This window comes from Schistocerca americana, chromosome 8 (genome assembly GCF_021461395.2).
Source record: "Schistocerca americana isolate TAMUIC-IGC-003095 chromosome 8, iqSchAmer2.1, whole genome shotgun sequence".
NCBI lineage: Eukaryota > Metazoa > Arthropoda > Insecta > Orthoptera > Acrididae > Schistocerca > Schistocerca americana.
In genome coordinates this window covers 478,650,989-478,795,167 of record NC_060126.1, presented here as the reverse complement: position 1 = coordinate 478,795,167, position 144,179 = coordinate 478,650,989, and positions in this window count along the sequence as shown.

The following is a 144,179-nucleotide window of genomic DNA, read 5'->3' as shown; positions in this document are numbered from 1 at the left end:
AACCGCGGTGTTGGCCGTCGAATGGCGCTAGCTGCGCAGCATTTGTGTACCGCCGCCGTCAGTGTCAGCCAGTTTGCCGTGGCATACGGAGCTCCATCGCAGTCTTTAACACTGGTAGCATGCCGCGACAGCGTGGACGTTAACCGTACGTGCAGTTGACGGACTTTGAGCGAGGGCGTATAGTGGGCATTCGGGAGGCCGGGTGGACGTACCGCCGAATTGCTCAACACGTGGGGCGTGAGGTCTCCACAGTACATCGATGTTGTCGCCAGTGGTCGGCGGAAGGTGCACGTGCCCGTCGACCTGGGACCGGACCGCAGCGACGCACGGATGCACGCCAAGACCGTAGGATCCTACGCAGTGCCGTAGGGGACCGCACCGCCACTTCCCAGCAAATTAGGAACACTGTTGCTCCTGGGGTATCGGCGAGGACCATTCGCAACCGTCTCCATGAAGCTGGGCTACGGTCCCGCACACCGTTAGGCCGTCTTCCGCTCACGCCCCAACATCGTGCAGCCCGCCTCCAGTGGTGTCGCGACAGGCGTGAATGGAGGGACGAATGGAGACGTGTCGTCTTCAGCGATGAGAGTCGCTTCTGCCTTGGTGCCAATGATGGTCGTATGCGTGTTTGGCGCCGTGCAGGTGAGCGCCACAATCAGGACTGCATACGACCGAGGCACACAGGGCCAACACCCGGCATCATGGTGTGGGGAGTGATCTCCTACACTGGCCGTACACCACTGGTGATCGTCGAGGGGACACTGAATAGTGCACGGTACATCCAAACCGTCATCGAACCCATCGTTCTACCATTCCTAGACCGGCAAGGGAACTTGCTGTTCCAACAGGACAATGCACGTCCGCATGTATCCCGTGCCACCCAACGTGCTCTAGAAGGTGTAAGTCAACTACCCTGGCCAGCAAGATCTCCGGATCTGTACCCCATTGAGCATGTTTGGGACTGGATGAAGCGTCGTCTCACGCGGTCTGCACGTCCAGCACGAACGCTGGTCCAACTGAGGCGCCAGGTGGAAATGGCATGGCAAGCCATTCCACAGGACTACATCCAGCATCTCTACGATCGTCTCCATGGGAGAATAGCAGCCTACATTGCTGCGAATGGTGGATATACACTGTACTAGTGCCGACATTGTGCATGCTCTGTTGCCTGTGTCTATGTGCCTGTGGTTCTGTCAGTGTGATCATGTGATGTATCTGACCCCAGGAATGTGTCAATAAAGTTTCCCCTTCCTGGGACAATGAATTCACGGTGTTGTTATTTCAATTTCCAGGAGTGTATCTTGCTAAAACGAGTCTCATCATATGTTAGTGTACGTTCTGCTGTTATTGTTTGAGGGTACTGCCTCGCTTGTGATTTGTGTTCACAGTTGATTGCGAAACACGCGAAGCGACCTTGGTGTTTCCAGCCGTGACTTCTGGGCCGCGACCTTGGCGACATGCTGATCAGCGCCCGAGGTCTAAGTTATGCTGCGGGGGTCATACCCAGCAGAAGTTGAATAGTTGTCGTCTTCCTTGGAGCTATACCTGGGTTGAGCGACAAACTCCCGGGTTTTAGGCTAATGAGTTTAGGTGGATTAACTCATGAACTTTTGTAAATTATGATCAAGCTGTTCACCCTCTTGCTGTTCAGAAAAGAAGAATGTTCAAACTCTCTAATAACTGTTCTCCATAAAATCGGATGTGTTCTGTATTTGGTAAATGTAGATCCCCTTTACTGAACAATTCAAATTTCATTCTTGCTGTCCATAAACTCAGATATATCGTGTTTACTGAATATTGTTTCCTTTTGCTTATATTGGTAAATTTCAGTAGTTTGTCACTTTATATGTCAACTTCATTCTGATGGTTTTCATGTTGCTATTAATCTGGAATTTAATTGATCAGTACGCTTTTCTTAAATAAATGTTGATTTGGTGAAAACGAAGAACTATCTTATGGATCTCCCTTCCACTTGTTGCTGTTTGATCCTTTTCTATCCTAAAGCTGTTACTTGGGTTGCAATTAGAGCAACAAAAATAGTTTTACCATTCCATTTCGCTGAAACTATCTAATCAGTGTATGTTTATCTTTCCAGAGATGGTTGTGGCATTTATCTGTTCAGTTCAGAATGTCGAGTCAATCACCTTTCAGCTGTCTAATTTCCAAACTGTTATTCTATTGGGCTACCGGCTGGACTGACAACTCCAAAACTAGTGGCTGTTGGAAATGCATCTTGCATACTACACTCCTGGAAATTGAAATAAGAACACCGTGAATTCATTGTCCCAGGAAGGGGAAACTTTATTGACACATTCCTGGGGTCAGATCCACCACATGATCACACTGACAGAACCACAGGCACATAGACACAGGCAACAGAGCATGCACAATGTCGGCACTAGTACAGTGTATATCCACCATTCGCAGCAATGCAGGCTGCTATTCTCCCATGGAGACGATCGTAGAGATGCTGGATGTAGTCCTGTGGAACGGCTTGCCATGCCATTTCCACCTGGCGCCTCAGTTGCACCAGCGTTAGTGCTGGACGTGCAGACCGCGTGAGACGACGCTTCATCCAGTCCCAAACATGCTCAATGGGGTACAGATCCGCAGATCTTGCTGGCCGGGGTAGTTGACTTACACCTACTAGAGCACGTTGGGTGGTACGGGATACATGCGGACGTGCATTGTCCTGTTGGAACAGCAAGTTCCCTTGCCGGTCTAGGAATGGTAGAACGATGGGTTCGATGACGGTTTGGATGTACCGTGCACTATTCAGTGTCCCCTCGACGATCACCAGTGGTGTACGGCCAGTGTAGGAGATCGCTCCCCACACCATGATGCCGGGTGTTGGCCCTGTGTGCCTCGGTCGTATGCAGTCCTGATTGTGGCGCTCACCTGCACGGCGCCAAACACGCATACGACCATTATTGGCCCCAAGGCAGAAGCGACTCTCATCGCTGAAGACGACACGTCTCCATTCGTCCCTCCATTCACGCCTGTCGCGACACCACTGGAGGCGGGCTGCACGATGTTGGGGCGTGAGCGGAAGACGGCCTAACGGTGTGCGGGACCGTAGCCCAGCTTCATGGAGACGGTTGCGAGTGGTCCTCGCCGATACCCCAGGAGCAACAGTGTCCCTAATTTGCTGGGAAGTGGCGGTGCGGTCCCCTACGGCACTGCGTAGGATCCTACGGTCTTGGCGTGCATCCGTGCGTCGCTGCGGTCCGGTCCCAGGTCGACGGGCACGTGCACCTTCCGTCGACCACTGGCGACAACATCGATGTACTGTGGAGACCTCACGCCCCACGTGTTGAGCAATTCGGCGGTACGTCCACCCGGCCTCCCGCATGCCCACTATACGCCCTCGCTCAAAGTCCGTCAACTGCACATACGGTTCACGTCCACGCTGTCGCGGCATGCTACCAGTGTTAAAGACTGCGATGGAGCTCCGTATGCCACGGCAAACCGGCTGACACTGACGGCGGCGGTGCACAAATGCTGCGCAGCTAGCGCCGTTCGACGGCCAACACCGCGATTCCTGGTGTGTCCGCTGTGTCGTGCGTGTGATCATTGCTTGTACAGCCCTCTCGCAGTGTCCGGAGCAAGTATGGTGGATCTGACACACCGGTGTCAATGTGTTCTTTTTTCCATTTCCAGGAGTGTATTTTGCAGCAATCTGGGCCACTGAAATTACGATCAGAGGTAAGTATCACGAGAACAGCACTGGCTGCGATACTAGAAGGCCTTATTTCTCCTCACAGCACCTCTGTTTCCTAAAAAATGTCTCTTTATCTGCTCTAACGGTCTAACTAAAATCTCCATCGTATATAGCATTACCGAAGTGCTGGAATCACTGCGTGAAGAAGGCCTTTTCATTCACTTTACTTGGTGATGATCACCGACAATGAAGCTGTCGATCTGAGGTGTAGCGCCGTATACCGATCCTGCCTTGGCGGCGGTTAAGTGGGAGATGTGTCTCAGAGCTGGATATTGAGAGATAGTGACGCGAGACTAGGAGCGCACGTAGTTTTTGTATCAGCCGATAGAGGACAATATTGGATAGGGGGACTGTGATTTTAGTTTGGACTGTACCCACTAGAGTGCACTAAAGTAATAGAACGTTTTTCATAAACTGTTATAGTATTTTCATAAAGTGTTATTATGTCTTTTTGTGTATGTAAAATATTATAAATGTGTTTTAGCAGTATGAATGATGCGTGAGTGTGGCTTAAGGTTGATATGAAGATAATTGTTTAACGAGTATGGATATAAACAAAGGGAACTTTTGTAGAATAGATTTGTACAGTAAGTTTATGGTAAAGGGAAAGTTAATTCAGCTATAAATAACAATAGTAAATAACTTTATGCATAAGCAAAACTTTAGCATAAATGATAATTACGTTGGTAAAAAGTGCTGTCGTTAGGTTTATTATTTTGCGATTGGTTATTGATGAAGAGCGCGGGTTCACGCGAGAGAGTGTTGATTTGCTATTGGCTGTTGAGTAAACTGACCAGTGGTAAAGCAGTATTCTTCGTGCGCCTTTCTCTGCTGGTAGAGAAGATTTAGAGTATTCTAGTGAAGAGTGGGAGCCTAATCATGAAACAGTTCGGACGTGTGTAGTAGTAGTTCCTATGCAAATGATAAGTTGCCAGTTCCAGCAGTGTTTTATACATCAAAAGTGTTGAAAAGTGACGGCATAATTATTCCGATGTGTGTGTAGAAATTTCGGAATTTTTAAGTGAATTTTGTGACGATAAAAGACATATATTCCGTGTGGCGTATTGATCAGGTCGGTGGCTAAAAACTGTGACTGCATTAGGTACCGACAGACTTAATATTTGGCGAGCATTCTCAATCAAAAACAATCAGTATTTTTGTAGCTATTACGTTTTCGAGAAATGCAACACCCTAATCTTGCTAAGCAGAGTGAAAGGGATTGTGAGTGACCGTGTTAAGACTAGCACGGGCTTGGCAGTGCAACTTGTTCACCTAAGTTTCAGAATATATTAATTGAGAACAAAATTTCCAACACTCCATGTCTTGTGAAAACTTTCTCCCGAACGTAGATTAGTGACTTTAATTGCAGCCTGGTTCACGTCGAAGTACAGAAGGTTTCGCTCGGCTTCCCTGCTGATGAAATGCTGAGACAAAGTTCACAGGTAGGTGCAGGTTCGTCGTAAAGGGACAGAAAGAACCGCGCCGCCGCAAATCGATCACTTAGCCAAGGAAGCTACTGTGAGAGAGCTTACCACCTGGTCTGCAATCCCAAATACAGGTTGCAAACACGGGTCAACTATTGGTCCCCTATTCCATAAAATCTCATGTAAGTTCAATGCCTATTCAGATCGTATCTATAATAACCAGACTCAGATTTAACTGTAGATGAGAAACTGCCTGTTGGATTGTGTTTTGGGTTCTTCGGCCGACATTTGTTTCATGAGTTTTCGGACTTTCTGCCAGTGGTTGGCATTGTCAATGCTGATGTTGGAGAGTCCACTACCAGCAATGGAGATTGAAGCTCATCTACACCTACAGTGGTACTCTCCAAATCACACTTAAGTGCCTGGCAGAGGGTTCATCGGACCACCTTCACAATAATACTCTGTTATTTCAGTCTCGAACAGTGCACAAGAAAAGCGAACACCTGTATCTTACTGTGGGAACTCTGATTTCCCTTATTTTGTGATGGTGATCGTTTCTGCCTATTTAGGTAGGTGTCAACAAAATATTTTCGCATTCAGAGGAGAAAGTTGGTGACTGAGATTCCATGAGAAGGTTCCGCCGCAATGAGAAATGCCTTTGTGTTAATGATAAGCACCCAAAATCCTGTGTAATGTCAGTACACTCGTACGGCGACCAGATTTTATGTACCTTACATGAGCTTGATCCATAACGACAGGAGAATACAGTATGAGAGCCTCAGAAAATAATAATTACATTATATCTACAAAAGACATCGCAGTTAATCTCATGTACAGAAAATTAACAAAACAATCTCTACCACTATGGAAAAGGCCATGTAACAAACAAGTTAAAGTGAAACGCATTTTGGAGACGAACTGAGCAGGTGGTTAATGATATTTTAAGACTCCCATTTAGCAAGAGAACGGCGAGCTTCAGCTCAAAAAGCCACAAGGCCAGAACAATACGTTATTCCTTTCAATATAAATAAGGCTGGGACCGTGGGTAAGTTGCTGCACGTCATTAACAGGACCAGGACGCGACCCAACAAGAAAAATAGAAATGTTTATTCACCCCTAGCGAGATGGTGATTGGCTGAAGCTACACTTGGCGACGCAGACGCGACACGGTGGGGAGATCCCAATTACATAACAGCATTTTGAAACCTTAAGGCTCTATCTCTCTCTCTCTCTCTCTCCCTCTTTCAACTCTCGGTGGACTGCACAAGTGTGTGGAACTTCTGCGAAGTGAGGACAATATGCTTCACATATCGTGGCGACAGATAGCAAAGCGATAGTTAATTATTCCTGCAGGAATTTTTGTGGGCAAAGAAACTGTGCTTGTTGCTCCAACCCATAGCGTGTGTGCAGTAGCCATTATTTTGACTAGGGAAAGATCAACGTTAAATGATAATTAACCCTAGAAACACCAAGCACGGGCAAATATTACCCGTACATTTTTATTTTTTAAAAACGTCATGGCAAATATCCTTCTACGCTTTTGGGTATTTTTATAATTTTCTGTTACCTTATCATACACTACGCTGTACGTTTCTATGGTTAAATTTTTATGATCGCAAGTACAAAATAGGACTTTTACGCCCAAGGGCACATTTTGCCCGGGGTTGGTACTCCACGCGACCATAATTCTTATTATCTTCCCTACAACCACCAAGCATGGGCAAAATTTGCCCGTACGTTTTTCTTTCTTTTATTTAGTTGGCAACCTCGAACATGAGTGTTAAAGTGGTTTGTTGAGCGTCTAATTGTTGATTGTCACTTTCATTGTTGATTTTAGATTTGCCATTATTACTATTAGCAGTTTGTCACAGTAGAGCGACGCATTTATTGTGAAGTAGATTTTGTAAGATGAGTTATAGAGGCTTGAACGACGCAGAAGTTCTTGCAGAACTGTTACTCGACTGCGAATTATCAGATTTAAGTGATTTTGAATCAGATCATACAGAAGTAGAAACGGATTCCAGTGAAGAAGCGGAGGACATTGAAGAAGAAACAAACCATGCAGGTTACACTCCAAATAAATATGTTCCAAGTTCTGGCAGAGTGTATCTTGCAGAAGCTCCAAGACATAGTAAAAGGGATTTTGGTAACATAGTCCGTGAACGTCAAGAAATAACCAGTGCTGGGAAAATAACAAGCATAAGTGAATCAATTAAAAATTTTTTTACTCCTGAATTAGTACGGAAAATACTTGACTGTACAAATGAAGAAGCTGAAAGAGAAAACGTATCTCCGTTAGCGATACTGAAATATATGCATTGATGGGTAATTTAGTTCTAATGGGAGTTTATCAGGATACCAATATTTCTTTATCTGATTTATGGTCAAATTTATTGGGAAGTGCGATTTATAGAGGAGCTATGGGTAAGACAAGAGCATATCAGCTATTGAAAATTCTTCGCTTTGATGATAAAGACACCAGGTCAAGGAGATGTGTACATGATAAATTTGCGCTGCTGCGTGAAGTATTTGAAATATTGAATGGAATATTCGCATGGTGCTTCAGAAGTGGACCTGACAATGCAATCGATGAAATGTTGTGTCTTTTCGGAGGTCGTTGTCCTTTCAAAGTTTTCCTCAAAGACAAACCTGGAAAATATGGAATATTATTCATAATGCTTTCTAGTGCAACTGAACGATACATACTTAAAATGGAAGTGTATGCTGTAGAAGACGGTAGGCCTGCCAGTGAACAAGGTCCTCTTGAGATTGTGAAGAGACTGGTGGAGCCAATGAAGAATACAGGCTACAATGTCACAACTGACCGCTTCTGAACTTCTGTGGATTTGGCGGACGTTCTCTATCAAGACAACAAACTTACATTGGTTGGGAAACTCAAATCAAACAGAAAACCTATACCGCAGGAACTTAAGACGACAAATTTGCATTCACAGACCCATCTTCTAAGAAGACGCCAGTAACAACTGTCTCTTACATCACAATGGAAAAACCAATGAGAATTCTGTTGATGTTGTCTACACAACATCGTAATGCAGGAGTAGGAGTTGATACAACAAAAAAAGAAAACACACATAAACCTGTAGTATACTTCCACTAAGGGAGGAGTGGATGCCGTAGATCAAATGGTAAGGACATACTCTACAAAAAGGGGTACGAGAAGATGGCCACTGTCAATGTTCTACAGCCTACTTGAGATAGCTACAGTTAACTCATACACACTGTTCAAGATGACTGGGCCTAAATGGAATGAAGGGAAACCAAACGCCAGAAAACTGTATCTCCATGAATTAGGCCAACTTTTGACACCATACGTAGAAGAGCGAGCCATGGATTTGAAATGACTCCAGTTGCCTATTATTTGCGCGATGGAACAGATCCTCGGAAAGAAACTAGAGGTAAACAAAATTGCTGCAAATGAAGAACCAACTAGGAAAACAAGGAGCTACTTACGCTTGAAGAATGCAAGTAAGCAGAGAGCAAGAGACAACATTACCAAAATCAAGTTAACATGTGGAAACTGAGGGCACCATCTGTGTAAGACTCATTCAGAATCAGCCGTTTTGTGTGCAGGAGGTAAATGTCATCTGTAAGTGAAAATATTCTCTCAAAGCGAAAAGTATTTTCTGAGAGTTTTCTATGTACAATAACATGTATTTTAGCAAGTGTTTTCATTTCTGATTTTGAAACTTCTCTCAATGACGAAGCTGTATTATTCAGTTAATAGATCAAAGAGTGCATAGAAACTTTAGACAGCCTTTGTATTCAATTACAGACCTTCTCATCTCATTTACACGAACTTTCATTGACCAAGCTTTGACCACTCTTAGTTGTTATATTCACACTATGAGTGTTAAAAAATTAAGATTTCAATTATGTTGTCACTATTTCCTGTTAAACTAATATCTCAACGGAAAAAGAATTACATAAAATAAATCCACATTACAACAAATTACAAGATTTACAACTTATTGTAATACGGGCAATATTTGCCCTTGGTTTGTGCTCCGTATAACTTAAAATACCTTGCTGTTTCTAGGGTTAATTGAAACCCTCAGCTGCCGACAGGTATTGTTGACGTACCTTGATGGGGACAGCTGAAAATGTGCGCCCTGACCGGGACTCGAACCCGGGATCTCCTGCTTACATGGCAGACACTCCATCCATCTGAGCCACCGAAGACACAGATGAAAAGCGCGAATTCAGGGACTTATCCCTTGCAAGCTTTCCGTGAGACCCACATTACCAACTGTCCACAATCTACATACATAATGTTCCTTTTAGGTACTTTGCCCATCTACTCGTTACTCGCGCCCACTTAAGTTGACGATTCCCGTAAGAGTACGGGCAACCAGTGCGCACTCGGACAGACGAAGATTAATGGCTGGGTAGCCATTTAAATATATATGAAAATAGTAACTGTTCTCAAAAGCCGGCCGAAGTGGCCGTGCGGCTCTAGGCGCCGCAGTCTGGAACCGCGAGACAGCTACGGTCGCAGGTTCGAATCCTGCCTCTGGCATGGATGTGTGTGATGTCCTTAGGTTAGTTAGGTTTAACTAGTTCTAAGTTCTAGGGGACTAATGGCCTCAGAAGTTGAGTCCCATAGTTCTCAGAGCCATTTGAACCATTTTTTTTCTCAAAAGAACAGATACCACTGAGGACCGTGCATTTTCTATAGAATAAATGATAGTTAATTGAAACCCTCGGCTGGTGACAGGTATTGTTGACATACCTTGATGGGGACAGCTGAAAATGTGTGCCTCAACTGGGACTCGAACCCGGGATCTCCTGCTTACATGGCAGAGGCTCTATCCATCTGAGCCACTGAGGACAGAGATGAATAGCCTGACTGCAGGGACTTATCCCTTGCACGCTTCCCGTGAGCTCCACATTACCATTTATTCTGACGATAATTTATGGATTTGTAGTTTTAGCTTGACGATGTCCACTATGGAAAGACGGTAGTATCGTTATTCTGAAGAAGGTTGGATTATCCCGAATGAAACCTAGGTAAATTGTAGGCAAACGGTGCAACAGAGGCTGTTAATTATTAAAATTAAAAGTAATACTGTTATCCAAACTGCAGTGGAGCATCTGCAGCAAAACCGGTGTATGTGTTGTTATCTGAACTGCAGTGGAACTGTCTGCAGGATATATGTCTTGCAGGGATTCTGATATATGTCCTGTTATCCGAACTGCAGTGGAAGTATTTGCATGAAATCCGATATATGTCCTGTTATTTGAACTGCAGTGGAACTATCTGCAGAGAATACGATGTGTGAGCTGTTATCGAAGCTGCAGTTCAACTATCTGCAGGAAATCCGATATATATACTGTTATCCAAATTGTAGTCGACATATCTGCAGGAAATCCGATATACATACTGTTAGTCGAACTGCAGTGGAACAATGTGCAGGAAATGTTAAGAAAGGTAGGAAGATACATTTGCTCAGTACAAATTTCAGAATATCTCAGCTGCCAGCATCAAATATTCGGTGATGAGGACGAAGATGTGGAGAACAAATGGAAAAAATTCAAAGGCATCGTTAAATATGCCCTAGACAAGTATGTTCCGAGTAAGGTTTTAAGGGATGGGTAAGATCCACCATGGTTTGATAGCCGCGTTAGAAAAGCGCTGCCGGCCGCTGTGACCGAGCGGTTCTAGGCGCTTCAGTCCGGAACCGCGCTGCTGCTACGGTCGCAGGTTCGAATCCTGTCTCGGGCATGGATGTGTGTGATGGCCTTAGGTTAGTTAGGTTTAAGTAGTAGAAAGTCTAGGGCACCGATGACCTCAGATGTTAAGTCCCATAGTGCTTAGAGCCATTTGAACTATTTCGAAGAAAAGCGCTACGTAAACAATGAACACTTCATCTCAATTCAAGAGATTTAAGAACCTAGCTGACAAACAAAAGTTGAACGAATTGAAAATGAGCATAAGGAGAGCAATGAGAGAAGCGCTCAGTGATTTTGAAAGTAAGACGTTGTCAATCGACCCGAGTAAAAACCCTAAGAGATTTTGGTCGTACGTAAAATCAGTAAGTGGCTCAAAATTAACTTTCCATTCTCTCAGCGACAACACCGGCACCGAAACGGAAGATAACAGAGAGAAGGCCGTAATACTGAATTCGGTCTTCCGAAGTTGTTTCATCGTGAAAGATCGTAACACTGTCCCTCCTTTGAACCGTCGTACCGACATCGAAATGGCAGATGTTAAGAGAACTGATCGCGGAACTGAAAAACATCTACAAACGCTTCATATCGGAAAGGCTTCGGGGCCAGATGAGATACCTATAAGGATCTATAAAGATTATGCGAAAGAACATTTCTCTCCTTATAGCAGTAATTTATCGCAGATCACTTGAGCAACGAAAGGTACCTAACGACTGGAAAAAAGCGCAGGTCATTCCCGTTTTTAAGAAAGGCCGCAAGACAGATCCGCATAACTATAGACCTATATCGTTGACGTCAATCTGTTATAGAATTATGGAACATGTTTCATACTCAAGAATTATGACGTTTTTGGAAAATGAACATCTCCTCTATAAAAATCAACATCGATTCCGCAATCAGAGATCCTGCGAAACTCAGATCGCTCTGTTCCTCCATAAGATCCACAGCGCAGTGGACAACGGAGCTCAGGTTGATGCCGTGTTCCTTGATTTGAGTAAGACATTTGACACCGTCTCACATTGCCGGTTAAAGAAAAAAATACGAGCTTACGGAGTGTCGGAGCAGACCTCCGACAGGATTCAAGACTTTCTTGCACTTAGAACTCAACACGTCGCTCTTCACAGAACTAAATCGACAGATGTAAAGGTAATATCCGGAGTACCACAGGGCAGTGTTATAGGACTGTTGCTGTTTACAATATACATAAATCATCTATTAGAAAGCGTCGGATGCTCTTTAAGGCTATTCGCAGATTATGCAGTTGTCTATACCAAAGAAGCAACGCCAGAAAATAGTAAGAATTTGCAGAACAACCTGCAGAGAATTGATGAATGGTGCAGACTCTGGCAGTTGACTCTGAACGTAAATAAATGTAACATATTGTGCATACATGGGAAAAGGAATCCACTACTGTACAGCTACACTATCGATGACAAACAGCTGGGGACAACGTCTGCCGTAAAATATCTAGGCGTAACTATACAGAATGACCCTAAATGTGGCGAACTTATGAATGAGATAGTGCGAAAAGCAGACGCAAGACTCAGATTCATCGGAAGAATCTTAAGGAAAAGTAACTCATCCACGAAAGAAGTGGCTTATAAGGCGCTTCTTTGCCCGGTTGTTCATCTATTTGGTATCCTTATCAGGTGGGACTGATAGATGAAATAAAGAAGGTCCAGTGAAGAGCGGCGTGTTTCCTCGTAGGATAGTTTAACTGGTTAGAGAACGTTACGGAGATGCTAAAGAAACTCCACTGGCAGACGCTAGAAGAGAGGCGTTGTGCATCACGGAGCGATTTACTATTGAAATTTTGGGACAGCACTTTTCAGGAGGAGTCGGACAACATATTAGTTTCCCCACACACATCTCGCGTATTGACTATGAGGAGAAAATTCGAGAAATTAAGGCCAATACAGAGGCTTCCCACGGACTATTCGCGAGTGGAACAGGGTTGGAGGGACCAGGTAGTGGTACCGAAAGTACCGTAGGATGTAGATGTAGATGAAGCTCGTTAAATGTCCGCCACACACCGTCAGGTGGCTTGCGGAGTATGGATGTAGATGTAGATACAGGCTGCCATGGAACTGTCTGCAGGAAATCCGTTGAATGTCCTGTTATCCTAACTGCCATGGAACTATCTGCAGGAAATCCAATATGCACTATGTGATCAAAAGTACCCGGACACCCCAAAAAATAGATATTTTCATATTAGATGCATTGTACTGCCACCTACTGCCAGGTACTTCATTTCAGCGACCTCAGTGGTCATTAGACATTGTGAGAGAGCATGATGGGGCGCTCCGGAGAACTCATGGGCTTCGAACGTGGTCAGGTGATAGGGTGTCACTTGTGTCATAGGTCTGTACGCGAGATTACCACACTCCTAAACGTCCCTAGGTCTACTGTTTCCGATGTGACAGTGAAGTGGAAAAGTGAAGGGACACGTGCAGCACTAAATCGTACAGGCCGACCTCATCTGTTGACTGACAGTGACCGCCAGCGGTTGAAGAGGGTCGTAATATCTGTAATAGGCAGACATCTATCCAGACAACCACACAGGAATTCCAAACTGCATCACGATCCAGTGCAGGTACTATGGCAGTTAGGAGGGCGTTGAGAAAACGCGGATTTCATGGTCGAGCGGCTGCTCATAAGCCACACATAATGCCGGTAAATGCCAAACGACGCCTCGCTTGGTGTAAGGAGAGTAAACATTGGAAGACTGAAAAGTGGAAAAACTTTTTGTGGAGTGACGAATCACGGTACACAATGTGGCGATCCGATGGTAGGGCGTGGGTATAGCGAATGCCCGGTGAACGTCGTCTGCCAGCTTGTGTAGAGCCAACAGTCAAATTCGGAGGCGGTGGTGTTATGGTGTGGTCGTGTTTTTCATGGAGGAAGCTTGCACTGCTTTTTATTTCGCGTGGCACTATCACAGCACAGGCCTACATTGACGTTTGAAGCACCTTCTTGCTTCCCACTGTTGAAGAGCTATTCGGGGATGGCGATTGAATCTTTCAACACGATCGAGCACCTGTTCATAATGCACGGTATTTGGCGAAGTGGCTACACAACAATAACATCCCGGTAATAGACTGGCCTGCACAGAGTCCTGACCTGAATCCTGTAGAACACCTTTAGAATGTTTTGGACGCCGACTTCGTGCCAGGTGTCACCTACCGTCATCGATACCTCCATTTTTTTATGAGCAAGAGACAACACATTAACACACACAATTTCAATTACAGTAGATTTTCAAAAATGCCTCCATTGACATGTAAACGAAGCTTACAAAAATGGCTCTGAGCCCTATGGGACTTAACATCTGAGGTCATCAGTCCCCTAGAACTTAGAACTACTTAAACCTAACTAACCTAAGGACATCACACACATCCATGCCCGAAGCAGTATTCGAACCTGCGACCGTAGCGGTCGCGCGATTCCAGACTGAAGCACCTAGAACCGCGCGGACACTCCGGCCGGCAAACAAAGGTTACACCGTCGGATCACATTCTGTCTGAAACGAGCAAAAACCCCAGGAGTATCCTGAATTGTTCCTGCTGCTGCTACTATCCGGGCAACCAGATCCTCTTCTGATGTAACAGGGGTTGCGTAAACAAAGTTGCGCATCTCTCCCCACACAAAAAAGTCCAGAGGGGACATATCTGGGGGTCGAGCTGGCCATAGTACAGGACCACCTCTGCCAATCGACGTTTCTGGGAACCGTCGGTCCAGGAATCGACGCACACGACAACTGAATGTCTCGGCGCCCCGTCATGTTGGAACCACATGCGTTGTCTTATAGGGAGCGAGACGTCTTCCAGCAATTCTGGCAATGCTCTGGCGAGAAAATTGTAATAGTGCCTGCCATTTAATGGCGTAGGTAGCAGATACGGCCCAATTAAATAGTCCCCAACAACACCGACTCACACATTAACAAAGAAAACCCTTGATGAGAGCTGGTAACTGTGGCATGTGGGTTATCCTCATTCCAAACCTACGAATTGTGCATGTTGAAGACTCCATCACACCCGAACGTTGCTTCATCGGTAAACAACACAGAGGAAGGAAATGTGGGATGCATTTCACACTGTTCCAGGTACCACTGCGAAAACTGTGCTCTGAGTGGATAATCAACTGGTTCCAGGTTGTGGACATACTGCAAGTGAAATGCTCTCGAAGGACTGTTCTTACATTCGTCTGATTCGTCCCCATGTTACGTGCAATTGCACGAGTGCTAATTGAAGGATCCCGCTCCACATGCTGCAAAACAGCTTCCTCAAATTGCAGCGCTCTTAACGTGCGACGGCGTCCCGGTTCGGGTAATCCGCTAAATGACCCGGTCTCACGCAGACGTTGGTGCACAGCAGCAGAGGTCGTTTGATGCAGGATACGGCGATTAGGATATTGTTGTTGATAAACCCGCTGTGCAACTCGTTTGTTGTGGTGCGCTACGTAGTACGCACCAACCGCATCAGTGTACTCACTCCAGGTCTGTCGCTCCATTAGTAAACAGAGACAATGAACTGCTACACTGGTGGAATGCAGTTGCCTACAACTGAAGAGCGTAATACGTCCTCTAACAACTGAAGAGCGTAATATGGCCTCTAACAACTGAAGAAAGTAATACGGCCTCCACCGGTTTAAATAGTCCTCATAGCAAAAAATGACATCAGGGAAAAATATTTGTTCTGATTATAACACTGCAGCAGCATTTACGTAGCTTGTACTATGAAATACCAAATTTTGTTTATTACGTAGTATGTCCCTGACTGAACAAATAGTCCTGTCACGGAAAAGCCACGTATAACACTCCCGTCTGCCACTGCTATACCATAACCTCGAAACTGGGAACAGGTTGTGAAATAAAACTATTTTGTTAAAGCAATTATGGTATACAACAACAGAGCAGTGTTACCCTCTGAGAGGAATTTTGTTATGTTGACCGTGTTGTACCTAACGGAGGTGGCTTATCGGAAATGAAAGTCAGAATTACGTAAATATTTGAACAGTACGAACAAAATTTTGCCTATCTGTACTGTTCAACTGATAAAGAAAACCGTCGCCAGCCTAACTAGGCAAGAGAATGATTAACATTCTCGTTTAAGAAAATAGTTATTAGTAATTTTAACGAATGAACACAACCTATACTTTGTCACACGCGAGTGCAAAGAACTCTGACACATACATATGTTTACGGTAAGATTGAAACTAACAGTTAGAGCAGCAGAAACTATTTGCAAAATTATAAGAGATACCGAAACACCCTATTACTTTCAGGCTTTAAAGAAATTATGGTTTTTTATAATTAGTGGTCTTTCCGTCACTAATTACCCAGCATTAATACAATAGACGAACTGTGGGTCCTGTTATATTATTAATATGCACTTCCTGTACACAAGAGAAACATACACTTAGCAAACATGAGTATATAACGTTTCACAACTGCAGTTTTCCATTTTTACTACAGTGAAACACAAAATTAACATATATGTAAGATACTGACTCACCTTCTGCGACCGAGCGAGGTGGCGCAGTGGTTAGACACTGGACTCGCATTCGGGAGGACGACGTTTCAATCCCGCGTCCGGCCATCCTGATTTAGGTTTTCCGTGATTTCCCTAAATCGCTCCAGGCAAATGCCGGGATGATGCCTTTCAAAGGGCACGGCCGACTTCCTTCCCCGTCCTTCTCTAATCCGATGAGAGCGATGACCTCGCTGTCTGGTCTCCTTCCCCGAAACAACCAACCAACCAACCTTCTGCGATTTACAACAGGCAGTAATGTGATCATTCATTAAGCAAAACTTTATAAGCCTCAATCTTAAGAACTTTTGATTTTGAAGTAGGCAACAACACATTAATAAGCAGTTTTACTAGGAAAATTATTTTCAGCAAGCATCATTAACTTTAACCCACTCTCTTGCCACATTAACTTTAACTTTCTTTTTACTATGTTCAAGAGGCATCAATTAGCAAAACTCTAGGTTTTAATTTCTTTCAGTAAGGACACTCGGAAATCACTTTAGTTCAAACGGAGAGGAACCTGAGAGGTGTTATGATGAGGAGAAAAATCAGGGTTGGTATATAAATTCAGATATAAATTACCTTATATTTGAACACACTAACACATCCATTAAGCTGATCCTTCACTGTACATCATTATAGCATTCTGATGCAATGATTGCGCAATGTGGTGGCAACTGCATGTTGGTAGGTGGAATTGCAGGCAGAATTGCTGGACTCTGTCAGTTCTTAGTGGCGATGATAGATACAAATTCCAGAATAGTTCCAGCGATTTATCCATCCATCCGAGGCATTGGAAAGTAGCAGAAAAAGCCTCTCTCGGAACCAGAACAATATGCATCTTTTACATGGCAGTGCACAGAGTCGTAGCTCGTCTCCGACTCGTAGCTCGTCCCCGACTGACAATCAGTTCCACCTTTTCTACCTAGGCCAACCACAATTTGCGCGTGCTACACAGTTCCGTTCCCGAGGGGAACCACTACACCATTTACATACAAACTAAGAACCCTAAGTGAGGATCAGCAATTTACGTAACAGCAACCAAATGCATTAAATAAAACAAAACATTTACACATATTGACATCTCTACAAAAAATTATTCACACAAAATTACAATTATATGCAGTAAGTTTTGTTCCCTCCAAATGGGACAAAGAGTTTAAATGAAAGATACATTACTTTGCATTGAACCAAACCATGACATCAAAGTTTGTACAAAGAAAGGAGTATACAATTCTGTGTTATCTATTCAATCAAACACATTTACAGAAGCTCAACGATGTAATATTAAATGAAACACAAGCAAAATAAATCAGTAGAGCATTAGAGCTATGGTGTTACATGATGTCCCCTACGACCTCCCAGAGTTTGTTGGTTTAAATACTTTTCACCCTGTATGTACTGTTATCCGAGCTGCAGGGCAGGTATCTGCAGGAAATCCGATGTATGTACTGTTATCCAAACTGCAGTAGAGGTACCTGCAGGAAATCATATATAGGTACATTCTTCAGAGAATGTGCCCCTCTTGTTGCGCAACGACCTTAACGTGAGATACGTGTAACTTACTTTCTGCAGTCCATACGTAGTAGGAGAAAGCTTACAAACGTTGGCTTAATCATGATCCATTGAGGAAATAGTACCACATTTATTAAGCAGTGTGGGGTACGGAAATTAATTCGGCGTTGCAACTGTGCAAGAGCGAGGCAGCTGGGTGCTGCATGCAGCTGAATATGGCAGCAAACGTTTAAGAAGGCGCGTCCTGTGCTGGGCTGTTTGTGGGCGGTGGCTGGCTGTGAGACAAGAGCGGCCCCGCGGCCGTGTTCGTGGCTGCCTGTGTTCGGGGGCGGGGAGGGGATGGGGGCGTGGGGAGCGGCTCGCTTTGCCTGCCCTGCTCTCCACCCCGATGGGCCGTTCCGGCCTTAAAGGTGAGCGATCCGCCCTGCCGCTCTGCCGTTGCCGGCGGCTGCTTTAAGATCGATCCACACTGGGCGTCCACGGACCGTCAGGAGATTAGACGCAACGACAACCTAACGTCACATCTCGTAGTTCGAAAGGGAGACTATGACGTACCGGCCATCTTATAAAAAATCTGGATGTGCAGAGAGATGGAGGATGGATGGATCATCATAAGCGTTAGTATAGAAACTGGCAGTACTAATAGAGCTTGTCAGTCACCAAAGTACAATTCGTAGCAGACGTTGCGAACAAAGGCTGTGTGGCACATTTCCTACACTGCACAGAAGTCAGAGGACATCTGCCGACCGAACATTTCAAAACATTAAGAGATATCTAGATATCAAGACAGTAACTTGTTCTCGAAAGAACAGTTACTGTTGATGACCGTGCAGCTTTTCCCTGGAATAAATGATGACTAACTGTGTCCTCGGTGGCTCAGATGGATAGAGCGTCTGCCATGTAAGCGGGAGATCACGGGTTCAAGTCCCGGTCGGGGCACACATTTTCATCTGTCCACATCGAGGTATATCAACAAAACTGAGGTTTTCAGTTAGTCATCATTTATTCAAGAGAAAAGCTGCACGGTCATCAACAGTAACTCTTCTTTCGAGAACAAGTTACTGTCTTCGTATGTATGTATAATTAAAGGCTACCCAGTCATTGATCTTTGTCTGTGCGAATGCGCACAGGTTGCCCAAACTCTTACGGGAACCGCCAAAGCGTGCGGGAGTAATGAGTGGGTAGGCAAATGTCTATAAGGTACAAAACATATGTAGAATTGTGGACAGTTGGGAATGTGAGTCTCACGGGAAGCGTGCAAAGAGATAAGTCCCTGCAGTCGCGCTATTCATCTGTGTCCTCGGTGGCTGAGATGGGTAGAGCGTCTGCCATGTAAGCGGGAGATCCCAGGTTAAAGTCCCGGTCGGGGCACCCATTTTCAGCTGTCCACATCGAGGTATATCAACAACACCTGTCGGCAGCTGAGGTTTTCAGTTAGTCATCATTTACTAAGAGATATTTCTTCTACAAATTATGTACGCAAATACAGACACACATCAAACAATATTTTGAATGTTACACATCTCAAAATTTTACTTTGTCCATAGTGCTTCATTTCATTTCTCAGAAAAATAAACTGTCTTTCTATGTCAATAAAATTGAATCTTTTATCGTTAAAAGTCTGCCCCAGTAGCTGAGTGGTTAGCGCGGCGGTTTTTCATGCGAAGGGGCTCGGGTTCGATTCCCGGCTGGGTCGGAGATTTTCTCCGCTCAGGGACTGGATGTTGTGTTGTCCTCACTATCATTTCATGATCATCAGTGGAAGGCAACGGGAAACCACCACTGGAATCACTTCCCTAGACGCTCATGCGGTGGACCTTGTAAGACTAAAGAATTTGTTGCTAGCGCACACGAACAGATGTAATTTCGATGTATTGCTCACGCGCTGCCTGCGGTATGTAAGCTATAAGAGCATCTCAGACCAGAGAGCAGTGCTGACTACAGTAGGAACTGTGTGGCAGTAGGAGTAAGTAGTTGCTAGCGAGCAATCTGGTGTATCGAGTTGGCTGGGCCGGTCGTGGGGAGCGATGGCGGAGCCTGAGCGATGTAGTATGAGGTAAAAGCAGCCTCGCGCATATGTACTATTGTTATATCAAGTCACATGTAAATGTTTTTAAAAAATCTCTTAATAATAATCTTTCTTATAAAATTTAACTTTTGACAATCATTCATCTTAATTTAAAGAATTTACTAATTTCTCCAATCCATGGTCATACCGATTATTGTAAAGAAAAATCAGTTGTTCTTTTTACACTAGACAAATCTATCGGCCAGCATTGCACTGGGCTGTGCCAGAAAAATTTCTTATAGAAGCAGATATATATTTGTTATCTTGCGTCTTTATTGAGGTAAGATTTTTCAGTTTATTCAAAATGAATTTTCAGGGCCATGACGCAGCAATGCTGACGTCCAAAATTCACCAGTTTATAATCACAGTCAATTATAAGTGAGTCACAGTTTTGTTGAGAGGTTAGCCGGCCGCGGTGGCCGTGCGGTTCTAAGCGCTGCAGTCTGGAACCGCGGGACTGCTACGATCGCAGGTTCGAATCCTGCCTCGGGCATGGATGTGTGTGATGTCCTTAGGTTAGTTAGGTTTAAGTAGTTCTAAGTTCTAGGGGACCGATGACCTAAGATGTTAAGTCCCGTAGTGCTCAGAGCCATTTGTTGAGAGGTTAGTCACGTTATTATTGTGAGGTTACGGAATAATAATCTATTGGTAGATTACGAAATTTATCTGTTGGATAGTTACATTGAATGTGAATTATATCTTTTACTGTTGGGAGGTTATTATATTTTTTTATTGGGAGGTTACTCTGAAAGTGAATGATATAATTATTTTTTACTGTTGGGAGGTATTTTTAACTGTGTTACGCTGAATGTGAATGAATGCTATAATTATATATAATTTAAATGTTGCGAGGTCACAACCTCTCTGACGAGGCTTTCCCATGACAAGACCTGCCGTAAGGCAGAACCCAACGATAGGTTACTGTTAAAAAGGTTACATTGTTAAAAAAAAGGATCAGAGCATGTCTAAATGACATTTGCTATTAACGTAGGGTATCCGCCTTCTATATTACGTAGATTAGAAATAGTGCAGTTATTTACGTTAAATAACAGTAGATAAGCAAAATAGCTGCAAGATAAGTAAAAATACAAATGATGTCACCTGAAGTCGATGTCCTGAGTCTCTGTAAGTGCAAGAAGCGCCAGTTGTCAACAGCTGGCTAGCACCGGGATTCTAACAGATTGTAAAGAGAGAGCTCCGATAACCGATCAGCGATTGATCAGTCGAACAGCCGATTAACGTAATTATGAAAGCATCGTCTGGTGTATGTGTATGATTACGACGTTCGTTTCAAAAGAAGAAAACATTTAAAATAATTGAAGAGAGAGATAAAATTCTGGAGAAGCCAGTAAGCAGAGGGTAAAACAGATGACCTGCCCTTTGTGTAGAATACCTCAAAGTCTTTGATTGTGTATATCTTTCCAAAGAGTATGGTACAGGCAGCGCACACATGTGACCTTACTGTCAGTTCAAAAGTTATAAATAAGGTTACGTTAGGGAAAAATGTTTCAACTACCCTCATTCTCATTCATACATAGCGTAGGCTTTTATTCTTTTAGGTGTTGTTCACCTTAAATCACGTTTCGATTTCAGAAATTTGGTCTCCTTTTGCGGACGAACTGTATGACAAAAATCAAAGTTTTCTTGCAACACTTCGAAATGTGTCAGCAAACAATAAATTTTAAGATGGCACAAAATTCCCCACAGCGATGTGAGTGAGCGCCGTGGCGTTTCCTTAACTTTTGATGTTAGTAGACCAGGTCACTGCCTCTCTCAACCCCTCCCTCCGCCAACTCCAAACAGCGTCATCGACAAAAGTTTCATCTGATGTTGATGACGCGTGACGTTGATGGTATGTGAGAACCCCGCCATTTGAAACGTTTTAGAATATGTTTTGATGTTTAGTTCAGTACCGTGACGCGAAGTAACATAGCCATGTTGGCTTACATTGTAAATGGGATGTTTTTTTTTTAATTATTTAAAAAATGAGCACATATTAAGTTTACCTCATTTCCTTACATTAAGGAAATTACATCCAACAAAGTAAAAATTTTCTATCAGTGAACCTGTGGCCTTGCAATTAAGTCAAAGCAATAGAGCCCAAAAATAAATATTTTCAACTCTTGTGGAATCGGACGTTCCTGCGCTTGTGGTGTTCGCCAAACTAATATCGATGTGCGCCCACAAAGTTAGCCAAGTATGTCAAACGCTGAGGCAGCCCAAAGTTCATTTCATACTTCGCGTTTGATACTTGCTTTGAGCCGCGTGAAGCTCGCTGGCCGCTGGCTGGACACCCCTGCTGTAAACTGTACAGTGAGAAGCGCTCCGACTGGGAAAAGCTGTCATGCTCGGATGGACGACAGCTAACGAGTGGCAGGGTGAGGATGACAATGGCTGTCCTCAAAGCTAAAATCACGTTACATAACTTTTAGCAACATTAAACATCTTGACGCTCTAATTGCTCAATTCTCAGAAACCTCATGGAATCAAATAATCAGGAAGCCCACAATTGATGGACATATCCCCAACCTACTAATAATCTCATTCATTTGCTACTCGTATAATCTTTGCACGACAAACTCCTGCTCCTGCATCTGATATCTTACGATCTTATTAGTTATCGCTGGTGCTATTTTAGTTATTTTACTTTCACATTTACATTTCCGTTCAATCTTTAGTAAGCTCTTTACGAAACTATATGCCATGTTCTGAAATAGTGTATGAAGTCGTAAGACAACGCATACATGCCATATTAACCCACAAAAATCTACCTGATGGTGGAGGTTCGAACTTTCGCGACATGTCGTGGAAATAAGTAAAGAGTGACTGGCAACAGTAAAACTCATTGTTTCGTATCAATAACAGTCGCGGTGAAGCCTAACCAAGAATATATATATTTTTTGTGATAGCCAAGATTGCTTGATTTTAAGACCTTTATTCCAATTACTAGTTTCGACAGAATAGTGCTGTCATGTTCAGACTGACATTACACTTTGCGTATATTTTCCCATACATGTGTCCACGACATGAGAATGAAGTGTAAATGCTTTGCTCTCAAAATGTCGACGACACATGTATATGAACTCAAAGTGTAATGGCAATCTGAAGATGACATCACGATTCTGTCGAAACTAGTAATTGGAATAAAGGTCTTAAAATCAAGCGATCTTGGCTATCACAAAAAAATATGTATAAACAGAGATCGCCCCAGCAACATGTTTAACTTAAATCAGAATGTTCGCATTTAAAGTTAATCCACTTATCACTATTAGCTTTTACTGTTGCTGCAATGTTAGTTGCTTTAAGAGTACTGCATCGTTCTATGTATTTTGGGATTCACCATTCACTACTGACAGGTTTCTTAAGAGCTCCAGAAACTTTGCGTAGTTGTTGTTTGGTATTTTTGTATTAAGAGTACTGCCATTCAAGAAAATATGTTTCACACAGTAATTGAATACCTTGAGAGAGTCATTGTATTTTTATTTTAACACTTTGGGTATCACATGTACATGTCCTCATCGATGCATATTTTTGTTCTCTTACATATATTTCTGCTCATTAAGATACTTGGCAGGGCACTTCTTTATTTTTTCTTGCTTCTTGTACATATTGTACGTGCCTAGCCTTTCCCTATCCAGAAAATTAAATTTCCATTGAATTTATATTATCGAAATCCATATACGGTTTAGTGCCGAAAATGATTTTTTTCAGTTATATATTCTTAATTCTGGGATGCCAAAATAAACAAAGAACTGTGTTATCCTTTAGTATGGTTCACTGGCAATTTTTATTTTGTGACATAATCCGTATTTTCAATTTATCTTTGAGCTACAACGCCTCCCCAGTGGTAACAGGTGGGACGGAGGAGGTAGAATGATGCTAAACGTTTTTGGAGGTGTGTTGAAACACGCTGCAGTTGCGGTAGGTAGCACGAGAAAACTGCACACTGATTGGCATTAGAGCAACACCCCAATCGCTTAATTGCACTCTGATGTTTCACTCGGCTTCAATTATAGTGAATTTTATTGAGAGCTAACCGCCACAAACTAGTCTGCACCACATACCACAACGGCCAGCGGACGGATAATAACTGCAAATGATCTGTTTACCACACAGACCGCAGCGATGTACCACTGCTAATGGAAGTGGCCAATGAATTTGAGGTCGTAACAGTACTCGCCAGACTGCCGCAGTTCCGCCAGTAAATGTTATACTGTAGACGCCAAGGTCTCACCTGTCGCAACATTTCTCTTGCGCTGGAGCTGAAAAGGAATCCTTGGGAGAAGAAGACGACATTTTCCGCTGAAAGATTTTCAGGAAAGCTACTGGCAGCATAAAACTATGGGGTGGACCGAGACTCGATCCTAGAACCTTTTCTTTCACGAGCTGGCACAGACTTGGGGTAAGGTGTAAACGGTTCAATCTGGAGACAGTCCCCTATGTTGTGATGAAACGGTTTTCCCACAGTTCCCCTCTTCTAGAAATGCCAGGCCAGTTAGATATGCTCCCAAAGTTGGGAATGTGGTAATGAGGTACTGGCGGAAGTAAAGCTGGAAGGTGTAGGGTCGCAAATTTATTTGTGACGCCCGTTTTCCGAAACAGCGTACCTAATATATATATTACGTATTTAATTCCAGATTTTATTATGTTTTGAATTATATGTATGTGTCTTATGTAACTACAGAAATGGTATTTTTCTCTTTCCGTTTAAAGGCTGATCACATGGAGATGTAGTGACGCCACAGTCTAATACATCTAATCGTGACACTGCCTAGTGTGAAAGTTGTTACTGTCTAACAGATGGAGCGACAGTAGCGTTCCAAGCGGTGAGAAATCAGACAATGGCACGTGTCGTAATGATAACTTACGTTTTATTTATTTTTCTACGTAATTAAGGAAATAATTGTCGTATTTTTGTTTTCCATTCGTTACTAAGTTAACAAGGGACATGAATTATCGTGAAATAAATGTCAAAACAGGCTAATTTCAATGATTCCATGACATAAGCTTCAACTTATTCATGAAGAAATACTTTCGAATATTTACATAATTGAAGATTATTCCGTTGACAGCAATGGAATATACAAATACATATTTAATGCATGAGAAGCATATATTTCTGTTGTAGCCTGACATTATTATAATAGTCACTTCCCTTGATACGTAAACGATGTTTAAGGTTCTCCTACTCTTTTCCTACTCTTACACTTCACCCGACTTTCGCATACACGAATATTTTTCTAAATTTATTTCCTCTTGCTTCTAAAGTGAATATGTCGAATATGCTTGCCTTTTAGCAACAATTGTAGAACTAGTTTCTTCCCTGTTACGAAATACTTTTATTGCTTTCTGACGTTTTATTATGACATCTGTGTAGTTTTCCCTAGGTATGGTGGCTTTTTGCAACGTTAAATAAGGAAGGAATTACATTCCATATAGGTTTCCTAAGTTCCACGTTCACTGATTTGGCTAGAAGTGTAGCGAACAAAACTTAGCATTATTGGCTAGATATATGACGTCTTACTACTAGTCATAAGGTCTTCCGATGTTTACTGGCAATTTTTTCTTGTTAAGAGAAAGCGAATCTGTTCAGTAAGTATCCGTACGACACAAGATAACCGTAAATAAACCGTCTTGTAATCTACCATTTCATACGTCCCAGAATTCTAGAGAAACTGAATAATGGCAAATGTAGCTCCATGATTTATGGCACTGCAAACGCTACTTATTGTAAAAACAACGTTAAAAACAATATAAACAGTTGCAGTGCTCGCACGCATCCGATATCGTACACAGAAGTGTCATTTGTTGTCCCCTTGGTGCGCTCGTGACTGTCATGCGAGACTGTGGTGACGCCTTTGAAAACGAGCGGCATTGTCTAATATCCGATCACAAGCCTTAACGTGCCGAAGACCTTGACGGCGAGTGTTCATCAGAGGCAATGGTATCGTCAGGAGTGCCCCAGGGAAGTGTGACATGACCGCTGTTGCTCTCTATATACATAAATAACTTGGCGGTCAGGGTGGGCAGCAGTCTGCGGTCGTTTGCCGATGATACCGTGGTGAAAGGTAAGGTGACGAAGTTGAGTGACTGCAGGAAGATACAAGATGACTTAGACAAAATTTCCATTTGGTATGATGAATGGCAGCTAGCCCTAAATTTTCACAAAGTTAGTGTATCCTTGTGTTGTCCATAACACTGCAGAAATTGCAATGTAATGGCAAACTTATCCAAATCGGCAGTGAGATACATCTTCTCTATACTTTGTTGCTCCTTACTTGGGGGTACGGCAGCTCCACGAAAGGGCGTTTCGTCGATATCTTCCCATTTTTGTCCGGTCCTGAATCTCGCCACGGTATTTTCGATACCAAGTCAGTGATATCTTCTCTGATCGCTTTGAGGAGGAGAACGGTATCCCTCAAGGTAGTGTTTTAAGTCTGACTGCCTTTGTCATAGCTATTAATAGAATTACATCAGTAGTTAAATGTCCTCTCCAGTGTTCCTTGTTTCCCGGTGTTTTCTCTGTCTTTTGTCCCTCTCCAAGTCTTGCAGTGACAACACGTCACTTGCAATTAACTCTTCGATGACTGGATGAATGGGCGGAAAAGATATCCTTAGATTATTGAACTGAGAAGTCTGTGTGCGTTCTTTTCAGCTGTTCCTGTTCTGTTTTAAATTTTGCTGAGTTGAGGATGACGGCCAGTCTTCTTAGTTTTAAATATACTGTGGAATTTCTGAGCCTGACATTTGACTCGAAACTTACGTGGTCGCAACACGTTAAGGACCTGAAAAGACGGTCCCTCTCTAAGCTCTGAGTATTTTAAAATGTGTTAGCCACAATTCATGTGAGGCAGACAGGACTTCTCCGCTCCAGTCTTACAGAGCCTTTATGCGACCGCGGCTTGATTATAGGTGCACGGAGTATGGGTCTGCAAGACCATCTTACTTAAGGATGTTGGACGAGGTGCTGCATGAAGGGATTCGGCTGTCCTCTGCTCTGAGGCCGCTGAGCCTTCGCTTCACATCAGGTGATGACCGCTCACTGTGCGCCAGTCATACAAAACACTGGCCGTGCCACTCATGCCTGCATAACATACCGTAGCCTGGCCTGCAATGGGAAGGCTTCCTCGTTATAAGCAATGAGCGACGAGGCCCTGTGGAATCAGCACGAAGGATTGACTTTTAGAGATGGGGGTGGCCGGTTTTAACGTTTTACACCAAGGTTGGAGCTGATTTCCACATTTGCTCAGACTTTTTTATAGACTTGATGAATTTTAAGAAAAAATGCCCCCCCAGACTTTGTTATTTTAAGGAGTCAACACGTTTTTACGGAGATGTGCAGTCGTGGGCAAAACGAGCGAGACCCTTCGCCTTTTCGTTATGCTGATCCGCACAGCTTTAAAGTCTGCTTCACAGCATAACAGGCAAGGCGCCGAAGTGCTACCTACGTACTATGCACCAGCATGAAATTGAAAAACTATCCGAACGTTGTCAGACTGTTTTCAATTATGTGTAAGACTATATTAATGCTGATTAGTGTGTTAAACACAACACGTAAATATAAGATATAAACGAAAGAAGAAACGCTAATTAGTATGAACTGTACTAATAAAAATGAATTTCAGCTTATCGAGATATCATAACTTTTAGTAAGACATGGTTCCCCAGATCGTTACTAATTAGCAAAATATTATGCGCATTCGACCGCGAAACGGTCTGTGTCAACGTTCAGACAAGTCATACTGGACTACCGTTGCTGACCTACCACGAAAGTGTGCAAATTTAGCAATGCATGAAGATTCAAAACGGAATTCAGTTAAAAATCATTCAATGCCACACTTAAGTCAATTCAATTATTGACAGAAGCGGAATAAGTAGGCAGTAACAAGTATGAAATTCTACAAGAGTTTCATACTGACATCGAAAGAGCACCGGTACAGAATAAAGGTGGCAATAAAACCTATTGGGGGCGCGAGAATTTCCTAAATTTGCTTTACTGATAGTCTATCTGCCCCCATCGAGATTAGAACCGAAAACAAACCAGACCTCCCTTGCAGCAGCAAACACCTTTCGCTATGCTGGCAGACAACCCTGGCAAACAGCCCCCTATTATTATCCCAGACATGAATAAACCGGAAATTTTGCAATGAAAATGGCAAAATGATCTGCTGTTTCTGTTGCATAGAGCTTTCTGGACTCAAAAACATGAATTTTCTACTGTTATGTCACCGCTTATGTGGCAATAGCTCGGGATGTTTATCGAAATAACAAAATACTGTTATTAGCGAGTAGATTTAATAGGATAATTCTGCACTACCCCAGGAAATAAACGGCGACTAGCTGCCAAACGTATTCTACAATATTTCGAATTCTCCATTACACTCGCCACAGCCAGAAAACGTTTATTAGCCGAAGTGTTTCTTAAGCTAGTTAGCAATGGAAATGCTCACACTTCTAAAACGCGGTAGCATTAATAATGGGATCTGAATTACGACGTGTGTACGCAAATGGATTTTATTTGCATTCCTGTAAACGTGATTTGGATCGAAAGCGTAGCTACGATTAAGATGCTAATGTATCGACACAGACCGTTTCGCGGTCGAATACGCATAATATTTTGCTAATTCGTAACGATCTGGGGTACTTTGTCTTACTAAAATTTATGATACCTCGATAATCTGAAATGCATTTTTATTAGTACAGTTCATACTAATTAGCATTTCTTCTTTCATTTATATCTTAAATTTGCGTGTTGTATTTAACACACTAATCAGCATTAATATAGTCTTACAAATGATTGAAAACAGTCTGACAAGTTTCGGATAGTTTTTCAATTTGACGCCGGTGCATAGTATGTTGGTAGCACTTCGTCGCGCGGTGGTCTAGCGGTTCTAGGCGCTCAGTCCGGAACCGCGCGACTGCTACGGTCGCAGGTTCGAATCCTGCCTCGGGCATGGATGTGTGTGATTTTCTTAGGTTAGTTAGGTTTAAATAGTTCTAAGTTCTAGGGGACTGATGACCACAGCAGTTAAGTCCCATAGTGCTCAGAGCCAGCCGCTTCGTCGCCTTGCCTGTTATGCTGTGTAGCAGACTTTAAAGCTGCATAAGGAAAAGGCGAGGGATCTCGCGCGGTTTTTCCACGACTGTAAACTGATTGCTAAACAGGAGTACTGCCTTGGCTGTCCCATAGTGGCCCCCGATTGTATCAACAGGTTTCGCCCTTCCCATGCCTCTGCACACGGGGCCATTCCCCTGCAGGCTGTCGCTTCCGTGTTACGTCAGAGATCCATGCGGTTGTGGGAGGAGGGATGGTTGTAGGACGAACAAAAAGCTGCGGTTGGTGAAGTCAAGTATCGGGCCGTGGCGTTCCTTCTGTCAGTTGCTCAGACGGAATGAAGTGTAACTTACACGCCTCCAAATCTGACACTGTTGTTTTACACGTGGCTTCTTACTCCGGCGAGAGGAAACCATAACCCACTCCCTGCGCCCCCTACCCACGCTCCCGTGATGCCAATGGCGTGCAAATCATTGTCGTCCATATTTTAACTGAAGTGCATTCTCTACCATAATGTGAGACCGGAAGCAAATTTCGATGGGGATACGCCCTCTATTTAAGTTGACGAAGCGGCGAGTGTAGTCAATGTTTTAAGGTTTTGTGAGGTGTCCAGACTGTGGCCTCAGCATTTAGGATGAAGCTTTTAGTGTGCTGCAAAGTGAATGGTTCATCCTTTTCCTTCCATTGTTGTTTTGACTTGTTCAATTTCTCCTGTTTTAGTCTAAGTTTTAATCTTGTCGTAATACTTTCCCTTTGTGATTCGATGTTGATGCATTGTTACTTTTAATTTCAATTACTGTTTTCTGCTCCTGTTTAGTGCATTTTGTTGCCACACGTCTGTTAGTATTTTGTCCAGTCACTAAAGACCTTGCTGACATGTGCTCAGACCATCTTATCCATCCAATCCTTCATCCTTGCAAGTATATACATGAAGGCAGATATTGGAATTTCACTCGCCCTGATTTGCAGCTCACCGAAATGCAATAGGATGTCACTGTAGCTAAATGGCCAGCTTGACTGACTGCCATCTGGGAGGGGGGGGACAGGTTCGATTTCCGGTACTGTCAGGAATTTTTCCTTGGTAGGAAGAGTGGAACAGGGTGTGCTCAGCCACGTAATATTAACCGAGGAGTTGCTTGAAAGACAAATAGCAGCAACAGGTCTGCTGCGAGAGCGCTGTGTTGATCCCACGGCCCTCCATGCTGCATTTTAATATCTCGATTATGCCATTGGTTGAGGACGACATGGCTGTCGGTCGGGACCGGTTTCACCATCTGTGGCCAGAGCGGTGGTGCCTTCATTTCCTTTCCTTCACGTGCTGGAACGTGCTATCACCTTTCCCGTCCAGTACCGTCACTGCTTATTTGATCTCTTAGTCAATAAATTTAGTGATAACTTGCCGCACTTGCATTAAGAGATCACAACGGGCCCCCTTGAACTGGCTCGTGGCTGTAACTAGCCATGTATCCGGTTTGGTTTCTGTACTGGTCTACAGACTACTTTCCTGAAACATAGGTACTGAAATAGTTTATGTTTTAAGTGTTCTTTATAATGCGATATATCTTGTAAAATTTTGCAATTGGTTCCTTCTCCGTCGACTGACAACATGCTTCCCGTTTCTGGTGCTTAGGAATCTCTGCCTTGTAGCACATAGTTTCCGAGGCGTGCTTTGAGAGACTGGAGGCGCCTTGTGATCTTTAATGTGCCACTGTGATAGTTAGCATTGTAATGTAACTTCGAGGAACGTATGAATTTTGATTGACGTATCTTTTAACCTGAACATAAGATACATACATCTTAGTAATTAAATATTAAATGATTAATAGTTAATTATGTATTACTGCGTTGCGTATTGAAAACACCTAGTGAACTCTCTAGGTTGTACATGTACTGGCGTCCCATAAATGTTGGTACTGGTTATGTCAGTAGTTCATTCAATATATTTATCGAAGAAATTACGGTATGTCACACTGTAGGTCTTTTTGCAAGAAGCAAAGGGCGCCAGAGCAAGCCGATTGGTCCTAGAATAAAATTTCCGCCGGCCGGTGTGGCCTAGCGGTTCTAGGCGCTTCAGTCTGGAACCGCGCGACCGCTACGGTCGCAGGTTCGAATCCTGCCTCGGGAATGGATGTGTGGGATGTCCTTAGGTTAGTTAGGTTTAAGTAGTTCTAAGTTCTAGGGGACTGAAGACCTCAGATGTTAAGTCCCATAGTACTCAGAGCCATTTGAGCCAATAAAATTTCCCGGTAGACTGGAGACAGGACATTGGAGCAAGGACTGCGACACCATTGTCCCTGGCGCGGCGTCGAAATCTGCATAGCGATGTCCTCCTATCTTAGAGAGAAGTCTTGCGTTGGTAGCTAACAGTAAAGGCAGTTTCTTTTGGACACTCTTGCGTGTGTTGGTAGACTGTTGTAGGAAGCAAAACAAGGGGAGAGGGGGGGCGGGGGTGATCACTTAGTGGTAGATTTAGAGCAGTAGGCTATAAGCCAGCGACAGACAGCTTTCGCTATCATTTCTGCTGCGTATCCAGTCACTCACTCGCTAGCACGATGAAACAGCAACGACGCGTGAATCGCATCTCCACGTAATGGCAGACGTTTGCATCCTATCGTGACGCGTAGTACACCGTCTATGCTCATGATAGGACCGCTATGAGGAAGAGTATTGGACTGTTACTTGATCTGAAGCGTTCCTACCACTCTAAAATCGATCATTGTGTGTGTTAAAGATGTTTCCCTAAACTTCTATTCTCTTCTTGTCCAAACTATTTATTGTCCATGTTTCACTTCCATACATGGCTATACTCCATACAAATACTTTCAGAAACGACTTCCTGACACTTAAACCTATACTCGATGTTAACAAATTTCTCTTCTTCAGAAACGCTTTCCTTGCCATTGCCAGTCGACATTTTATATCCTCTCTACTTCGACCATTATCACTTATTTTGCTCCCCAAATAGCAAAACTCCTTTACTACTTTGAGTGTCTCACTTCCTAATCTAATTCCGTCAGCATCACCCGACTTAATTCGACTACATTCCATTATCCTAGTTTTGCTTTTGTTGATATTCATCTTATATCCTCCTTTCAAGACACTGTCCATTTCGTTCAACTGCTTTTCCAAGTCCTTTGCTGTCTCTGACAGAATTACAATGTCATCGGCGAACCTCAAAGTTTTTATTTCTTCTCCATGGATTTTAATACCTACTCCGAATTTTTCTTTTGTTTCCTTTACTGCTTGCTCAATATACAGATTGAATAACATCGGGGAGAGGCTACAATCCTGTCTCACTCCCTTCCCAACCACTGCTTCCCATTCATACCCCTCGACTCTCATAACGGCCATCTAGTTTCTGTACAAATTGTAAATAGCCTTTCGCTCCCTGTATTTTAACCCTGCCACCTTTAGAATTTGAAAGAGAGTATTCCAGTCAACTTTGTCAAAAGGTTTCTTTAAGTCTACAAATGCTAGAAACGTAGATTTGCCTTTCCTTAATCTTTCTTCGAAGATAAGTCGTAGAGTCAGTATTGTCTCACGTGTTCCAATATTTCTACGGAATCGAAACTGATCTTCCCCGAGGTCGGCTTCTACCATTTTTTCCCTTCGTCTGTAAGGAATTCGCGCTAGTATTTTGCAGCTGTGACTTATTAAACTGACAGTTCGGTAATTCTCACATCTGTCAACACCTGCTTTCTTTGGGATTGGAATTATTATATTCTTATTGAAGTCTGAGGGTATTTCGCCTGTCTCATACATCTTGCTCACCAAATGGTAGAATTTTGTAAGGACTGGCTTTCCCAACACTGTCAGTAGTTCTAACGGAATGTTGACTACTCCCGGGGCCTTGTTTCGACTCAGGTCTTTCAGTGCTCTGTCAAACTCTTCACGCTGTATCTTATGTCCCATTTCATCTTGATCTACATCCTCTTCCATTTCCATAATATTGTCCTCAAGTACATCGCCCTTTGTTATTATTATTTGTTTATTAGCGTACCTAAAACCACCTTTCATCATTAACAGAAGCAAAACATTCACTCATTTAAATAACAGCCCCTACCTGGAATGTTGCAGTCTCTCTACTACAGTGTAGACCCTACATTTCTGCAGTGTTGCTATTTGGAGAGCAGCGTTGTTGCTGTGGCCCAGGTAGGCGCGTCGAGTCTGAAAGAGCGAACGGCCACAAACGGTCCTCTGGTCGCCGTCGCGCTGCCCAACGAGCTGCTAGGTAAACAAACGAGTCCCCGCCACAACAATGGGTGAGGTTGGGCGGTGGCGGTGGTGGTGGGGGGAGGGTTGGGGAGAAGGTAGCCAGCAGTGGCTGAGGCCGGGCGGGAGAAGAGCGTGTGGTAAGGGGCTGTGGGGTGGGTGGCGGACGCGCCGTTTTCTGGCAGCAAACGCAGCGAGCGGCGCGGCGTCCCACGGCACAGTCCCTTTTTTCCTTCCTCCGAGACCACAGCGCAAATATTTACCGTTTATTATTCGGACCCCCTGGGGTCGCAAAAGACGGCAGGATTTTCTTTTCCGTTTCTTTCTTTTCCTTGCCCACGTCTGAAATCGCTGTGAAGGGGACGTAAACAAAGGAAAAATAGCGCCAGCGAAGACGCGACTCGGCTGCCGCGGCGGCGCCGGGAGGCGACCGAACATTACCACCAGTTTTCTGGCTTCTTTACCTCCGTAACAAGGGAAAGGCCGCAAAGGCGGCGTTGCAAATGAGAATCTGTCTGTAAACAGCACGGAGGTTGATCGTATACTGTCATTTGAATACGCAACTACTAACTGCGTTATACTGAAGGAAACAAGTTTACTTTACACTGACTGAAACTGGTGCACCAGATCTTTAAAGGTGCCCATTCAGCTGCGGGAACCGTACAGGATGGAAGTGCCAGTTTTCATCTACAGTATCTGTATTCGCACTTTGCAAGTGTGTGATGAAGGATACATCTAATATCATAATTTCCTTACATTCCTCCTTCGTTCGTGAACAGCGCATGGTGTAAGGCGATCTGTACCCGGATTAAAATTACTTATTGGTTGACGTCTCTCAGTTGCCGCTAGAGCGTCGCCAAATCGGCTGTCCTCTAGCGCCAACACCGACTCAAAGGAAGGCCTCGGCGCTTGTTGGTGACGTCACGTTAGCTAGACACGGCGAACGCCAGGTCTGTTGCAGGCAGAGACGCCTGGGCGTGCTTATCACTATAAATCTCTTATTTTTGGACAAAATGTTTGGTATTGTTTTGGATTCTGCAGTTTTATTTAGATGAAAGGTTTTCTTACTATCGTAGAAGATCATAGTTCTGTATTACTGAATCCTGTCGGAACAAACGTAGATGAATATGAGAAGATGCTTTGCCCCATTGCAAGCTTCGGAAATTTTACATTCAAGTAACTATATTTACTTGATCCATTTTGTTATCGAAACTTACCCCAACCCCCTTACAATGAACTCGTTTCTTTTATTTATTTATTCATTTTCGTTTGACATCGTCACAGGAAATGTGAACTAATTTACTTGTGTAAATGTTCAACTGTTGCCAGTCATTAGATTACAGTCGTTTTCAACGAAAGGAATTCTAAACAGGAAACAAAATAGCTTCATACATCGAAAATACTGCGGAGCTTAAACTTTTTTTAAACATGCACATTAGAAAAGATAAATATTCCCCTCTTGCAACTGAAAGGAGAAACTTTATAAGATAAAAAAATTTTATTTGATAAAGCAAGTATCCCTCTTTTGCCTCTTCTTCCGTCCCCCACCCCATCCCCCAACGTGTACAATCGTAAGATATTTCATTAACATTCAGTGCTCCTCACCCCATAGTCAACCAAGACGCCTAAAGAAGAGCAATATGTTCACAGTTTCATGTAAAAGCAACCCAGTACAAACGAAACTTCCTCAGATTTACAAATAAGGTACAGAAGCACGAATTCTTTTGCTGCTGGACCATGAAGTTGTTTTTGTTTGTCAATCCTTAAAACAGGTGGAAATTTAAGTTCAGGAGAACACTATTTGTTAAGAAGTGTAATGAATTGTACAATTAACTGATTGCAGAAATGTCTCAGAACAATGTGTGTTGGTCAACTACCGCCAATAGTTTCACATTTTCCTGTGTCATAGAGGGAGACACCACCATTATGAGTATGCCAGCAACACACCTGGCGTTCGTCGTGCCTAGATGACGTGACGTCACGAACAAGCGCCAAGCCCTTCCTCTGAGTCGGTGTTGCTACCGCTCGGTTGTAGGCGATACATAAACACGGCGGGTCACTTTACAAGTGCTGTTACTTAATGTGTAAATGTTGGAATGGTGGTCGCTGTGAGGGATGGTGGGAACGTGAGATGCTCTGTCGATGACCGATTTTAAGTGACCGATGACTGAACTGTGGAAGACGACACGTTTTGTAACCCTAAGTATACAACTCATGTCCTAGCCTAACCGCAATATCTTGATGTGCAGTACATCCGAGAATACGACATCAACATCTGCGGCAGGACTGCGAATCACGCCCACTTTGTTCGCGGCGGTTAACCCTAGCACTGCCAAGGCATTTTCCGTAATGCACGTTACCAAGGGGGAGGTAATTTATGTCAAAAAGAATGAAGCTAGTTGTCATGTATAATCTTAACAAAATATCTTTTAGGGAAGTACTGATGTGTAAGTAGACCCTAGAACCTGAAAACAACTTTTGGAATACTCTTAGCAATGCAACGCACTTTGAGTAACGTTTTCTACCTACTGCATGAGCACGATGAAAATATTTAATAATGCAAATTTCTTTCATTGCTGTTGACTTTCATTGACACCGATATGTCAGTAAGGCCCTGAGACTCAAAGTACTGAATATGACATTCACTGGGGAAAGTAACATCTGCTACAGAGACCCAAATTTTTTTGTTAAGTTTGACCGAAAAATTTAAAACATATATGGTACCTGGTAACAGACGAGATTACAATTTTTTCGGGAGGCGAGAGCATAAACTAATATTTCCCTTCCCTCCAACCCCCCTCCCACCCCCATTGTACTGCGAGGCTTAAAGCTAACCTGTACGATTAAACTCAAGACAGAAACACTTCAGTCTGCACGTTAAAATCAACTAGTAAATTTTCGCTTTCATTGGTTACCTGAAACTGTCCTCAGACAGTCTACATGAGCTTACGCGTTACTAACCAATGACCAGTCCGGGTTAAATTACATTTAAACCAACATGCTGAATAAAAATAGTGATCAAAGTCAAGTTAATAAGATTTAAAAAAATATTTTCGAAGCGTGTGATGAAATTCAAACCTGCGCCGTAGAACGCATGAAGAAGGTTTCTTAAGCATTACATACTTTCTTGTTTTGCTTTGTGCGTCACTTAGGAATCTTATATAATGTGTGCTGGATGACGACATTCGTAAATGTGACGCCGAATCGTGTCTTGTGCGAAAGGTTCCAGTAATGTTTGGTTAGTGTTTAGTGTGAAAGCTGCGTATTTCGTTAGTATCATTGTGAGTCTATGTTATCATGTCTGATTAGCCGCGTAATAAAAGGAGCAGGTGCAGGAAAATGGATCTAATATTCTAAACATACCAAGAAAGAAAGAAAGCTGGATAGGAAATTGCAAGTGAACTGAACAAAAATTGTATGAAAATAGTCTTCATGGGTTTGCCGCCGGATGACGTGCAGATTTCACAATATTTCCTCGGAGCTACTGTTCGATATCTTCAAAAATGGTTCAAATCTCTCTGAGCACTATGGAAGTTAACATCTGAGGTCATCAGTGCCCTAGACTTAGAACTACTTGAACGTAACTAACCTAAGGACAACACACACATCCATGCTCGATGCAGGATTCGAACCTGCGACCGTAGCAGCAGCGTGGTTCTTGACTGAAGCGCCAAGAACCACTTGGCCACAGCGGCCGGCTTGATATCTTCAAACGGTCGAAGCTTACTGGTGGCTGGGTAGGACTAACGGTACCAGCACGTCGACGTCCCTGTGTACAGAGCACGCGCGCGAAGAATGTGCAGGCGCGGAAATCACACACGCGCAATGATCAGCAAATGTGTCCTGATTCTTCTTGGAACGTACGCTCTTGGAATTTTCGCAGTAATCTCGTAAGTGATACGTGAACGACTGCACTTTTGTATTGCCACTGGTATACAACAAGCATCTCTGTAAGGGTCTCGCTTTATTAAACGAATCCTTGATGACATACACGGTTTTTCTTTGGGTGTTCTCTATCACTTCTTTAAATCCTACATGGTAATGTCCCAGACTGTTGAACAACGCTCAATCGAACAGTTGTCTCGTGAATCACTTCTTACCCGCATCAATTACATTTCCTCATAGTGCTGCCGTAAAATCAGATAAATGCCTAGGAATTACAATTGCGAACAACTTAAATTGGAAGGAACACGTAGAAAATGTAGGGAAGGCTGGCCAAAGACTGCATTTTACTGGCAGGACACTTAGAAAATGTAACAGAGTACTAAGCAGACTGCCCAAACTACGCTCGTCCATCCTCATTTAGAATACTGCTGCGCGGTGTGGGATCCTTACCAGGTAGGATAGACGGAGTACATCGAAAAAGTTCAAAGAACGGTAGCGCGATTTGTATTACCGCGAAATATGGATTAGAGTGTCACTGAAATGGTAGCGGATTTGGAATAGACATAATTAAAACAAAGGCGCTTTCGTTGCGGAGGAATCTTCTCACGGAATTCCAATCACTGACTTTCTCCTTCGAATGCGAAAATATTTTGTTGGCGCCGACATAAATAGGAAGAAACGATCACCATGATAAAACAAGGGAAATCAGAGCTCGCTTGGAAAGATATTGGTGTCCGTTGTTTCCGCGCGCTATACGATATTGGAATAAGAGAGAATTGCGAAGGTGGTTCGATTGAACCCACTACCAGGCACTTAAATGTGATTTTCAAATCACCAGGTAGATGTTGATGAATAACTGTCTCCTACTTTACCTACAGTTTGTTTTATATGATTGTCTTACTTCAGGTCGCTCTCGAATGATATCTATGGATGTTTTGTACTTGCCTGTACCGCGATTTATCACAGGAAATTTAATGGAGCAGTTATTCATCTGTCCACTTATCTACACGCAGTGCGTCACATTTACTTACGTTCAAGGCCAACTTCCAGACTGTAAGCCAAGACGTGATTCTCCGCACGGTTTACAGAATTTCGCTACAGTTCGCTGGGGTTGAAACTTTCCAATAAGCAACTTCTTCATCCGCAAGAGGTCCGTTTATTACGAGAGCCCACGCCCAAAACCACGTATTATCATTTTACAGCCTATATGGCTCACAATAAAATGAAAAAGGTGATCCTGAACCCTACTAGGTGAGCAGTAACTGTGAAAAGCGACACAGTTACACAGAAATCAACTTCACCAACGTAGAAAAGGGCATGATACATTTGACCTGAAAATAGATTATGTTACTGTATACGAAAATGTTTATTTTCAAGCATTTTGTGCATAACGTTTGGCGTGAGTGCATTTTCGAAAATGTCAATAAATTTTAGCCTCCCAGTTCAGATTTTGTGAAAGCTGAGGAATGGATACCGGAAATACCAAAATACTGTTCTGAAATGTTTTACACGTCACCTATTCCTCCGGTTTTTACATGTTACGCTTTTGTCCCTCCTTTCACTACGCTGATTTAACTGTTGTAACGACACTCTGCTAGATTGTCCATAGACGATGACCAGAACCGCATAAAATCATTAGGTTAGATGATCCTGGACACGACTAGGTGGACATTTTATCGCAAGGAAAATGTCCACAGAGTATGGTGAATATACTACTGATACCGTGAATATACTGAACGTCTTAGAGATTTCACATGCTGATTATGCTACGAAAATACTTGCAATATTTTTACAAAAAGAATATAAAATGAAAGGTGAACATTCCTCCACAACTCTAAAACTGGATTTATCTAATCACGATGCCTGAAATCCTCCGCGGTTAAAGCAGAATTGAAACACCATTTACTGAGGGCAAAATATATTGCACAAATACGGAGCAGCACTCATAAGAAAAGTCAGATCTAAATCCACTCGTTTTGGATGGTACTATAATGAAGCAGGTTACAATTTTTCATGTGCGACATCAGTTTAGACGAAGTATCAACACTCAAAGACGGTACAGTTGATTTGTATTTTATTGCAAAATTTTTACAAAAAAGTGAGTGAGTTTGGCTAATTGCATTTACATTCCAGAACAGGACTTTGAAGGGCTTAGTAGTGGCATGATAAATGATAATGATGATGACGATAATGATGACGAGTCCGACAGTGATTAAAAACGGTTACCTTTCTTTCAATTTAAATAAACAGTATTTTTTAAACCTTACACCTGTTTCCTTTTGTACAGTTTATTTGTAAAACCTTTAAACTCCAGTAAGACGGTTTCGAGAATGCTCTTTATTAATCAGCTCAGAATCTAAGGGTTGCAACTGATTCATTGCCTTGAGACAGAATTTCATGGGCCTCAATACTATTTTTTGATAATTTTTATGTATCGAAAAGTTGTCTGAGTAATAAGATGCTGCATTAAATTCGTCTAACATAATTTTATTCTTTATTTGGGCAACTTATTTTATCGTGACCAACAGTTTTCAGACATAATGCTTTGTTATTAATGGGTATATTTTTTTAACATTTTCATAATGTTCTCAGAATGTAAGTGGCTAAGATTTTCTTGTGAAAAATAATTTTTTCCCGTTAATCCACCCAACTCTACTGGTAACAAATTTTCATTCGATTTGCTACAATTTTTTGTCTCATTTCTTTATTGTTTCAAACAGTTCCCCGATTTTCGCTACGTTACAACGTCTGAGTTTTCGGTACCTTAGTTCCATCATTCAATTACATTCCCAAAGTCAGACATATTTCTCTGAGAGATGCTATTTTTCTTGTGAACACGAGTTATGCGTCTGGTTTGGTTCCTAAAATTGATTTTAATAGCATCACATCTCTTACTTTGGAAACAACTGCAATGTGAGCGAGAAAAGAACAAGTGTTAGTGCGTGATTTTCAAAAACATGGCACTGAAGTGTTTACCGCTTCTGTTGAGAACCTCATCGTTTCTTATCTTATGAGTGCACTTATTTTTCAGCATCATTCTGTAACAACACATGTCACGCACTTCTATTGTTTTCTTCTCCGATTTCTGCACAGTCCATCATTCCTTTCTATATAACCCTCTATTCAAGACGCAGCCTAAAATGTCTTTCTCAAATGAAGGCATTGGGTAATGGTAGGCTTCTTTTGGCGGGGAATCTTGTCTTTGGGTTAAAACAACAGCCTCTATCGCCGTATAAGGAAAATAACAATCCTTTAAAAAATTTTTACATACGTGCTCGAATAGAGTGAGATACAATTAGCAGTTAATTGTATTAGATTATGGAAATATTAAAAATACATAGCAATCCCTTCTAGTATATACTCGAAATGACGCCGTTGTCAAGGTAACATAGAGACCAAGATGTCACCTAAGAAATCAGAGAAGTAGACAAAGGGACGCTGGCTGTCGTCATGGTACAAGACGGTACAAGTTGACAACTTCAAAGATCCGTGAGACAGGTTCCCAGAAAACAGAAAAGCATCGTTACCACATGACGGCGTATACACTGAAGCGCTGAAGAAATTCGTATAGGCATGCGTGTTCAAATACAGAAAATGTAAACAGGCAGCATGCAGCGCTGCTGTCGGCAATGCCTATTTAAGACAACAAGTGTCTGGCGCACTTGTTAGATCGGTTACTGCTGCCACAATGGCAGGTTACCAAGCCTGAAGTGAGTTTGAACGTGGTGTTATAGTTGGCGCACGAGTGATAGGACACAGCATCTCCGAGGTAGCTATGAAGTGGGGATTTTCCCACCGACCATTTAACTAGTATACCCTGAATATCAGGAATCCAGTCAAATGTGTGTCAATTTTCGATACGCCCTGTGTCCCAGGTTTTCGCCATCCCTTGAGACCAGCCCATCTAGAAATGGTAACCCCTTATCCTTTTCTACCTGGGACACAGCGTGTCGGACCGATACCTCCACCATTTATCAGACCACTACCCAAGCCAGAAAAGAAGCATGATTAACACACTCGTAACGTGAGAAGGGGGAATGTGTGAGCCGCAGCACCTCAGCCGAGAAATGCAACACTTGGAAAGTGTTCTGAGGAGCAATGGGTACTCAACAATTTGCGTCAAAAGTGTAACAGAGCCAAACACTCGGCGAAGCGACAAATCAGAAAACGAAATGTCGGGTACGGTCTTTCTGCCATACATTCCCGGAGTGACGGACAGAATCGGCCGTATACTGCGCAAACACGGCGTAAAGACGATTTTCAAACCGACAAAGAAGATCGAAGAGTGTCTTAGATTGGCAAAGGAGAAAAGGGACCCACTTGCAAAGTCGGCAATATACCGCATACCACGCACATGCGGAAAAGTTTATGTCTGAGTGACTGGACGATCAATCAACACCAGTATCAAAGAACATAAGCGACATTGCAGGTTGGGGCAGGTGGAGAAATCGGCAGCGGCAGAGCACGCACTGTGTGATACCGACCACGTAATAAAGTTCGCCTACACGGAAGTTCTGGCTGTGGAGAAGCACTATCACACCTGCTTGTTCAGAGAGGCGATAGAAATACAAAAACACTGGAATAGCTTGAGCAAGAAAAAAGAAAGCTTTAAGGTAAACGGATCGTGGCTTCCCCTGCTGTATCGAACGACCGTCGCAGGTAGAAAGAGGAGAACGGCACCGGAAATGACCGCGGAGAAGCCCTCGGACGTTGGTGTGCCAGGTATACATATAGTCTGCGGCCGCGAGCTCGGCTCCAGTTCACCACTGGCAATGCAGAGGGAAGCTTTGACAATGCCAGCCACTCGTGCTGGCGAAACGTCAGTAAAATCATCAGAGGAACGTCGGCCGACGAACCCGAGAGAGAAGCCAATGGGCAGTTTGTCAGACTAACGGATGATAAAAAAATTGGTGTACATGTTACACACATCAAATTTAAAATTTACAAAATATCAGCCGAGTACTGCGCAAGGTATATTTACATTTTGGCGTTAAATTGCGCTATATATAACGCACCCAGGTACTAAGTGAAAATATAAATATTAAAAGCTCGATATATAGCTGTTATACAACAACCGTAGTGGTATTGGTACGTATGAGAGGAGAGAATTTTACCATGGTGTCATGGTAAGTAAACTGGCTGCAGGAAGTCAAAGAAGCATGCTAATAGGACACCCAAAGTTGCCAAAGAAACAATATATGTTGATATCTGCGACGTTCAAATTTATGATTGTTGTCTTTGCCTGTGGTAGTTTGTTTATTATAACCTTCTTGTTTCGTCTGTCATAAGTTTCACGGTCAGAGGTGAACAAACGAACTGTACCTGAGTTAGACGTCTGCTTGCATCAGTAGCAATTTGACTAAACGTTTATGAAACCTTCTTCTCACGACAGCGGGGCAGTGCTTCGAAACAGTTTTACCAGGTTGCTAAATCACAAGTCATTGGAGTCTTCTTCGATGTCACAGAAAGCAAGTATACTTTTACAGTGAAAACATAAAGAAAGCATCGTGTCATAATTCAGTAGCTATAAACGTAAACGTTACTTGCACATCTCAGATAATTCTCCACGTTATCCGCTCAAACACAGCGAAAACCTAACCTCGACGCATTTCTCCGTTGACGATATGTTTGGGGTGGCTTGTGTTAGTTGTTTTACTCTGTATTTGTTAAACAACTACTCAATGTCTTATACATGCTACTCATACTTATTTATGTATTTTTGCTTTCAAGCCGGCCGAAGTGGCCGTGCGGTTAAAGGCGCTGCAGTCTGGAACCGCTACGGTCGCAGGTTCGAATCCTGCCTCGGGCATGGATGTTTGTGATGTCCTTAGGTTAGCTAGGCTTAACTACTTCTAAGTTCTAGGGGACTAATGACCTCAGCAGTTGAGTCCCATAGTGCTCAGAGCCATTTTTGCTTTCAAGAATTAAATTTGTAAATTAGTATTCAATTGAACTTCGTTAATAAGTTGTAAATTTCATGTGGACATGTGCGAGGTGATTCATGTAGCTGATTCGCTTCCATAAAAGTAATTTAACTGATACATATACGGCGTGTTACGAAAAGCCATTTTAAAAAATTAGGAGACCGTAGAGAATGAAATCTGGAACCTTCTGATGTTCGTAACATAAAGCCGGAAATGTGAAACAAAATATCTACAGCAACAACTTGCCTGCTGAAAGTCCATGTACTACCCATGCGAAAAGTTACCAGGTGAGATTCTTAGCAAAATATTTGGTTTGGGATTCTTGGAGATCACCTTACTTGACCACACGTCTTACCACATGGTTTGTACAGTGCTTGTTATTTAAACGTTCTGAAAAAAATACCTTGCCAGCACTTCTGAAGGAAGTTCCCTTGAAATTATGAGCTAATTTGTGGTTTCAGCAAGACGGTACTCCCCACACTTGATCGTCAGGCCAGAGAATATCACATAGAAAAATTCAGACACAGTGTAATTGGAAACGGATGTCCAGTTCCTTAGCCTGCGCTCTCGCCTGACGTCAACCCTGTCGACATTTTCCTCTGGCCTTCATTTTGTAACACTACGTATTTTTTATTAGGAAAGCTTATTTTAAAATAGGTAGGAAATGCGGTTGGGTAATCCGTTTGTAGTATATAAACGACATAAAGAGGAAATCATGATACTAGCCATCGGCTTTGACCAGTGGTGAATACGCGAGAGGCTACACTAACAACATTGCGACTATGGCATTATATGATTGCCGATGTTCTGAAAAATAAATAACACAAAGATTCATGACTATGTGAATTTATTATGTAGTAAAAAATTACTCGAATTGATAAATCACATGATAATAAAAGAAGTATGTCTTTGAAAGAAATTTAATCGAGTGTCAGAAAAAAAGAGTTCTACAACTGAAGTGAAGATCAAGATACATTACACGAACTAAAATAGAAAACAATATTTACAGTAAATAAATTAAAGCTGGTAACTGATATTATATTTTAGTTATATAGCATGAAAATTGCTTTTAGAATATCTAATAGCAAATTGTTTCTCATGTATTCTGAATTGCTAGTATATTGCAGATATGATTCTGTACCATGTTGTCGATTACTGAATGTATCACAGACATTGAGTATCTGAGAAAACATGTCTGACGACGGCACTTTGACGAATAGAAGCGGAAGCCAGTAGTAAGGCAGTATGGCTTCATACTCTTGGCTTGTATGCCCATTTGAACAGCACAAAGCCGTACGAATCTGTCTGTTCCTAACTGCATATCCGGGTGGTCTACTGCAGTCGGCCCTGGCTGTTGCTTCCACGTTGTATGTTAAGGACTAGTGATGTAGTACCTGGCTTTGAAGTTACTTGCTGATGAGCAGTCTTGCAACATTAGGCGTACGTAGGCGAGGGATTCGGCCGCCTAGAAGTGGTACGAGGTAGTGTGAATTTGTTGTATGGCTGAACCCTAGCTGACCCAGGGCTTAGGGTCCATTGCAGCTGGTTCGGGAAAGTGATCGGTGCAGCCAAGTCCAGGTGCAAAGACAGAGTGCCCGAACGTGAGAAAATCCCAACATGGAGAATATGGGCGGCGGTCGGTCGCTTAAGAGGATCAGCTACATTCCCCTGCATGTTGAGCTCACGAGTCATGCGTTTGTGTGAAGATGAATGGCTGGAAAAGACTGACAATAAGCTCCGTTTAGTCAAGTCCACGACGCGTGTGTGGTGTACTTCCTGCCAACCACGTAGACGGGACGAGGTTCTCCTCACTCGACTTCGGATAGGCCACAGTCCTGTGACGCATGGCTTCCTGCTCCGGAGAGAGCACCCTCCAATGTGTGGTGCTTGTGGCATCCAGGTCGCTGTGCGTCACGTTTTATTGGATTGCGTTTTATTTTCTGACCAGCGGGCCGCGGCTGACTTGCCGGCAGATCTGCCATCTCTTTTAGGGAATACTCACACGAATATGGTTAAGGTTTTAAACTTCAGTGACTTGTCCAATGTTTTTACCAAGATTTTAGGGAAAGGGTCTTAATTTGTTCACAGGGTGGCCAGCCAATAACAATTTCCTGTGGCATTCTTGACGCTCCGTATTCGCTTTCTTTGCGTTTTACTTTCTTCTACAGCATTTTCCTTCATTCGTTTCTCTTAATGCGTGTCAGGACGCTGACGACCTCGACGTTGAGCGCCCATAGGCCCCAAAACACACAAACACACAAACACACACACACACACACACACACACACACACACACACACACACACACATGCGCGGGAGCACGCGCGCGCGAGCGCACGCACACACACACACACACACACACACACACACACACACACACACACATACACGCTACATTATAAAAATGCTGGAGTGTCAGAAAAGCTGAAAGATGGTTCCTAAGCAGTCCTTCGAAATTCGACAATATTTCACAGTCGAATATTAAAGTAAGTTTGAGTACATGTCTGATCTCAGAAAAAAGAGGTGCATCCAATGATACAACAATATTTTGCTGAAAGTAAATATTTTCACAATGAATCTCTGAAGTAACAGCTTTTAAAGACTTCATGGGATTCCAACAAACGATATATCCTGTGATAGCATTATACTATAGCTATTATCTCCAAAAGGCACTTGTCTGTATCTATTTTATTTCTTGATAGTTTTTTTATTTCTTTGCATTATGGAAATGACTCTCAGAACACTGTATTCTCCAAATAACACAGCAGTTGAATGCAGCGTGAATACCTCATATTTTGTCAAACTTGTGTACCTACTTAATAAATGTGTTACAGTTTTTGCTAAATATTTAACAACTGATTACAATTGCTAATACAAAAATCATGGAAATTTAAGAAGTGGTTAGTTGCATGTGTTAGGTAGCACTATTGCGAAGTGCTGGGGCTAGCAGTGTATTTAACACTAAATTCTTCTCAAATCTTCATATGGAAATGGTGCTCTAAGCCCTCCCTTTTCTAATACGGAACGCCGTGCTGTTTCCCAACGGCCTCGTATCACCAGCAGTCGAGATGACAGGCATCTTATCCGCACGGCTGTAACGGATCGTGCAGCCACGTCTCGATCCCTGAGTCAACAGATGGGGACGTTTGAAAGACAACAACCATCTGCACGAACAGTTTGACGACGTTTGCAGCAGCATGGACTATCACCTCGGTGGCCATGGCTGCGGTTACCCTTGACGCTGCATCACAGACAGGAGCGCCTGCGATGGTGTACTCAACGACGAATGTGGATGCACGAATGGTAAAACTTCATTTTTTCGGATGAATCCAGGTTCTGTTTACAGTATGATGATGGTCGTATCCGTGTTTGTGCGACAAAGCGGTGAACGCATATTGGAAGCGTGTATTCGTCATCGCCATACTGGCGTATCACCAGGCGTCATGGAATGGGGTGCAATTGGTTACACGTCTCGGTCATCTCTTGTTCGCATTGACGGCACTTTGAACAGTGGACGTTACATTTCAGATGTGTTACGACCCGAGCTCTACCCTTCATTCGATCCCTGTGAAACCCTACATTTCAGCAGGATAATGCACGACCGCATGTTGCAGGTCCTGTACGGGCATTTCTGGATACAGAAAATGTTCGACTGATGCCCTGGCCAGCACATTCTATAGATCTCTTACCAATTGAAAACGTCTGGTCAATGGTGGCCGAGCAACTGGCTCGTCACAATACGCCAGTCACTACTCTTGATGAACTGTGGTATCGTGTTGAAGCTGCACGGGCAGATGTACCTGTACACGCTATCCAAGCTCTGTTTGACTCAATCCCCAGGCGTATCAATGCCGTTATTACGGCCAGAGGTGGTTGTTCTGGGTACTGATTTCTCCGGATGTATGCTTCCAAATTGCGTGAAAATGTAACCACATGTCAGTTCTAGTATAATATATTTGTCCAATGAATACCCGTTTATCATCTGCATTTGTTCTTGGTGTAACAATTTTAATGGCCAGTAGTGTACGTTTATTCATTACTACTAAGACACTCCTATACTCGAGTCAAGGAAATTCCTGACACTTGGCAAAGTTTTCAACAGCTTTGAACTCCGAAGCGCAAACGGCTGTAGGTGAAAACGCTAGCAGTCTATAGAACTGCGAAGAGATGTAGCCATGCAGACGGTTACAAAATCGCTTTGTAGACGCACGAAACCGCTACGACCAGCTTACATAAATCGTCCTTGATACTGTACCTATACATCTGTCATTATGCGTGTTTCTTTGGGCGAATTTTTCACAATTTCAAAGGTTTTTTCACGAATACATGGATGTGACTTTTTTTATATTACACTACATAGTTCATTTTTTTCTAACAGAAAATTGGCAAAACGAATACCCAAACAGTGCCGGGTTTGTCAGTTACTTGTTTGAATAAGAATGTAGTCATTTTATTTGTCGATCTCCGTTTAAAAGTTGCTCGTTCATCATGTACTATGACGAGCTTGTTGTATGAATGGCCACAACACTTTGATTCGTAATTTACATTTATTTCCTTCATATCTTGTCACCTTTTAGTAGCTTGTTTCGACAAAAATTGACTTCACAATGAAATAATCGTAACAGCAAAAGATCACATTCTAAAGGTTTTCACGTTTTGCAATAAACAGTACTGAAACATTACTACACAGTGTGGGCCTGGAAGTGTAGTGGTAAAGCCCGTGACTTGGGGGTCACACAGTCGAATCCCGATAGGGCCACGGATATTTTTTAGTCTGCCTTCACTCCAGCCTTCATTTCTCAATGAAGTGCAGATATGCCAGGAACTACACAGAGTTAGGAATCCACGTTGAAGTGTAGGTCTCCTTTCCTCATTAGGTTTACTGGGGTAGGTTAAGGACGTAGAAATTGCCGAATGGCGTCCAGTTGAAAGAACTTGCGGAAAGGCGGCTTGAACATATCTCTTAAGAGACTCACAACAATACGTGCCAGAGGAATATACTTTTTCTTATTACATAGTGCAACACGAACATTGCCTAACTGCCTACGCAAAGAAATTAGCTCTTACGCCTTTTTTCTACGAACAAAAGAAGTACTCATAGTACATTTAACAGCCTGCTGTCTCTGAGCTGCTTACAAAGAAGACTGAAAACGGACTGAGACGGAAGTGCGTTCTGTAATATTTATAACCTACATCCGTGTGTCAGAACATATTTGTAAACCTCCATCGTCACTGTAAGAGCTGCAGCCTTTGACGCAGCCGTCTCATGCGTACACGAGTGCGAGCTGGCGCTCTCTTGAATGATGGGCTACTACTGGTGGTTGTACACGCCAGCCGCGCGGTTCGAGACACGACGTAACTAATTGTGCAACCCCTCCCTCCTGAAGTTCTCCCTCAGGCATGGATGTGAGTGTTGTCCTTACGTCTCCACACACACACACACACACACACACACACACACACCCACACACACACACACACACAGACAGACATACACACACAGACACACACGTGCGCGCACGTACGCGCGCACACACACACGGTTGTAGAGTGGCCAGCAGAGCTGTTTTTCAACTTATGTCGTCTCGACGCGGAATATATGTCTTTTTCGGCTCACTATGGGGTGTTGACAGATCTTTATGTATCCCTTCTAGGACCACAGACACTGTTGTGAAGGGTTGGCGTAGCTAGAGCGTTGTTGTTATTATAAATGTGTTTGTGAAATGAAGTGGTGAAAGTTAATTACTTTGTGGTCCCGTATTTCTGTACCTCAGGGGCGCATTGCTTATGTTGTCGTGTCAAATAGCACCAGAAGTTGTAGCATATCTGTTTTTTATAAGTGTAATTGCAAAAACGTGTGTAGTGTCTACATCTACATCTATATCTAAATCTACATGGACACTCTGCAAATCACATTTAATTGGCTGGCCGAGGGTTCATCGAACCACCCTCGCAATAATTATCTATTATTCCAATCTCGTGCAGCGCCCGGAAGAAACGAACACCTCTATTTTTTCGTGTGAGCTTATTTTATTATGATGATCGTTTCTCCCCACGTAGGTCGGCGTCAACAAAATGTTTTCGAATTCGGAGGAGAAAATTGATGATCGAAATTTCTTGACAAGATTCTGCCGCAACAAAAAACGATTTTGCTTTAATGATGTCCATCCCAAATCCTCTATCATGTCAGTGACACTCTCCCCCCCCCCCCTATTTCGCAATAATACAAATTCAGTTGCCCTTCTTTGAACGTTCTCGATGTACTCTGTCCTTCCTATCTTTTAAGGATCCCACACCGCGCATCAGTATTCTAAAAGAGGACGAACAAGCGCAGTGTAGGCAGTCTCTTCAGTAGATCTGTTGCGTCTTCCACGTGTTCTTCCAGTAAAACGCAATCTTTTATTAGCCTTCCCCACAACGTTTACTGTGTTTCCCTTCCAATTAGAGCTGTTTGTAATTGTAATTCCTTGGTATTTAGTTGAATTTACGGCTTTTAAATTTTTCTTATTTACAGTAGAGCCGAAGATTAACGAATTTCTTTTGCACTCACGTGTGAATGACCTCACGCTTTTCGTTATACCGTCAGTTGCCAATTTTTGCACCATACAGGTACCTTTTCTAACCTATTTTACAATTTGTTTTGATCTTCTGGTGACTTTACTAGTCGATAAACAACAGTATCATCTGAAAACAATCTAAGACGGCTGCTCAGACTGTATCATAAATCTTTATATAGATAAGAAACAGCAGAGGCCCTATAACAATACCTTGGGGAACGCCAGATATCACATCTGTTTTTGTTGATGATTTTCCGTCAGTTACTACGAACTGTAACCTCTCTGACATGAAGTCCACATAACCGAGACGATATTCCACAAGCACGTAAGTTCACTACAAGCGCTTGTGTGGTACAGTGCTAAAAGCTTTCTGGATATCTAAAAATACGGAATCTATTTGAAATCCCTTGTCAATAGAACTCAACACTTCACGTGAGTAAAGAGTCGGCTGTTTCACAGGAATGATATTTTCTAAGTCCATGTTGACTTTGTGTCAATAGATCTTTCTTTTCGAGGTAATTAATAATGTTCGAATACAACACACTTTCGTAGAGCGAACGGTTGTATGTTAAGTATGGAGCTATTGTATCAGCATTTTCTGAAAGGAATGTAACTGGTGTACAGTCTGGACTGGAAGACTTACTGTCGCTAAGTGATTTAAGTTTCTTAACTACTCCGAGGATTTCTACTCCTACGGTATTCATGTGGGTAGGAGTCCTTCATTCGAATTCTGGAATATTTACTTTGTCTTCTTTGGTGAAGGAATTTCGGAATGCTGTGTTTAGTAAATCTGCGGTGGTGGCACTGTCGTCTATAGCATTTTAACTGCTATCGTGCAGAGAAGGCGTTGGTTGTGTCTTGCCGCTTGCATAAATCCTAAAAGAACAATGACTGCTTACAAGTGTCGTAATGTGGTAAAATCGTGTAACCTTACGTAAAGAGTTCATGAACGATAATTCATTGTTTCCTACATATGAGATTGTAAAACATTTACGCTTTATTACTTTTGCTGCTACTACTTCTTCTTCGCTTATGTTACGACTGGACTTCTGGATGATTGTAGGGATCTAGATACAGGGGCGAGAGATGCATTAACGGTCGGTAATGATGTGTTAATTGATAATATATGTATTAAACTTTTCCAAATTTGCATTGCAATAGTGGATAAAAAGTATCGTTCCTGCAACATACAGATGGACTTTGATGTGAAGAGGCAGTAGGTATATTTGAAATGGTATTTATAAATTTTTTAAAAGATTTTAACTACTTTCTCAAAACTGTTTGACTTAAATGTGGGTGGTAATATTGAGTCCTAGACTGAATTTTGATTAATTTGAGCTTAAAGATTCAATCGTAAAACTAAGCTTAAACAGCAGTCAGTGATAGAGTTCAGACTGTTAATGAATCATATTTAGAGCTTTTACTGTCAGGCTTTTAAAGAAACAACACGGTCTGATTGTATATAGTGAATGAAATATGATTTCATGGCCCAGAAATGGTAGACTCTTGTTATATTAAGGTTCAGATATATCAGATAACTATTTTTTCATCATATAGTGGCAATCTAATCCAGATGTAGCAGTATGGTATATAGAGAGTTTATGCCTTTCTGTTTTGTAGTACTGATTTGTATGAAAATATGAAAATCCAACTTCAGACTACATTGTATCAGCATTGAACAGAGCTGGGGAGTGGGCATAATGTTCTCAGCTGATGATAAAAAAGTCCTAACCCCTGATATATTAATTATAATACTAACCTCCGGTTTTCTTATGAGTGAAAATTTAGGTAATACTGTGTACTTTTATGAATAGACAATCTAACTGCAAAAAAACGGTTCCAAAAGATATGTTAAATAATCACGAAATAAAGATCAAAGTTTGCAGAATGTTATGTTTACATAATGCAACTACATGATTTTGCATCAAATGAAATTGTTGTACCTGAAATAAACAATATTTTCGTAATACAAAGGTGATTACCTAATGTACAACTGATTTTGGGAACAATTTAAATAAAATTACATGTTTAAGTACATATGTTATCTGTTATTACTTATACTTGAATTACTCCAATGATGACATATTGCATTATTTTTGGTAACCACTTCCTTTCAAAAAGGTTTTCCCATGTGTTTTCTTCCATGTTTTGAAGTGAACTGTTGGGGTGAGTGACTTTATGTAACGTTTACAAGTTGCTGCTTGCGAAAATTCCAAACAAATAAGAAAAATATAATAGATGTAAATTCTACAGTGTTTCAAGTTCTTATACAAAAACCATGACTCACATATTTTAAAAATAAAGTAGTACCAAATACTTCAACAGCAACAGTTGTATAGAATGGCTCATTTCCTGTAATTTGGCCTAAATCCTTGTTCTTTACTTGGTGATGACGTTTTGCTGAATTTATAACTTCGGGATTCTCGGTAGCCTTAGGTTGCTGTTATGAAGGTTCACGATACCACAGTATTACTTGAATAACACTTACGATTAACTAGTTTACAATGCTGAATGTCCACAATGGAGATCAGCTTTATATAGATACCAAACTAATCGTTCTATTGTTGTTTATTACAGATGTATGTGTATGTGTACGCTATCAGTATTATTGTATAGGTCTCTGGTGTCAGACAGTAATATAACATTAATTTCTTGCTTTTACTGTAATATATTTCAGAAAAAGTTAGATATCACTGTGAATCGGTTATGTACTATATAGGTATTCCAAGAGTTAAGTTATAACTCATAGTCCTATGAGCCAATATTTTAAATAAGGTACATATCTACTGTATCTTCAATTTGACTAGATCATCTTTTATAAACTGTTTGTAACTTCTCTCCTGTTGTTTTACATTTAGTATGTTAAATATTCAACAATTCTATTTTTAACTTTTATTATATTTGGCATGGACTTCTGGTCAATAAGTCGCTTTTTATGTGAGATAGGTTCTTACTCTCATGGTGTAGATGTCATTTTATGAGCGATAGGTCATATATTTCTTTTTTAAATTAAAACTGTTATTGTCAAATGCTTTTATGTACATACCTTCATGAATTGATTTATAAGTTATCTGTAGTTCGAGGTCTACTATGTTCTTTCCTCTGTATCTAACTGTGAAATTCCCATTGAACTCTTAATGTTGCCGCCCTTGATGTTAGTTTTGCAGAAGGTTGTTTTGACTTCCCTACATGCTGAATTCCATTTTTTTCTGAAGTTCCTAATTATGAAGTTACTAAGTGACTTCTATTTTTGTATTTCTGTATTCCTGAATATGTACTTTCTTTTTTCGTCGACCAGCTTAACCATGCAGTCTTCACATACATCTTCCTTGTAGTTATAGTTTTCTTTCAGACTTCTGTGATTGCGTGTTTTAGAGATGTCCACTCCTGTTCAACTGTACTGCCTCCTGAGCTATTCCTTATCGCATTATCTGTAGCCTTAGAGAACTTGAAACGTACCTCTTCATTTCTTAGTACTTCTGTAGCCCACTTCTTTGTCCACTGATTCTTCCTGAGTAGTCTCTTAAACGTCAGCCCACACTTCATCATTATTAAATCGCGATGTGATTCTATATCTCCTCCAGTGTACACATTACAATCAATATCTAATTTTTTGGAATCTCTGCCTGGCGTGATGTAATCTAACTGAAATCTTCCAGTATCTGGAGGCGTTTTCCAAGTATACCTCCTTGTCTTCTGTTTCTTGAACAGAATAATCGCTGTTAGTAACTGAAATTTATTGCAGAGCTCAATTAGTCCTTCTCCTCTCTCGTTTCTACTAAGAAGTCCATATTCTCCCCTTAGCATTTTCGTCTACTCGCTCCCCTACAACTGTAGTCCAATCCCACATAACAAATAAACAAGTAAATTTTTTAAAGATTTGTGGTAATTATGACCATTGGTTCAGTCACCATGTGGTTCTGAAATCTGGAATAGATCTTTTTAATTAAAAATATAGATTAACCGATCCATCACTTAATACACTGGCACCTACTGAAAGGTTTATTAATACAAATTTATCGAAATCTCTGCTCATTTGTACTATGTCTGTCGTGAGGTATCAGACCACCATGTGTTACTGATACTGATATAGTCTCATTTTAACTATGGCAAGTTGTTAGAATATCGTTTACAGATTCCAAAAATATCACGTGGTATAACGCAGGACATATTCCTTCAAGAGTATGAATGATAAGATGATTGACATTTTTTGCCAGATAGGTGAACCCAATTAGTGTATGCAGCCACCATTAGCTGATCTACAAATGAAGAGTACAACCACAAGCTTAGCGAGAGGGCCTCAGCAAGCAATTACCTAAAAATGTGTTCACCATTTTATTCACTCGTATTTTGTAGTGTATCTCGAATGGAATGCCATGTAGAAGGGACAATGCAAAATATCGTATAGGCATCAGTAAAGCATATGCATATTTACTCTCTGAACCTGCTTTAGGCGATATTTATGATAATGTTTCAACCATTTGGAAAATTAACCTCATGAATTTGCATAGAATGAGCCTGACTGGAATTAAGTCCCCCCACCTATCCCATCGAAACTGAGGACGGACTGCTAAAAAAATTACGATCCATGCATATCAAAATGCAATTAAATTTTTTAAGGTTGGTGAGAATCATCAGACTTTGTAACAAACCTGAATTGCTAAGAAGGACTAGACTGATTCACACCTTCCAACATCACCACCTATTTCCATTGATCCTCATGATAAGTAATCAGAAATGGAAGTTATTACAAAGATTTCAATTATTCATATACCTATGGGACAAGCGTAACCCCTTTCAAATTAAATGAGGAGATGAAATTATCGTTGCTCACCATGTGGGCTTATCGTATTGACCTGCAGGTCGTCCATACAATTTACATCCGATGTATTATCCACTGCACGATTTGCATTTTCTAGTTAATTTTCAGGTCAAGAATGAAGAACAAGTGAACGACGTACGTGTATCATATCTGTATGCACGTGAGCCATCCAGTAGAGACATGTAAAAGCTGATCATGTGATAGGAATTGATACGAAATGGGTAGCTGACAGGTAAAGATGAAAGACTGTTAGTTTCCATAAGTAATAGCTCTCTTTGGTGTTTCAGGCCTGCTTTGCATTGTATTAGTTGTGGTAGACAGAAACAGTATTCTTTTGACTACTAAATTTGAGTAATGCTGTGAAGAGGGTGATCAGAATATAAGCGATAATGAGTGATACCTGTTTTGAATGAACTTTTTTCAGGTTTTCTGGGTTGGCTGGTGGTAGTACAGATATCTAGGGTTGGATGATGGTGGAAAGGAATGACAAAGAAGGCAAAAGTATGCAGTAACTGGAGCTTGGTAAAAATATACTTTCTATATGGGGAGAAATGTTGAGAATGTAGGGTACCTGAGCACTCCAAGGGATGGGGACGGGAATAACGGAGAGAACTCTGGAACACTTTTAGAAATTTCTACAAATCTGAATATATAAATGTCTACTATTTAGGAAAAAATTCTGTGGGGGCTAGACACTTGTATTGCAGGTTGGAGAAGGCCAAAGGTAGAAAGTAAGATATTATAAAAATAACAAAAAGAACAGAATATTAATGACTGAGTCATTTATTTGTACATATGCAGGAGAAAGAATACTAAAATTAAGTGATATTGCATAATTTGCTAGTGTCTGAATAAAATGAACGCTTAATGCAGGAATACAGGATTGCACCAAACATTTTATTTGTTTTATATAATTTTGTGGTATACAACTCTTATCCAGTTTTGTAATTGTATAGCTGACGGACAATTTAAGGTGAAGACAAGTATTGAACTACAAGATCATGAACATCATAATTAATACACATAAATAATACTACATAGAATTTCTGAGGTTTTGTACTGATGTCCGAATTATCATGATGCCCTAGAAAAAAATTATCATACAGTATTACATGTACTGCCAATATACAAACAATTTTTTTGAAAAAGTTAACTTTTCCATTAGCAAATAAATATTTTAGAAATATGTTATGAATGTTATGAAAAATGGAGGCTCTGTGATAACAATATTTTTATATTGTTTATTAAATGAGAACAATGACAACTGTATTAACGCGTTATGTTTGGTTTCAGTTATCCATTGCAAACATCTCTTCAGAAATAAATGTGAGATATAGGCTTTAAATCTGAATTCATAAGTGTTACATGTTTGACATAATAACATATTGGTTGCAGTTTTCTTGTTTATATTATACTTATATTTCACTTATCTACACAGGTTCTATGCAATGATGCACAAAAATACATGAAGTATACAGGAAATGTGACAAATTCTTTCCAAGTAAGTGCAAAATGTACATGAATACTTAAAGGGTTAAAACAGTTTAAGCCACAACATCACATCTGTCATTACTTAAATAATGGCAATGTCTCATATGTAGAGCATGTCATGACTTACAGTATACCACAAAAGACTTTTAGAGGCAAAAATACTAATGACATGTGAAAGAAAGCAGTACTGAAGAGACTGTCAGAGGTATAAGTGTTATAATTGTACAAAACATTGAGAAGTTGGTCACAGATCCTTAGAAAGTATTTTTGTCATGCGTTACAAAAATATCTCGATGATAAGTTTCTTGCTTAATACAGGGAACTGGAATACTTTTGGCGAACATCTTTGGTGTGGTTTCACATGTAAAGAGAAAAACAAAGTTGCTATCTCTAAACATAGAATGACATCGATCTTACAGTATAAGGTAGAAATCAGTATAAAATCCCAATGTTAAACAGTAGCATAATCAATGAGAAGTATATAAAGAAACGTCAGTTATATCATAGATGTAATGAAAACAGTATCCATAACATAAAAACAAGCTAAAATGCAATGTTCAGGAATAGGTTAAAATGTAACCCAGCATTCATATGCATCGAAGCCACAGTGGTGAACCATTACTGTAAAATAACGATTACATTTAGAGGAAGCCATCATATGTAAATAAAGTTTAGATAAAGAGCTTAATTAGATGCCCAGTATATCAGTAATACTAATACCATAAAGAAGGGGAGTGGGGTAAATAACCACTGCATAACTAACTATGCACTCAAATTTGGCTTTGGGGAATGTTAATAACACATGTTTATAGTAGTGGTAGTAATAGTAATTTTGTTTATCAGAGTAAAACTTTAGCTAAAAGACTTTAGAGCCTCAGCCACTAAGGAGGCAAATAGAAAACAATTTTCATCTAATCCAGGCAAGTGATTGCTAAAGAAAATATGTGTTTGCTTAAGTACAGACTCGAAAATATTAATCGAAAAGTAGACCTCAAGCTAAAGATAGATGGAAGGAATACATTGAAGGCCTGAACTAGGGGGGAAGACTTGTCTGATGTGGTGACAAAAGAAGAAACAGTATTAGAATCAGAATTTAAAAGACCTCTGGAATACTTAAGATCAAATAAGGCAGAAGAGATACATAACATTCCATCGGAATTTCTAAAATCACTGGGGGGAGTGCCAACAAAATGATTTTTCACGTTGATGTGTAGATTGTATGAGACTGCCGACATATCATCAGACTTTGGGAAAAATGAATCATCCACACTATTCCGAAAACAGCTAGAGCCTACATGTGTGAGAATTATCGCACTATCAGCTTCATCTTATACAAGAATAATAGATAGAATAACGGAAAAAACTGGATATCTATTAGATGACGATCATTTTTGGCCTTAGGAAAGGTAAAGGCACTAGACAGGCAGTTCTGACGTTGTGGTTGATAATGGAAGCACGACTGAAGAAAAATCGAGAAACATCATAGCATTTGTGGGCCTAGAAAAAGTGTTCGACAATGTAAAGTGGTCTAAGATGTCCAAAATCCTGAGAAAAATAGGGGTAAGTTATGGGAAAAGGTGGATAATATACAATATGCACAAGAAACAAGAGGGAACAACAGGACTGGAAGACCAAGAACGAAGTGCTCGGATTAAAAAGGGTGTAAGACAGGGATGTAGTCTTTCGCACCTACTGCTCGGTCTATACAACAATGAGGCAACGAAGGAAATAAAAGAATGGTTCTAGAGTGGAATTACAATTAAGAGTTAAAGGATATCAATGATAATATTTACTGATGACATTGCTATGAGTTGAATGGAAATGAGTACAGAATATGGATTGAGGGTAAGCTGAAGAAGGACGATAGTAATGAGAAGAAGTAGAAATGAGAACATCGAAAAATTTAACATTGCAATTAGGCACCGAGGTGTAGGCAATTAGGCACCGAAGTAGATGAAGTTAATGAACTGCGCTACCTGGGCAACGAACTAAGCTTTGATGGACGAATCAATGAGGACATAAAAAGCAGACTGTCACTGGGGGAAAAGGCATTCTTGATCAAGGGAAGTCTGCTTGTAGCAGACATAGGTCTTAACTTGACGAAGAAATTTCTGTGAATGTACGTTTGTAGCACAGCAGTATATGGTAGAGAAACATGGACTGGAGAATCCAGAATAGAAGATAATCGAAGCATTTGCGATGTAATGCTGAGATGAATGTTGAAAATTATGTGGACTGATAAGGTAATGGATGAGGAGGTCCTCCACAGAACCTTCGAGGAAAGGAGCATACGGAAACACTGACAAGAAGAAGGGACAGGATGATAGGACATGTATTAAGACATCCAAGGTACTAGAGGGAGCTGTAGAGGGTAAACATGTAGAGGAAGACAGAGATTGGTATACATCCAGCAAATAATTGAAGACTTAGGGCTGTAAGGGGTCCGTAGGCCCTTACTATAAGTTTGCACTCGGCCCAGGTCGATGGGGCAAACAATCGATAGTGTGTCGTGTTGCGAGAGCGAGCGTAGAGAGGAGTCAGTTTCCAGGTTGCGGGCCGAGCCGTGTGGAGGCCTGTTGCGGTAATACAAGGCTGACCGTCAAAGGAAGTGTCCATCGCTGCGGTTTAACCCCTTTGTGTTAAAATAATACGGGAAAGTGAAAAAGTATAATTACGAGAGTGATCAGTGATATTTCTGTGCCGATATTTGTGGTTTCGCGTCTACCGCGCAGGCATCATTTGGATTGCAGCGTTGGATTGCAGTGATTGAATTTGCGTGTGACAATAATGAATAGCGAGGAAGCCTGTGCTGAGATTAGCCGTTATTAAATATGTATGACGAAGGCAGTGGCTGTCTCCTTCTTTTTGGTGTTTTTTTTAGATGAATATAGGTCCTTGATTAGTGAAGCTGTGTTGTTGTTCTTCTTGTTACCAGACATTACATTATTACAGCATTTGAGAAGGACAAAATGGAATGTAACAACTCCGTAGCAGTCAAATCCGATTGCCAACCCCATTAGGTACACGGTCACATTAAGTAATTATTATTTGGGCTGCTATCAGATCCCGATCGAACGGGATACATAAATCGGAGGTGTTACAGGGCACAACTGTCACTATGAAATGGAAAGGTTGGCACAGGAAAGAATTCGTAAAGGCCGCATCAAACACTCAGAAGACTGATATCTCAAAAGAAAAAAAAGGGCTTTTATATCACATACTGTGATTGCTATTGTATCTTGCCTCAGTGGTAAGAGTGTTTAATGGTACTTCCACAAGGAAAGTGCGTGCACTCACTCATTCACTCACACTCACACAAACACACACACACACACACACACACACACACACACACACACTCCATCAATCCATCACTTTTGAATAAATAAATAGGTTTGGCGCTGCCTTTTTTTCTGAATCATAATGATAATTTGGTGAACTAATTTACCCTAGCAGTGTACATCTCTTAAATTGTCACCGGAGTGTACATTAGGATCACAGGGACCCTCAATTATTTGCTGGAGGAACTGCCTGAAAATAGAATATTTCACCATGAAATTGGACTCTTATGTACAGAACTAAACTTATTTTATTTCACATCTCTGATTTACATCAAAGCTAGTATTAATACATCCATAATTCGAGACTAAATGAAAACTGTCATGAAAACTTTTCAGTAAAGAAATCTGAAAGTGACCTAAATATTTTATTTGCTGTTTAGATGAAGATACTATTCACTTAATGTTAAACGAATATTCTGAAGTATTCTCAGCTATCGGTAATTCACTGTTTCCACACTCCTAGAATGTGGACTACAGGTTATCGGCAGCTGACAGACTTGAACTGTTACGGACAGCTGTGTTCCAACAAATATCGTTCTTGCCGTGGACAACTGTACTTACTTCCTCGTCCCGAAGATTCGGTACAATGATCAGTTCCGCCGTTGTCCATGATTAATGATCAGCGTCAGAATCACTTACTTACCATTTATTTTCCTTCTTCTGAGTATAACGAGAGAAACAGAGGACTAATTGCGACAGTCCGACACCATCCAACTGCTTCCGTCACAGTGAATATTTGTGGTCATAATCTATTGCTGCACCGGAACTCCTAATGACAGAGTCGATGCCGGCTGTCTAACTCGTCACCCCGACAGGCAGATCCACACCGGGGACTTCCCACCCCTAATAGCTCACGCACACTCGCGGGGAAGGACCCTCTCTCTCTCTCTCTCTCTCTCTCTCTCTCTCTCTCGCTCACTCAAAAACCGGATCACGGTTGCCATATTTCAGCGACGTCGGACAGTTTTAAATTGACCGTCGAACCGCCTGGGCTGCTGCATTTATAAAACGCCGCCGTCAGGTGCGGGCAGCACCCAGTGGCAGCCCGTCCAGGCTCCCCGCGACTCTTCTTTTCCATCGTCTCTCCGCTCTGTATTACTGGCAGATGGGCGCAGGTGAATGGCACATGCGAGTATCTGCAAAAATAGAAAGAAAAGCCGGTGGGGTAGCCGGGGCGAAAAGGTTAAAAAAATGAAAAAGCTGTGGCGGAGACTGGCAGTCGATTTAAATCACGATATTGCGTGCATCTGACTTTTTATGCAAACAATGTGTGTGTGTGTGTGTGTGTGTGAGAGAGAGAGAGAGAGAGAGAGAGAGAGAGAGAGAGAGAGCAATTCGTGATGTGTTTTAGGCGTGACTGGAACATAGCAATGTCGTTTAGCTTAATAGCATCGAAGGATCGCATGCTAAACGAATAAACCTACAATGATCTTCGCTCTTTACTTAAGGGGCTCCGGAACGCCCTATACTTGCAATGTTAAAATAACGCTTATAAATTACATCTTTCCTCACAAAGTATTTGAGGTAGGAAGTTGAACTTTTTACAGATTATTTATTGGAATATGGGCTACAACTTAACACAGGGATTTTACAAAATTTTAGTTCAGTTATTAAAGATGATTTTTTCAATTGTAATGAAAATTCACAACATTTTTTTGCAATTTTTTATTTATATATTCAAAAATATACAGTTTTTTGGAAAAAGGCTGTGTTAAATTATGCAGAAGGTACTGTGTAACACTTACTGAAAGTTTGAAACAAATATGTTTGGAAGATCCTTAGAAAACATGTAATTAGTATGAGAAAATAAAAGTTTTGGGAATCGAGCGACAAAGCTTGGATTAACTTTTTAGTGCATTCCAGGTCCATAGGATGGATTATCTTCATCCTCTGCAAACTCCTCCTCCAGCTTCCTCTTGTTCCTCCTCCTGTTTACTCTTGCTTGTATTTCTAGACTCTTTACAGCCCTCTCTGCAGCCCGAAGGCGTTCCTTGTCTAAAGCAAGCATCGCTCGTACCATGTTAGAACCTATCTTCATTCCCATATTTCTAATTGAAAGTCGCAACAGCATCATACACACCAAAGTGAAGTGTTTCTATTCCAACAAATACAGTCTTGGGGATTCTCGACCATATAAGACTATTTACACTTTCATTGGGGTTTTGAGTTTTTCCGTGAATACACTTTTTCAACAGTTCAGGTGCTGCTAAGTCTCTGAAAATAGGTTTTATCACCTCCATTATTGCATCTCACATCACTAAAATGTACCTGATGAACACGGACGTTAATAATAACACCATTTGACAGCAGTTTAACAGCGCCACAGTGGGTCACGCCCATGTAGAAGACATTTAAAAATAGTTGTAGTCTTCGGAACTGAATAAATTATATATCTATTTAAAGGTAATAGTCTGCAGATTCAGAAAACGCAAAAAAGTAAAAATTGAACTTTTCATGATTTTGAGCCTTTCCGGAGCCCCTTAAGCAGCTTGTCGTCCTACACAATAGCGGTTGTATATAAGAAAAGACGTGAAATAATCTTCTTAGTCGTCAGCTCCACAGCCGAATCCTGTTAATATTGGTAAGACGCCACCACAGCTGTATTCACACACATACTGTCATTATCGGTTTTATTTAAAAAAAAAGCATCATGTTACGTTTAAAGCGTTTCTCTACGAGCTGATCTGTGTACGTACATTAACTCAGTTGTGTGAGTCGGAATTAACCACACTGGACTCGCATTCGGGAGGACGACGGTTCAATCCCGTCTCCGGTCATCCTGATTTAGGTTTTCCGTGATTTCCCTAAATCGCTTCAGGCAAATGCCGGAATGGTTCCTTTGAAAGGGCACGCCCGATTTCCTTCCCCATCCTTCCCTCACCCGAGCTTGCGCTCCGTCTCTAATGACCTCGTTGTCGACGGGACGTTAAACACTAATCTCCTCCTCCTCCTCGGAATTAACTTTCATCGTTGTACAGTTAAAATAGCTACGTTGTTTCATATCGTACATTACCTTCTCATCCCAAGTTAATTTAATTTGCAGGTTCTTTCTAATCGATGATTCGATTGAATGTGGGTGCAATTGATACGACTTTCTTTTATTAAAATTTCAGTCACCAGTGTCGCGTAATGTTAGCGCACTTCATTTTCCGTTACAGGATGACAATTATTGAACTATATGAGAAAAACTGCGGCGTGCACACACTTTATTCAACATGTTCACTTCACTACAGACATTCGGATCTAGGTTATGACGTGTTCGTTATGATATATGGAATCGGAGGCTTCAGGAGGGTAAAAAAGAACGCCGTGCTGGATCCCAACGGCCTCGTATCACTAGCAGTCGAGATGACAGGCATCTCACCCGCATGGCTGTAACGGATCGTGCAGCCACGTCTCGATCCCTGAGTCAACAGACGGCGACGTTTGCAAGACAACAACCATCTGCACGAACAGTTCGACGACGTTTGCAGCAGCGTGGACTATCAGTTCAGAGACCATGGCTGCGGTTACCCTTGACGCTGCATCACAGACAGGGGCGCTGCGATGGTGTACTCAACGACGAACCTGGATGCACGAATGGCGAAACGTCATATTTACGGATGAAAATGTTTACAGCATCGTGATGGTTGCATCAGTGTTTGGCGGCGAACGCGTATTGGAAGCGTTATTCGTCATCGCCATACTGGCGTATCACCCGGCGTGATGGTGTGGGGTGGCATTGGTTACACGTCTCGTTCACCTCTTGTTCGCAGTGACGGCACTCTGAACAGTGGACGTTACATTTCAGATGTGTTACGACCCGTGGCTCTACCCTTCATTCGATCCCTGCGAAAGCCTACATTTCAGCAGGATAATGCACGACCACATGTTGCAGGTCTTGTACGGGTCTTTCTGGATACAGAAAATGTTCGACTGCTGCCCTGGCCAGCACATTCTCCAGATCTCTCACCAACTGAAAACGTCTGGTCAATGATGGCCGAGTAACTGGCTCGTCACAATACGTCAGTCACTACTCTTGATGAACTGTGGTATCGTGTTGAAGCTGCATGGGCAGCTGTACATGTACACGCCAACCAAGCTCTGTTTGACTCAATGCCCAGGCGTATCAAGGGCGTTATTACGGCCAGAGGTGGTTGTTCTGGGTGCTGATTTCTCCGGATGTATGCTTCAAAATTGCGTGAAAATGTAATCACATGTTAGTTCTAGTATAATATATTTGTCCAATGAATACCCGTTTATCATCTGCATTTCTTCTTGGTGTTGCAATTGTAATGGCCAGTAGTGTAAATTGTTGTTTTCAGCTCAGCAATGGTTTTTGGTTTATTGCTGTATACCTTGTCTTTAATATAGCCCCACAAAAAGGAGTCGCATGTGTTTTTGCGACCAATCGAAGCCCATGCCAGTAGCCTCTGGATACCCCAGAGCCCGAATGCGGAGCCCCAAGTGCTCCTCGAGGACGGACGTCACTCTCCTGCCGGGATGCTCTGTCTTGCAAGAACCACATGTTGTCGAAATCAGGATCACTGTGAATAATGGGGATCAAATCATCTTCCAAAAACTTCACTTACGGTTCAATAGTCACCATGCCATCGAGAAATATCGTACCGATTTTTCCGTGCTTGGACATTGTAGACTGCACAGTCACCCTTTGAATGTGAAGAGACTTCTCGATCACGAAATGCGAATTCTCAGTCCCCCAAATGAGCAAATTTTGCGTATTGACGAAGTCATCCAAATGAAAGTGGGCTTCGTGGCTAAAGCAAACTATATCCCCATCGACGTCCTGTTCATCAATTTTGTGGATAATAGTGTTGGCGAAATACAACCGCTGGTCCGTCGCCCTGGGACTTAATGGTTAATGGGTTTGAATTTTGTATGGAAAGAGACGCTGGTCTTCAATAACAATTTGTTGCAGTGTCTCCCAGTTGATTTCCACCTGTCGTGCAGCTCGTCTGATCGATTTCCTGAGGCTGGTTTCAAAAAACACAGCACGTGTCTTGTCGATGTTTTCAGGCGTTGTCACCAATTTTGGACGAGCGACATTGCCGACACTTTCATCACGAACACTACCCGTTCTCTCAAACTTGCGATTGATTGTTAGCACACTTGCACCAGTTGTTTTCACCTTGAACTCGGTCGCCAGCTTCCTTTGAGCCACAGTTGGGCTGTTGTTGCTCGCATAGTACGCCTTCAGAAGCGCTATACGCTCAGGCACGCTGTACTGTGACATTTTCACGTGAAAATTGCCGACAACAACATGCCCATGCTAATTCGAATCACGCCCCGCTACCAGCCGTGCAGTTTGAGCGTCCTAACGCAGACTGTTCAGAAGTCATGATGATTTTGTTTCATATAGTTCAATAATTGTCACACTGTATCAAGAGAATCAGATATAACACTGTTACACTGCACCTGGCATTATTCGAATGCACGTCAGTTACTCTCAAATACAAGGTGTACAAATTTGCTTCCGCTGTTTGCCGAGAGGTGGCGACAACGGTAAGTAGGGGTCGAAAGAAACAGATCGCAGACGTCACGCAGTTAGCTTTGAACTCGGTCAACATAACCTCATTCAAACATTAGTATATTTTTGTCTGTATCATAACGTTGTTCTTGATTCAAAATGTCAGTTTACGAGCCTAATTCTCGTCATTTGCGGAAGGTGTTACTGTTTTGTTTCAATATGAAGAAAACAGTGGCTGAGTCTCATCCAATGCTCTCAAGTACGTATAGTAAGGATGCTATTAGTGAAAGAATGTGTCGTGAGTGGTTCCAACGCTTCAAGAGCGGCGATTTTAACGTCATAGACCGGCATAGTGGTGGAAGAGAGAACGTTTTCGAAGATGCGGAATTGGAGACATTGCTGAGTGAACACTCCCGTCAAACTTAATAAGAATTGGCACGATTAATGGGAGTGACACAGCAAGCCATTTCCAAACGTCTCAAGGTTATTGGCATGATTCAGAAACAAGGAACTGAGAGTTCCCGCGCCCGGGTTCCCGGGTTCGATTCCCGGCGGGGTCAGGGATTTTCTCTGCCTCGTGATGACTGGGTGTTGTGTGATGTCCTTACGTTAGTTAGGTTTAAGTAGTTCTAAGTTCTAGGGGAATGATGACCATAGATGTTAAGTCCCATAGTGCTCAGAGCCATTTGAACCATTTTTTGAAACCGAGAGACGCTGAACGCCGTTTGCGTGTTTGTGAACAGTTGATTCAGAGGCAAAAACGGAACAGATCTCTGCATCGCATTGTGAGCGGGGACCGGGGACGATAACCCTAAACGCAAAAAAATCATGAGGATGTCCCGGCCATACTTCCACGTCGATGGCCAAAACGAATATTCACGGCTCCAAGATCATGCTCTGCATTTGTTGGGACCAGCTCGGCGTCGTGTACTGTGAGATGTTAAAACCAAATGAAACAATCACAGGTGCTCGTTATCGAACGCAGTTAGTGCATTTGAGCAGAGCATTAAAAGACAAACGGCCGCAATAAAGCGAGAGGCACGATAAAGTAATTATGCAGCACTACAACGTTGACACCACGTTGCAAAAGAGGTCAAAACGTACTTGGAAACGTTAAAATGGGAAGTCCTACCCCACCCGCCGTATTCTCCAGACATTGCTCCCTCTAACTATCACCTGTTTCGATCAATGGCGCGTGACCTAGCTGACCAACGCTTCCGATCTCACGAAGAAGTCAGAAATTTGTTGTTCGCTTCAAAAGATGAACAATTTTTTCGACGCAGGATTCGTACACTGCCCGAAAGGTGGGAGAAAGTAGCGGTCAGCGATGGAAAATACTTTGACTGATACATGTGTAACCAATTTGTTTCAGTAAAGCCTCAAATGTTGGGGAAAAAACGGCGGGAGCAGAGTTGTACACCTTGTATTTAAAAATTGTAATTTACGGTTAGGTTCTTTCAATGCCCACTCTGCAGTATACTACAGAAGATAATCTTCAATGTTATACCACTTATAGATTCGATCCTTCAATAAAATATCATTTACTGTGTTGTAAATTTGCTTCCACGAAGTATAGCAAAACCTTAAATTTTATTAGCTTCTAATTTTCCGTAGAATTCACTGTACCAGTCGCCTGTCTTTCATTTAAATGCTCTTCACGAAACAAATGAAAATGAAGGTTTTCCATTCCACTTTCAAAAAATTCCACAACACTGGTAATATCTTCTCTGCATGTAACAGCTTCAAGCTGGTTTATCTTTCAACGCAGCATTCAACACATACACAATGTCAAAACTTCAAGCCAGATGAAGTGTGCAAGTAAAAGGGGTATTCAATAAATAATGCATAAATTTTCCTCAGCCTGTTTCGCTTGAAAAACTATGGAATTTTTGGAGGTGTAGCGGGACTTTGAATTTCGCCGCGCTACACTCGTTCCCTCAGATAAAAATATCCCGTCGCAGCGGTATGAGCGCTCGACGGCAGAGAAAATACCAAAATCGTAACTTTTTTTGTTTTCTATCCGTTTTCAATTGTCTCTTGATAGCCGAAGCTTAATGCAGACGTGATCTGATGCTGACGTAAAAAACTTAATAGCTAGTCTTGATCTGATTTTAATGTGTAGACACATTGAGGAAGTTGTTATGAAATTTGGAGGAGGGAAGCAACGTAAAATAAATTGTATTTAATATCAAGACGGTTTTGTGTACATTAGGAATTCCTGGACAATGAAACTTATTGCAAGATTTCGGAGCCGACTTTTCACGCAGAAATGAAGGAGATTTTTGAAGACCTGGGCGCCGCACGAAAGAAGACAAGTTAAACTGGTAATGGATGATTTATCTACGCCACTTCCCCCTGTCAGTTACATTTTGTTATTCTCTGTTTCTTTTCAGTAAGTTTTGTAGTGGAAATTGGTTTAACTTTTGCTCAAAAACGCCACAAGGACCACCCCAACTATAGCTTTTCTGTAATACGAAGTCCGATTTGCATTTCATTCTTTCCCTTTTTCACGGTCTCTCTTCTCCATTTATTTTTTTATTAACCACTACAGAGGACATCGCGGACTATTCCCACTTAGGGCCCTATAGTTTCACGAAGGTTCGATAGGCAGCCTTCAAAATCTATGGCGGAAGTGCGATCGAAGCAGAGAGCTGTCATTGAAATCGGTTTGGTGAGAAACCAGAGCGTCGTAGGTAGTTATAGGTCCTTGCAGAATGCTTCGGAGACCTGTCAATGAACAAAAGCACGATGAGCCGATGGGCGACACACCTGTCATCATCGCAACAAGGTCGTGCAAACCTGATCCATCTCCAGGGTGCGGGCCGGCCGCATGCAGCGGTGACTCCTGCAATGTTGGAACGTTCGGACACTCTCATTGGAAATGATCAACGGATTACGAGCAAACATCTCGCTCCTCAACTGGACGTTCCTTTTGGTAGTGCTGCCACACTCGTCCATCAGTTGGGGTACTCAAGTATGAGTGCCCACTCAGTTCCTCACCGCCTAACAGGAGACTATAAAGAGCAACGTAGGACCGTCTGTGCGGGATTGCTTGCACGTTTCCAGTCTGATCGTCGATCGCCGCATGATTTTCTCAAACAAAGTGGCAATCTATGGAGTGGCGTCACACCCCCTCACCCCCTGAAGAAGAAGTTCAAAGCTGCGAGCCTAACCGGTTAAGTCATGGCGACGGTCTTCTGTGACTCTCATGGTGCAATGGTCAACTCTGGGGTGCATTGTGCTATCCACAGAAGACTGAACGAACGATTTCAGCTTGTTTATCACCACAAAAACCCAAACGAACTTCTCCTTGTCAATGACAACGCAAGGCTTCACAGAAGTCTACGCACCCGTAAGGTGCTCACAAAAGTTTGTTGGACTGTTCTTCCTCATCCACCACACCGCCCGGATGTCGGACATTCTGACTTCCATGTGGTTGGCTCAGTGACGGACACACTATGCGGGAAGCAGTACGTGGATGATGGGGATATCATTCACGCAAAAAGACGTTGGCGCAGACTTCGAGTAGTTCCATGTGGGCGTACAGGCCCTCCCAGTGGACTAAGGTCTTCGAATTGAACGCAGATGATGTTGAAAAATAGGGATCTGTAGCCAAAATAGTGGAATAATATGGTGAACTCAAATCCGGAATAAAACCAACCTGCTTTCATAAAAAAATATGTTGCATTACTTGTTGAACAGCCTTCGCATATGCATGCTTGCCCAAAAAGAAAGATTCATTTATTTTTTAAGTCATTATAATAATTGACATAGGAATGGTTAAAGCATCTGGGTTCTCCTTGCGATACACGGCAGTCGATCCAGTGAAGATTTCACCCAGTGAATAAAAATGCAGCGAAAAGAATTGCCGCCCGCTCCCGCTGGATTTATGGGATGCTTATGTGACAGTCACACACAAAACACTTCGTTGTTGTCTTCATATTAAATTACCACTACCACAAAAAATGTCAACATTAAATAAAAATTTATGACGTGTCTTGCCGCATTTCGTGGGGTGGCAAGGCTGCCGAGTAGTACATCGTCGTATCACTACTTGCTGCCAGTGTTATGACTTAACTAGGCAACTCTGAAGGCAAATTTCGGAGCACTCGGTCGACTGTCTGGCAGAAGCATATGTGCAAGCAACACGGAGAGCTCCGTATACTAATTGCCACTTATTTCCACAGCTATATTTTTCAAGTTTTCCCGCAGACAGTAGCAATGCTGAAATTACTATCCAACAGTTGCTATTCATCTACCCCTACCGCTGTAGTTTTATGCAACCCGCAGTATTATGTCTGGTCTTTATAAACCACTTGCGAGATTTTTATATTCTCTCGCTCGCTACTAGCAAATTTTTTGTCCTAAGAAAAATAAGAGCGGGAACATTTTGTAGCAATTTAATGTAGTTGAATTTCGCGCTGGAATTAGTCTTTGTTGGAGGTCACGGTTCTCGAATTTTTCAAGCAAAACGTAGAAAAGTGATCCGAAAATCATCCCTCACCAGTCAGGATTTCTAGTATTTCCTTCGTGGTACTCCGTCCTACATCATCATCATCATCATTTAAGACTGATTATGCCTTTCAGTCTGGAGCATAGTCCCCCTTATAAAATTCCTCTATGATCCCCTATTCAGTTCTAACATTGGTGCCTCTTCTGATGTTAAGCCTATTACTTCAAAATCATCCTTATCCGAATCCAGGTACCTTCTCCTCGGTCTGCCCCGACTCCTCCTACCCTCTACTGCTGAATCCATAAGTCTCTTGGGTAACCTTGCTTCTCCCATGCGTGTAACATGACCCCACCATCTAAGCCTGTTCGCCCTGACTGCTACATCTATAGAGTTCATTCCCAGTTTTTCTTTGATTTCCTCATTGTGGACACCCTCCTGCCATTGTTCCCATCTACTGTTACCTGCAATCATCCTAGCTACTTTCATATCCGTAACCTCAACCTTATTGATAAGGTGACCTGAATCCACCCAGCTTTCGCTCCCATACAACAAAGTTGGTCGAAAGTTTGATCGGTGCAGAGATAACTAAGTCTTGGTACTGACTTCCTTCTTGCAGAAGAGGGTAGTTCGTAGCTGAGCGCTCACTGCTTTAGCTTTGCTACACCTCGCTTCCAGTTCTTTCACTATGTTGCCCTCCTGTGAGAAAATGCATCCTAAGTACTTGAAACCGACTACCTGTTCTAACTTTGTTCCTCCTATTTGGTACTCAGTCCGTTTATATCTCTTTCCCAGTGACATTACTGTGGTTTTGGAGATACTAATCTTCATACCATAGTCCTTACATTTCTGATCTAGCTCTGAAATATTACTTTGCAAACTTTCAATCGAATCTGCCATCTCAACTAAGTCATCCACATATGCGAGACTGCTTATTTTGTGTTCACATATCTTAATCTCACCCAGCCAGTCTATTGTTTTCAACATATGATCCATAAATAATATGAACAACAGTGGAGACAGGTTGCAGCCTTGTCTTATCCCTGAAACTACTCTGTACCATGAACTCAATTTACCGTCAACTCTAACTGCTGCGTGACTATCTGTGTAAAGATCTTTAATTGCTTGCAAAAGTTTGCCTCCTGTTCCATAATCTCGTAGAACAGGCAATAACTCCCTCCTAGGAAGCCGGTCATATGCCTTTTCTAGATCTATAAAGCTTAGATACAATTCCCTGTTCCACTCGTAACACTTCTCCATTATTTGCCGTAAGCTAAAGATCTGGTCCTGACAACCTCTAAGAGGCCTAAACCCACACTGATTTTCATCCAATTGGTCCTCAACTAATACTTGTACTTTCCATTCAACAATACCTGAGAAGATTTTACCTACAACGCTGATTAAAGAGTTACCTCTGTAGTTGTTACAACCTTTTCTGTTTCGATGTTTAAAGATTGTTGTGATTACTGCTTTCGTCCAGTCTGATGAAACCTGTCCCGACTCCCACGCCATTTCAATTATCCTGAGTAGCCATTTAAGACCTGACATTCCACTGTATTCGATGAGTTCCGACTCAATTTCATCCACCCCAGCTGCTTTATTGCACTGCAATCTATTGACCATTTTCTCCACTTCCTCAAATGTGATCCTATTTCCATCATCATTCCTATCCCATTCTACCTCGAAATCTGAAACATTACTGATCGTATTTTCACCTACATTGAGCAACTCTTCAAAATATTCCCTCCACCTGCCCAAGGCATCCACAGGATTCACCAGCAGTTTTCATGAGCTGTCCAAAATACAGGGCTATTACAAATGATTGAAGCGATTTCATAAATTCACTGTAGCTCCATTCATTGACATATGGTCACGACACATTACAGATACGAAGAAAAACTCATAAAGTTTTGTTCGGCTGAAGCCGCACTTCAGGTTTCTGCCGCCAGAGCGCTCGAGAGCGCAGTGAGACAAAATGGCGACAGGAGCCGAGAAAGCGTATGTCGTGCTTGAAATGCACTCACATCAGTCAGTCGTAACAGTGCAACGACACTTCAGGACGAAGTTCAACAAAGATCCACCAACTGCTAACTCCATTCGGCGATGGTATGCGCAGTTTAAAGCTTCTGGATGCCTCTGTAAGGCGAAATCAACGGGTCGGCCTGCAGTGAGCGAAGAAACGGTTGAACGCGTGCGGGCAAATTCCACGCGTAGCCCGCGGAAGTCGACGAATAAAGCAAGCAGGGAGCTAAACGTACCACAGCCGACGGTTTGGAAAATCTTACGGAAAAGGCTAAAGCAGAAGCCTTACCGTTTACAATTGCTACAAGCCCTGACACCCGATGACAAAGTCAAACGCTTTGAATTTTCGGCGCGGTTGCAACAGCTCATGGAAGGGGATGCGCTCAGTGCGAAACTTGTTTTCAGTGATGAAGCAACATTTTTCCTTAGTGGTGAAGTGAACAGACACAACGTGCGAATCTGGGCGGTAGACAATCATCACGCATTCGTGCAGCAAATTCGCAATTCACCAAAAGTTAACGTGTTTTGTGCAATCTCACGGTTTAAAGTTTACGGCCCCTTTTTCTTCTGCGAAAAAAACGTTACAGGACACGTGTATCTGGACATGCTGGAAAATTGGCTCATGCCACAACTGGAGACCGACAGCGCCGACTTCATCTTTCAACAGGATGGTGCTCCACCGCACTTCCATCATGATGTTCGGCATTTCTTAAACAGGAGATTGGAAAACCGATGGATCGGTCGTGGTGGAGATCATGATCAGCAATTCATGTCATGGCCTCCACGCTCTCCTGACTTAACCCCATGCGATTCCTTTCTGTGGGGTTATGTGAAAGATTCAGTGTTGAAACCTCCTCTACCAAGAAACGTGCCAGAACTGCGAGCTCGCATCAACGATGCTTTCGAACTTATTGATGGGGACATGCTGCGCCGAGTGTGGGAGGAACTTGATTATCGGCTTGATGTCTGCCGAATCACTAAAGGGGCACATATCGAACATTTGTGAAAGCCTAAAAAAACTTTTTGAGTTTTTGTATGTGTGTGCAAAGCATTGTGAAAATATCTCAAATAATAAAGTTATTGTAGAGTTGTGAAATTGCTTCAATCATTTGTAATAACCCTGTGCTTGTCATTTCCTTCTTACCTCCCTTTCGAGGACTGCTAATTACACTCCAGAATGGTTTTCCAGCAGCTTGACCCCATTTTCCAAAGTCTTCCCAAGATTTCTTCTTGGATACTGCAATTATCTGTTTGGCTTTATTTCTTTCTTCAACATAACTTTCTCTGTCTACCTGAGTTCTAGTATGTAGCCTTCTTTTTCCTTTTACAGGCTGCCTTGACTGTGTCATTCCAACAAGCTGTTTGCTTCATCCTACCTTTACACACTACTATTCCAAGACATTCTTTAGCCACTTCTAGTACTGTGTCCCTGTACATTGGCCATTCCTTTTCCAATGATTTTAATTGACTACATTCAACTAACTGGTTCCTTTATGAGATCACTGTTATGTACTTGTACCTGATTTCGTTATCCTGAAGTTTCTCCACTCTTATCCTCCTAGATATGGACCTGACCTCCTGCAATTTCGGCCTCACAATACCAATTTCACTGCAGATTAAATAGTGACCAGTGTCATCAAAGAATCCCCTGAATACACGTGTGTCCCTCACAGCATTCCTGAATTCCTGATCTGTTATTATATAGTCAATGACAGATCTGGTTCCCCTGCCTTCCCAAGTATACCGGTGAATGTTCTTATGTTTAAAAAAGGAGTTTGTGATTGCTAAGCCCAGAATTGCACAGATATCCGAGAGTTGTTTCCTGTTGGCCTCCATATCCTCTCCAAATTTACCCATAACTTTTTCATACCCTTCTGTTCGATTTCTAATCCTGGCATTAAATTCACCCATGAGCAGAACACTGTCCTTGTCCTTTACTCTAACAACTACATAACTGAGTGCGTCCTAAAAACTATCCATCTAAGCTTGATCTGTCCCTTCACAATGCGAATATACTGACACAATCCTAATTTTCTTGCTAGACACTGTCAAATCCATCCACATCTGTCGTTAGTATACATACCTTATTGGAACTACGCTGGGTTCCATTTCTTTCCTGATGTAAAGCCCTACACTCCATTGTACTATTCCTGCTTTGACTCCTGACAGGTAGATCTTGCATTCTCCCACTTACTCTTCTTTCTCACCCCTTACCCGAATGTCACTAACAGCTAAAACGTCCAACCCCATCTTACTTCCAGCCTCTGCCAGCTCTACCTACTTCCCAGAGTAGCCCCCATTGATATTAATAGCTCCCCATCTCGTTACCATTCGTTTGCCGAGTCGTATCTTAGGTCCCTGGTTTGTCAATTAGAGGTGGGACTCCGTCACCTCCAAAGGTCCGAGGCATTTTGCTCTGATTGTTGCCAGCATCATATTTAAAGTACCAGGGAAGCAGGTTGCTAGCCTTACTTGCCCCGGGTCCCATTGAGTTTTACCCCTAACGGTTGAGGGACTAACCGGTGGGTTTGGTAGTCTTTGCCGTCTGAGCGTAAAGGTGACCACGACTCAGAATATGTCCGAGATGCCCAGCCTTATTCCAAAGTAACTGGTATCCCGACTGTCAGGACCACTTACTTGGCCACTCATACTTCGCCCGTGGTTCATGAACTAGGACATGACAACAGGAACCCACACCATGAACCACACTCCGTCCTACCACTATACAAAAATTTCCAATTGCCAGAACTATTCCCGATATTCAACGTTGTTTGGTCTCTATTGATTGGGCTGTTACGCCACCAGTATAGTCGGCTGCTTCGTTGACATTATTAACTTGAATGTGCCCGTGAGGGCAATGGAAGAGAAACACCTTTCGTAAACATCACGCTAAAACTAATAATGTTGACGTTTCGATCCAAACCTAATCCTTACAAGCACAGTAGTAATTTCTTATTTTATGCTGTTAAAATTAACAAAACTATTAGGTAAAATTTACACAAATGTCAATGTCGTTGTTAGTAAATGCTCGAATAGGCTCGTGGCGTAATAAATCCAGAAAGGTCGAAAGTGGGAAATAATTCATCTGGTCGCTAAAATTTGTAAATTGGTAGCAGGGAATGCCATGAACAACATACTAGAAATCTTGACAGTTGGGGGCTGATTGTGGCAGTGGAGGTGCGTATGAAAGTAATTTTTGTGCGGTTTTCTTGTACATCTCAAAACCATGAGCGCTAGCGAGAATGTATCCCAGTACACAGTTTAACGACATTAAGTAGCCTTCAAAAAGGGCTGTTTCATTTTTCTTCTGTACAGCTAGTAGTTTGCACGTAGTGAGCGATATAGCGAGATAATATGCAAATCTCACTGCGGGTTGCACAAAACGACACCGGTAGGGGCAGCTGAATCGCCCTGTCCATGGTGCTATCTTGGAGGTGGTAAAGACCAGCGTAAAATTGCTATGATGGAATAGTGCTGAACACCAGTCTAAAAATAGAAAATTTATAGGCCACTTAAAGGTGCTGCTTATAAAGCTACATGTCCCCCGCTTTAACAGTAACTCTTCACTGATGATGGCAAGACACTGCCGAAACTCCCTTAAGGAGAACGATCAAAGCAGATCGTATAGCGTCGTTGGAGCGCCACCTGTCGTAAGCACTGCCCCACTCGCTTCGCTCGTGACGTGGGGCGTGTCAGATAACGCCCACTCGCGTTTCTGCTGGCGCCTTTTCCTCGCAGTTATTATTAACGCCGACGCTGCTCACATAGGCGGGCGCGATAACGCTAATAAGGGCATCGCCCCCATAAACACTGGATGACGGGGAAATGGCTCTGACCTCGAGTAATGGGAAAGGAGGGGGGGGGGGGGATTTGAAACCTTTCCTTCACGCTCTTATCTCGATCCGTGCAAGGTACTCGCGCTCTTTTAACAATCACGTAGCCTGACAGAAGTGCGTGCTGCGTGCGAGGCGTTAATACGTAATGTTCTGGCAGCCGTGGGAAGTCTACCACGTTCAGTGCTCTGAAAACTTCCACTACCAGTTTATTCTTATGCCGCACCGAGCGAGGTGCAGCAGTGTTTTGCACACTGGACTTGCATTCGGGAGGACGACGGTTCAAACCCGCATGCGGCCATCCTGACTTGGGTTTTCTGTGATTTCCCTAAATCGCTTCCGGTAAATTCCGGAATGTTTCCTTTCAAAGCGCACGGCCAACTTCCTTCCCAATCCTTCAATAATCCGATGGGACCAATGACCTCGCTGTTTGGTCCCCTTCCCTCAAATAAACCAACCAACCAATCTACCTTATTATGCTGGCGACATAACAACGCCAGATGGAATGTTTCTGCCAATAGTGCCGCAAAATGCAGCTGCCTGTTGTGTAAATTTCTTGGGAAGGTAGATGTTCCAGGCCTGTAATTTACTGCGTCGGTTCACCACCACTCTTGACGAGATTCACAAATGTAACGGTGGGTAAAGATGAAAGACCCCCAAGCCCTTGTTGGCTCGCTCTCTTCTTTTTTTGCACTCTCATCACTAATTCGAAATGCGTGGAGCGGTGCACTTGAGCGAATTGAGTGTGGTCAGGCCAAAGAGTACCGAGAAGGCGGCCGGTTGGTGACAATAGCCGGCTGACGACAGAGGCGACTCTTGGCGAACGGTCGGCTTCGGCGGCACGCATTTGTATAAGCCGGAATGTATAGGCCAGTGTGAACCGTAATTTTACTTTCAAAATCTTTTCTTAAAGAACTTACTTTATCTACTAGCGATTCGCCAAGAGCATTAACACATTTAATCACACTAGGCGAGCGTGGAAGTAGTTGCCAGGAAGTAACTGATGGAAAATAAAATTACTTTTAACAAATGCGAATTTTATTCCTAAAAGCCTTTTCAAAAACAGTTTTAAAATTACAATCAGAAGGCACCATCTAAACATCAAGTTACAATTATTCAGAGGCAGAATAACATTTATTTTTTATTTTTTTTTTATTTTTTTGACAGTAGTAGCCTTCGGTCTGAGAAGCTTGCCGCTCCCTTTTAACACGGCCGTAGTCACGACCGCTCACAACGACCTCTGAAAAACTACACTGGTGCAAATCTGCAACACACCAGGTTAGCTTTAAACTAAAAATTTTAACAACTCACATAAACGCATTAACTATGCACCCTGTAAGAGGGATGGAAATGGTACAAACACTCACACTAAGAAATTATTTGCCACCGAAAGTGCAAGTAGTCTTTAAAAGGACTCTTAGGGTGGAAGGGTGGCAACTTTACAAAAATAACTATTTAAGTAAAACCCATGAAATTCAGACTTACATAAAATGTACAACGTGCTCTACATTACACATATACCGCCTCGGAAGATGATAGGCAAGATAAAAACATATTTAAGGAATTCGGCCTTTACCTTAATTCTATAAATTCGTTAACACCGAATCCGACAAACATGACAGAGGCAGCTATTAACGTACGGCAGATTGACGGGGGGTGGGGGTTGGGGGGGTGGGGAGGGGGGGGGAGTTTACTAAACAACCCGAACCGCAGATTGCTCTAAACCTCCCCAATTCCACAAGGGAAAAACGGACCACCCAATTCACAAATAACCACCTTCCCGCGGGTGGACAGACGAGGAAGAATGGTGGAACGACCCCAAAACAAAGCGGTTGGTGACCTCACTAAGAAAACAAGTAGAATTTAACAAGTAAATCAAACAACATATCTCCAACCAGTAAACTTCTAATAAACTGTGATTTCTGGCGAAGACCTGGCGCAGCAACCCCCAAAGCTCTCCCAAAACGTCCGCTGCCAGCCGCTTCAACGGACGCAGGAAGGCGCGCCGATATCCCGTCTCACGGCGTCGCAGCTCGCCCCGGCCAGCCCGATGTCGTGGTTTCACTCCTGTTGCTCTCGTGTGAACCGCGAAGCCACTACCCCTTTCTATATGGCGCTGCCGACTGTACTGACGTGGCGACCTCACATGCGCCGACGCTCAAGGCGGACACGTTATCTCGTGTCCCAGTGCGCGACCGACCAACCGACCGATCCAACCGCCAATGACCGTTGCCCGAGCAATTCGAGCAGACTGGCGGCCTAACGCGCAGACTCCGATGTAGGAACTCAGCCCCGACCGGGCGACCACTAGCTCTGTTCTGTTACTGGCAGAGTGGCAAGACTCTCATTTTCTGGCTTTAAAGTTGATCCAAAGGACAGACATACTAGCACTCCGACGACCAGACAGACACTAACTGCCGCGCAAATGCGAACGAGAGACAGACCAGCAACTGGTGACGCGAGACTGACCTAGCCTCACTCCGACTGACCAACTGCCGAGCTCATAGCGCCCCTTAAATGCACGTGACCAGGCAACCTTTCCCCTTTCCCACCAGAGGGGGACACCAAAGCTGCGACTGCCACAGCGGCGCCACCGCCAGAAACAGAAAGCGACTGCTTTACACTACGCGCTGCGGCACGCTTTTCAAAACAGCAATTTTTACCACGGGTCATGGTGGACTATCAAAAATTTGGAGCGACTGGTTGAGGCCTTGCAGAATGGTTTTAGTGCTTAGTACGGACGCCTCGCAGAATGGTTTTAGTGCCTAGTACGGTGCACTAGTCGTCGTCTCGGCACCAGGCATGTGCACCCTGAGGTTCTCAGAATATGATGTCGGACGCAGTGGGGTGCCTGACCGAATGGCGCAATACTTAGGCGGTGTTTAGCAGTGCTCGGATGCAGTTTCTCACAACTCTGTCCTCCCCCACGTAGCAATAAAGAGCAAGATGAAGTGGGCACTGGAGACGGTTCATGCTCAAGTTGGAGCTGGGCTTTGCATGGTAGTTTTGGAGGGGCTGTGAGCGGCTCATGCTACGGAAATGATGGGTGTGTGATCCCATGCACAGGCACGATAGGAAGTGCTGGAGTGTGCACTGGGTGAGACACGCTAATTTTCCAGGGTTCATGTACTGAGAAAAAATCTCATCTGGGCCGTCAGAGAGAGAGTAGTGGGGTCTCTCCTGGGCCGCCAAAGACAGTGTTTCATCAACGACTAGACGACAAAATTCTTGGTCGACACAAGGGTGATTACTGTCACAGTGGCCCGGACAAAGTTTCACAGATCCCATTCGTAATTGTCGGTCAGAATAAGCTATCTAGCGAATCCGTGCAAATTATCCGGGGCTGCAGTTTGCAACGGAAGTCGACGGTCCTGTCTGCAGCCTGCAGAGCAACCCAGTGCTTATCTCTGTCTACCCACGACACGACTTCAGCGTTTGGTAAAGTATTCGCAGCACCGGCAAAGTAGGGTTTCGTTTATTGCTGTTAACGGCGTCAGCTACGTGCGTCATCGCAATGTGACCACACCAGGGATTATTATTATTTATTATTACTATGTTGTTGTTGTTGTGGTCTTCAGTCCTGAGACTGGTTTGATGCAGCTCTCCATGCTACTCTATCCTGTGCAAGCTTCTTCATCTCCCAGCACCTACTGCAGCCTACATCCTTCTGAATATGCTTAGTGTACTCCTCTCTTGGTCTCCTTCTACGATTTTTACCCTCCAAGCTGCCCTCCAATACTAAATTGGTGATCCCTAGATGCCTCAGGACATGTCCTACCAACCGATCCCTTCTCCTAGTCAAGTTGTGCCACAAACTCCTCTTCTCCCCAATTCTGTTCAATACCTCCTCATTAGTTATGTGATCTACCCATCTAACCTTCAGCATTCTTCTGTAGCACCACATTTCGAAAGCTTCTATTCTCTTCTTCTCCAAACTATTTATCGTCCATGTTTCACTTCCATACAAATACTTTCACAAACAACTTCCTGACACTTTAACCTATACTCGATGTTAACAAATTTCTCTTCTTCAGAAACGCTTTCCTTGCCATTGCCAGTCTACATTTTATATCCTCTCTACTTCGACCATCATCAGTTATTTTGCTCCCCAAATAGCAAAACTCCTTTACTACTTTAAGTGTCTCATTTCCTAATCTAATTCCCGCAGCGTCACCCGACTTAATTCGACTACATTCCATTATGATCGTTTTGCTTTTGTTGATATTCATCTTATATCCTCCTTTCAAGACACTGTCCATTCCGTTCAACTGCTCTTCCAAATCCTTTGCTGTCTCTGACAATGTTTTTATATCTTCTCCATGGATTTTAATACCTAATCCGAATTTTTCTTTTGTTTCCTTTAGTGCTTGCTCAATATACAGATTGAATAACATCGGGGAGAGACTACAACCCTGTCTCACTCCCTTTCCATGCGCTGCTTCCCTTTCATGCCCCTCGACTCTTATAACTGCCATCTGGTTTCTGTACAAATTGTAAATAGCCTTCCGCTCCCTGTATTTTACCCCTGCGACCTTCAGAATTTGAAAGAGAGTATTCCAGTCAACATTGTTAAAAGCTTTCTGTAAGTCTACAAATGCTAGAAACGTAGGTTTGAGTTTCCTTAATCTATTTTCTAAGGTAAGTCGTAGGGTCAGTATTGCCTCACTTGTTCCAACATTTCTACGGAATCCAAACTGATCTTCCCCGAGGTCAGCTTCTATAATATAGACGAGTAATAGTACTTGATCACTGTTCTACAGTATATTCTTCGTGTATTTTGTCTGAGATTTCATCCTGTTCACGATAACGTAGTGAACCGTAGTTATATAGCAGTTTCCCATTTGATGACAACGACTCATTCTCAGCTGCCTTTCTTTGTCGATTGTATTACAGAATCAATACGCTGTACACTGAATTGTCTCTTTGTCCTAAGATAATAAATGTCACAGTGATACCCAACCTGATTATCATTCTAACAGTTATGGTACGACGTTTTATATCCCATCCCTGTCCCATACGTGTTCAGAGTCCCAAAGTTTTAGCAAAATGACTTACGACGTAGGTGGAAACTCTTGAACTGTCCATCTGGGGGTCGACATAATTTCTTGCAGGGTTAATTATTGTCAACTGCGTGACAGAAATAGTGGTAGCTTAAATGGGGAAGCGCTAGAGTGTGTTTCCCTTTCCCACACAGAATTACATGAAATCTGGTGAACATCCCGCCTCTCCACTATGGCACCTAGCAAGATTACTACATGGGACAGCTTTAATTAAAAAGGAAATTTTATATTTGATTCTTATCCATGATTACAAGCTTACCTGTGAATCTTTCACTGCTTCCTGTGATTTTACTGAGAAATTATGGCTTATCTGCAAAGACTGCCGGCCTCCTTGATCATTCACCATAAGAACATGCTACCCGTTAGCATATATTGCGGTTGAATTCAGAAATCATGTATTTATTTCAAACACACGGGAAATGGTGAGGCAGCCCTTACAGTATATAAACGGCCGGGAACCCACAATCGTGGACTGCTATTGGCACAAACAAGCTATCCAGAAGGAGAAGAAAGTGACAGCGAGATTTTTTCTAGCCTTGTGGCGAAATTAGTAGATATGTCGAGAGTGTGAACTAATAAGAACGAAATAAATAGCAGTTTCCAAGCCACGAGAGTGGCTGATGGTGTGGACATCGAGGGCGTTGCTTACCACAAAAGTTTCGGTGAGCTATCGGTCTGCTGCTTGCAGAATCGGATGCGATTTCGTATTGCAGCGATATCCTAAGTAGCGCGCATTTCTAGAGATGCGAACGAATTCCAATCGTGTGTTTCCCGTACACGTCTGACTTTAAGATCATAAAGTCCAGGACATTTTGAAATTAAGTTGGCGGCAGATATGCACACCAGTCTTCACTACATACCGACACCAATCGACTGCGACTAGATACCGCCTCACAGCGGGCTTACTAACGTGTGTTCCTTGGTTTCATTTCCTTAGAGCAACCACCGTTAAAAATTATTTCCTTCCAGATATCTTGACCAGGGAGCCAGTGCTGAATCTCCTGCGGTGTTTCAGGTACAGTGATGGCGAAGACTCCCTGCTGGCTTCTAAGCTGGTCATTCTGAATCGGGGCCCGTCAAGCGTCGCCACTGGAAAAAGATCTCTTTGCGCCGAAGCGTGATGGTTGAGCAAGTTTGACCGCAGTGGCCCCAGCCGGCCGAAGTGGCCGTGCGGTTAAAGGCGCTGCAGTCTGGAACCGCAAGACCGCTACGGTCGCAGGTTCGAATCCTGCCTCGGGCATGGATGTTTGTGATGTCCTTAGGTTAGTTAGGTTTAACTAGTTCTAAGTTCTAGGGGACTAATGACCTCAGCAGTTGAGTCCCATAGTGCTCAGAGCCATTTGAACCATTTGAATCAGTGGCCCCTATATTCCTTTTCGACGAGCACGACATATTGGGACTACTTTGTGACACCGATACCCGTAAACCCAAAAGTTATGCAGAATTTCTCGCCCTGTAGTCTTCCTTCTTCGCAACACCTTCGTCGGTTTAGAACTGTGAAAAAAATTAATGTTTTGAGAGAAATTTGCCAATGTAATTTACCAGCTCATTAACTACGTACACAGTCAAGCCACGATTGCGATCGATTGGTTCTTAATCTCTTCTAGATTCCACTCTGTGCATGTATTCTATCTTAGTAAGGGTTGGACGCTAGGAAGTGTCCTGTTCTCAATGTTATATTCACGCCAAAATACGTCACGTCCATTCAAGCTTATGCAGTACACAAACAATGAGGTTACAAAAGTCACTGGATACCTCCAAATGTCTTGTGGGACGTCTTTTCTCGCGGTATTGCAGCTCGACGTGGCATGGACTCTGACACCGTGACCCAGTGACATGGCACATCGTTGGTTGGGAACATGAAGTTCATGAAAGGCAGGTGTAAATGGTCTCCAAGTAATCGAACTTAACCATTTCCAGTCAACGGTCAGGTGAGTTGGACCAAAGGACACAGTCCATGTAAAAAAAGCCGCACCATTATGGAGACAAAAATAGTTCACATGGCTCTGAGCACTGTGGGACTTAACATCTGAGGTCATCACTCCCCTAGACTTAGAACTACTTAAACCTAACTGATAACTATTAAACCTAAGTAACCTAAGGACATGACACACATCCATGCCCGAGGCAGGATTCGAATCTGCGACCGTATCGGGAGCGCAGTTCCGGACTGAAGCGCCTAGTACCGCTCGGCCACAGTGGCCGGCCGTTATGGAGACACCAGCAGCTTGCACAGTGACTTGTGAACAACTTGGCTCCATGGCTTCGTGGGGTCTGCGCCGAACTCGAAACTTACCATCAGCTCTTCTCATCTGAAATCATGACTCACCTGACCAGACCACGATTTTCCAGTCGTCGTAGCTCCATCCCACACGATCATCAGCGCAGGGGAGGCGGTGCAGGCGATGTCGTGTTGTTAGAAAAGGTACTCGCATCGATCGTGTGCTGCCAAAGCCCATTAACGACAAATTTCGCGCAGTTTGCGAACGAATACGTTCGTCGTAAGTATCATATCGATTCCTGCCGTTATTTCACGCGGAGTTGTTTGTCTGTTAACACTGATAACTCTACGCAAAAGCCGCTGCTCTCCGTCGTTTACTTTAACGCCCTCGGCCACCGCGATGTTCGTTTTGAGAGATAATGCCTGAAGTCTGGTATTCTCGGCACACTCCTGACGCTGTCGATTTCTGAATACTGAATTCCCTAACGATATCCAGGTCCAAAGTTTATTAATTCCCGTCGTACGGCCATAACCAAGTCGTAAATCTTTTCACATGAATCATCTAAGTACAAAAGGCAGTTCCGCTCATTCGCTGCCCTTTTATGCCTTGTGTACGCGATGCTACCGCCATCTGTATATATCCATATCGCTATCCCATAACTTTTATCATCTGAGTGTATAGCCCCCCTGCCTCTTCTCTCGCGTTTATGCAGTCCTAAGAGTCCGCTATCAATCTACTGCCCCTTTTTATGTGGTCGGATACCCTTCCTGTTGTTACATTCGTCAGATAATCTAATGGAGAGGAAACGTGCGCCCAGTATGTCAGTGAATCATGTACGTTCCGTATGTTTTGTTTGTTATTGCATTTTAAACGTTTGTTATCGTATTGTAACTGTCTGCGTATAAAGCATCCTGAGGCAGAGATTGCAATTCAGAGTAGTGTTTTCCTAATCAACCACGGAAAACCAGGTAAATATCACACTTGGGATTCGATCCGGGTTTAACTTCTCCGTCTCGCAAGTAGTAGCTGTACTTTAATCTATACGAGCAAGTCTTAATCTGGCTGGCTCTGAGCATTATGCGACTTAACTTCTGAGGTCATCAGTCGCCTAGAACTTAGAACTAATTAAACCTAACTAACCTAAGGACATCACACACCCATGCCCGAGGCAGGATTCGAACCTGCGACCGTAGCGGTGGCTCGGCTCCAGACTGTAGCGCCCAGAACCGCACGGCCACTCCGGCCGGCAAGCCTTAATCTCTCAGTTATAAAAGTGCAGACAGTTGTTTACATTATTTCTCGCGTTTGAGTAGACGTATTTCACCATCAGTGCCCACCTGCATATTCAAGTTTAGTGCTCCTACAGATAATCATTATTTTACAGCCTCGACGCTGTGTAATTGAACTGAATAATAAATTTCTTCTTATACAGAATACGATGAAATTTGGAAATGTTGGCTGTGCAAAGCTCCGGAGATCAATCCAGATCCAATGGTATTGAAGTCACACTGAAGTTTCGCTAAACTAGCCCCAGTCTAATTGCATCATGGAATAAAGTTACAGTCTACAATATTAATTTTCAATCCGTTCCATTATGTCAGGTGCAGCAACAGTATATAAATGATTACATAATTGCAACACAGACTGTTCACTTATTTGAATTGTACATCATTAAAGGCCAGAGCACTGTTCATTTAACACAAACGACGTGAAGCCTTCACAGGAGAGCTATAATGCGCAACGCACCCGCGGTCTAGTTATTGATGACAGAGATCGTTGCTCTAAATGAAAATAAAATTCTTCAAATTCATGACTTTGCTAAAATCCTGTAAGTTCCACAGGAAACGCACTGTAAAAATCGGGCTTTTGACACGTTAATGGTGATCGCGTATCAGTTATTATTAACTGTAATCATTTAATGAAACTGTAACAACTAATAAAACCATCAATTTTAAGAGAAATAAATTTTATCAAATCATTATTCTGGTATATGCAAGTTTCCAGTATTTGTCACTGTTTTTACATAACAACTGAGTTTTGATAATTTCCGCAAAATGCAGTACTAGCCAGTACTTTAACATTTATCGTACTACGTATCTAGTTCTTAACCTATATCTAAAACGATATTCTTTTTAGTCAAAATATCCACGGGTGTGCTGCCGGTCTATAGGGTCTATAGACTGGCAGCACACCCGTGGATATTTTGACTATCAAATACGCCGGGAGAAACTCAAGAATCACACGATATTCTTTTTGTTTATTTTATGTGGGATGTTGATTTAATCTGTTGGTTATTAATTAAATAGTAACAAAAACACGTAGGAAGATACTCAAGTTCTGATAAGTGTGTTTCACTCGCTCGACTTATCGTTAAATCATTACAAAGGCTTGCCGAAAATTAATATCTCTGATTTTTTTTCACGAAAAGTCTAATAACTTTTTAATAAAACATACTTCATTAATATTGTATATCTTTATTCTTCATGTCTATTTATCAATTCCTCAACATAGTCACCCTGGCGACGACTACATTTCTCCGAACGACAGACCTTTTTGGATACCGTCACTGCAGACTGATTGCTGACGTAGCCATAAGCTCACCTCTTCTTACAACCGCGTCATCACCATAGACCTAAGTCCTCGAAACTGTTTATCAAGCTTTGGACACAGATGAAAATCGGATGGGGCCAGGTCGGCACTGAATGGAGGATGATGAATGAGGGTGGGCTCAAGCTTCAAAATGGCTCTGAGCACTATGGGTCTTAATGTCTGAGGTCATCAGTCCCCTAGAACTTAGAACTACTTAAACCTAACCTAACATCCATGACCAAGGCAGGATTCGAACCTGCGACCGTAGCGATCGCGCAGTTCCAGACTGAAGCGCCTAGAACCTCTCGGCCACACCGGCCGGCTTGGGCTCAAGGCTTCAGATAGTTGCAGATGTCGCAGTGCTCGCGAGTGGTCTGGCGTTGTCGTGTTGAAAAAGAGGGTGCTTCAAGTCTGGACAAACTCGTGAAATTCGTGCTTTCTGTTTTCTGAGTGTCTCTGACATATCTAAACAGTTACGTTAAACAACACCACGTTACACGTTACAATTCGGAGTCCGTTTAGCGGCAGAGGAATGCAACTTGCTTCAGCAAAGCAGGAAAGTCGACCGAGTAGTATATATGAAACATGATACCTCAAGCAATAAAAAATTCAGAGGCGTCACTTTCAAGTACGCCCATGTCATTTCGAAGAGATTCCCTAGGATCTGAGCTGCGTATCGATGGCGTACTACTTCTACGACTTTATAGTAGGTACCTACTAAGTACCATGTTATAGCCGAGACAGTGTTGTACATATTACTTTGTTATCAGAGAGGTAGCGTTCAAATACATGCTAATCCTTCGTTCATTCACATTTTAGTTGTTTTGAACATTTGCTGACAAAACGGGGGAGAAACGTCGCGGATCGAATGTAAAGCGTCACTCGATTGTTAAGATCTGTCTTTTCAGTTGCAAGGAAAACAGCGGCGAACGGCGGAAGAGTTTTGTAATTTCGCAACAAACAGGAACTAATTTGCCACTACTCAGTATCCATTTCTGTAGATGAAAAATCAAATCCATTTTTATGTACTATTTCAGTCTGTACTGTAGGATCTGCACACACTATCGACTGCAAGTCAGCTGGCACTGACAGCTGTTAGCAATTTGCTGTCGAAACGCTACTGTTACTTTTGAAGACAATGTTATATTACTGACATTAGGTTTTGCTACACTGCTCCTATCAGTAATGTTTCCATTGGCTCGCTGCTGTTCTGTTTTAAACAAACTAATTTTCTATCCGTATCTCAATTTTTTCTAATGCGTTTGGAGCCTACATATTCTCTCGCGTAATAGTTCGCTGTTAGAACAAACAGAAACAATTTCTTAGTGACTTTTTTGCTCGCATACGACGATCCTGCTTGGTGAAAGTAATCTTGAGTCTCGTAAATCAAATTACATAATTTTTGCCGTGCTGTAACACTGTTCCATTTAGGAACTGAAGTGGGTGTAAGTACTCATAATTTAAGTTGGGAAAATTTACAGGAATCAGTTATTAATAATCTGTGTACAGCATGTCTAGATTTAACCAATATGTAGCTACTGTCAGTGCGGTAATATGCAAGTCGAATCATCCTCAGACAAATAACCCCTACCATACTGTCCATGCCAGAAAACAGCGAACAGAAATACTGACATGGATAGTGTAGCCGGGATATTTGTATAGCTAAGCAATAATAGTGATTTGACTTGCATCTTACCTCAATGATGACAGCGACACAGTGACTGAATTGCCGCGCGGAATTAGCCGAGCGGTCTGAGGCGCTGCAGTCATGGACTGTGCGGCTGGTCCCGGCGGAGGTTCGAGTCCTCCCTCGGGCGTGTGTGTGTGTGTTTGTCCTTAGGATAATTTAGGTTAATTAGTGTATGAGCTTAGGGACTGATGACCTTAGCAGTTAAGTCCCATAAGATTTCACACACACAGACACACACTCACACAGTGATTGAATTGTAGATATGCAATGAACAAGTTATTAACGACTGATTTCTCTACATTTTCTCAACTTTAAATAAACACAGTCGCTTAACACATCCGGTTCATACGGAATCGAACCAGATCCACGATTGTGTTCGCCAAAAACTTATAAACAAATTGAATAATCCGCCTAACGACACTTCACTGTTGTGCTCCCAGAAAAATTTAATAAATTTTATCACATGTCAGATCACAATGAGAGAAATGATCCGGCTTTCGCATGCAAGACGAGCCCGTGCGTGACAAAAGGAAGTTAACAAGATATAGGGGGCAGATAATGCTTCTCAAAGCAGGTGGACCTATTTGCTTCTTCGTGGTTGGTCAAAGCCGCCAGGTAGCACTGCAACTGACACATCGCCAACAGCACAGAGGGTCGAGGTAAATTGAATAATAGGAAACATTCCCACGTACGTAATGGAAGAGTCTGGAGTACGATTTAGAGAAACAGTCACAGTCAAGGCGATCCCATGTCGAGGGAAGGGTGCAGCGGAATGATTCAGAAAGAGATCGAAGAGGACAGTGTGTAAGCAGAGTCAATTAAAAACTATATAAACCAGTCACGTAGCAGAGAGTAGGTCAGTATTCAGTTTCACCACTGACAAGGGGACCCTTCATACTGTAAATCACGAATTTTGATGCGCTTCAAAGATGTTGCAGAGGCACCTACCCTGAGTACCTGGCTATCTGGTTTTTTAGCGACGGGCCTTGGTTTTTGAGAAAATCGATTTTGAATTTCATTGAGTACTTTGTATATCCATAATTTACAAACATTCCGACCAAGTCAGTGTAGCGCAACGATGAAGGTGCAAGGCTACTGCATGTACCTAGCACGTACCGTGTTCGACTCCTGCTCGTGCATAATTTTTTTTTTCAAAATCGACCGAATTTTTCAATTTTATTTCAAAGAATATCAACAACCAGTGTCAGGTGTGCGAAATTATAAAGATATATTAATTTTTTCTGTGATACAATATTACGAAATCTTATTTTTCATCGTCCACATTGCTTGATGTGCCAGAACAATGTTGTGGGTGATACTTATCATAGAAGCAACCGAAGCACAAATTTTCGCAGCACCAGGCGCATTTTATGAAAGCAACCGGCTTCCAGTCGCACGGTTTCTTCATGAGCAATACCGGGAAACACAATTCGTTTGCATTCAAAAAGATTTCTCTTTCATCCGCTAATTTTGATGCGAACCATGCGTATCTAATCATGCTTCCAAAATTAGGTGCGCTGAACTGATGTAGGATTAGCGAATGTAATTTTATCGAATCCTCCCTAGAAGCCATCACTCTATTGTCTTTCATCAAGTCGGGAGCATTCTGAACAATTTTCGTGAGGATTTTCACCCGTCAGTAAAAATAAACATCGCAGGGTTGGCAGCACGGAATGCACTATGGTGGGACTACTTTTAGGGTGCAGGTACTCGCCTTCCCTTCATCAGTGAACTGATGATCGTATAAAGTTGAATCGGTTTGCTCTCCCCACGAATCGATGATGTACAAAAATTTTTTTATCCCGCGTACGGAAGAATTACAGAACGTAAAAATTCCTCGTACACCAGTTTCTTGAACTTCCCGGATTTCGTGCAGGACACGACTACATTTCTGTACTTCCCAGTTAATTCGTCTACTCGTTTTTGAACGTTAGGACCAAATTTTCCGGACGGTTCTTGTGTACATAAAAAAAAAAAAAAACGTTTGGGATCACGTTTCCTGAGGCTGTTATGGGATACTGGGCCGTATAAGAACGACGAGAATGGTTTCCGTTTCTATCTCCAACAGTAATCTATTGTATGTTGCCTGATACTGGCAGCCAGTTTGAACAGTGTGGATTACGAAGTCAAGGTCAAAATTCTCCATTAGTATTCTCGTTTGAATGCGGAATTGTTCGGCAGCTGCTAAAACTTTGTCTATCGTCGCAAATTCTTTAAAGCCGACGAACTTTGTAATTTTTCTTTGCCGAATCTTATGTTTCTTCTTGAACTGCTCAACGACAATGGGCGGAGATCGATTTCAGGTAATACAAGAAGCGACCGTTGTGCGAACATTTGGAACTCCAACTGCGAACCACAAACGGAATGAATATTTGAAAAAATTAATAATTGAAGATATCTTTATATTTTCGCACACCTTACACTGTATGTTGATATTCTTTGAAATAAAATTGTAAAATTCTGTCGATTTTGAAAAAAAAAAAAAATTACGCGAGCAGAATTCGAACGCAGGACCTCAGGGGCGGTACGCATGAACCTTTAGCGCTGCGCTACGCTGACTTGCTCGAAATATATATAATGTTACGGGTATACAAAGCACCCAATGAACTTCAAAACACCAAGGCCCGTCGCTAAAAAAACCCGTTAGCCACGTACTCAAGGTAAGTGCTTCTACAATATATTTGGAGGGTCCCGTTGTGGGCATCCAGAGGTGAGTGACACTCTGCAGCAGTTCCTAATGAACCAATAAACACTTCGACTACAAGAAGCCTTTGGTCAACACACAGTAATTACAAACTAAGTAGCGTTTCACAATAGTTACTGGAATACTGGTGAAGAGAGACTGTCTCAAAGCCTTAGAAGAGCGAAATTTCAGTGAATAGCAGGAACAAGCCACGGCACGTCTCTCTTGTACTGTAAGCAAAGTGGCCTGTGAGTGCAAGTGTAAAAGTTCAAAATGTTGATGATCGATTAGTTTAGCCAAGTGGGCGGTAGTTAGCAGACCCAATGACAATCAGGCACTATTCTGTGATAGACAGCTTTTCTAGTAATTATTGAAAGCATCTGACATTCAGATAAGGGGTTTTTATCTGATTCCTCACTAAGTAAATGTGCTCGTTAGAAGAATAAATTGATTAAGGCAAGAGCAGTAACTTGATACTTCAGCCAACAATTCCTGTCAACTCCATAAGAGCTACCGACCTTCCATAACCTAACCGCTCGAACCAAGGACCCCTTCTGTATCTCATCTCCGCTATAGAAGTTGAAAACAAAGCAAACGAAACTGACAATGACGCTAATGTCCTGATTGCGTCATGCTGTAGTAGGGAACCTGTACCGGGATGCAGCAGCTCTTTTCTTCTTAAGCACTGTAAGAAACACTAAAAGAATAAAATTGCTCAGGTCCATAATGGTTGACGATAGTACTGAGAAACTGTACCGTTGTTACCGAAAATAGTGCAGTCCACCCGGAAACTGCTAGAGAGTCTACTTCACAGAAGCACATAAACAAAAATATGCATATCCTAAACTGTTCCTATTAGCAGTAACACGTGATCAGAATGCTGGGAAACTGCATACCAAAACTGTTTGGGAAATCACGTGAGAGCTGAGGAAGTAGCGTGCGAGAGGATTGACGTTGCGGCGTTTAGTATACACATTCCCCTTCAGATGACCAAATGCGACGTCGCTGCCAGGGAATAAAAGCCTTCCGTGCGCAAGCAAAGCTGTCTGTTATTCTGTAGTCGCGCCAGTGACGTCTGTGATGTAGGCGGTCACAGCTTTGACGTGTACATGTTTTACTGGAGCTCACAAAATTTATCGAGGACGTCGATGCGAGATGCTTTTAATAGTTTCCACTACGAAACTCTGACTCTAAATCCAAGAGGAAAACCAAAAAATTCTGGTCGTATGTAAAGTACACCAGCAGTAAGACACAATACCTTCACTGCGCGGTGCCAGTGGCAAAATTAATTATGACCGGCCAACTAGAGCGGAGTTATTAAACAGTTTTCCAAAATTCCATCACTAACGAAGACAAAGTAAATATTGCAGAATGATAATCAAGAACAGCCGTCAACGTCGACAACTTAGTAGAGACACTCGGTGTGACAACCAGCTTAATAAAGGCAAGTTTTCCGGTCCACATTATACACACATCAAAACAAGTTTTGATCACCTTGGTTCCGGGAGTTCCGGAACCTGTACAGAAAACTGGAATAGAGATCAACATAATTTCCGCCCTTTTTATTGCTCATGTAGTACCTCCATACAGCGAGACCTTTAGAGGTGGTGCTCCAGATTGCTGTACACACCGGTACCTCTGATACCCAGTAGCACGTCTTCTTGCATTGGTGCATGCCTGTATTCGTTGTGGCATACTGTCCGCAAGTTCATCACGGTACTGTTGGTCCAGATTGTCCCACTCCTCAACGGCGATTCAGCGTAGATACCTCAGAGTGATTGGTGGGTCACGTAGTCCATAAACAGCCCTTTTCAATCTATCCCAGGCATGTTCGGTAGGGTTCATGTTTGGAGAACATGCTGGCCTCTCTAGTCGAGCGATATCGTTATCCTGAAGGAAGTCATTAACAAGATGTGCACGATGGGGGAGCGAATTGTCCTGCATGAAGACGAATGCCTCGCGAATATGCTGCCGATATGGTTGCACTATCGGTCTGAGGATGGCATTCACGTATCGTACAGCCGTCACGGCGCCTTCGGTGACCACCAGCGGCGTACGTCGGCCGCACATAATGCCACCCCAAAGCAGCAGGGAACCACCACCTAGCTGCACTTGCTGGACAGTGTGCCTAAGCCGGCCGCGGTGGTCTAGCGGTTCTAGGCGCTCAGTCCGGAACCGCGCGACTGCTACGGTCGCAGATTAGAATCCTGCCTCGGGAATGGATGTGTGTGATCTCCTTAGGTTAGTTAGGTTTAAGTAGTTCTAAGTTCTAGGGGACTGATGGCCACAGATGTTAAGTCCCATAGTCCTCAGAGCCATTTGAACCATTTGTGTCTGAGTCGTTTAGCCTGATCGGGTTTCCTCCATACAAGTCTCAGTCGATTGTCTGGTTGAAGGCATATGCGACAATCATCGGTGAAGAGAATGTGATGCCAATCCCGAGCGATTCATTCGGCATGTTGTTGGGCCCGTCTGTACCGTGCTGAATGGTGTCGTGATTGCAAAGATGGACCTCGCCTTGGACGTCCGGATTGAAGTTGCACATCATGCAGCCTATCGAGCACAGTTTGAGTCGTCACACATCGTCCTGTGGCTGCACGGAAAGCATTATTCAACATGTTCAAAAAATGGCGCTGAGCACTATGGGACTCAACAGCTTAGGTCATAAGTCCCCTAGAACTTAGAACTACCCAAACCTAACCAACCTAAGGACACCACACACACCCATGCCCGAGGCAGGATTCGAACCTGCGACCGTAGCAGTCCCGCGGTTCCAGACTGCAGCGCCAGAACCGCACGGCCACCGCGGCCGGCTATTCAACATGTTGGCGTTGCTGTCAGGGTTCCTCCGAGCCATAATCCGTAGGTAGAGGTCATGCACTGCGGTAGTAGCCCTTTGGCAGCCTGAACGAGGAATGTAATCGCCAGTACCAGTCTCTCTGTATCTCTTACAAGTCCGAACAACCTCGCTTTGATTCACTCCGAGATGCCTGGTCTTTTCCCAGGTAGAGAGCCTTTCCTGGCACAGAGTAACAATGCGGACGCGATCGAACCACGGTATTGACCGTCTAGGCCTGCCGAGGTGGCCGAGCGGTTCTAGGCGCTACAGTCTGGAGCCGCGCGACCGCTACGGTCGCAGGTTCGAATCCTGCCTCGGGCATGGATGTATGTGATGTCCTTAGGTTAGTTAGGTTTAAGTAGTTCTAAGTTCTAGGGGACTGATGACCTCATAAGTTAAGTCCCATAGTGCTCAGAGCCATTTTTTTGACTGTCTAGGCATGGTTGAACTACAGACAACATGAGCGGTGTACCTCCTTCCTTATGGAATGACTGGAACTGACCGGCTGTCGGACCCCCCTCCGTCTAATAGGCGCTGCTCAAGCATGGTTGTTTACATCCTTGGGCGAGTTTTGTGACATCTCTGAACAGTCAAAGGGACTGTGTATGTGATACAATATCGACAGTCAACGTCCATCTTCAGGAATTCTGGGAACAGGTGTGATGCAAAACTTTTTTTGATGTCTGCATATATTACGCTCCTTTCAGAATATGCATTATTTTAGCATAATGCTAGAAATAATGATGTAACATCCAGAAACCATCTGAAGATGAACTTGGATAGGTTCGAAAACCAGTTCATGGAATAATTAATAAATAAATATTCAAAAAGTGACTGGTTGCAGTTTTATATATTTACGTTAATTGAAAGCTTCCCGTATCACCCTGTCTTTTTCAAGTATACTTCCTGCTCTTGCGATTCTTGAACAGCGTATTCGCTATTACTAGTTGAAATATTTTACAGAATTCAATTTGTCTCTCACCTCTCTCATTCCTTGACCCAAACCCATATTCTTCCGTAACCTTTTTCCTACTCCTACCCCTACAACTGTATTCCAGTCCCACATGACCACTAGATTTTCTTCTCCCGTTACATACTGTATTACTCTTTCAATATCCTCATACACTTTGTCTTCATCTTGTGTAACGCTACACGTATTTAATTTCACTAACATAAATTTGCAGCATGGTTTCTGAACATGTGCTGTGTTAGAACAATATAAATTTACTCGAAGAAGACGATCTGTTCACACGTAGCACGGGTTCAGAAAATATCACACTGCAAAATTCTTTCAGGACCGTCGTGCATATCAAATGCTTCACCACGTCCTCACCAAATACCGCGATAAAAGTTCTCGATAAACCGAATGAAGTGCCCTCAGCCTCGGTTGCAGTATTATTGTGGTATAATAATACCTGGAACTGAGTATTAGTAGCACTCACTTGTCCCGCCTGCATATCCCCACACCACACCACCGCTCATCCTGAACGAAATCCCTTACAGCCAGTAATATAAGTCATTATACTATCATTTTTTCGATAGTTTGTGCTCTCTGAAATTTCCATCCTTCCATCGAGTACGTTTTACATCTACATCTACATAGGTACTCCTGAAGCCAACGTACTGGCGGTGAGTATCCTTGTAACGTTGTTACTTTAATGTACTATCCAAGCGGTGCTGCTAGACAATGAAGCTGTGAGCTGTCTGGGGATGTTAACCTTGCACTACTGAGCAACTATTTCACCAGGTATCCAGTCTAGCTTACCAAATTCCCAACCAGACTAACATTAATTATAATCTTTTAATCGTCATGCGACAACCGGTGATATATATATATATATAAAAGAGAATTTAAATGAAAAGAAATAAATCAGTTTATATTTGTAAATTTATTTTAACATTGATCATTGAAATTTCAGCATATTAAACTTGAGTCATAACTAAGCTGGTGCCTTATTTAGGACTGTAAAAATGTGAGTTTGTAATCTTACAGAACACATCAAATAGGGATCCAAGATTGGGAGACTACATACAACACTGCATTCATAAAATAACACACAAAGAACGTTGAAACACATGCAAGAGGAAATTAACCACAACCAACCGATTCAATTTTCACCCAAAGAAGTTACGCTCGTAGCGCAATCCTGTCCGTCATGTAATTACCACACACTGGTATACTAAATTCATACTAATTCTCTGTGAAATCTTCCCGAAAAGAATAGCTGATAGCTACTTTGATGCTTTCACCACATGCTTCACGTGGTCAACATGGTTTACACAAAGAGTGTAACTCCACAGTAATTTTGATAATTCAAATAAATTACATCGAAACGCAATTTACTAAAGAAAAACATCGAACTGGTTACTATCGTCTTACTATTAACCTGATGGGTCAAACAGTTGTATAAGCACGTGGTACTGGTCTCATAAAGTACACCCAACGTAGGTTGAACATAAAGAAAAGTTGCTACATGAAAAAATATTGTCAAGACGAGACGTTATAATCACACGAGCATTCGCATTTAAGATTGATGATCTTAGTTAGAGTTACTGATCAACACGTGGTTCCACTTTGCTCACAAAGTAGTGACAAAGCAACTACCGGAAGACATTCTGAACTTCACACGCGAATTACACTGCGTTGCAATTTAAGATAACATTAGATATTTTAGAGCTAAACCTGAAATAAAGGTGATTAAATTTTCAGTTAGGCTGAACTTAAGAAATCCATTGTCCTACGGACTTAGCAGACACGCGCTTAGCCGGAGATCTTACCACTTCAGACGCTCGCCGCAGACCGACTGCCTGGTCCCTTCCTGAGGGTGGCTCACAAATACAAACGGAAGTGACCAGAGAGGCAGCTTCCTATACCAACATGACAAGGGATGGACAGGACCATACTAAGGATAGAAACCTCTTTGCTTTTAGAAAGCGTAGCTACCTGTTCCGACGTTGGTCCTACTGTTCTCTAGCAGACAGGCTTGTCTGCTACCATCCAGCATGCAACTAGAAATACATTTGCTCATTCATCCTCTCACACAGAAGGGAAGGGGGATGACAGTATCTTATCATATACAGTATATAAAAGAAAGCGGATGTAGGTTCTGTATGAGACTGTGTGACATGAATTACATATAAACTGTGTTTTAAAGTGTAGTAGTGTGACAGATCGTTCTTGTTTATGTGTAAAAGTAACACGTTCCACTACTCAGTCTCCTCCCAGATAGTCAGAAACGCCACAGTAAATTTAGAAGAATGACAACAGATTTAAGAAATTAACATGAAAGGAATCCAACAGAGAGCTTTCATCCTGTAGCAGTGTTAGTCATTTACTTTCCTCTTCCATTCACAAATAGAACGAGGGAAAAACGAATGTCTATATGCCTCCGTACTACAACTAATTTAGCATATCCTATCTTCGTGGTCCTTACTCGTAATGTATGTTGGCGGCAGTAGAATCGTTCAGCAGCCAGCTTCAGACACCGCTTGTCTGAACTTTCTCGAAAGTGTTTCTCGAAAATAACGTCGACTTCCATCCAGCGATTCTCATTTGTGTTCCCGAAGTATCTTCGTAGCACTTACCGGTAACAAATGTAGCAGTTCGAATCTGAACTTCTTCGAAGTCTTTCTTCAGTCAGACCTGGTACGGATCCCAAACACCCGAGCAGTACTCAAGAATAGGTCACACCAGCATCTTATACGCCGTCTCTTTTACAGGTGAACCACTCTTTCCTAAAATTCTCCCAATAAACCGAAGTTGATCATTCGCCTTCCCACAATTCTTACATGCTAGTTACATTTCATATCTCTTTGCAGCCTTACGCCCAGTTATTTAAACATCTTGACTGTGTCAAGCAGAACATTACAGGTTTGATCTTCCTACTCATCAGCGTTAACTCACATTTTTCCACTTTTAGGACTAATTGACATTCATCTCAACATACGGCAAGATGAGAAAGAGAGGGAGAGGAAGAGACGGAGATATATATAAGAGGGTATGATAATCCCCTTGCCTCGACAATTTCTCTCCTTCATACCTCTTCTTGTGTTACTAAGATGACGTGTCAGTGATCTCATTCGTACTAAGATCGCAGTACACGCGAGGTGCCTATTTGCTTCCACATTGCCTAAGTTCTAATAAATGTTCACCAACCTGCTGTCTTCTGTAGTTGTTGTCCCCTGCTCAGACAACAGCACATAACTGTAATAAACTTCTAGCGAGGAACAAATATCTTAAAAATAATTAATTTTCCAATTATTTGCTTATACGGGATGTCATTCACTTTTAATTATGAGAACACGAGAAACTGCGCAATCACATTCCACTTTAGAGTCACAAATAATTTTTACTCTTCACCAAAAGCCGGCCGCGGTGGTCTAGCGGTTCTAGGCGCTCAGTCCGGAACCGCGGGACTGCTACGGTCGCAGGTTCAAATCCTGCCTCGGGCATGGATGTGTGTGATGTCCTTAGGTTAGTTCGGTTTAAGTCGTTCTACGTTCTAGGGGACTGATGACCACAGATGTTAAGTCCCATAGTGCTCAGAGCCATTTGAACCATTTTTTTTTCTTCACCAAAATAGTGAACAGCGTATTTCCGTGATTACTGTCACAATGTTCTCAACTACATGTCCACATAACCAGAAATTACTAATTCAGTCTTAACTGACACCGACCTCGGCAGACAACATGTCTGTCCTCCGACACAGCCGAGCCAGCTATGGTCTTACAGCTGAACCACATCGCCCGCTATCCAAGTTAGGCGCCATCCGAAGATCTCCGATGTGCTTCGCCTGCCTTTTCGTTTAGCAGCTGTTTATTATTCCACTGATTATTAATACTTGTGAAATAATGGAATGGTAACACGCTACTGAGATATGTTTTAATATGAAATTCAGGTAAATATGCTGTTTAGTTTGTATCATATTAATCACAGAAGATTATCATTTTGGCGTGCAATTTCCGAACGCAACAGCCAATCACAGAGAAGGACTAAAATTTAGGCGGTCTTTCGCACGGTACCACATCTGTCATCGGTACTTCAAACCAAATTACGTCATCTGGCCACTGCTGTCTTCACATCTGCTCTAAGAAGAGCTTCTAGTAGCTAAATATGATGGGAGCAAACCCAGAAGTACTACGACCAACTGAAAATCAGCAGCAGCAGCAGTAGTAGTAGTACACTACCGGCCATTAACATTGCTACATCACGAAGATGACGTGCTACAAACACGAAATTTAACCGACAGAAAGAAAATGCTGTGATATGCAAATGATTAGCTTTTCAGAGCATTCACACAATATTGGCGCCGGTGGCGACACCTACAACGTGCTGACATGAGGAAAGTTTCCAACCGATTTCTCATACACAAAAAGCAATTGACCGGCGTTGCCTGGTGAAACATTGTTGTGATGCCTCGTGTAAGGAGGAGAAATGCGTACCATCACGTTTCCGTTATTGATATAGGTCGAATTGTAGAATATCGCGATTGCGGTTCATCGTATCGCGACATTGCTGCTCGCGTTGGTCGAGATCCAATGACAGTTAGCAGAATCGGTGGGTTCAGGAGTGTAAAACGGAACTCCGTGCTGGATCCCAACGTTCTCGTATCACTAGCAGTCGAGATGAAAGGCATCTTATCCGCATGGCTGTAACGGATCGTGCAGCCACGTCTCGATCCCTGAGTCAACAGATGGGGACATTTGCAAGACAACAACCATCTGCACGAACAGTTCGACGACATTTGCAGTAGCATGGACTATCAGCTCGGAGACCATGGCTGCGGTTACCCTTGACGCTGCATCACAGGCAGGAGCGCCTGCGATGGTGTACTCAACGTCGAACCTGAGTGCACGAATGCCAAAACGTCATTTTTTTCGTATGAATCCAGGTTCTGTTTACAGCATCATGATGGTCGCATCCGTGTTTGGCGACATTGCGGTGAACGCACATTGAAAGCGTGTATTCGTCATCGCCATACTGGCGTATCACCCGGCGTGATGGTATGGGGTGCCTTTGGTTACACGTCTCGGTCACCTCTTGTTCGCATTGACGGCACGTTGAGCAGTGGACGTTACATTTCAGATGTGTTACGACCCGTGGCTCTACCCTTCATTCGATCCCTGCGAATCCCTACATTTCAGCAGGATAATGCACGACCGCATGTTGCAGGTCCTTTATGGGCAATCCTGGATACAGAAAATGTTCGACTTATGCCCTGGCCAGTACATTCTCCAGATCTCTCACCAATTGAAAACGTCTGATCAATGGCTGCCGTGCAACTGCCTCGTCACAATACGCCAGTCACTACTCTTGATGAACTGTGGTATCGTGTTGAAGTTGCATAGGCCGCTGTACCTGTACACCCCATGCAAGCTCTGTTTGACTAAATGTCCAGGCGTATTAAGGCCGTTATTACGGCCAGAGCTGGTTGTTCTGGGCACTGATTTCTCAGGGTCTATGCACCCAAATTGCGTGAAAATGTAATCACATGTCAGATCTAGTATAATATATTTGTCCAATGAATACCCGCTTATCATGTGCATTTCTTCTTGGTGTAGCAATTTTAATGGCCAGTAGTGTAGTAGTAGTTGTAGTACTAGAAGCTAAAGCTGTTGTTAAACGAAATGAAGCAACGGTTTACAGTAATGGTTAGCGGTCACACTGCAGCGGGTCTGATTCCAACAGGTGTTGTGTTTCGTTTATCTGCAAAATACTCTCTCTCTCTCTCTCTCTCTCTGTCTCTCTCTAGCGGATCGAATTCTCGGCTGGAGGCGGTATCGACGACTGGACGTGAAGCACCACTTCCTGCACCAAGTCGGCACGCTCGACTGCAGATTCGCACTCGAACGGCGCCGAACACAGATTTTGTTCCTCGAAACAAGTACAGCGTTTCCCTTGCTACCTTTTTTTCCCCGTCGCCCCCTCGGGCACAAAGTTTCAGGCGTGCTCAAAAAGGCGGAATTTATTATGGCGGCCGGGGACCGCCTCGAGGGACATTGGGGTCCGGATTTATGACGCAGTCCCGCCTGAGGCGCCCACAGGATGGCGGAGCGGGGATTCCCCTCCCTCTGTTCCTTTCCGGCGCCGCCGCCGCGGGGAATAACTTAAAACAAAACACGGCGGGGCTCAGCGTGGTTCCTTCCGCCGCGCGCGCGGGGGCGGGTGGCTGACCGCGCTCGTGCTGCACTGCTCATAAAAAGTGTGCCACCACGGCCTGCGGCGAGTAGCGGCCGCTAACCTGCTCCACTGCGCGGCGCGGCAAGCTGACCTACTCGCAACTGGTATCCGGGACAGACGTCGTCGTAACATCTGACAGCGCAGGGGGAGGGAGAGTCGACAAATCTCTCGTGGCGAAGCAAGTGTACTTGTAGACCGCTGTCAATATAACAGTATGCACCGGAAGAGCAGGTAGGCTGCGTGTGGATGTAGCTCAGGCTTAGTGGTTAACTATTGCGCAATATCATGTCGTGAAAAACATTGATCATTAACACACGGGATATTCATTTAACGCAAATAAATTTTTCTGCATATGCATCTACATGTACGTTCATACGCTGCAAACGACCTTTGAAGTGCATCTCGTAGGGTACATCCCATTGAACGAGACCAGTTATTAAGGCTTTTTCCTGCTCCATTCACATATGAAGCATCGGAAGAATACTGTTTAAGGGGGGTAGGACGTCAAACGGGCCGACTTGGAGCTGAAGAGGCACCACAGGACATTTTAATTTCCACTGTCTATACTTTTACGAATAAATTCGTAAAACTTAGTCAGCATGACCAGGAAGGATTCAGAATTCTCGCTGATAGCAGTGGAAGTTGGAAAACATAACGAAGTAATTTTTTTTACATGTGAATTTTCGTCATTTTTCTCACTTACTAATGCAGCATTTGTTGCTATAGGTACACTTTTCTTCATAAGTAAGAGAGATGGTACGATGAATTTTGCACATCATACGAACCATACTTAAAGGTGTATGAAACTCTAGAATTTCCCAAATCTATTAAAAACTATGGTAAAAATTGAGGTAATAACTACAAAATTTGTGTTTTTTTCTAAACATTAAGTTTAAAATACAACAGATCATTCGTTTTTTTCATAAATTAAATAAATTCTAGAGTTTCATACATCTGTAAGTATGGTATGTATTATGTGCAAAATTAATCGAAGAATCTCTCTAACTTATGAAGAAAAGTGTACCTATAGCAACAAATGCAGCCATTAGCAAGTGAAAAAAATGATGAAATTTCACACGTAAAAAAAATTATTTTGTTATGTTTTCGAACTTCCACTGCATTGAGTGTGAATCCTGAATCCTCCCTGGTGATGCTGCCAAAGTTTTATGAATTTATTTGTAAAAGTATAGACACTGGAATTTAAAAGTCCTGTGATGCCTCTCCTGCTCCAGTTCGGCCCGTTTGACGTCCTACCCCCCTTAAGTCACTCTGCGTGCTTTGTAACTAATTTCAAAAAATGGTTCAAATGGCTCTGAGCACTATGGGACTTGACATCTATGGTCATCAGTCCCCTAGAACTTAGAACTACTTAAACCTAACTAACCTAAGGACAGCACACAACACCTAGTCATCACGAGGCAGAGAAATGTAACTAATATAATCTTGATCTCATGAACCCCACGATAGCGATATGTAGCGGGTTGTAGCGCGTTCCTAGTAGTGGACTTTCTGGTGTATCCCGTGTGCAGTTTAGTGGTAGAGTACTGTGGATGAAATCATTTTGTTTCTTATAAGATAGGGAATGAAGAAAGTGATGCTGATATTGTCAAACCCGCGATTGTAGGGGGGGAAGAGGTGGGGAGAAAATGATGCATCATCGCTAGCTTAACCCCTTATAACTTTACTCCTTAACATTACATTTTAATTTTCCTTAAAGAAAGGTCTGATTACGTTCTACACATTATCTTCTTAGCATTGTTTACGTAAATGTAGCCATTTTGGTTAAATTTTCAAAACAAGGATTTTTCCAAAGAAAAAATATTTCATTTGACAAAATAATCATTTATTAATTATTTATTTACGCCCCAAACAGCATGAAGTAAGGATAAATTATTATTTTGAAAACCGTTGTTCTATGAAACGTAAGGACAGGAACAGTACACAAAATCTAATTTTTCATTCAAGAGAAACAATTCATATTGATAATTGTGTAGTTGCTCATTACGTTGTAATTTTCATGGACAGAGTACCCAGTTCGTGTTTATTTTTTTATTTTATTCATTTGATTCTTCTGTTGTGAATCCCCACGTCTGTCATCAGGGCACTTCCACAATCCGAAATTCTCCTTCTTACTTCAATCTTTACAACATTAATTCTACTTAATATTTTAACATACGTTAGTCTACACGCTCAGACACCAAGTTCAAAATGCACTAAGAAAAAAATATCAGGAAATAGTTAAGCTTTAGAAAAATAGAAACACTTCCTGATTTTCGATCCTTCACGCCACAGGAATTTTTACGCTGCTCAACCGATCGGCAGAGCAGCTCGAAAGATGGACGGACTGGTTTGCGAAAGGATTGACTAAGATGTTACATAACAAGTACTTTCCACTAGCTGAGTTACGAGAATGTTCAGTTTGTCCTTGTTTCACCAGAGTTGATTATACACTCCTGGAAATTGAAATAAGAACACCGTGAATTCATTGTCCCAGGAAGGGGAAACTTTATTGACACATTCCTGGGGTCAGATACATCACATGATCACACTGACAGAACCACAGGCACATAGACACAGGCAACAGAGCATGCACAATGTCGGCACTAGTACAGTGTATATCCACCTTTCGCAGCAATGCAGGCTGCTATTCTCCCATGGAGACGATCGTAGAGATGCTGGATGTAGTCCTGTGGAACGGCTTGCCATGCCGTTTCCACCTGGCGCCTCAGTTGGACCAGCGTTCGTGCTGGACGTGCAGACCGAGTGAGACGACGCTTCATCCAGTCCCAAACATGCTCAATGGGGGACAGATTCGGAGATCTTGGTGGCCAGGGTAGTTGACTTACACCTTCTAGAGCACGTTGGGTGGCACGGGATACATGCGGACGTGCATTGTCCTGTTGGAACAGCAAGTTCCCTTGCCGGTCTAGGAATGGTAGAACGATGGGTTCGATGACGGTTTGGATGTACCGTGCACTATTCAGTGTCCCCTCGACGATCACCAGTGGTGTACGGCCAGTGTAGGAGATCGCTCCCCACACCATGATGCCGGGTGTTGGCCCTGTGTGCCTCGGTCGTATGCAGTCCTGATTGTGGCGCTCACCTGCACGGCGCCAAACACGCATACGACCATCATTGGCACCAAGGCAGAAGCGACTCTCATCGCTGAAGACGACACGTCTCCATTCGTCCCTCCATTCACGCCTGTCGCGACACCACTGGAGGCGGGCTGCACGATGTTGGGGCGTGAGCGGAAGACGGCCTAACGGTGTGCGGGACCGTAGCCCAGCTTCATGGAGACGGTTGGGAATGGTCCTCGCCGATACCCCAGGAGCAACAGTGTCCCTAATTTGCTGGGAAGTGGCGGTGCGGTCCCCTACGGCACTGCGTAGGATCCTACGGTCTTGGCGTGCATCCGTGCGTCGCTGCGGTCCGGTCCCAGGTCGACGGGCACGTGCACCTTCCGCCGACCACTGGCGACAACATCGATGTACTGTGGAGACCTCACGCCCCACGTGTTGAGCAATTCGGCGGTACGTCCACCCGGCCTCCCGCATGCCCACTATACGCCCTCGCTCAAAGTCCGTCAACTGCACATACGGTTCACGTCCACGCTGTCGCGGCATGCTACCAGTGTTAAAGACTGCGATGGAGCTCCGTATGCCACGGCAAACTGGCTGACACTGACGGCGGCGGTGCACAAATGCTGCGCAGCTAGCGCCATTCGACGGCCAACACCGCGGTCCCTGGTGTGTCCGCTGTGCCGTGCGTGTGATCATTGCTTGTACAGCCCTCTCGCAGTGTCCGGAGCAAGTATGGTGGGTCTGACACACCGGTGTCAATGTGTTCTTTTTTCCATTTCCAGGAGTGTACTTCACATTATTACAGTCACATATTCCATTTCGTATCGAGGTACCCATCTCATAACCAAGTTCGTTGTCATCATCATCATCAAGACTAGCGTCACCACAAAAGTATATTCCATTTGACACTACATAATCATCTTCTTCCCCATTCACATTACTGCATTTACCTGGATCAGCAGAACAGGAACACACATCTGTGCAACAAAGTTTATTCAGAACACATCTGCATGGTGGAACACATTTTGGGAGACCACATCAACATTTGACGACTGAAAGAAGTTCTTCAGGTCTACAAGGAAATCACATATTATTGACTCGTATAGTCCTTTCTCATTAACAGTTCAACCCGAGTCAGTCACCGTAAGTGTACATACGCCGTATTGGAGTTTAAAGATGTGCTCTTTTATGGCCGGACGGAGAATATCTTGTGTTGGAGGCGTGCATGATTCATAGACTTCCTTTTTTAGTGAAAAACCATAGCCTCAGTTCCTTCAGGGATGTTATCTTCGGGATTCTTAAGCATACAGAACAATCGAAAGCTTCCTAAACTGTGAACGTTTCTTCATTGAAATCGTCTTTTCCCAGGGATGACAAAGCGCCAACAACTTTCTTATCAGCATCCATAAATGTAATGAAGAAACTTGTTTCCGTTTCACCACAAAATGATCCGGTGTTACCAGTCTCTGACAGAGAACGCATTCCAATCCAAGCATCGTCTCGGTTGTGAACCAACGCCTTATATACAGTATGAACAGAAATCTCACGTGGGTCAGCTCCTGAGACAACAAATCCGGTTGAGTGTAGAAATTCGTTACTAACACTAGAACGTCACTATGAGGAGAATATATCTTTCGGTTCCATTTAAAGTTGCAAAGAGTGGATGTAACATTTTTTTGTATCCCCCCCCCCTTTCTTCTGCTGTTTATATAGCTTCATCACTTCGGTGGATAGTAGGAGCCCGATGCCGATAGGATACTACATTATTTTTCCCATTACCCATGCTTGTTTTCACTAGAAGAGTACTGAAAACCTCCGTTGGTATGTTGCTGTTTTTATTATGAGAAAGAAGTTTCTTCAAAGTAATATTTAGTTTATGTTTGTGTTTGACCTTATATTGTACATGACATGAACACTACATTGTTGTCTTCGATCTCTTATTGCATATTTAAGAGAATTAGCTACGTTTGTGTCAAAGATACCATGAATCTCAGAGAACCCAACGTATCTTGGAAAAAATAGTTTCGCAAAACTGATTGGTCAAATGAGAAATACTACGTCTTCAGTTGAACTGGCCACATTAGTAGTTTCAAATCAAAATGGTTCAGATGGCTCTGAGCACTATGGGTCATCAGTCCCCTAGACTTAGAACTACTCAAAACTAACTAACCTAAGGACATCACACACATCCATGCCCGAGGCAGGATTCGAACCTGCGGCCGCAGCAGCAGCGCGGTTCCGGACTGAAGCGCCTACAACCTCTCGGCCGCAGCGGCCGGCATTAGTAGTTTCCTCTACGTCGGGTTCAAAAAAATGGCTCTGAGCACTATGGGACTTAACAACTGTGGTCATCAGTCCCCTAGAACTTAGAACTACTTAAACCTAAGGACATCACACACATCCATGCCCGAGGCAGGATTCGAACCTGCGACCGTAGCAGTTGCATCTACGTCGGGTTCCATCAACTGAGAACTAGGAACGTGTAATTGCACAAAGTAAATACTTTCCAATACATTCCTTCAGGTTGGTTTCTGGACGTGATTGACATAAAATTACTAGACGGTTGAAGAGTTTTTAGTCTTCTTTACGTTGAACTACATCATGTTTCGTTTTAAGAATGGGCTGAAGAATTTTTTTTAAACACTTAACGGTAGCCAGAACATTCTTCTTTAATAATCTGCTGGTGTTTGACTTATTTCGCTGTGAACTTTCATTGTTTCTTAACATAAGAAATCTTCTACAGTTTTCATGCTTAAGTGCTTTATCTGCTAAAGAATAGAATGGGACATCACTTTTGGTGGAGCTCAGCCATTTTTTGGTTCTAACCAAGTTTCATAATCGGTTTCCCACAACACTCCCTTTTCAGCTACATGAACTGTAGTTGCGAAAGTCCAATGCAGAAGAAACGTAGACAACTGACTCTTTGCAATCAGCTTCAGTTCCCAGTTGGCAAGAGCCACTCTTACAGCAAGCGAGAAAAGAGTAAACACCATCTCCATGTAATTCAAAATCATTTTCAGGATAGGATTCTCTTTACTCTTGTCTTAGTAAAAGTCTGTCAATTGTTTTGGCAGGTTATGTTCTTTTGTATCTTCTACCATATCGTGGTACTGTGTTCGAATGACATCAGAGTTTCTAGTTTTCCACCTCCCGTCAAACCCCAATTATCAACTTACCCACACATTGTTCACGTAATGCCATTCACCAATTATCCTCATTACTCACGGTATTTCGTCGATCCCCGTAAGAGTTTGAGCGGGTATGCATCCGCACTGAAGTGAACATTGTTGTCCTCGCCTTAATTGTATATGTGGTGTCTGTTCTTTCTGATATGTCCAAAAGGACAGATGCCATGTTGACCCTGCCTCCAAATTCACTGTACCCAGCCTTCGCCTGCCGCGGTGGCCGTGCGGTTCTAGGCGCTGCAGTCCGGAACCGCAGGACTGCGACGGTCGCAGGTTCGAATCCTGCCTCGGGCATGGATGTGTGTGATGTCCTTAGGTTAGTTAGGTTTAAGTAGTTTTAAGTTCTAGGGGACTGATGACCACAGATGTTAAGTCCCATAGTGCTCAGAGCCATTTGAACCAATTTCCGCCCTTACTTCCTTGACAGGATCAGGATCCCATTGTCCCCAGGATAGAACCTGCAACAGTGGCAAACAAGTGACGTCGCACTCACGATGAGTGCGAGGATTTGGCTGTACCTTCTTCTGTCCCAACCTCCCCCGCATCGAGTTTGTCCACTACTCCGCTCGATATTAAGGTACCTCCTGTCCGTGGTACGGTGAGTGGGCAAAGTGTTATCTCCAGCTCGCGAAGTGGTTCTTTCTGGGCTGCCTGTGGGTGGATAGGGAGCGGGGCAATGTTCCCCTGCATCTTCGTCTTCAGCCACCGACGGTTTTCTAAATTTGCTGCCTACAGAAACTCCTGAGGGGTATAATATTAGCAATGAAGTATCACGTATTGCAGTGTGGCCAAAGACTGCTTCCGCCTTAGTGACTGGACCTGCATTACATGTCCCTTGTTCTGAGTGGCAGGGAGCTGCGGCTACTACCCCTCCCACATCTCAGCGGCCGCCTTGCCACGTGGCCTACAGGAGCAGGGACTACAACCCAACCGTGCCGCGGCACGTAAGAAATCTAAGAAAAATGGTTGCGATGACGCGGTTTTGGTCCCCCGATGTCTGATTCATCTGTGGCCTCCCCAATGGACCTTGACGCTCAGCTGCCTATCTACACTACTGGCCATTAAAATTGCTACACCAAATAGAAATGCAGATGATAAACGGTAATTCATTGGACATGCTAGACACGTCGCTAGAACTGACATGCGATTACATTTTCACGCAATTTGGGTACATAGATCCTGAGAAATCAGTACCCAGAACAACCACCTCTGGCCGTAATAACGGCTTTGGTACGCCTGGGCATTGAGGCAAACAGAGCTTGGATGGCGTGTACAGGTGCAGCGGCCCATGCAGCTTCAACACGATACCACAGTTCATCGAGAGTAGTCACTGGCGTATTGTGACGAGCCAGTTGCTCGGCCACCATTGACAAGACGTTTTTAATCGGTGAGTGATCTGGAGAATGTACTGGCCAGGGCAGCAGTCGAACATTTTCTGTATCCTGAAAGGCCTGTACAGGACCTTCAGCATGCGGTCGTGCATTATCCTGCTGATATATAGGGTTTCGCAGGTATCGAATGAAGGGTAGAGCCACGGTTCGTAACACATCTGAAATGTAACGTTCACTGTTCAAAGTGCCGTCAATCCGAACAAGAGGTGACCGAGACGTGTAACCAATGGCACCCCTTACCATCATGCCGGGTGATCCGCCAGTATGGCGATGACGAATACACGCTCCCAATGTGCGTTCACCGCGATGTCGCCAAACATGGATGCGACCATCATGATGCTGTAAACAGAACCTGGATTCATCCGAAAAAGTTAACTTTTGCCATTCGTGCACCCAGGTTCGTCATTGAGTACACCATCGCAGGCGCTCTTGTCTGTGATGCAGCGTCAAGGGTAACCGCAGCCATGGTCTCCGAGCTGACAGTCCATGCTGCTGCAAACGTCGTCGAATGTTCGTGCAGATGGTCAGGGATCGAGACATGGCTGCACAATCCGTTACAGCCATGCGGATAAGATGCCTGTCATCTCGACTGCTAGTGATACGAGGCCGTTGGCATTCAGCACGGCGCTCCGTACTACCCTCCTGAATCCACCGATTCCATATTCTGCTAACAGTGGTTGGATCTCGACCAAAGCGAGCAGCAATGTCGCGATACGATAAACCGCAATCGCGATAGGCTACAATCCGACCTTTATCAAAGTCGGTAACATGATGGTACGCATTTCTTCTCCTTACACGAGGCATGACAACAACGTTTCACCAGGTAACGCCGGTCAACTGCTGTTTGTGTATGAGAAATCGGTTGGAAACTTTCCTCGTGTCAGCACGTTGTATGTGCGCCAGCCTTGTGTGAATGCTCTGAAAAGTTTTTCATTTGCATATCACAGCATCTTCTTCCTGTCGGTTAAATTACGCATCTGTAGCACGTCAACTTCGTGGTGTAGTAATTTTAATGGTCAGTAGTGTAATTCTTCTCGAAATGATCCGTACATTCATGTGTAGCTGTGGTCAATGAACCAAACCTACAAGTTCCTTTCCTTAAATGTTGATCGTGTGGTATCAGAATTCCGATTGGCTTTACTGCGTCAGTTTATATATGATTCATGTGCACACATAATATTCTTAAAGCAGGTATTATTTAGAGATTTTCGTATGATCTTTAATGCAGGACACGAATATAGTACGGAGACCGCCTTTTTTTTCGCGAAGGCCTTCCTATTGCTGAGATGGAATTGTTGGATTACGGCAGGGGCAGATATTGTCAACTTTTTAATCTTACCTTGGTTCTACCATGTGTCCCCTCTGGCACTGGTCCACAGAGGATCGTTTGCGTTTTTATAAAGAGGAGATGGTTTATCTGTTGTGAGTCGTCTGGGTAATCTGTGGATGGCGATTTTAACAGTGTTTTGCGTCCTGCAGATCAGTCTTCAAATTTTAATTTGCCTGCGTGATAATATTCTTAATGTTGAAGTCATCCCAGCTTCCTGCGGATCACTGCGCTGTGACTACAACTCTCAATCTTGAACGGCAGCCAGTCAAATTGTTTCGCCCTCCTTGGATGTTAAACGTTGCTCACGTAGATGACCCCTCTCTCGATGACGTGAGGCGAGCCTTTTGGGGGCGTACTCTACGTTCCACTGGGATATACTCTTCCATCCTTGACTACTGGACATAGCTGGAAAAATCGAGGCTCAGGCAAGCTTTGATACTTTTCTGTGCTGTCAAAGCGCGAGACTTTCGGAGAACTTACGAATATTACTATTTCACCGTGCGTGAACTTCGTGATGCTGCGGACTGCGCCCCTCTGCGAATTGCGGATGTTAGGCGTGTAAAGGCAAAAATGTTGACCTTGAAGAGAATAAAAATGACAGGTTTGAAAATACGATCCAAGCCACGTTCATTGGTGACAGAAGAACTGACTTCCTTAGATCACGTGCTTCAGCATCAGACCCGTCGCCGACGCGCTTGTATTTATTCTTTCACGACCAATGTCGAACGTATTGTAATGGCGCGAGCTGATATAGAGCGTGTCTTACACAACACTGTGTAGACATCTACGACATAGGTGAGTCCAGTGAAATCTGTTACGACCCTGTAGTCTGGACCTGGACACGACAATTACACATGAACATAATGAAACGCTCTTAGCTGCCTTTCAGCCTGAGCATTTTTATCAATTTATTGTGGGATAGCCTTCTCAAAAGTCCCCGAATCTGGATGGATTTCCCAAGGAATTTTACGTGCCCTTTTGACCGCTGTTGGGTGCCACCCTTTTGAATGAATTGTTACAGGGTAGAGTAGTGCCGACCTCGATCAAAGTGGGAAAAAATGTTTTAATCCCGAAACGCCCTGGAGCGGCTGCCCGTGACAGCTTTACTATGTTCAACTTTGATTATAAGACTGTAGTCGAGGGCAGTTAGTAGTAGGATGTCGCCTCTGTAGGAGACGATTGTTGCAAAACTTCAAAGCTGCGTACCTGGTCGTATCATTCTTACCCCTATAGTCGGGTGTCGCTGGTCTAACGTCCGTCACTTGTGTCCTTGCCTTTCTCGACTTTGATAAGGCATTTTATCGTGTTAATCACGACTTTTTGCTTTGTATTCTGGAGCAGTTGGCTTTAGTGTTGAGACAGGGCGAGCGCTCTCAAATCTGGTAACGAGTACTTCAGCTCGGTGGTTGTTAATGGCCAACTTACGCCCCAGATAAATTTTCGTTGGGGAGTGCCCCAAGGAAGCCCGCTGTTAATGACTTTGTATGTGTTTTCCCCGGAGCCCATGCTTCTGAAAGCTGCTCTGCAGCTGAAAGGTTGGACTCTTTGCGGAGGGACTGTAGCTGTTCGTGCATACAGGATGACATGATGGTTCTATTTCGCAATCCTGCAGAGATACCTCGTCTGAAGGCTATAATCGATGATTACTGACGGAGTTCAGGTACAGTACAAAATGAAGGAAAAGGTAGACTTCTAACTTTGCAAGGTTTAGATGACGCGGCTGTTCCAAGGGGTACTGCTGTGGATCGGCATGCGTCTCTCGGTATTAGCACTGATCGTTGTCCGCTCAAAATGGCGAAGCTCAACTGGAAGTCTGTTACAGACAAAATTCGTGGAGCAATACTAGAACATGTGAAACGCCTCCATGCTCCCCACAAAAAATTTTACAAATTTTTTTGGGCAGTGGCCAATACAGATTTGAAGAAATTTTTCATAATTACAATAACAAAGATATCAAATGCAGACACTTATTGATACAATGTTGGTCAAAAGCTCAAATTTTCTCACAGTCCATAAAAACAGTCCTGATCATCCATCATAGTAAAATTGCAGTTTTTTATTTCAAAGTCTGAGCAGTAAAAGAAAATTCACACGGAAGTAGTGGATTTCCATGCAGTCTTGAAGAAGTAGTGTTGTCCTTCCAACGGAAAGACAGTGCTGACTCTTGACATGCAGACAGGTAATGGCCCACAACAGAGCAAACCCACAGCAGAGTCAGTCGAAGTTTTGAAGAATATTGGTAGGTAGGTCATTACAGAGCAGACCCACTGTAATCCTGGTAGAGAGTATGGTATTGGTGGGCCACCAGAGATGCAGACCCACTGCAGTCCTTGTAGAAATAATGGTATTGGTGAGTCATCAAAGATGCAGACCCACTGTAGTCCTTGTAGAGACGGCCAGCAGCCATCTGTTGCGACTGTCCAGGCGCACAATCACCATCGAAGAGTATTGCGGACAATATAGCAAGTCCATAAACCACCACTTGTGCACTCACAAAGTTTTTGGAATTGTCCTTAGAATCAGCAATGCTGTTAACCAGTCCCTTGCTGAATTATCAACACACGTGCGAGCACTAACAGTTCCAACTTCTCACATACTGTGCATATACTACGACCAACAGAAATGTGTGCAGTGAAATGAACGCTTACAAGTTACTTAATTTGATGAACTGGTGTCAATTACAATTTTATAACATGAGAATACAATGACAAAGGTACAAAATACACCATTGAAGAACATAAAAATACAGATAACATTTGCGGTAATGCAGGCTTCACAATAGAATAGAAATAACATATACATCAGTGTTACAGGAATTATGACATAAGTAAATATATAAAATAATGAGAATATTTTTCTAAACATTAATTTCACACATGAGCACTAAAACAGAACAGAATAAATAATGTCTAATCATCTTTACAAAGAAAATAATATAGTATTTGAAAAATTCTGCAACATAAATCTTATTAGCTAAACACATAAAGACAGGAAAAGGACAAATACACAAGGGTACATAAACACATAGCGGAATAATACAAAAGGAAAGACAGGGTTCGCTTTCAGTGTAACATTTGGTACTGCAGTCCAACTCAAAACTTCATTCCATAGATCTTTCCTCTTATTTCAACATTTGTTTCCACCAAAAAAATCCTATTCAAGCATGCTTTCTGTGTTTATATGTTCACATATTTCTTATCTCATTATTTATTTTCCATTATCTCACCTCATCATTTATTTCCAAGAAAATCCTACCTAAACCTGTTGTCCCTAAACCCTACATTTTGTTCATATCCTCTTACAAAATACTTTTTTTGGCCAAGCCATTTTCTTATAGCTTCTCAATGCATTTCTTCCAATTCATCACAACTCATTCTCTTATATAGCCTACCCCATCTTAAGCTAACTTAAATCTACTGAACTCCGATGTATATACTAAGGGACAAGGCAATGCAGCAGCACAAAACAATTAACACAAACAGCAATGACAAAAAAATGCAAATTCGCAAAGCAAGCAGCAGTATATCTAAATTAGCAGAGCAAGGCAACATTACAACGAATATGAGCCAATGTGCAGCAACAAGAAAAATAAATCAGCAGTAAAACTGGCTTAACAGAGTAATACAAAGTGAAATTCAGTAGCACTATGCCTGGTACACAGCAGCAGCAAATGCAATAACTTATACCTAAACATGACAAAGCTCAAGCAGAAAAAATAGTGCACTAAAGACAACAATGCAGATAAGGGAAATGTCTATTGACATCTTAATGTCTACGTCATTAAAGTGGTGCGCCACAACTTATTCTACAGAAGAAATTACCAAGTACTTGAAATGAAAATTATTTATGCAATTCCTGTGATGGAAAATGTCTTTTTGCGCTCCTTCGTTTTTTTTAAAAGTAGATCATAAAGTTATTATTTACTTGATCTGTAGGCATAAAATATTTATATTAGTACAACTATAAAATTTTATTTTAACCAATGCTGGAGTGGAGCTAGATACTAGATATTAAACAAAATGAGCAATCTCTCAACTACAAAGACAATAGGTTAAAATGTTTCTCATCGTTTCATTAGGTATTTTAGTAAATATCATAAATTGCGAGCTCCACAGTGTAATCATATGTTTTCAAGTTTGAGTGTGTCGTATTTGCGATTCTTTCTACAAAGAAATGTCAATAGCAAGGATAATGGCTTCCTTTTTTCTCCAACTGTACCTCAGAAAGGCACAAACTAATTGCTTTTTTCCAGGCGACTGTCACGCAGCTGGGTGCCCACGATGCATTACATAAAGGTGGTCACTTAACTTTCTTACCGAAATATTTACGACAGCAGTTTGCACTACAGTGACAGTCTCATATAAAAATTTCACAGGTCGAGAATTTGCGTTGCAAATCTGTAGAAACAAAATCCTATCAATATAAGTGTACAAAAAATATTTGTTGGCGTTGTGATACATTCACGGATTTACACATATTTCATAACTCTTAAAGTACGATTCTTGGTTTTCACCATCCTTTTTCACAAGTCAGAGTCCCTAACCACTACTCATTATTCCTTACCTTATTACACATATACATATTCGTCGACACTTCTTCAATATTTCAACGTAGGAAATACATAGCTTAATCAAATTCCTCATATGGCATCAGCTTATTGATCATAAACATACCTCAACAGCATAATACACTTCATAAAAACTCAGCCAAATCTCAAAAATGTCGTAGCTTTCTGCAATAATTTCAAAACCTAAAAAAATTCGGTGCTCATTTCAATAGTGTCATCTACCTCAAATGTACTTTAAAAATCATGATCTCATATCAAATATATCATTCAAAGCTCTCATAGTATCACAATGGCTCCTGAAAAAAATATGAACAGTTCACAAACTACAGACAATATACAATTTCATAAGTGTGAAGTTATCCAACTGTGTAATTATGTGAACGTCTGTCACTGATGTAGTAAAAATATGTTTGCTTCTCTGTTAAAATAATCAAATAGCTGTGTAATTCTGTGTCAGAGAAATATGGTACCGATTTGTAAAGTTGTATAAGGAAATACCATATTAGCTAGGGCTCCTTGTGCTTGCCACTCACTTGGTACACAAAGTAAACGTGTACCCCCCTGAGGATTAACGTAATTATACCCTCAGGTGTTACAGATTACAGCAATGGAATGAAATGTATCACGGAAAACTTTCTTTGTAATTCAAAAATCTTTAAAAATAAATGTTTTAAGTACAAAATTAGTCACTCAAATGCCTGTCCTGTAGCGCTAAATGTGCGTCTTGCTCTAAGATAATCTCTATGGAAGTGTCGTAGTTATCGTCCTCTGTAAGCAAAGGTCTGCTGAAGTCAATGTACTCACCTCATCATAAACAAAAGTGAAATGCTTTGCGTATAGATATCGTAGTTATTATGCTTATTGCCGTTATGAAGAAAGTACTGTACTGTAACGTATTGTTGTGTTACAGAAAAGGCTGTCTCATTGTAGCTATACCACGAAAGTTACTACTAAAACATGTTTTACTTTCCAGAATAATACATAAATACTGTGCAGATATAAATCAGATACACCGCAAAAGCAACAATGTAAATTGTGTCGCGCATTAGTAGTGTCGTGATATAATCGTGTAGCTGTCAAAGAAACCAAATACTAAGTCATCTTTAATCTCACAGAAAGTACTTCAAATAAAGAATGTCTTTTCAAGTAAACCAAAATGTTGCATTAAAATCTCATTAGCAGTATATGTTCTAAGTATGTAAGCCTTACAGTCGTTACGTAATCGTGCAATTAACAAGCAAGAATGTACACAACAATAACACCGTCTCCTCTGTTCACTATAACAATGCATTCGTAATTTCTGTTTAAATAAGTTCTCTTGGTTCTTGACTGGATATTTAACTTCAAACATTGTTGCATGTTAACAGATTATAAGTCTGACAAAGCATACTAGTAATGTGAAGTGAAAAATTTTATAGCAAAGGCTAAATAAAAAAACAGATTATCTCTCAATAAACGGTTTTACATGCGAAATGTGGTGCTATCCTTTACTCTTCCTAGTATGCAGAATTTCATCTTCAAAGCAATTATCATGTTGTGTACGTCGGTAAGGAATGCTAAAATTTTTCTAAAGGTTAGCGTCTATGTTATTTTTCTCTGAGCCACCCGGTGCACCTGGTTGCCTGCGGTGCGAGTCATTGTCTGTCTCTTTGTTGGCGCGCGTCGTTATTAGGATTAGGAGACCTAACTTCTACAAATTCACCTTGCCGAGAGGGCCCTACCCTGTTTGAATCCCATCAGTTCTGATGCAATTCAGGTCTGTCGCTACGGTCATATCGTCTGTCGTCATGTCGGTAGATTCAATAGTTTCTTTCTTGTCGGTCATGTGGTGGAGAATTTCTCCCTGAATCGTAACTGCGCACTGGACCGTTGCATCTGAAGTTATTCTGCCTCCCTTGATAATAATTATTTTGGTTCCCATATTGTCTGTTTCTCTGATTGTCTCTGTGATAGTCATTACTGCCGAGAAGTGATCTTTCCCGGTAATTATTACTACTCTGCCAACGGTTGTCATACGGGTGGTGTCTGTTTTGGTCACGATTTACGTTGTAAGAATAGCCTTGTCGTGACCATTTATTATTTCTGTCATCGTGGAATTGTGAAGGATGTGACCTGTAATTGTTGTGCTCCTGTTTTCGCGTTCCGCGATTGTCAGTGTCAATTTCCAATTCTTGTAACAGTCCCTGAAAAGCTTCAATGTCGTCTTTGCAACGTCCTGCCAAAATAATTTGTCGCAAATGTTCAGGCAATTTGATTAAGCAAATGCGGATGAGTTCTGAGGGGCTGTAAGGGTTTGACAGGTACTGATTCTTGTGCAACATGTCTTTGAAATATTTCACCAGACTGGAAAATTCAGATTGTTCGAAATGTTTCATCATTATGAGGCTATGTTTTACTCGATCTTGTGTGGCTTGAGGCCAAATGCTGAGAGGAAGGCATGGTAAAATTCTCCTTCACTGTGGCAATCGTGAATGACCGATCACATTCTTACAGCTGGTTCATTCTCTAAGTAGCCACAGATAAATTCTAATCTGTGCTCTATTGACCAGTTGGGAGGAAAACAATGAGTGAATTAATGAAGCCACGCTTGTGGATGAATGTCGTTGCCGGAATTCTTAAATGTTTTGAATTTACGTGTAGTAATGAACAGCTTATAGTCAAAATCATCATGTCGGCGAGTCGCACGTCGGTCATTGTTACGTCGTTTCGGCGGTTCCATTTCAAAATTTGGTGCACCTTGCCAATTTCTTTCATAATTTCCGAAGTGCCCTGTGTTGTTATTTAGTGGCTGTTCCGTATTTCTATGTCCCTCTTCCCGCATTGGAGCGCGAGCGTCCTCTGAAATATGTAATTCTTGTATTACCTGTGTCAACTGATCTTGTACTTCCCGGATTTCTCTTTGGTGTTGCGTATTAATTTGATTCCGATTTTGTTTGAATTTCCTAATTTTTTCGTACTCTCCTGTGTCAGTGAAGGCTACAGGTCTTGTGTCATTCAGATCATCATCCACCTTTGTAGATAAGTTAGTATGAAACGTCCCCTCAGAAAAATTATTGAATTACTGTGCTGGTAAACCTCTTACATTATTTGATTTTCAAACAGCTGAGCAGAACTGAACGTAGTCAGACATTTCGCTCTTTGCCTATTCTGATCAACACTAAACTGACACATAATAAGTATATATATTTTTTTTTTTTTACCGCAACGGAATTTGACTTTCAAATATCCCTACAAAAGAATGGCCCTGACTAACATTAACCTATATCTTTCACAAATCACTTACCTCACAAAAATCTTCGTTACTCGAACTACTACAATACAGCGAGCGCCACTACTGCCAGCTAAATAAAAGATTCAAACTACTGAAGGCCACTGGACTCGCATTCGGGAGGACGACGGTTCAATCCCGTCTCCAGCCATCCTGATTTAGATTTTCCGTGATTTCCCTACATCGTTTCAGGCAAATGCCGGGATGGTTCCTTTGAAAGGGCACGGCCGATTTCCTTCCCAATTCTTCCCTAACCCGAGCTTGCGCTCTGTCTCTAATGACCTCGTTGTCGACGGGACGTTAAACACTAACCACGACCACCACCTACTGAAGGCACTAACTACTGATAGGCATAGTTAGCAAATGAAAGATTTTGATAGAAAACAAACAATGTATTTACCTTAATAGTGTTCAAAAGTCATAATATATATAGCAGTTCATGACATCCAGTCTCACAAATTTACTGTCTCTGATGGACACACGTCCAGATCATCCGCTCTCAAAACTCCGCCATCTCTCTCCCCACATCCACCACTGCTGGCGGCTCACCTCCAACTGCGCAACGCTACGCGCTGTTAACAGCCAACTGCCCAACACTACAATAGCAAATTTCAACAATGCCACCCGCCACAGACTGCACACAGCACAGCCAGTGATTTTCATACAGAGCGCTACGTGGAGTTACCAATATAAAAACCTAAACAGCCTACTTACACATGAAAGGAGTTCTCTTACTCTGCTCCAGAAAGTCCGAGTACTGGATACATATGCCTTATACAAAGTTTATTACGCGACCTAAGTTTATCCGCTTCCCTCGATGATGGCGAAGAAATTACGACAGTTGTCTGGTCGTTTCTTATGGAAAACGACATATCTTTCGCTTTCGGTAAGAGGTGGTGACGGTCTCGTTCTTTTGTGGGGCTGTGTCTGACTTACGTACGAAGGAAGACGCAGATGGTATATGTGCGAGGTACTGTTTTGACGATGATTAAAGAAACTCACACATTCACGTCTCCTTTATTTCACTATGTCCGTCCTGCTAGTCTTGAACCCTCTACTGATGTTGCTTTCATAAATTATACATTCGTATCTTCCGACGAGCTATTTAGGGGCTGACATTTTATGGAGACTTGTCCTCACCAGGAAATTCCCAAAGACTCGTTGGGAAGCAGTCCCTTGCTAGAATCTCGTCTAAAAAGAATCGCCGCAAACAACCTGGAGGACTGTTTGGTTGAATATCAGTCTTCCGATTTTGCGGATGCGCTTAGCGTCCTCTTGGTGTAAGATAGTAAATAACTTTATTCCAACGAACGAAGGAATTTTCCGTATTGGGTTTAGTGAAATGTCGTGTGACTAGGGCCTCCTGTCGGGTAGACCGTTCGCCGGGTGCAAGTCTTTAGTATTTGACGCCACTTCGGCGACTTGCGCGTCGATGGGGATGAAATGATGATTTTTAGGGCAACGCAACACCCAGTCCCTGAGCGGAGAAAATCTCCGACCCAGCTGGGAATCGAACCTGGGCCCTTAGGATTGACATTCTGTCTCCCTGATCACTCAGCTACCGGGGGCGGACATTAGGTTTAGTCACACACATGTATGTAGTCGTTGTATGTCTACAGCCACTACATGTCAACGCTTTACTTGCAGAGGCCATATGGCCTTACTTACGCGATCTTCTGAGACTGTATACACTACGGACATCATATTGCTCCCAGATTATTCCTTCTTTCCTCGGTCAAAAACCCAAACCGTTTGAGTCTTGTATGTTTTCTTTAAATGTCGCGTTCACGGCTTGGAATTCAGTTAAGAGAGGAATGAAAAGAGCTTGAAGTGTAGTGACATGGACTCCAAAGGATCGGCGAAAATGTTTTACCTCCGGCACGTAACGTACTGCACATTCGCCAAAAATATCACATTCAGTCCATGTGTCACGGATGCGAGATGATTCTCTATATTTTCCATGTGACTCGACGTGCTGCCATTATGACTTGTAGGTAGCCTGTGATTATCATCCAGTTCTGGTTGGAAAAATGGATTTGTAAATTTTTCAGAGGACGAGTTCTACTGGTGCTGTGTATTGAATAGAACTCTCAGCTGGTGTAACTGGAAGACAACGCATGACAGATACACGTGTTTATTTTTGTTTGATGTCATACATGATTGAGTTGTGTACAGAACAAGTTAATAACACTTGTTTGGATGCTGTATCCTTACTGAATCACATCACGCTGCAGGTAAACTTTCCATTTCGATTTATTTTAAAAACTGCAGTCTTGGCTATCTTATTCACCGTATCCCAAACACGTGCATACTGCACTGAAATTCCAGTGTTATGTAATAAACTTACATGGTTCGAGCTCCATGTGAACTTACACATAACCAAGCCAATGGAAACTTTCAGTGGAAGTTATCTAGTGTGTTTGCTCTTATTTGATAATCATGTGACATGCCCGTTTGATAAATTTCACTAATTCCTTTTTTCTCTCTAGTTATAAAACCTCTTCCAAGGAGACACCATTCGGAAAAAACCAAAAGCTGTTGCGGTATTTTATCTCAATCTACTTTCATTAAAATTCATTGTAGATTTTAGTATTGCTCTGGCAGCTGCAAAAAGCGCTTCAATATCTCCCACAGTGATGTCTTCTTCAAGATTTGAAACAGCTGCATATTTAGTACATTTAAGACAAAGCCTTTCGGGTTCATTTGTTCGTTTTGGAGCAAAAATATTATTTCGGGAATTTGTTCCTCGAGAAAAGTTTTGAGTTCTCTCCTTGTCATAACCTTTGAAGAGGGCTCCAGTCCTTTGGAATGACACACATTTAAATACACTGACCAGCCAAATCATTATTGGGAACTGCCCACCGCAACGTTGGATGCTACCTGCTGGGAGCAGACACTGACGGGTGACCCACCTAGCGAAGATATAGGCTGCAAATGGGGAAATCCATTGAGACAAGCGACTTTGAGGAATGGCAGGTTATTATTACTCAGAGCCTGTGAACGAGTATCCCGAAAACGGCGAAGCTTGTCGAATGTTGGCGTGCCACTGTCGTGAGCATTTACGGAAAAAGGTAGAGGACAGTGAAACTACCACTTGGTGCTCTTCACGAAACATGGGGTTCGCAGGCTTGTCTGCTCTGGAAAGCAGGACAGATGGTGACCTGTGGCATCCCTGCCGAAAGAGTACAAAGCTGGTGCACGCACAAGTGTTTCGGAGCACGCCGTTAAGCATACATTGATGAATATGGAGATCCGCAGCAGACGTGTTCACACGTTGACTCAACGACATCGTCAATTATTATTGCAGTAGACACGGATCATCGGGATTCCTCCGTCGTTTAATCGAAACGTGTCCTCTCTTCGGGTGAGTCACAGTTTTGCCACATTAGGTCGCTGGTCGTCTTCACATACGACGTGAGCGAGGTGAACGGAGGCACGAAATGCGCCGCGCGCCGCGGACGCGGGCTGGTGGGAGCAGTGTGATGCTATCGGAGACACCCCCCTGCATTTGCTTGGGATCTGTGGTAGTAATCGAAGACACGCTGACAGCTGTGAACCACCTGCTCCTCTTCGTTCTTGATGTCTTCCCCGGGGGCGATATCATCTTTGAGCAGTATATTTGTCCGTGTCTCGGAACCAGAACCGTTTCACGAGGTGCATTCAAGTTCTAAGGCCTCCAATTTTTTTTCTAATTAACTATTCACCCGAAATCGATGAAATTGGCGTTACTTCTCGACGTAATTGCCCTGCAGACCTAGACATTTTTCACAACGCTGACGCCATGATTCCATGGCAGCGGCGAAGGCTTCATTAGGAGTCTGTTTTGACCACTGGAAAAATCACTGAGGCAATAGCAGCACGGCCGGTGAATGTGCGTCCACGGAGAGTGTCTTTCATTGTTGGAAAAAGCCAAAAGTCACTAGGAGCCAGATCAGGTGAGTAGGGAGCATGAGGAATCACTTAAAAGTTGTTATCACGAAGAAACTGTTGCGTAACGTTAGTTCGATGTGCGGGTGCGTTGTCTTGGTGAAACAGCACACGCGCAGCCCTTCCCGGACGTTTTTGTTGCAGTGCAGGAAGGAATTTGTTCTCCAAAACATTTTCGTAGGATGCACCTGTTACCGTAGTGCCCTTTGGAACGCAATGGGTAAGGATTACGCCCTCGCTGTCCCAGAACATGGACACCATCATTTTTTCAGCACTGGCGGTAACCCGAAATTTTTTTGGTGGCGGTGAATCTGTGTGCTTCCATTGAGCTGACTGGCGCTTTGTTTCTGGATTTAAAAATGGCATCCACGTCTCATCCATTCTCACAACCGACGAAAAGAAAGTCCCATTCGTGCTGTCGTTGCGCGTCAACATTGCTTGGCAACATGCCACACGGGCAGCTGTGTGGTCGTCCGTCAGCATTCGTGGCACCCACCTGGATGACACTTTTCGCATTTTCAGGTCGTCATGCAGGACTGTGTGCACAGAACCCACAGAAAGGCTAACTCTGGAGGCGATCTGTTCAACAGTCATTCGGTGATCCCCCAAAACAATTCTCTCCACTTTCTCGATCATGTCGTCAGACCGGCTTGTGCGAGCCTGAGGTTGTTTTGGTTTGTTGTCGCACGATGTTCTGCTTTCATTAAACTGTCGCACCCACGAACGCACTTTCGACACATAACTCCATCACCACATGTCTCCTTCAACTGTCGATGAATTTCAATTGGTTTCACACCACGCAAATTCAGAAAACGAATGATTGCACGCTGTTCAAGTAAGGAAAACGTCGCCGTTTTAAGTATTTAAAACAGTTCTCATTCTCGCCGCTGGCGGTAAAATTCCATCTGCTGTACGCTGGTGCCGTCTCTGGGACGTATTGACAATGAACGCGGCCTCATTTTAAAACAATGCGCATGTTTCTATCTCTTTCCAGTCCGGAGAAAAAAACTCGGAGGCCTTAGAACTTGAATGCACCTCGTACAGTTGTTTGAGGAGCATTGTAGTACGCTCACGTCGATGTCTTGGCGACCTAATTCTCCTGCTGTAAATTCTATGGAACACTTATGGGTCGCTATCGGGCGCTATCACCGATTATGAAAATCAGCAGCCAGTTATTTACGCGAGTTACATGACTTGCGCGTAGACATTTAATGCCATATACCTCCACAAACCTACCAACAAACTGTTGGAGCCCTGATCCGAAGAATAAGTAATGTATTTCGTTCCAAAGACGGACACAGAAGATATTGAGCAGGTGATCATAATGTTTTGGCTCAGCAGTGCAAGTGTTGTGGAGGTCAGCCATACATGTGGAACACGTTTCCGCAAGAAACTCCTCTACCAAACTTAGAAATTCAGTATTTGAAGCCGCTGTTGCCACTCACTTATATTTTTCTTCTGACTGTACCTTTGTTTGCGTATGACGTGTGTTACATTTTTGGCCCAGCATGCAACATGATACAACACATCAATTGTGTGCGCATCTGTAGGACTGATTCCCTCACTCAGTGTCACAGTCCACTCATCTCAACGGCTTTTCTCAGATTAGCCCTTCCTTCATCATAACGAACATGTTGCACCTGGTCTTTTTGAGTTGCTTTGGAATCACAGAAGAAACAGTTCTGTTTATCATGTTGCGAAGTTTGATGTCGCATAAAAGGTTTAGAGATCCTTCCTTTACGTCACTTCTTCATCTTCTTTTATCAGAAATGTTTCTCAGGTAGTTTTAGCCTTTTTCTATAAATTAAATTCCTGTAGTAGCTAAGATTCAATCTGTTTTGCATTTCCTTCAGGTTTCTAACAGAAGCATCACCGTGTAACAAATCAAGAAGTAACTGGCGCTTTGCACATCCACTCTGGGAGCAAATAGCTATAGTTCCTGATAGATTTTGGTAGGTATTTTCCCCAGGATATTACGTTCGTATTAAAAATCACACGAATTTCACTGTACCGTCTTCGTTTCCCTCTGACTGGAGGATCTCGTTTTGCAATGTGACAACAATAACTCATTTCCTCGCTTTTCTGCTACCTAAAACGAAAATATCCATGTGTGAGAAAACGGTATAATGTTAAATTAATATTTATAATCAAATATGGATTATAATTTAATTTAGAAACTAAACTTACACAAGCATTGACAGACACACTGACTGACAGAGACTTTTTTTGAAATTTTAACCAGAACGGCTACACTTATGGAAAATATACCAATAACATAACACAGAACGTATTAGTTAAGAAATGGAAATTAAAATCGAATGATTACGAGCGATGCTATGACGGTTTAAGTGAACGATGACTCATCATTTTCCCCAACCCTCTCCCCTCCCGGTCACTTGTGTGGCATTGTCGCCATCATTTTTCGCTTCCTTACCTCATACGGGACAACATAATACTATCCACAACGGTGTACCATTAAGTTGCACACGGGATGGAAAAAGTGACCACTAGAAAACTGACTATAGAGTTATCCGATTAAAGCTGGTTCCTGAGAGTTTGTAAGCTAGCTTTCCACCAATAATCCGAAGTCTGTCACATACCTTACCTGCAAATGAGCTTTTGTTGTCGCTCCATTTAATAGTCCTTCAGAGTCTTGCGACCAGGTATTTGTACGAATTGACCGATTCCAGATGTGACTCTGTGATGTAATAGTCATAGGATATTAAGTTTTGTGAAGTGCACAACTTTACGTTTTTGAATATTTAAAGCAAGTCGCCGATCCTTCATCATTTTGAAATGTCACCAAGATTTGACTGAATATTCTTGCTGCTACTTACAGACAGTACTTCATCATAGATGAATACATCATACCCAAGAAGCCAAAGTTTGCTATTAATATTGTCCACAAGGTGATTACTACACAACATCAACAGCAAGGGTTACAATACACTTCTATCGAAGTTACTTTTACATCTGTCTAAGACCCTCCAGTCCAATCACAAATTTCGCTTGGTACCCCACACCACCGTACTTCTGATAATGATCGTAGATCTGGTACTTGAGTCCAATGCTTTTCGGAAGACGCGAAATACTGAGTATACCTGACTACCTTGATCCATGGGTTTCAGTATCTCATAAGAGAAAAGTGCGAGCTGGGTTTCACATGGTCGATGTTTTCGGTATCCGCGCTGGTTGGCCTGGAGAGGGTAGTTCTCTTCGAGATACCTCGTTACATTTGAGCTCAGATTATGTTCTAAGATTCCATAGCAAACTGATGTCAATGATATTAGATGGCAGTTCGGTGTATCGCTTTTGCTACCTTCCTTGTAGACAGGAGTGACCTGTACTTTTTTTCTAGATACTGGACACGGTTTTCTGTTCGAGGAATGTACGACAGATTATAGTTAGAAGAGTGGCTGACTCAACCGCGAATTCGGTGTGGAATCTGGGAGTGGTTATATAGGGCGCTGGAGCTTTCTTCAGTTTCAACTATTTCATCTGCTTCTCGAAGCTAACATCTCCAGAAACAAAATAAAAGAACTATCAAGCAGATGTAGCTTAGCTATAAGGTGGACGTTAAACAACGTGACTGCCTTCCTTGTAACTTTCTTCGTTACATAATACATAATTCTTTGGAATCAAACTGATGTTGTTTGAGTACTGTTACCTGGAATTTAACGGCCGTATCAAGGTAATATCCCACGTATTCAGGCAATGTTTCTGTAGTTATAGGTGCGTTTATTAAGTGGCCGTTACTTATGGTATTTGCTCTCTGAAACTCGGCGAAATTGCTCTTCTGCTGCCCGACGTCCCGCTAATGAGTTCGCCTCAGGCTACAATTCGAGAGGAAATTAGATTTCTCACAGCAGAACATTCGGAAGTTGTCTGTGCAATGACTCTGTTAGAGATTGGAATTTGGTAGTACTATCCGTCCAAGGAAAATTTCTGCCAGCAGAGTTCTGACCGTGCGCAAACTCTTGGATTTTCTACCAAAGTCCATCCGTCCGAACGTCCACATACAGTAACACTGGGAAAAAATATCGTAATTACTTTTTCAAAGCTAACAATGATATATTTTCCATATTCTTCTTATGCAGTAGTAATTAGCGTTCGTATTTAACTTATTTCGGCTCTTATATTTCATTCTTAGAATTTCAAATTCACAAGACGACTGACTTTCAGCAGTACATTCTATTAGCGCCGTACAGAATTAGGTACACGTCCACCTAGTCGAACAATTAACACCAGAGTGAGTTACTTCGTTTCCATCCTAGCATTTTTGCAAAGTCCAGAGAGAAACGATGCGCGCCGCAGAGGGCATAGCTCCTCTAACGAAGGCACGAAACAGAGTTTGTCCATGATTTAACGATTTTTAGTGCACGTTCAAGCGACTTGCGCCCCACGGTGCAACTCATTCATTGTTATGTAGACATTCACACCTCACAAAGGAAGAATCAGTTAGATGCGTTGTAACAGCTATGAAGTTACGTTTAGCAGCATTTGTAAAGAGCTCCAAACACGTTTTTATGCAGTAATTCTCTTGTCATCAAGATATGTTCAAGACCATATCACAGTTTAGCCTTCATATAAACAAGAAGTTAACAAAAATGTGAAACCAGACTGTCTTTGAGACCCCTGTTCTAGCACACAGTGCAAATACCCGGAGTAACATAACTTTCTGGAGTTGACGGCAAACACACGGAAAAACAAGGAAAATGCACGCCGTTCATTCAGTAAAAGGTCTCTTTGACTACATGATACAGCAACGAAGCGAAAGTAGAAAAGCTAAGTTATCAGAACATTACATGCAATGTTTCCTTATCTACAACGCAGGTATACAGGGTGATAGAGCTGCACCTACAGATGTCGCTTTATGCAGACCGCAGTGTTTCATATCGTCCTCAAAAAACCACGCACAAGATTCTCACATTCTCTCACTCGCTATGCGCTAACTATAGTGTAACGGAAAAACTGAGCAGGATCTTTCTGTAGTAAATTTAATGCAGTTAAATTTTGTGCTGGGGTAAAGTGTCGCTAGAGGCCCTATTTCTCGAGTTATTCAAGAAAAAGTGACCTTCAAATATACCACTACTCCCTCGTACCACCGTACCAAAATTTGCGACTGCACGATTTATTTCGCACATTCGAACTGTTTGGTCTTCAATGACTGACCTGATTACAGCACTGGCTTAGTAGAGTACGTACTTGCAAATTGTAAAACTGGCTTTTGTGTAAATTTTACCTAACAGTATTGTGAATTTTAACAGCACAAAGTAAACAATCTGGTGAGAAAGATGTATGAGACAGACGAAATACCCTTAGACTTCAAGAATAATGTAATAATTCCAATCCCAAAGAAAGCATGTGCTGACATGTGTCAAAATTACCGAACTATCAGTTTAATAAGTCACAGCTGCAAAATACTAATACGAATTCCTTATACACGAATGGAAAAAAAATGGTTGAAACCGACCTCGGGGAAGATCAGTTTGGATTCCATAGCAATGCTGGAACACGCGAGGCAATAATGACCCTACGACTTATCTTAGAAGATAGGTTACGGAAAGGCAAACCTACTTTTCCAGCATTTGTCGACTTTGAGAAAACTTTTGACAATGTTGGTTGGAATACCCTCTTCAAATTCTATAGGTGGTTGGGGTAAAATACAGCGAAAGGCTATTTACAATTTGTACAGAAACCAAATGGCAGTTATAACAGTTGAGGGGCATGAAAGGGAAGCAGTGGTTGAGAAGGGAGTGAGACAGGCTTGTAGCCTATCTCCACTGTTTCAATCTGTACATTGAGCAAGCAGTATAGGAAACAAAAAAGTTGGATTAAGAATTAAAATCCATGGAGAAATAATAATACCTTTAAGGTTTGCCGACAGCAAAGGATCTGGAAGAGCAGCTGAACTGATTGGACAGTGTGTTGAAAGGAGGGTATCACATGAACATCAACAAAAACAATACGAGGATAATGGAACTTAGTCGAATTAATTCGGGTGATGCTGAGGGAATTAGTTTAGGAAATGAGACACTTAAAGTAGTAAATGTGTGTTGCTATTTGGGAAGCAAAATAACTGATAATGGTCGAAGTGGAGAGGATATAAAACGTAGACTGGCTATGGCAAGGAATGCGTTTCTGAAGAAGAGAAATTTGTTAGCATCGAGTGTAGATTTAAGGGTCAGGATGTTTTCCCTGAAAGTATTTGTATGGAGTGTAGCCAGGTATGGAAGTGAAACACAGACGATAAATAATTTAGACAAGAAGACAATGGAATCTTTCGAAATGTCATGCTAGAGAAGAATACTGAAGATTAAGTGGGTAGATCACGTAACAAATGAGGAGGTACTGAATAGAATTGGGGAGAAGAAGAGGAATTTGTGGCACAACTTGACTAGAAGAAGGGACCGGTTGGTAGAACATGTTCTGAGTCATCAAGAGATCACCAATTTAGTACTGGAGGGAGGCGTGGAGGGTAAAAATTGTAGAGGGAGACCAAGAGATGAATACACTAAGAGGATCCAGAAGGATGTAGGTTGCATTAGTTATTCGGAGATGAAGAAGCTTGCACAGGACAGAGTAGCAAGGAGAGCTGCATCAAACCAGTCGCTGGGCTGAAGACCACAACAGCATTTAATTCCTGCTACCTCGAAAATTTCACTAAGTGTGTTACCGTAAACATTGTCAAAAGCTATTTCTAAACCTGCAATTGCTATAACTTAGGTTTGCCTTCCTTAAATGTTATTAAAACACAAAACAGAGAAAACATTATTGTCACAAGCTATGGAAGTTACATGATTGGTGCTACGTCATTCTTAAGTAAAAACAGGAAGAAAAATGCAGAGAGGAAATTGAGAGGCAATCTAGTCACAGTGGCGCTGAAAATCTTTTCAATGTTTCGAGACTTCGTTGAACTGCTCATAAAACTTCAAATATCGTTCCTGTCAACATATTTCTTCTCACATAAGATAAATTTTCGATTATTTGATTGAATGAAGACGTATTTCCTCTGAGACTGTAACTTTGTGTAATACTGTTATTTGCTGTCTACCAATTGCATGTCTGCCCATGGGTCGGAGAGAATATGGCGGCGAGTGAGTGACGTGCGTTAGCTTGGCTCGCAAGTTTACGTGAAATCTGGAGGTGTTTTAAGCAGTTAGGCTAGTGTACATATACTAAAGCCGTATATCTACTGCCGAGTGTCGTATTTTACATCACATACTGAGCACCAATTACACGGAATCGCACTTAAAATGGAAAATCGCCGAACAACGCGCAATGCAGCCAACGGCCAGGCCGGCGACAGCGCAGGCGTGGAGTCCACACCGGGAGCTGCGGCCGCTCCGCCCGGCATCGCTGACGTCGCCGCTCTCGTGAAGGCTGAGGTGAGGTGAGTGCCGCGCTGCACGCTAAGGAGACGCTCGGGCTCGTTGTTCAAGCCATCACTGATGCTGTCACTGCAGCAGTGACGGAAAAAATACAGAAAACTCTGGAGGCGAGTGCGAGCGAGATCCGTGCACCGGACACATCGTTAAAAGCAAGTGAGGAGAAAGCACGACTGGTCGAACAGAAATTGATCGAGAAGACGGACGAGCTCGAACAATATCAGAGACGCAATAATTTCAGACTGTTCGGCATTCCAGAGAGCAGCAGGGAGAACACAGATGAACTTGTGATAAACCTTGTCCAAGAAAAGCTAGGCGTGCAGGTGACTCTGAGTGACATTGACAGAAGTCATAGAGTGGGTCGTAGGTCGCCAGGTTCTACAAAACCAAGACCTATAATAGTGAAATTTATGTCGTATAGGAAGAGATCTGAAATCTTCAGAGCAAAGAAGAATCTCGCCAAGTCGGGTCTGACAGTACGCGAGGATCTGACCTCTGAAAGACTAAACATTTTGAAGAGCGCGATTTCGAAATTTGGGCTACATAACGTATGGACAAATGACGGCAGGATAATGGTTAAGACCGAAAACGGAAAGAAAACAATTTGCAGTGTTAATTAACTCGAAAGCCTGTGCTTTAGAAGCTAAATCATGTCTAATCTTGCTGCCACTAACCTGTATGTTTATATTGTTTATACTGTCAACCATATCGTAACTAATGTATTATCAAATTGTTCGTTTCTCTAAATAGCTATTTTTTTTATCTCTAATTATTTTTTCTCGTGTAATATTTGTTATTATTTGTATTATCAACTTTTCGTTTCTCCACATAACTACTTTCATTTTTAATTGTTTTTCTCATGTAATTTTGTTAATTATTGCATAAGTTAGTCTCACTTCCATCCTTAATTAGCAACCCACCATCATACTTTAGTTGTTATCCTCATAAGTGCAATTAATCTCACACTCTGTCATAACGTGCAGATTACTCCCGTTGTATTTAGCGAAATTCCTTCCCCTGCCAGCCCACGGCTACTTCCATAACCGTTGCAGACCTCGCTGACCTTGGGCGCAGATCCCGTTGCCTCCCCGGGGACCTACCCCCTCCCCCTCCCGGCCGCTTTCACTGCACAGAACTGGGAGGACACTCCCTCACCCCCCTCCTTCACACGCCTTCCGCATTCCTCATGCCAGACCCCCTTGTCACCGCCAACCACGACCCGCAAACATCGGTCGGCAGCCTCCTCGAACAATCAACACCCGAACGCACCAAGCTGCACATTGTACATGCAAATGTCCAGTCTCTGCCAGCTCACTTCGACGAGTTCAAATATATATTTCAAACTGCTGATGTACACGTAATACTTTTGTCAGAGACTTGGCTCAAACCAAGTATTCCTACACTTCCGTAAACCTAGATGGCTATATCTTTCTCAGGCACGTCAGATGCAACAGACGAGGGGGCGGAGTAGGGGCGTACATACGCTCTGATTTGTCACCTACAGTACTACACACATCCGACAACAATGTAGATAAATAAGTGGAATATATGTTCATAGAGATCAAATCACTTAACAGAAAGTGCTTAATATTTGTCCTTTACAAACCTCCTAAAGTAGGTGGGTTCACATGCTTCGAAACTGCCCTCTCTAGTCTCGAATCGTCATATGAACACGTAATTATAGCTGGTGACACTAACATTAATTTTCTGTGCAATAGTCCTTCCACTGGGAAATTTCAGAGGATGCTTTCTTCCTCAAATATGACGCTACTTCAGCTGGCACCTACTCATCACACGACTACCAGTCACACTTTCATAGATATATTCGCAACGAAATCCCCGAACAGAATAATCCGCACCTCTCAAATATCTGCGCCTGGCATGTCTGCCCATGACATCATTTCCATGACGTATTCACTAGAATGCCCTAGAAAGAAACAAAAACTGTCTACATACCGAGACCTCAAACGCATAAATTTGCCTGAACTCGAAACTGAGGCACAAGAAATAGTTTGGTGGATGACCTCTACTCCCCTCATGGACATAAACGACAAACTCCACGATTTCACTAACAAAATTACTCAACTATATAACAAATATGCTCCAATAAAGACCAGAAAAGCAAAAAGGCAACCTGCACCTTGGCTGACTGATGAACTAAAACAGCTCATGAATCTCAGAGATGCTGCACATCGAGCATACAAGATACACCACACACCTGAAAATCACGCTGTATACAAGCAGAAACGAGACAAAGTCAGTCAAGCGGTGAGAAACGCTAAGCTCAGACATGCCCGTACATTAGCTGACAATAGATGTAGACCAGCTATCCTGTGGAAAAATCTCCGTAGTCTCGGTTTAGGCAAAATAAAAGTTGCAGAAAATCCCATGGTCCCAGCTGAAGAACTAAACCGATTCTTCGCATTACCTGCAACCAAAATTGATCCGCAAAAAAAACAGAGCATCATTGATTACTTCATTGGGATGAACGACTGTAGCAAAGAAAAATTCTATCTACAGCACGTCACTTGCAGTACTGTCAAGAAAGCCATAATGCGGATTAGATCAGCATCTACTGGACATGATGGTATCACTATCCAGATGGTAAAACTTATTATTGACCAACTACTGCCCTCTATAACAGACATTTTCAACGATTCATTAATCACAAGTGTTTTCCCTGAGGCCTGGAAACTGGGACAAATTAAGCCACTGCCTAAAAAGGACATCGCCACAGCAGCCTCTGACTACCGCCCCATCTGCCTTCTTCCTGAACTATCAAAGGCCTTAGAATATATAGTTCATGACCAGCTCACCAACTACCTAACTACTAACAACCTATTAGACGAATACCAATCAGGTTTCCGTAAACATCGAAGCACAACATACGCTCTGATAAAGGTGACAGATGACCTGAAACTTGCCATGGACAGACAAGAAGCGACTATCATTTGCTTCTTAGATTTCAGCAAAGCATTTGATACTGTCGACTTCGACATCTTACTAGCCAAACTTGGCGGTCTAAATTTCTCACCAAGCGCAGTGCAATGGTTTCGCTCATACATGACGTCTCGTCAGCAACGCGTCCTGTCTGGGGATATAAAATCACAATGGCGGCAGGTAGTGTCAGGCGTTCCCCAAGGCTCAGTATTAGGTCCTATACTCTTCTCTCTTTATGTCAATGATGTGTCATCGGTCCTGACCTATTGCAAATACCATATGTATGCTGATGACCTTCAGTTGTATCTAAGTGCGAAACCAAGCAATCTCAAGAAAGCTATTGAAAGTTTCAATACTGACCTCGACGCACTGTCAAAATGGGCACAGGACATAGGTCTAAAACTAAACCCATCTAAAACCCAAGCGGTACTTGTTGGTCACTCTAAGCTCATTAGCCCAAAACATCGGGAATCCGTACCACCTCTTATCCTAAATGGAACAATTATTAACTTCTCGCCCTCAGCAAAGAGTTTGGGAGTAATAATAGATGAAAATCTAAATTGGACAGAGCACGTAACTGCAGTGTGCAAAAAAGCATCAGCATCCCTTCATGTCCTACAAAAATATAAAAAACTCTTCCCTTTCGTTCTGAAAAAGAAATTAGTACAAACGCTTATACTCCCAATCATTGACTACAGCGATATTATCCTACAAGGCCTCTCTCAGGAAAATTCCCGACGTCTAGAACTGGTCACGAATGCCTGCGTCCGATATATCTGTGACGTTCGACTTTTTGATCACATTTCACCAGCATATGCAAAATTGTCCTGGCTGCGTGCAGACAAACGCAGAGATTTCTATACACTCTGTCTCATCTACTGCCTTATAAATGTACACTGTCCCTCATATCTCTCCTCGTCCCTAGCACTCATGTCGGAACAACATGACAGAAACACACGTTCACATCATAATAAAATCCTCTCCGTTCCACTGCATCGCTCAGTCACCTTCTCCAAGTCCTTTACAGTAGCGGGAACCCGACTCTGGAATAACCTACCTCGTTATGTTTGAGAACTTAAAAACGTGACCGGCTTCAAAAAACAGTTAATGACGTATCTACTTAAGCAACAGTAATGCCTTCCTCTGTACATGAGTGCACTTCACCTCATTACTTCCCTCCCTCCCCCTCCTTAAACCTCCCTTACCCAAAACTCGCTATACTAGTAAACATCTACTTTACATACCAAAATATTAATGTACATCTGCACAAACCTTCATTACTATTGCCAATCTTTCTCATGTTTGTCATTATTATTTGATTTTTTTTACTGTTATTATTATTGCTTTCACCATAATCTGTATGTATAGCACCTGATGTAAAAATACTGCCAGCATTTACTTTATTAGGTCTTAGTCATGTTTATCGTTATTATTTGATTTTTTGTTTTACTGTTATTATTATTGCTTTTATCATAATCTGTATGTATAGCAACTGTTGTAAAAATACATCCGCCTTTACTTTATTAGGTCTTAGTCACTAGTCTTTATTCATACTGTCACTAGAGTAAGCTAATTTTCTCATTTAAACTATGGTCATGATGTTACTCTGATGTGTGAAATGCTGCATGTGTGGAACACTGGTCCGATGTAAGAGAGGGCCTGATGGCCCTAATCTGATCAGGTTAAATAAATAAATAAATAAATAAATAAATAAATAATTGCAACCTCATTGCCAATGTGAAACAATCGCCTGTTAACACGAACCGGACAAACATCACTAAAATACATTACTTTATATAAAAAGGTAAATCCTAATTAAAGCGTTCCACATTTTCCCTTTTTTCGCTCTCGTGTGTGATTAAACGGAAAGAATTAGACTGAACACTTTATTGTAAACTTGGAAACAATTTAAATAACGTAGTGCTATTCTGCTCTCTAGCTAAGCAAGCACCAGCGACGATACAACACTCTATCGAATGCAATAGCGCTATGCGCTCTCTAATACACTCCTGGAAATGGAAAAAAGAACACATTGACACCGGTGTGTCAGACCCACCATACTTGCTCCGGACACTGCGAGAGGGCTGTACAAGCAATGATCACACGCACGGCACAGCGGACACACCAGGAACCGCGGTGTTGGCCGTCGAATGGCGCTAGCTGCGCAGCGTTTGTGCACCGCCGCCGTCAGTGTCAGCCAGTTTGCCGTGGCATACGGAGCTCCATCGCAGTCTTTAACACTGGTAGCATGCCGCGACAGCGTGGACGTGAACCGTATGTGTAGTTGACGGACTTTGAGCGAGGGCGTATAGTGGGCATGCGGGAGGCCGGGTGGACGTACCGCCGAATTGCTCAACACGTGGGGCGTGAGGTCTCCACAGTACATCGATGTTGTCGCCAGTGGTCGGCGGAAGGTGCACGTGGCCGTCGACCTGGGACCGGACCGCAGCGACGCACGGATGCACGCCAAGACCGTAGGATCCTACGCAGTGCCGTAGGGGACCGCACCGCCACTTCCCAGCAAATTAGGGACACTGTTGCTCCTGGGGTATTGGCGAGGACCATTCGCAACCGTCTCCATGAAGCTGGGCTACGGTCCCGCACACCGTTAGGCCGTCTTCCGCTCACGCCCCAACATCGTGCAGCCCGCCTCCAGTGGTGTCGCGACAGGCGTGAATGGAGGGACGAATGGAGACGTGTCGTTTTCAGCGATGAGAGTCGCTTCTGCCTTGGTGCCAATGATGGTCGTATGCGTGTTTGGCGCCGTGCAGGTGAGCGCCACAATCAGGACTGCATACGACCGAGGCACACAGGGCCAACACCCGGCATCATGGTGTGGGGAGCGATCTCCTACACTGGCCGTACACCACTGGTGATCCTCGAGGGGACACTGAATAGTGCACGGTACATCCAAACCGTCATCGAACCCATCGTTCTACCATTCCTAGACCGGCAAGGGAACTTGCTGTTCCAACAGGACAATGCATGTCCGCATGTATCCCGTGCCACCCAACGTGCTCTAGAAGGTGTAAGTCAACTACCCTGGCCAGCAAGATCTCCGGATCTGTCCCCCATTGAGCATGTTTGGGACTGGATGAAGCGTCGTCTCACGCGGTCTGCACGTCCAGCACGAACGCTGGTCCAACTGAGGCGCCAGGTGGAAATGGCATGGCAAGCCGTTCCACAGGACTACATCCAGCATCTCTACGATCGTCTCGATGGGAGAATAGCAGCCTGCATTGCTGCGACAGGTGGATATACACTGTACTAGTGCCGACATTGTGCATGCTCTGTTGCCTGTGTCTATGTGCCTGTGGTTCTGTCAGTGTGATCATGTGATGTATCTGACCCCAGGAATGTGTCAATAAAGTTTCCCCTTCCTGGGACAATGAATTCACGGTGGTCTTATTTCAATTTCCAGGAGTGTAGAATGGGACCTTTTACTATATAGATAAAATTTTTGATGAAGGAGAAGGCCTTGTGATGCACTTGAAGGGCTGTGAATCTGTAAACAGATACAGACTGCTTGATCTCCCTTAATCATTCCATGTAGCAGCGGCCATTGTAATTATTTTGTAACGACTTTCACGTCCACCTGAGGACGAGTTTGATAAATATTCTTGTTGCAAATAATAGGGAACATTTCGATTATTTAATGAAGAATATATATGGATTTACATTAAGGCACATTTCAGATATTTAATGTAAGTGAACTAATATTTAATGTTTCATGTCTTTATAAGTCGTGGGGATGTGTGCAGGAGGACTACATAGATAGAACCTGTATCAAGGCTAGATTGCGGTATTTTACAAATCGTGGGCAGGGCTACAACAAACCCGATTACTTATTACTAGCGTAACATGAGGTTTCATTTAATCGCTGCTCTCCCGGCTAAAGATAATTATTATTTTAAAGAAATCTCCACTTCGGAACGTGTAGCAATGTTGTCTGTCAAGCAGTGTAAGTGGCACAAAGTTCATGCACAGGAGTGACCCCATACAATTTACCGAAATGTTATTCAAGGTGGTAACACTTTTCCTTAAGCAAAATGAACTGTCTTTGCACACAATGCCACAAGCGCACAACACAGATGTATTCCTTCCTGTCAAAAATATTTCATAAACGTTCTTACGAAATAATTGGGGTTCATACATTAGCAGAGAACAATTTTATCACGTAAATGCTGTTTGCACTGTATTTAAAGATTGTTCACGATCTAAGTCGAATGTATTATTTCTGAGTGGGTTCTGGACCACGAATACACAATTATTATCGTAAAAATTGACCATAGATATTTGTGTCTGTTTAAAACAGCCGGTGCAGTATTTCACTAAGATGGCGCTTAACGTTAGACAATCACTTACCGAATCTGGTCCAGGCATTGTTTTACTATCAAAAAATAGTATATATTAAATCTTTTCTGTACCTTTACTATCTGCATTAACATTTAAAAGTATTTCTCAATGTTAAGCACTTATTATTCAGCATTTACCAATAATATGCACGCTAATGGCTGCGCTCCTTTGTAGCTCAGTGCTACAAGACATCAAACACATCCGATCATCACAACAGTTCGAACAAGAAGAAGAACTATTCTAGAAGAATTAGAGATAACGAAAGATGGAGATCTTCATTTTCTTTTGTTCTATGTGTATTGTATGAGATACAGGTTTTCACAGAATATTAAATTATGTCACTGACAATAATTTTTTATTATTTTAGTAACGATGAAGTCCTCTTTTATTAATATCTCGGGAATGTTCACTCAGATCCCACACATAACGATGTCGTATTTTCTGAATAAATATATGCGTAAATTCAACCGACAGCTAACCTTTCAACCTCCACGCCGTGAGTCATACTACCACACACGTGGACCCCCCTCTGCCTATAAATGCGCAAAGAGACTCTGAATTAATTGCAGGCGCCCGTAACTAAGGCACTGCTACAACCTCCTTTCAGATTCGCCGTAGAATAACATCGCTGGAACGACGTAAGGTTGCTTGCTGTTATTTCATTAGATTCGTCACAACGGAACATAATAAATTCATTGAAAGGCATTAAGAGTGTACTTAACTCTACGTTATTAAAGTTCCACCAGTAATGAGTATGCAATTTGTGACAAATAGTTCAAATGGCTATAAGCACTATGGGACTTAACATCTGAGGTCATCAGTGCCCTAGACTTAGAACTACTTAAACCTAAGGACATCACACACATTCATTCCCGAGGCAGGATTCGAACCTGTGACGGTAGCCCAATTTGTGACAGGATTTGATCACGCTCATACTCGAGGACAAAGTTAAATTCATTTGCACTACAGAATTCAGAGTAATACATTTAGATTTCAAGTTTCAAACATCATTTCCATCACAACAATGTTATTTATAACTAATAGACAAAACACTTTAAGTCTTAGATAATACATATCTAATGACTTTAAAAATGTATTCCTTACGTGTAAATTGTAACACTCACTGCTAATATACTGCCCGTTGACCGTCGGACTCTTCACCTACTTGCAGGTGATGTAGTTGCCCAGTTGTTGAAAGGATTTCAGATGAAAGCGGACAGGGAAATGTTTTATAAAATGCGACGCCTGTTTTATAAGTTAAAATGCAGATACAGTGGGCAAAAGATCGTAAAACCAAAAAATAATTAATGTAGGCTAATAAAATTTTGGCAATACATTTGTCTAGGTGAAATATTTAAGTGATTAACATTTCAAGATCATAGGTGAATACAGGAACAGTTAATGCTGTTTGTGGATATCGCTCGTACTGCCGTCGGACGATTGACCGAGCAGGCCAACGGAATATATCGACTTTAATTAGAGCATGTTGAGTTGCAACAGCAGTATGTGGGTGAGCGTTATCCTGTTGGAAAATATCCACGAAATGCTGTTCATGAATGGCAGCACAACAGGTCGAATCACCAGGCTGACCTACAAATTTGTAGTTTGGATGCGTGGGGTGACGATAAGAGAGCTTCTGCTGTCATACGGAACCGCACCTCAGACCGTAACTCTGGTTGTACGTCTGGTGTGTCTAGCATGCAAGCAGGTTGGTTGCAGCCATCAACTGGCCTCCTTTTAACCAACACATGACGATCACTGGCACCGAAGCAGAATGCGCTTTCACTGGAAAACTCCGCAGACCTACACCGTGCACTCCAATAAGTTCTCGCTTGACACCACTGAAGTCGCAAGTGGCAGTGGTTTGGGGTTAATGGAATGCATGTTACAGGGCGTATGGTTCGGAGTTTCCTTTGAAGTAACCGATTTGCAACAGTTTTCGTGTCATGTGGGAGTCAGCTTCTTCTCAGACTGCTGCTGCAGGTGCAATACGATGCACCAGAGCCATACGCTGAACACTATGGTCTTCCCTCTCGGAAGTGCCACGAGGCTGCCCGGAGCCCGGTTTTCTTGCCACTCTACATTCTCTTGACCACTGATGCCAACAATCAGTACAGTAGCTACAAACCTACCAAGTCTTTCTGCAATATCGTAGAAGCAACATCCAGCTTCCAGTAACCGTATTACACGACCTCATTCAATCTCAGTGAGATTTTGATAATGTCGTCTTGTTGCCTTAAAGGCATTCTTGAGTAGAATGAGATTTTCACTCTGCAGCGGAGTGTGCGCTGATATGAAACTTCCTGGCAGATTAAAACTGTGTGCCCGACCGACACTCGAACTCGGGACCATTGCCTTTCGCAGGTAAGTGCTTTACCAACTGAGCTACCGAAGCACGACTCACGCCCGGTACTCACAGCTTTACTTCTGCCAGTACCTCGTCTCCTACCTTCCAAACTTTACAGAAACTCTCCTGCGAACCTTGCAGAACTAGCACTCCTGAAAGAAAGGATATTGCGGAGACATGGCTTAGCCACAGCCTGGGGGATGTTTCCAGAATGAGATTTTCACTCTGCAGCTGAGTGTGTGCTGATATGAAACTTCCTGGCAGATTAAAACTGTGTGCCCGACCGAGACTTTACGAGCTTCTGTAAAGTTTGGAAGGTAGGAGACGAGGTACTGGCAGAAGTAAAGCTGTGAGTACCGGGCGTGAGTCGTGCTTCGGTAACTCAGTTGGTAGAGCACTTGCCCGCGAAAGGCAAAGGTCCCGAGTTCGAGTCTCGGTCGGGCACACAGTTTTAATCTGCCAGGAAGTTTCATATCAGCGCACACTCCGCTGCAGAGTGAAAATCTCATTCTGGAAACATCCCCCAGGCTGTGGCTAAGCCATGTCTCCGCAATATCCTTTCTTTCAGGAGTGCTATTTCTGCAAGGTTCGCAGGAGAGCTTCTGTAAAGTTTGGAAGGTAGGAGACGAGGTACTGGCAGAAGTAAAGCTGTGAGTACCGTGCGTGAGTCGTGCTTCGGTAGCTCAGTTGGTAGAGCACTTGCCCGCGAAAGGCAAAGGTCCCGAGTTCGAGTCTCGGTCGGGCACACAGTTTTAATCTGCCAGGAAGTTTCATTCTTGAGTAACCCGTGAAGTCCTATCTCATAGTTAACTAACGTTCACGACCATTGCAGAGTGTATTTAAACCAAACCCGATATTTCTTCATAGTTGCGCTACCAGCGCCATACATACTCCACCGGCGCGAAATCTAAATAGACACTATCCTTCAGATGTAGACACACGCTTACCAATTTTCGTTTATGTCGCACAACTCCGTCAGTGTACATTGTATCCATAGTACCAGAAAAAGAGGCAACCCTGTTAGAAACAAACAGAATGTATCAACATGAACGTCAACGTAAATGACGAGCGTCTATCCAGCCGTAGGCCAGGAGATAAAAACACGAAACGCTGAGAAGCAATTGAACTGAGAATTGGACTCTAGACAGAGAGTGAGAGTGCTAGCGGAAGCTTTACCTCGATCATATTAGCGACTTACCTCGAAAGCCGAGGCAAAGCAGGAGCAGAGGTCGCAAGTCTTTAGTCGCTCCAATAAGCCGAAAAGCCTTCATTGAGCCCGGTGACTACTGAAAGATACGCGAGACTGCTTCTACGTGTTGAGAGGCAATCTGGCCTAAAATGGGGGCTACTTTCGCCTCACTGCTGATTGCGAGGTGGCACTTCTTACATCTCCGAAGGACGACTGGGGTGAGAGCAGGTATCCTCGGATTTTCGTTAACAAGAGCAGCTCCACACATTGCACTTCCCCGTACCAACTTAACAGGTGGGGGGAAACGTTGACTGTTATGGGGCATGGCCTGGAGGCGAGACTCGGCCGTCTGAAGTTTAGATTTCCCGCCCTCATGAGCGCCAACTCTTCCACGACATACTCTACAGGCGTTCCCAGGAGACCACGTCACTGCCGGAACTATTTGAACCGAAGGACTGTACAGCTCAAGGCAGCCCCCCATCTTGAAGAATTAAAACACTAAGCAATCTGAAAAAGGGAAAATTATTTAGCTCCCTCCATCCCATAATCCGCCTTGAAGGTATGACTACTGTGTGGTTTATTGATCTTAATAAATTAGACTTCATGCTCAGATCACGTTTTAATTAATGAATTTGTCTATTAATGGACTGAAAGGCCAATTATAGGTACCAACCGACAATTTATCTCTCCAGCATTCTGAACAGATTATCCAAACTAATTTTCTCTCATCGTTTCTGGGCCTGGAGAAGGCAATGCGTTAGAGCAGGTCACACTAGATCTTATGTATGGTTGAATGTATGCGAGGATCTGTATTTTAATTTTCCAGGTATTCCCTCTGTTATTGTCCGTAGCACCTTTTATTTGTGTCATCTTTCAGAACAGACACTTCCAACTTCCCGTATCTGATTACGTTTCTTGTTGTGCCAATTTTTGTGAAAATGTCTTTACATCTTCGTGTATTTTCCCTCTAAATATTTTTCTTATATTTAATTGCCTATCCCTGTAACTCAAGCCCACCTGAAGGCATTCAGGGTCTACCTCACATGTTTGATCCGTAATACTTGCAGGGGTCTTATGTTTGTGGGGTACGTTCTCCCCCACGAAGTTGCTTCAAACATTAATGTAGATTGCGCTGTGGCTCTATACTAGTTATGTTCAAGTATTTGATTCCTTAGTTCAGTATAATGCAATTAGAACGCTAACTACTTTCACTGCGTCCCTTCTCTTTTCTTCAATCTCGGGAGTGAATGTTAGAGTTTTGTTCAAAATGATTTCACTGTCCTCTGTCATTATGTGTGCTAACCATTTATTTCCAGTTAGTCGCGCATTATTAGTCTCTTCCTTGCGAAAAATATGGTGCCGGTGTTTGTTTTTATAGTTTTTTTTTGTATTTCTTCGTCCAATCTTCTACAACGTGTATCTGGCGTTGCATTACGTTTGTTATTGTGGCACTCTTTCGTCAACTTAATTTTTTGACCTCATTTGTAGTCTAAAACAGGAAACTATTTTCATGTGATGAATACGTTTTTAATGTTATTATCAACATATTTCTAGGGACTTTGTGACCAGTATTTATGTTTTAACTCAAAACTAGCATCTGATTCACATATGATCGTTTTGTGCTAATAGCCAATGCTTGATAATGAAAAAACGTTGCATTTGGCCAGTAGCAAATAAAAGTATTACACAAAGTTACAGCTCCAACGAAAAAGTCTTCATTTAACCACTATTTCATAGCTGTTGGACCAGAAGTGAAGAGAGCAATCGTGTATTTGAGATAAATATATTTCTAGTGTTTGTAACAGAAAATCAGTTTATAGCTTGCTCGTTTGCTTTGGCTTCGGAGGGATCGAAACGAAGGATATATATGAGTTCTGCGTGTCACCGTCTTTCCTACCATCCGATCAGAAGAACCTGACCTGGTGATCTACTGCTCTCCGGATGGTGGGGACGTCGGATCCTCCTTTGCGTACTGCAGGGATTTCGATTGCTGGTTGAAATTAATTGGTTGATGAAGAGAGCAGAGGGAAACTGTACACAATTATCAGGCAGCTGAAAGGAAAACAGATATTTTCATACACACATTGAAATGAGAGGCAGTCTCGATGCAAATAGATTATAATTAGCCAGCCCCCAATATCGGCCTCTACAGGTGTTTCCCACGCTTGCTGTGGGCCAAGCCAAAATTACCCGGAAAGGCATAAAATACGAACAAAGGTTATGATAACTATTCCAGTCGCTAGAGAGAGTTTTGATGCAGCCTAAAAGAGATGAACTCCTTGATTTGCATCGCAAGTTATGGTAAAGAGCCATATGTGGAACCACGTGGCAAGCGCACAGACAGGGGCAGCAGGACAAAGATTACAGATTTATTACTGATAAAAGCGGGAGGCTGCTTCCTTGCAGTCCAGAAGCGAGTATTTACATCATTAACACGGTCGACTTAGCCATGAGCATTTCTACCGCTAATAACTTGGTAAAAGCTGTGCGTAATGATGCTTATTTCTTCCAAGGCGGTGGAAACGAACACATGCTGCGTAAAATGTTGTATACTGCCGCGCGACTGCTGGCCACGAAAGAAAACCCTCAACGTAGGCCTACTGCCACGAAACGAGCCTACCAAGGATTGCCACGAACTGATTGCGAGAGGACGACTCTCACCAGGCTTGCAATCTCGAGTCCTCGCTCGCTGTATGCTTCTTCCGAAAGCAAAAGGTCCCTAGTGCCAACGTAATCAGGGGCGGAAATGCTGACTGCCGCTTAGAATTTCTGCCTGCCCACGCACCGGTTGGCATTACTGGGGGTGGCGTCTGGCGTCTACCCATCAGAGAGGCCGGTGACCCTCCGCGCAACCGTCGCCTCCGCGTGAATTTTTGAAACCAACGACCACTGGAATTCTACGCTATTTTGCGGAATTTGTGAATTAACTGATAGGTGAATGCACAAACTTCTCCGTCCCCACTGTCTGACAGTCCCGTGCTCACGTGAGCTACCTACGGTTACAGATGGCTTGAAAAAATTACCTTTAATGCATAACTACATGAATTAAATTCATCTTTTTAATGAAGGGGTGTGCAGCCCAGTTCCTACTACCACTCGGTTCGTTTAAGAAACCCGATAGTAGTTTCATTTTACCCCCTCTCTTTGTATGGGGACTGGGCCGGACCGCTGTAGGGATTTCGATACGTGTTCTAAACGCCTCTGGAAACTTCTTGTGTTACAACTTTCCACATTTCATTCTATGCTTCTCGTAATACACAATATGCACAAAATCTTTCCCCTATTACTAACAATCGCGTCAAAGGAACTACGCAGTATACAGTTATGCTATGTATAACAAATGTTAGCTTAAATGGTAAAGTTTTTGATGGGTATACTTCCACAGGTGCTCCACTTATTGCGAGTACAATGTCTAGTTGATACTTAATTTATCTCTGTGTCTTTGCCAGCATCAGGAAAAAAAATACCTTATGAATGTAGTCATTGTCTACAGTGACTAGTTCCAGCATATTACTTGCAAAAGGAGTACGTCTGAACCTAAGATGGCAGCAGGAGTTGCCGTTTTCAGCATGACAATGCAGTGGTTCGTGTAAAATCTTCACAACAGTGCTCTGAGGTGTGCCTGTTGACTTCCACCGACTGCGACTGCGTGGAAATGCTTTAGTCGCCGTATCAACAGTAGTCACTTACTCCGAGCCCACCGTTCTTTTTTTTTTTTAGGAAATTAAAATGATCGCGTTTGTATATATGGAAGTGTATCAATAAAAATTGATCTGGGAAAGATTTTATGTTCGAATTTCTAAAACTACCCTGTCCAGCCTACAGTTGAACTGTTTTTGAATAAGTGCTGTAATAAAACAACAGTCACAATTCTGTCGGTGGCTACCAGGCGTACAGCTGATTAAGATAAATTGTAGGGCATGGGCACAAGAACTGTTCTGTTAACACTGAACGTTTTGAAACGTCAATGTTTGAAAATAATACTAATTTTTTGGTTCTTGCTATAGTTGCTGCTGCGGCTCGTTGTCATGAAAATAAACGGGGTATGATTTCCCCGACAGGCTGCCTGGACCTTTAAAGTGTTAAAAACAATACATCAATTTGGTTTTTGGTTTCAATGTTCAGTCGCACTTCCTCCAAAAAAATCATCAATAACGGTGTTGTGATCTCAAAATAGCCGCGCGGGATTACCCGAGCGGTTTGAGACGCTACAGTCATGGACTGTGCGGCTGGTCCCGGCGGAGGTTCGAGTCCTCCCTCGGGCATGGGTGTGTGTGTGTGTTTTTGTCCTTAGGATAATTTAGGTTACGTAGTGTGGAAGCTTAGGGACTGATGACCTTAGCAGCTAAGTCCCATAAGATTTCACACACATTTGATCTCAAAAAATGTAATGAGGTATAAATGTAACTGCATTAAAATTAAGCACCATTTACAGCCAACATACTCGTAGTACGTGTTCTACTCTTTTAAGTAACCACAAAACAATTTTTCAACACTCCCTGGTACATTTAGCCCAAATAGGTACAACGGAGACTAATTACATTTCGACTCGTCTTCTCTGCCGCTCACTACCAACTAACTGTTCACATATTTCTCTGGTGATAACTGATAAGTGAAAATATAATTGGCCACATACATTGAGGTGCCGAAAGTCATGGGATATTGATATGCACAAATACGGAAGGCGATATGTGGCGCAAACAAGGTATAAAAAGGCAATTCATTGGTGTAGCTGTCATTTGTACTCATGCGATTCATATGAAAAGGTTTCCGGTGGGTTTATGGCCGCATGATGGGAATCAACAGACTTTGAACACGGAATGGTAGTTGGACTTAGACGCGTGGGACTTACCATATCGGAAATCGTTAGGGAATTCAATACTCTGAGATCCACAGTGTCAAGAGTGTGCTGAGAATATCAGATTTCAGGCATTACCTCTCAACACGGACAATGCAGCGGCCGACGGCCTTCACTTAACGACCGAGAGCAGCGACATTTGCGTAGAGTTTTCAGTGGTAACAGACAACCAACTCTGCGTGAAATAACCGCAGAAATCAATTAGGATGTCGGCGAACGTACCTGTTAGGACAGAGAGGCGAAAATTGGCATCAATGGGATGTGGCAGCAGTCGACCGACGCGAGTTCCTTTGCTAACAGCACGACATCGCCTGTAGGGGCTCTTTTGAGCTCCTGACCATATCGGTTGGACCCTAGACGACTGTCTACGGTCGCAGGTTCGAATCCTGCCCCGCGCATGGATGTGTGTGATGTCCTTAGGTTAGTTAGGTTTAAGTAGTTCTAAGTTCTAGGGGACTGATGACCTCAGATGTTAAGTCCCACAGTGCTCAGAGCCATTTATGAACCTAGACAACTGTGAAGCCTTGTTCTGGTCAGATAAGTCCCGATTTCACTTCCTAATAGCTGATGGTAAGGTTCGCGTGTGGCACAGACCCCGCGAAGCCGTGGACTCAAGTTGCCATCAAGGAACTGTGCCAGCTGGTGATGGCTCTATAATGGTGTGGGCTGTGTTGAAGGGACTGGGTCCTGTGGTCTAACTGAACCGATCATTGACTGGGTCCAAGTTGGAGACTGTACTGTCTGCCATCGGGTTCCCCTACATGGCGGGCAGCACCGCATAACAGCCACGCTATGAGGGACACAAACCAACAGCTAAACAGGCGAAGACATCAGGAAAACACGCCGAAGATTCCAGTCAATTAATAGGAACCTTTCCTTGCTCAGGTCGCCGTGACATATCAGGCCACGGATTCCTACGCCGGGTTTATATTGGCTCCAGCTCACTATATAGGCCCAGCCGGTCGAAGGCAGACCAGTCTTCGTCCGCTGCTAAAGGCAACCGCTATAGCAGAGTCCCCGAGAAGATATCACCGAAGCCGCTGTACTGCACCGCCGATCGAAGTACCAGCCGACCCAGAGGAA